Source organism: Salmo trutta, chromosome 11 (genome assembly GCF_901001165.1).
Source record: "Salmo trutta chromosome 11, fSalTru1.1, whole genome shotgun sequence".
Taxonomy (NCBI): Eukaryota; Metazoa; Chordata; class Actinopteri; order Salmoniformes; family Salmonidae; genus Salmo; species Salmo trutta.
In genome coordinates this window covers 16,534,219-16,678,397 of record NC_042967.1, presented here as the reverse complement: position 1 = coordinate 16,678,397, position 144,179 = coordinate 16,534,219, and the positions used below count along the sequence as shown (strand labels likewise).

The window sequence follows — 144,179 nt, the reverse complement described above, 5'->3', positions numbered from 1 at the left end:
TGTCCTGGCTGGTTATACAGTAACATGCCCTAGCTGGTTATACAGTAACATGTCCTGGCTGGTTATACAGTAATATGTCCTGGCTGGTTATACAGTAACATGCCCTAGCTGGTTATACAGTAACATGTCCTGGCTGGTTATACAGTAACATGTATACAGTAACATGTCCTGGTTGGTTATACAGTAACATGTCCTGGCTGGTTATACAGTAACATGCCCTGGCTGGTTATAGAGTAACATGTCCTGGCTGGTTATACAGTAACATGTCCTGGCTGGTTATACAGTAACATGTCCTGGCTGGTTATACAGTAACATGTCCTGGCTGGTTATACAGTAACATGTCCTGGCTGGTTATACAGTAACATGTCCTGGCTGGTTATACAGTAACATGTCCTGGCTGGTTATACAGTAACATGTCCTGGCTGGTTATACAGTAACATGCCCTAGCTGGTTATACAATAACATGTCCTGGCTGGTTATACAGTAACATGTCCTGGCTGGTTATACAGTAACATGCCCTAGCTGGTTATACAGTAACATGTCCTGGCTGGTTATACAGTAACATGTATACAGTAACATGTCCTGGTTGGTTATACAGTAACATGTCCTGGCTGGTTATACAGTAACATGCCCTGGCTGGTTATAGATTAACATGTCCTGGCTGGTTATACAGTAACATGTCCTGGCTGGTTATACAGTAACATGTCCTGGCTGGTTATACAGTAACATGTCCTGGCTGGTTATACAGTAACATGTCCTGGCTGGTTATACAGTAACATGCCCTGGCTGGTTATACAGTTACATGTCCTGGCTGGTTATAGAGTAACATGTCCTGGCTGGTTATACAGTAACATGTCCTGGCTGGTTATACAGTAACATTTCCTGGCTGGTTATACAGTAACATGTCCTGGCTGGTTATACAGTAACATGTCCTGGCTGGTTATACAGTAACATGTCCTGGCTGGTTATACAGTAACATGTCCTGGCTGGTTATACAGTAACATGCCCTGGCTGGTTATACAGTTACATGTCCTGGCTGGTTATAGAGTAACATGTCCTGGCTGGTTATACAGTAACATGTCCTGGCTGGTTATACAGTAACATGCCCTGGCTGGTTATACAGTTACATGTCCTGGCTGGTTATACAGTAACATGTCCTGGCTGGTTATACAGTAACATGTCCTGGCTGGTTATACAGTAACATGTCCTGGCTGGTTATACAGTAACATGTCCTGGCAGGTTATACAGTAACATGTCCTGGCTGGTTATACAGTAACATGCCCTAGCTGGTTATACAGTAACATGTCCTGGCTGGTTATACAGTAACATGCCCTGGCTGGTTATACAGTAACATGCCCTAGCTGGTTATACAGTAACATGTCCTGGCTGGTTATACAGTAACATGTATACAGTAACATGTCCTGGCTGGTTATACAGTAACATGTCCTGGCTGGTTATACAGTAACATGTCCTGGCTGGTTATACAGTAACATGCCCTGGCTGGTTATAGAGTAACATGTCCTGGCTGGTTATACAGTAACATGTCCTGGCTGGTTATACAGTAACATGTCCTGGCTGGTTATACAGTAACATGTCCTGGCTGGTTATACAGTAACATGTCCTGGCTGGTTATACAGTAACATGTCCTGGCTGGTTATACAGTAACATGTCCTGGCTGGTTATACAGTAACATGTCCTGGCTGGTTATAGTTGGGACACTTTCTTCTTCTTTTCACCTTGTTATCTGATTCCTTAGTAACTTCCTGGTCAAATGGAGGAAGTTCCACCCACTTACTGTGAAGCAACACAAACACAGACACAGACACATGCAGACACACACACGATAACATAGGCACTATACACACACGTACACATGGATTTTGTGTTGTAGATATGTGGTAGTAGAGTAGGGACCTGAGGGCACACACTTATTGTGTTGTCAAATCTGTTGTGAATGTACTGTAATGTTTTTAAAATTGTATAACTGCCTCAATTTTGATTAACCCAGGGAAGAGTATCTGCTGTCTTGCCAGAAACCATAGGGGATCCATAATAAACCCCAGGAGGAGCAGCTGCTGCCTTGGCAGGAACTAATGGGGATCCATAATGAACCCCAGGAAGAGTAGCTGTTGCCTTGGCAGGAACTAATGGGGATCCATAATGAACCCCAGGAAGAGTAGCTGCTGTCTTGGCAGGAACTAAAGTGAATCCATAATAAACCCCAGGAAGAGTAGCTGCTGCCTTGGCAGGAACTAATGGGGATCCATAATAAATACAAATACATAGACCAGACACACACACCCTCTTATATGGTGTCTTACTACTCTATATCACTGATTAACATATTGGATGTATATATCTTAATAATGTCGCTGGATACTTTAAAAAATTATGAATAACCAGAACTGGGTTTAAAAACATTCTGTCAACTACTTTGAGCATTTGGGACTATTCTATTGGTTCCATTAAGCCAGGCAAGCTCAACCAAGCACAGCTAAAGTATTTGGGTCATATTTATTAGTCACCAAATTAAAGAAACTTAGATCTGAATTTAGGACCTTGTTGTGAAAGTCTGATATAGTGTGATGATTAGATAACAATACACTCACGGACTAGTCTCAGGGAGATGTTGAGAGTGACTTGTAGAACACACAGTATCCCAAAGCTCACAGCAACCATCCTGTAGTCTTCTACCTGAATCCTCAGGTCCTGAGGAGAAACAAACTGATGTGAGAACACACACACACATACCCACACACACACGCGTGCACACACACACACACAATCGCACGTCCTTCTGCACACACACACACACACACGTATTAGAGGGTGGGGGTGTTACATAATCAGCCACGTGTGTGTGTGTGTGTGTGTGTGTGTGTGTGTGTGTGTGTGTGTGTGTGTGTGTGTGTGTGTGTGTGTGATTGAGAGCTTTCTTATTTTCATACCTGAGCAATGGGTCTTAGTCTTCACTTATTTTCTTCAATAATTTTGTTTAACTCAATAACCTGGCCACTGACATAGTCATCCATCTTAACTAACTGTATGATTACCTTTCTAACTGACTCCTAATGGTAATATCTACTGTATGATTACCTTTCTAACTGACTCCTAATGGTAATATCTACTGTATGATTCTAACTGTACTGACAAGTAGTTGAGTGTTGAGTGTAGTCTGGCCCAGGAGTGTGAAGGTGAACGGAAAGGCACTGGAGCAACGAACCGCCCTTGCCGTCTCTGGCCGGTTCCCCTCTCTCCACTGGGATTCTCTGCCTCTAACCCTATTACAGGGGCTATTACAGTCACTGGCTTATTGGTGCTCTTCCATGCCGTCCCTAGGAGGGGTGCGTCACTTGAGTGGGTTGAGTCACTGACGTGATCTTCCTGTCTGGGTTGGCGCCCCCCCCTTGGGTTGTGCCATGGCGGAGATCTTTGTGGGCTATACTCGGCCTTGTCTCAGGATGGTAAGTTGGTGGTTGAAGATATCCCTCTAATGGTATGGGGGCTGTGCTTTGGCAAAGTGGGTGGGGTTATATCCTGCCTGTTTGGCCCTGTCCGGGGGTATTGTTGGATGGGGCCACAGTGTCTCCTGACCCCTCCGGTCTCAGCCTCCAGTATTTAGGCTGCAGTAGTTTATGTGTCAGGGGGCTAGGGTCAGTCTGTTATATCTGGAGTATTTCTCCTGTCTTATCCGGTGTCCGTTGTGAATTTAAGTATGCTCTCTCTAATTCTCTCTCTTTCTTTCTTTCTTTCTCACTTTCTTTCTTTCTTTCTCTCTCTCGCTCAGTGGACCTGAGCCCTAGGACCATGCCTCAAGACTACCTGGGCTGATGACTCCTTGTTTTCCTCAGTCCACCTGGCCGTGCTGCTGCTCCAGTTTCAACTCTTCTGCCTGCCTATGGAACCCTGACCTTTCTAGGGATTTTTTCCTAGCCACCGTGCTTCTACACCTGCATTGCTTGCTGTTTGGGATTTTAGGATGGGTTTCTGTACAGCACTTTGAGATATCAGCTGATCTAAGAAGGGCTTTATAAATACATTTGATTTGATTTAGTTAAGTAGTTGGTCTGATGTGCTTCTCCACCAGGTACCTCTCTGCTCTCTGTCTGTGGTCCACTACAGTTGATAGAATCACCTTCAAGCAGGAAGTTATACTTTGCATGGTTATATACTGTTTGTGGCAATGTTCATAAGGAAGTCACATTAGGCTTGTACTCTGTGGCCAGCCACCAATGGCCCTATAGGGGCCTTTTCATTTGATCTATTTTACATTTCACATTTTTAGTCATTTAGCAGACGCTCTTATCCAGAGCGACTTACAGTAGTGAATGCATACATTTCATTTCATACATTTTTTTCGGTGCTATTGTTGTGGACAATTCTATCCAAAGAGTAGGTAGAGACTATTGGAGTATAATAATGAACCTTTAATCAAGCAGCTGCAGGGGAGATCTATCTCTGAGTATAGTCAGGAAAGGAGCTCGAAGGGGAGACGGTTACATTTCCCTCATTAATGGGAGGTGATAATACAATCATTTTGGTTACACAACAGATATTTTATGCAAGCAACAGTTCCAGAAGCCAACGGCCTTGTGTAAGGGTGAGGACATAACAGGAGTCTATGAAATGTAGTTTATCTCAGTTCAACACAGAACAGAGCATAAACCTTGAAGTTACAACAACTCACCCCAAATGTGTGTGTATGCGTTGTGTGTGTGTTTGTGTGTGTACTGTATGGTGGAAACTCTCTCCAGCCATGTTTGCACCAATCCAATGCACACTTCTGGAGAAGGGTAGTGAATCAGAATGCAGCCAGATTCAAGGTGCACGCTGCAAGTGCACACTTCGGAAAGGTAGGGAGTCTAGACACAGCCCTAGTGACTGACTTGACAATTTACCACGCTCAGAGATCCTCTTCTACAGCGCTGCCATCTCATTGGTCAGGGCAATGTAACGCTCCTGTAACTGTTCTGTAAATGTTGTCTATTATCCTAAGTATTGCACTATAAAGAGAATAAAATGCTGCCCTTGTCAATCTGCCCCTCTAGGCGGTTGCCTATACCTGCCTAATGTCCAGGCTGGCCGTGTTATTATCCAGCACTTACCAAGCACAGCAAACATATCCTGAAACCTGTCTCGTTCTCTCTGTGGCTGGTCTCTCTCTTTAGTCAGGACATCGTAGCTGGTCTGTAACAAGTTGTAGCTGGTCTCTATCTGGTCTCTCTCTTTAGTCAGGGCATTTTAGCTGGTCTGTAACAGGTTGTAGCTGGTCTCTATCTGGTCTCTCTCTTTAGTCAGGACATCGTAGCTGGTCTGTAACACGTTGTAGCTGGTCTCTATCTGGTCTCTCTCTTTAGTCAGGCATCATAGCTGGTCTGTAACAAGTTGTAGCTGGTCTCTATCTGGTCTCTGTCTTTAGTCAGGCATCATAGCTGGTCTGTAACACGTTGTAGCTGGTCTCTATCTGGTCTCTCTCTTTAGTCAGGACATCATAGCTGGTCTGTAACAGGTTGTAGCTGGTCTCTATCTGGTCTCTCTCTTTAGTCAGGACATCATAGCTGGTCTGTAACAGGTTGTAGCTGGTCTCTATCTGGTCTCTCTCTTTAGTCAGGACATCGTAGCTGGTCTGTAACACGTTGTAGCTGGTCTCTATCTGGTCTCTCTCTTTAGTCAGGACATCATAGCTGGTCTGTAACAGGTTGTAGCTGGTCTCTATCTGGCCTCTCTCTACAGTGTAGTTGTGGTACAGAACACTGTGTTTCTTCTCAGTATCACCAATCACTCTGGTATCTGTAGAGAGGAATACTAACCCAACAAACAGCCCTGACCAATAACATACACTTCTCCACAGAAATCACATACTGAAATGACAACGTCTATGTGAGGTTTAGTGTAACATAAAGTTGAGATGTTCACAGTGGACAGACAGGCCTATGATCCCAGCCAGTAGAACACACAGCAGCCCCAGAGACACACTGTAACAACTCTGGAGGATCTCTTCCCTGAGTTCTGTGGAGACAGGTACTGTACATAGCATCAATAACACACAATCAAACATGGACTATAGTGATTGATATAAGGGTGAACCCTAACTTCAGCTTTAGTCAGAACTTCAATTAGTCTCCCATTAGCATCAATGCATGAATAAGTGAAAATGTGACTTAAGTGGAAGTTAGGAATCGCCCCATAATGAGAGATCCCAAGTACAAAGAATCTCTTTTGTTTCATCTGTAAATGGAGGAAGAATATCTGCACTTGTAAAGTGTTGGGATCTCACCCCATCTCTCTTCCTGTTGAGGGGGACCTGTGGTTGTTATACAGGTTCTCACAGCAACAGGAAGTACACAGTGGCCAGTTACATAGGACTATATGAACATTAAAATGACTGTTTCAGCAGTCAATCAGCAGCCAAGACTTGTGCAAGGCTACCAAATCAAATCAAATGTTATTGGTCACATACACATGGTTAGCAGATGTTAATGCGAGTGTAGCGAAATGCTTGTGCTTCTAGTTCCGACTGTGCAGTAATATCTAACAAGTAATCCAACAATTTCACAGCAACAACCTTATACACACAAGTGTAAAGGAATGAATAAGAATATGTACATATAAATATATGGATGAGCGATGGCCGTGCGGCATAGTCAGAACTTCAATTAGTCTCCCATTAGCATCAATGCATGAATAAAGAGATAGACAGAGGACTCATCATGGATATAACCCATTTTAGGATGGACATTGCCATTGTTATTGGACATTGCCATCATCCGACATTTGAATGTAGTCAAGTAGTCAACTGGGTGGGGATTCCTATGGGTTGTAGCCTCAATGGCTTTGCCTATGCTGTCACATACATTATAATAGCACAGATATAAAGGTGTCCTCTATCTATCTCTATGAAGGCTACTTAGTTACCTTGGATGTGTGCTCTCACACACCTTTATCGAGTCTGTCTAATTAGAGAGCCACGCCCCCAAGCAGCAATGCCATATGGGGATTGAGGTTTTTGTGGTAGTATTTAGGAGGTGATGGCCATCAATCTACACTACAGTTATTGAAATGTTTACCAAATTCATATAAACATTTGCTGGATTTGTTCAAGTGTATTGGAGTCAACTCAGCCATTGATCTTGGACCACAAACAAACTCCCAGTCCTCAGCATTATGTCAAGTCAGACGCCTTTGGTTACAATCTTGTTGACTGTTGCTCCAAACAGGGACTTAAAACCTGTTGAGGCCACAGGTTAGCAATGAACCCTGAGACGGGATTGCTAGCAAGGCTGGAAATTCAAAACATCAAAAATCTAATAATTTCAATTTCTCAAACAATCAACTATTTTACACCATTTAAAAGATAAACATCTCCTTAATCTAACCACATTGTTCGATTTTCAAAGAGGCTTTACGGCAAAAGCATAAAGTTAGATTATGTTAGGACAGTACATAGCCACAAAAGTACAAACATCCATTTTCAATTCAAGGTCAGGCGTCACCAAAAGCAGAAACCAGCTAAAATTATGCACCAACCTTTGACAATCTCCATCAGATGACACTCCTAGGACATTATGTTATACAATACATGCATTTTTTGTTCCATCAAGTTCATATTTATATCCAAAAACCGCATTTTACAGTAGCGGTGAAATTCTGATTTTTTTCTTCTCTGAAATGCTTCCGGTGAACAACGTTACAATTTTCAAAATTACTATTCGAAAACATTGGTAAATTATAATATTGTCATTCAAATAATTATAGTTTAACATTTCGTAAATGATACTGTCTTGCCAGATTTCAAAATAACTTTACTGGGAAATCACAAGTTGCAATAAACCGGGTGCTGTGCTAAGAACAATAAGCTAGCCTAATTAGCTTAGCATCATCTTGTAACCATGTAATATCAATAATACTATTATCAATAATCCATTACCTTTGATTATCTTCATCCATTGGCAGTTCCAGGAATTCCAGGTCCACAACAAATGTGGTTTCTTTTGACAAAGTTCATAATTGATGTCCAAATAACTCCAAGTTGTTCCATGTTGTTAGCGCTTCGGTGGCTACTAAAAAGTAGCGCGGGGGTGTGAAGTCACGGCGAAAAGTTAAAAAAGTTACAAAAATAATCTATTTACGTTTGTTCAAACATGTCAAACGTTGTTTAGCATCAATCTTTAGAGCCATTTTTAACGTGAAACATCAGTAATGTTTCAACCCGACCTCACCTGTGTCTAGAAAAACGTTTTTTTTAAATGTCTCGTGTCTCATGATTGCGCAGGTGCAGGCCATAATGGAAGTGACGACATCCCAGGGACGTCAACTTCAATGCATTCTAATTTGCTCCCTGTTAATCATAGAAGCTTCAAACAACTTTATAAAGATCGCTGACATCTAGTGGAAGCCGTAGGAGTTGCGAACTGAATCCTTTCTCACTATGGTATCTAATAAACAATGACACTAAATAGTACAGACACAAAATTCTCATTTTTTTAAATCTATTTTTCTCATGTTTTTGCCTGCAATATGAGTTTTGTTATACTTACAGACACCATTCAAACTGTTTTAGAAAATTCAGAGTGTTTTCTATCCGAATGTGTTAATAATATGCATATCCTAGCTTCTGAGTTGGTGTAGGAGGCAGTTAAAAATGGGCACATATTTTTTTCAAAATTCTCAATACTGCCACCGTGACCCGTAGAGGTTAATGCTGTTGATGCTACACAGCATAATGAAGCAGGTTGATGAAATGCTTGTTAAATGTGACGGCAGCATGTCAGATGTGTGGCCCACCACCTGAATGCCACTGGACCTCTTTGTGGCTTTGGCATCTCATCAGACCATTACAGCTCTCACAGATATGGGCCCGGTTTCCTAAGAGCATCTTAAGGCTAAGTTCATGGTTAGAACCATAGGAGGAACTTAGCGTTAAGATGCTTCTGGGAAACCGGGCCCTGTTCTGTGACTGCCTAGTGGTGGGTGGATGTTGGTGTTAGGGTTAGCTCTGGAGCTGTGGCTTTGCAATGGGTTGCTTGGTGGATCACCACAAATAAGATTACCTGGACAGAGGGGATCTGATCCTAGATCAGAGCTCTTACTATAGGATGGTTGATACATATAGGTGTATCTGCCTACCTTTACAAAGAGAAGACAGGGGAAATGTCCATTTTTGTTCTGCAATTGATATGACCAAAACTCACACAAGATGGCGCCAACGCAACATGCAATTCTTGATTGGCTGTTTAGTGCTGTAGCCACTAGCTTGGCTGACGTAGAGGCTGGTGTTAGCAAGACGATGTAGCAAAAAGAAAGAATAGGAGAGAAATTCCAAGGTCAGTCAATAATTATAGGCTATTTGCTACAAAAACCAGACTGCTGCATTAAAACAGACTACTTATTGTTGAGACTACTCACTCTCAGTCATTTTCTCAGACACAAGCTTTCAAATCAAATCAAATTATATTTGACACATGCGCCGAATACAACAGGTGTAGACCTTTCAGTGAAAGGCTAACTTACAAGCCCTGAACGAACAATGCCGTTTAAAATAAATAGGAGTCAAGAAAACTATTTACTAAATAAACAGAACAGCAACAATAAAATAACAATAACAAGGCTATATACAGGGGGAACCGGTACCGAGTCAATGTGCAGGGCTACAGTTTAGTCCAGGTAGTTGAGGTAATATGTACATGTAGGTAGGGGTAAAGTGACTATGCATAGATAATAAACAGCGAGTAGCACCAGCGTAAAAAAAAGGGGGGGGGGCTCAATGCATATAGTCTGAGTAGCCATTTGATTAGCTTTTCAGCAGTCTTATGGCTTGGGGTAGAAGTTGTTTAGAAGCCTTTTGGACCTAGACTTGGTACTCCAGTATCGCTAGCTGTGCGGTAGCATAGAGAACAGTTTATGACTAGGTTGGCTGGAGTCTTTGGCAATTTCTAGGGTCTTCCTCTGACACCGCCTGGTATAGGTCATGGATGGCAGGAAGCTCGGCCCCAGTGATGTACTGGGCATACGCATTACCCTCTGTAGCACCTTGCGGTCGGAGGCCGAGCAGTTGCCATACCAGGCAGTGATGCAACCAGTCAGGATGCTCTCGATGGTGCAGCTGTAGGACTTTTTGAGGATCTGAGGACCCATGACAAATCTTTTTGGGGGTTAACACCTCACACCCTGTTGTAAATCAAGGACAGAACATTCAGCATCTCCCTCTCCAATGTTCACCAGAGGAATATGCCTTTGTTTCACATACTTTTCCCCACCAAAATGCTAACACGTTCTAAAGCGAATACTGGAACAATATTTCTAACATAGAATGTGGGGAATGGTCAAAAGCGGTCTAAAGAGCACTGTCATATTGTGTGTTATTTTGTGATGTCATAAAAAAATGTTATAAAGGAAAAACTGTAACTTGAAAAGTATACACACTACATGTACGAAGTTTCCATCCTCTGCATTGCGCAAGCTATATGAAAAATTATGAAAGTGTTTTTGTTAAGAGAGGGATGTGATTTTAGAAACTATAAGAGGAAATTAACTGTGCACAGTAAGTAGTCACCGCCCCCTTGAGTGTTGTCAGAGAGCGTGTCAGCCTGACGAAACCACCCCTTCTGAACAAACTGTATAAAATGATGGTTTAAGAATGAACATATCAGACCAGAGAGACATAGAGCTGCAGCTCACGTTTAAAGTGGTTTGAACTCTGAATCTCAACACGAGGTAGAGACGATAAAGTCACCTCCCGGACAATCACTGGTACAGATGCTTAGCTGTCCTAAGTAAAGTATCTAGAAAAGTGAATTACAGTGGAACCATACTACTACTGCTCAAAACCACCATAGTACACTACTCTCATCACCCAACTGGGAACCATCAACACAGCTGGCTAGCCTATTTTCAAAGAAGCATCTTCCAGAGCGAATGGAAGTAAAATAAACACTGTAGTTCTGTTCAGGACTACACGACAAGTCACCGGATACCGGATGACTGCAGAGGAGAACAACAGTAGAAAATGGGTGGGGACCCGTTTTGGACAATCATAGCTTTACAAACATATTCCAGTCTGTGCTAGCAAAACAGTCCTGTAGCTTAGCATCTGCGTCATCTGACCACTTCCGTATTGAGCGAGTCACTAGTACTTCCTGCTTTAGTTTTTTTGCTTGTAAGCAGGAATCTGGAGAATAGAATTATGGTCAGATTTGCCAAATGGAGGGCGAGAGAGATCTTTTTACACGTCTCTGTGTGTGGAGAAAAGGTTGTCTAGAGGTTTTTTTCCCTCTGGTTGCACATGTAAAATGCTGGTAAAAACTTGGTAAAACGGATTTCCCTGCATTAAAGTCCCCGGCCACTAGGAGCGTCACTTCTGGATGAGCATTTTCTTGTTTGCTTATGGCTTTATACAGCTCGTTGAGTGCGGTCTTAGTGCCAGCATCGGTTTGTGGTGGTAAATAATATTTTTTAAATGTAACCTTTATTTAACTAGGCAAGTCAGTTAAGAACAAATTCTTATTTAGAATGACTGCCTACCCCAGACAACACTGGGCCAACTGTGTGCTGCCCTATGGACTCCCAGTCATGGCTGGATTTGAACCAGGTACTGCAGTGATGCCTCTTGCACTGAGATGTAATGTCTTAGACCACTGCGCCACTCGGGAGCCCAATGTAGATAGCTATGAAAAATAAAGATAAACTCCCTTGGTACAGTGGGGGGAAAAAAGTATTTGATCCCCTGCTGATTTTGTACGTTTGCCCACTTACAAAGAAATGATCGGTCTATAATTTTAATAGTAGGTTTATTTGAACAGTGAGAGACAGAATAACAACAAAAAAATCAGAAAAACACGTCAAAAATGTTATAAAACTATTTGCATTTTAATGAGGGAAATAAGTATTTGACTACCTCTGCATACATGACTTAGTACTTGGTGGCAAAACCCTTGTTGGCAATCACAGAGGTCAGACATTTCTTGTAGTTGGCCACCAGGTTTGCACACATCTCAGGAGGGATTTTGTCCCACTCCTCTTTGCAGATCTTCTCCAAGTCATTAAGGTTTTGAGGCTGACGTTTGGCAACTCGAACCTTCAGCTCCCTCCACAGATTTTCTATGGGATTCAGGTCTGGAGACTGGCTAGGCCACTCCAGGACCTTAATGTGCTTCTTCTTGAGCCACTCCTTTGTTGCCTTGGCCGTGTGTTTTGGGTCATTGTCAAGCTGGAATACCCATCCACGACCCATTTTCAATGCCCTGGCTGAGGGAAGGAGGTTCTCACCCAAGATTTGACGGTACATGGCCCCGTCCATCGTCCCTTTGATGCGGTGAAGTTGTCCTATCCCCTTAGCAGAAAAACACCCCCAAAGCATAATGTTTCCACCTCCATGTTTGACGGTGGAGATGGTGTTCTTGGGGTCATAGGCAGCATTCCTCCTCCTCCAAACACAGCGAGTTGAGTTGATGTCATAGAGCTCCATTTTGGTCTCATCTGACCACAACACTTTCACCAGTTGTCCTCTGAATCATTCAGATGTTCATTGGCAAACTTTAGACGGGCATGTATATGTATTCTTGAGCAGGGGGACCTTGCGGGCGCTGCAGGATTTCAGTCCTTCACGGCGTAGTGTGTTACCAATTGTTTTCTTGGTGACTATGGTCCCAGCTGCCTTGAGATCATTGACAAGATCCTCCCGTGTAGTTCTGGGCTGATTCCTCACCGTTCTCATGATCATTGCAACTCCACGAGGTGAGATCTTGCATGGAGCCCCAGGCCGAGGGATATTGACAGTTCTTTTGTGTTTCTTCCATTTGCGAATAATCGCACCAACTGTTGTCACCTTCTCACCAAGCTGCTTGGCGATGGTCTTGTAGCCCATTCCAGCCTTGTGTAGGTCTACAACTTGTCCCTGACATCCTTGGAGAGCTCTTTGGTCTTGGCCATGGTGGAGAGTTTGGAATCTGATTGATTGATTGCTTCTGTGGACAGGTGTCTTTTTTACAGGTAACAAGCTACGGTTAGGAGCACTCCCTTTACGAGTGTGCTCCTAATCTCAGCTCGTTACCTGTATAAAAGACACCTGGGAGCCAGAAATCTTTCTGATTGAGAGGGGGTCAAATACTTATTTCCCTCATTAAAATGCAAATCAATTTATAACATTTCTGACATGTGTTTTTCTGGATATTTTTGTTGTTATTCTGTCTCTCACTGTTCAAATAAACCTACCATTAAAATTATAGACTGATCCTTTCTTTGTCAGTGGGCATACGTACAAAATCAGCAGGGGATCAAATACTTTTTCCCCCCACTGTAAATAGTGTGGTCTACAGCTTATCATGAGATACTCTACCTCAGGGGAGCAAAACCTTGAGACTTCCTTAATATTTGATTTTGCGCACCAGCTGTTATTGACAAATAGACGTAGACTGCCACCCCTTGTTTTACCGGAGGCAGCTGTTCTGTCTTGCTGATGCATGGAAATACCAGCCAACTGTATATTACCCATGTTGTCGTTCAGCCACGACTCGGTGAAACAGCTTTAATATCCCGTTGGTAGTATAGTCTTGAACGTAGCTCATCCAGTGTATTCTCCAATGATTACACATTGACCAATAGGATGGATGGTTGAGGTAGGTTACCTACTCGCCATGAAGTCTATCAAATGCACCCAGACCTGCATCCCCTGTATAGGCATCTTTTCTTCAAGTGAATGATGGGATTTGGGCCTGGTCTAGTGTCTGGAGTACATCCTTCGCATCCGACTCGCATCCGACTGCCTGCCGTCCAGTACCTTGCTACTACTCTGGATTATCGACCCTTGCCTGCCTTGACCTGTCGTTCGCCTGCCCCTGTGGTTACAATAAACATTGTTACTTCACACAGTCTGCACTTGGGTCTTACCTTGATTCCTGATAGAGCCCGTAAAAAGGCAGCCATCTCCGGTGCCATTCTCATTCATGTTCAATGCCATTCTCATTCATGTTCAATGCTGTGCAAGCAAATAAAAACGTGTATCTAGACTAGTGTTTGAGCAGCACTTTGCAACATTTATTTCCACACAAAATCCACAGTTTGTTTCATAATAAGCATTGTGGACGACCAAGTCCAATATGGTAAAAACCAGGACCTGTAGGTGACAGAGTGACATGAAGAATGCATGGATATTCAACCTAATACGCAATGAAGCATCTGAGAAAGCACTGGTTGAGATAGGAAAGAAACAAGTCAACAATATCAGTACATAGTACAGTTCTAGCATGTTACACCGAGAGATGGATTACAAATCACCATGTCATTAGTCTGTATATTTGCTATACACAGGGAATACAGAATGAACCAATGAGATATTCATAATGTCACGTTTCTGAAAAAAAGGGCTGAGACTGGTCAACGGACAATAGCATCAAATATCATCATCAATAAGCATTAAGCTTTAGGAAGCTTATTATAATCAATAGCTTTGTCATGAATATGTTTATTATAATCAATACCTTCATCATTAATATGTTTATTATAATCAATAGCTGCAATGATGATACATACAGTTACACTGATGACAGTGCTGTCAACCTTCTCTCTCAGAATCAAACATGCATGATAGACAGAAGAGACAAAATTGCAATTACTTGTACAGTAGCATACCCTCAAGGAATACACATTGTTCAATATAATTAACTAACAGTCACATAGTTGCTATAGCTACATGTATATCACATAGTTGCTATAGCTACATGAACACTGAGTGTACAAAACATTATGAACACCTGCTCTTTCCATGACAAAGACTGACCAGGTGAATTCAGGTGAGCCAATTGAGACATGGATTGTGTATGTATACCATTTAGAGATTGAATGGGCAAGACAAAAGATTGAAGTACCTTTGAACAGGGTATGGTGGTAGGTGCCAGGCACAACGCTGTTGGGTTTTTCACGCTCAACAGTTTCCCGTGTGTATTAAGAACGGTCCACCACCCAAAGGGCATCCAGCCAACTTGACACAACTGTGGGAAGCATTGGAGTCAACATATAAAGGGACTCAATATTTTAAGGTGTTCTTAATGTTTTGTACCCTCAGTGTATATCACATACAGTTGAAGTCGGAAGTTTACGTACACCTTAGCCAAATACATTTAAACCCAGTTTTTCACAATTCCTGACATTTAATCCTAGTAAAAATTCCCTGTCTTAGGTCAGTTAGGATCACCACTTTATTTTAAGAATGTGAAATGTCAGAATAATAGTAGAGAGCATTCTTCCCTGTGGCTCAGTTGGTAGAGCATGGTGTTTGCAATGCCAGCATGGTGTGTCCAACGCCAGGGTTGTGGGTTCGATTCCCATGGGGGGCCAGTACAAAAAAAAGAAAATGCATGAAATGAAATGTATGCATTCACTACTGTAAGTTGCTCTGGATAAGAGCGTCTGCTAAATGACGTAAATGTAAGAATTATTTATTTCAGCTTTTATTTCTTTCATCACATTCCCAGTGGGTCAGAAGTTTACATACACTCAATTAGTATTTGGTAGCATTGTCTTTAAATTGTTTATTAACTTGGGTCAAACATTTTGGGTAGCCTTCCACAAGCTTCCCACAATAAGTTGGGTGAATTTTGGCCCATTCCTCCTGACAGAGCTAGTGTAACTGAATCAGGTTTGTAGGCCTCCTTACTCGCACACGCTTTTTCAGTTCTGCCCACAAATTTTCTATAGGATTGAAGTCAGGGCTTTGTGATGGCCACTGCAATAGCTTGACTTTGTTGTCCTTAAGCCATTTTGCCACAACTTTTGAAGTATGCTTGGGGTCATTGTCCTTTTGGAAGACCCATTTGCAACCAAGCTTTAACTTCCTGACTGATGTCTTGAGATGTTGCTTCAATATATTCACATAATTTTCCCTCCTCATGATGCCATCTATTTTGTGAAGTGCACCAGTCCCTCCTGCAGCAACCCCCACAACATGATGCTGCGACCCCCATGCTTCACGGTTGGGATGGGGTTCTTCGGCTTGCGACCATCCCCCTTTTTCCTCCAAACATAGCAAAGTTCATTATGGCCAAACAGTTCTATTTTTGTTTCATCAGACCAGAGGACATTTCTCCAAATAGTACGATCTTTGTCCCCATGTGCAGTTGCAAACCGTAGTCTGGCTTTTTTATGGCGGTTTGGAACAGTGGCTTCTTCCTTGCTGAGTGGCCTTTCAGGTTATGTCGATATAGGACTCGTTTTACTGTGGATATAGATACTTTTGTACCTGTTTCCTCCAGGATCTTCACAAGGTCCTTTGCTGTTGTTCTGGGATTGATTTGCACTTTTCACACCAAAATACGTTCAACTCTAGGACACAGAACGCATCTCCTTCCTGAGCGGTATGACGGCTGTGTGGTCCCATGGTGTTTATACTTGCGTACTATTGTTTGTACAGATGAAAGTGGTACCTTCAGGCGTTTGGAAATTGCTCCCAACGATGAACCAGACTTGTGGAGGTCTACATTTTTTTTCTGAGGTCTTGGCTGATTTCTTTTGATTTTCCCATGATGTCAAGAAAAGAGGCACTGAGTTTGAAGGTAGGCCTTACAATACATCCACAGGTACACCTCCAATTGACTCAAATGATATCAATTAGCCTATCAGAAGCTTCTAAAGCCATGACATAATTTTCTGTAATTTTCCAAGCTGTTTAAAGGCACAGTCAACTTAGTGTATGTAAACTTCTGACCCACTGGAATTTGTGATACAGTGAATTATACGTGAAATAATCTATCTGTAAACAATTGTTGGAAAAATTACTTGTGTCATGCACACAGTAGATGTCCTAACCGACTTGCCAAAACTATAGTTTGTTAACAAGAAATTTGTGGAGTGGTTGAAAAACGAATTTTAATGACTCCAACCTAAGTGTATGTAAACTTCCGACTTCAACTGTAGTTGCTAAAGCCTGCTAACAGTCAATGGCAGGATAGTGCAGCATCCATATTAGGAAGTCGGTGAACCGTGAGACATTCTTCCCTGCTGGGAGCAAAACCAACAGTCTTCAGACATCCTGGCCCAACAGTGTCATATTCATTATGTACCAAGCAGTAGAAAATGGACTGAAACAGAGAAGGACTTCCTTATTTTGGCCAATAAGAAACACTTGTCGCCCCCGCCATTGCAAAACATTTTGCTACGGTGCGCCCTAATGAATATGACCCAGCTTTCCACAAAATGAACTTGGCACTACTGTACCAATGCTTCTAATTAAATTCTCTGGGTATACAAAATAAAGGTAGTAGCTAGTAGTACAAATATAGAGGAGGCTATATAGTATCAGGAAAAAAAAGGTCAACATCCAATCGCAGTCATAATAACTCGGCGAGGTAACAGTCTGACATTTTGCCTTGGCCTATCAACAAAGGGTCTGGGGGGGTGGGCATAGCCTGGTTCCAGATCTGAGAAGACAGCACAAACAGATAGGGGACCAGGCTAGAAGAAGCATACTCTTCATAGGAAACAACTGGCAGCTGACAAGGCAAAAGAAATGGACATAGTCACAAAAAGAGCTGCTCTGAGGTCAGCTTTGCTTCTCATGTCCCAATGGTTAAGATTAGGAGTGGGGGTCGAGTCAGCTGGTCTGAGACCTGTATTTAAAGGGTAACTTTGAAACAGGCATGGTTCTTATTAAAATGCAGTTTCACAAGTCATTGATCACTATCGACAGGTAAATGTCATTACAACAAGTTTTTAACACATAACATGTTTACAACTTGATTACAACACGTTTTCGACCTACAATGATCAGAGGAAGGGATAACAGTTAATGCCATTCTATTGCTAAACATGTACCTTTTTTTGCACGTCTCGCATTTCATAGTTGTACTGTGAGTATCTTTAAAAAAGAGACTGCTGAAATAGTAGTGCTGAACATGGGTTTCGGTATACGAATAGAAGACAACCACACATAGGACACTACTACATGACAGAGGAGAACCCAAATACTTAGTCATGAAAAACAGCCTCTCGGTCAGCAAGACACAGATGAGCAATGAGCCCACTGGCTGTTCATGTTATGTTTATCTCTCAACTCTCTATCTTTCTCTCTCTCTCTTTATCACTCTCTCTCCCCATCTCTCTCTCTCCCCCTTTCTCTCCCCCCTTTCTCTCCCTCCCCCCTCTCTCTCACTCTCCCTCTCTCCCCCCTCTCCCCCCCTCTCTCTTACCACACCTCTCTCTCTCCCCTTCTCTCTCGTTCTCTCTCTCCCCCCTCTCCCCCCCCTCTCTTACCACACCTCTCTCTCTCCCCCTTCTCTCTCGTTCTCTCTCTCTCCCCCCCTCTCACTCTCCCTCCACCCCTCTCTCTCTTGCTCTCTCCCCATCTCTCTCTCTCCCCCTATCTCTCTCCCTCCCTCCCCACGCTCAGCTATGCGGCTGCACTGACTGACGTGATGACATGACATCATGCTTTGAGACAGTCTCTGAGTCCCACCGTTCACACGTACACAATGTTTTCTTTAACCACACAGGATGTCTGAACATGGAAATCTGGTCAAAAAATGTTTTTCCCAGAACTGTCCACCCAGGTGAATGAGCCAGTGGGAGCGAGTGACTCATCAGCAATAACTGTAATTAATCATAAGCTGCCGAATAAGAGCTTTACACAAACACACACACGCACACACACACATACACACACACATGCACACATAGTGGTGAAAGAGAGATGTAGAAAATGAAATGCAAGGATCATCTCCTGTCTGTGGTTATAGTCACACTAAGAGTTAACATGCTATTTCTCTCCAGCCCAGATAACAAGATATCCATCATCACCTTGATGCTAGTCGCAGAGAATAGTCCAACTAGTTACAGCATTAAAATCAATCTACTGTAGCTTTGAGCCAATCTAGAGGTCAATAGCTTTGAAGTCAGGCTTGGGTCCCAAACAAGCCTCAGTACATGGGAAATCCATGGCAACCATTCCTACAGTATGAAGCCACTGCTTGTTACCAGAGAAACTAAATGTAGCCTTCAGATAACTAAAAATGTCACAATAACAACAACATGAAATGAAAGCTGTGATTTTCTCATTTTCACACTACGCCTGTTCAGCACAATAACATTCGGCAGTATATTTTGATCGCTGTTTAAATTGAGCCATTCTGTAATTGACTAGTGAGCACTCAATCTGTACCAATCCTTAGGCGATTATGGTAAAATGGTTCTGTTAAATTCAAAATGAATGATTCATGATTATTAAAACTGCAAGAAGCTGCTTGAAAGATGGTGCTATCACTTAGCAAATACATGTTGTGTATATCTGTTGGCAGAGCAGTCAATAACTTTCAAAAGCAAATGAACATAAACATACAACAGCAAAGCACACGAGAGAAAGCCCTGTCGCGGTTCCAGTTTGAAAAGCTCACAAAACAACTCCTCCGTTCCCTCTAGGTCTAGGACAATATGGGAGAGGGCACTATTTCGGATGAAACAGTCTCGATCACGACAAACTGGGCGCTTCCATTCAGATGACGGAAATCAAGTACAATGCCTTGAAATCACAGCTGTAACTTCTGATGTTAACAGTCCTTCGTCCAGCTCTTCATTTCCAGTTCCAGTTTTCCATTTCACTTCCTTTGCTTGGTGTTGCTAATATGCAAACGATTACATTCAATATCATAGGTGAAGGTTTAAAGTTACAGTTAGGCTGTTGAATGAGCAATTGAGCAGATAAGGAAACTCCATGGCTAGAGGACAGAGAGGACACACTAAGATCAGTCCACATGGTACATAGTTCTAAACCTTGGGAGAGATACACACCACAATTCCTCTTTTGAAATGTCCGAATAGGACAACGTCTGGATGTGTACTAGTAGCTAACGGTGAAACAGCACTAGAATATGTATCAGAAAACCAATGCAAAGTCTTGGCGTGTGGTAACTGTACACACCACCTCACTGACCACTCCGAATCCAATGGACAGTCAGACAGTCGTGGAGTGACTTCAATAGCTCTTGTCCATCATAATCATTGTTCATATCATTATTGCCTTGCAGATTGCCGACCGTCCGAGCAGCAGCGCAACAACAGATCAATGTGGGTGTCAGACAGTGAGGTCAGTCTGTACCAGCCTGTTACTAGACTAGACCCAGTCTCACCTTGTCAATGACTGTACATCCAACAGCAACATCAACTACTGGCCCTCGTCAAAGGCAGGCTGCTCTGAGAGAGAGGGATGGGAGAGGAGGAGAGGAGGAGAAGAGAAGAGGAGCAAACCGTACTCTGATGGGAGGATGGGGAGAGGAAGAAAGCGGGAGGTATTTTTGCAAAGCAAAAGGGCAGGTGCAGCAGAGCTGCAGACACAGCAGGTGGGTTGTTGTGTGTGTGTGTGTGTGTGTGTGTGTGTGTGTGTGTGTGTGTGTGTGTGTGTGTGTGTGTGTGTGCGAGGGAGACTGTGTGAACATTGTGCTGACTTTATACTGTCTCATGCAGCTGTTGCTCCTCTTCCTGTGACGAGAGAGAAAGAAACAGATAGAAAGAGATAGTGAGAGAGGGAGAGAGAGACAGAAAGAGAGTGAGAGAGGGAGAGAGAGACAGAAAGAGAGAGAGAGAGGGAGAGAGAGACAGAGAGAGGGAGAGAGAGACAGAAAGAGAGAGAGAGACAGAAAGAGAGAGAGAGAGGGAGAGAGAGACAGAAAGAGAGAGACAGAGAGAGAGAGAGACAGAAAGAGAGAGAGAGAGAGAGAGACAGAAAGAGAGAGAGAGAGAGACAGAAAGAGAGAGACAGAGAGAGAGAGAGAGAGAGACAGAAAGAGAGAGACAGAAAGAGAGAGAGAGAGAGAGAGGAGAGAGAGAGAGAGAGAGTATCGTTAGCAGTTTCACTGCCGCATTGGTTTCTGCACTTTGAGAAATAATAAAAGGTGTCTTTGTTCCCGGTGGCAGCACAGCGGGACAGAATGATAATGACCGTCAGAAAGATCAACACAGATAAACAGTCCGACTCCCTCTGTAACGACTTCCTTCCTCCTTTCAATTAGAAGGCTGTGATGATCCACTTCCTCTGTGTTACTATGGTGACTTGACATTACTACAGTAAGCCGTTAACACAAGCAGGCCCATACTAGTTGATGTGGGCCTTGGCTTCCTTCCTGGCTTGAACAGTAGGGGGTGCTACTGGGTCAAAGTAAACACTTTTAAGCGCCATTGGCTCCATTTGTAGTCAGTCAAGTGAGTTTTGGTCACCTGACCGAATTAGTTGGCCCTCATTGGCTGTCCTCATGACGACTCCACGGTGATGATGGCGTCCCCGCCCCTGGGGATGGTCGAGGAGGCGTGGCCACACTGGGCGACCTGCTGCGCTCTGAGGGAACAGTCCACACTGTCATGGAGGAAACCCGCCCCCTCCACTCCATCCCCTTCTCCATCTTGATCTTCTTTCACCTTCTTCTCCGCATCCTCTTCCTCGCTCTTCACTTGGCAGCGGCACACTTCGATGCCGGAGTCGCCTGTGAGCCGGCGGTGACGGAAATGATCCTCATCCTCCTCTTCCTCCTCATCTTCCTCTCTCCTCTCTTTCTCCACGGGCTCGAAGAAGTCCACATTGGTGGAGAAGAGGGCGTGTTTTGGGGGAGACTGGGTGGGCTTGGGGGGAGAGAGGATGGAAGGGCTCTGTCTCTCTGTGACCCCCCCTTCACTCAGGCCGCCCTCCACCCCTCTCTGCTCAGCCAGCACAGCCAGGGGGTCCATAAGGATGAGTGGAGGGAGCGGCGGATGATGTGAAGGAGGAAGTGGAGAGGGAGAAGATAGTTTGGGAAGGGGGAGAGTGGGAGGGAGAGGAGAAGACGCTGTGGGAGAAGGTGTAGGTAGAAGTTCAGGTGGAGGAGGGGGCAGAGGAGGAGGTGGATATCCTCCAGGAGACAAAGGGGACCTGGCAGACACAACTCCCTCCAGAGATGAACCCTCCCTGGGGAAGCCTCTCAGGACCTCCCCCCCTCCTCCTCCAACCTCGCTACCGGGCGTGGAGGCATGGCTGGTATTATCCGTCTCGTAGGTCACCTGGACAGAGAAGGAGGCGCTGGATGGGGAGGTGAGGAGGGAGCAGGACTCGCAGGAGCAGCTGGTGTAGTTGTCTGAACTCTGAGATGAGGTCAGGCCACCACCGGCACCGCTGGGGCCCGCCCTGGAGCTAACCAAGTAGGAGGGAGGGCCGGGGGGTTGTTGCTGGTGGTGATGGGGGTAGGCTGAACCGTAAGGGGTGGCTGTGTAAGCGGTGGCGCCCCCCATCGCCCCCTGCAGAGCAAAGACGGAGCTGTAGGATGGAGGGGGTGAGGGGGGCTGGGCTGCCACCTCCTCATAGGACGGCAGCTTGAAGGAGGCCAGGAAACCTACAGTATAACACATGACAGATAATCAATTTAATCTCCTAACCACTAGGGTTACATGAGCAGCAATAGGGACTGAAACACCAAGCTCCAAAATAGTAATTGTGCAGTGCATTCAAGTCTTGTTTTTTTAATGATATTTCCACACTATGAGGTCGAAATGACACTCTGAAATTGAGAAAATTATGATAATGCCATTTTTGTGTAAGAGCTGTTTAAAAAAAAAATCCTGGAATTTTAGCCTGTTCAGGTGAGATGGAGTTTTTGGCCCAGATCATGACATCACAATCAGATCTGATTATTCTGACCAATGACTAGTCATCTTTTATTTGCATATGTATCCTCCTACTTTGAAGGGGTACGCGGAGTAGGCTCTAGAGTCTAGGTGCTCCTATCCGCCAGTCAGGGTTGTGTATGTAAATACTGTATATTAACACTTGTATCAACACGCCCACACGATCAGACTGAGCATTTCAATGGCAAAAGGAGGCTCAGGAAAACAAATTATACAAAAATATATCTGGAGTTGTTTACATTTGAAAATAAAATTAAGAAGACTGCATCGGGGCTTTAAGTTGTTCTTCGTTGACCTTCCCTGGCACAATGCAGCCAACGGAATAGTCCCAAAAGTTCAAATCCAACCAATCTAGCACCCTAGACAGACTCAAGCAAATGAGCAAACATTTCAAATACTATTTGAACCCAGGTCTGCTAATAAGACGACAAGGTGACGGCGACAATGAAAGGACCAGGGAGAGAGGCGACCGTAGCTATACGTACTGAGGTCCAACATGGACGCAGGGTAGTTGCAGGCTCCGTGATAGGCGATCAGGTTGATCTCCCTCTGTCTCTGCTGCTGCTGGACACGCAGCTTGGCCCGCCGGTGGCGGTAGGCACAGCAACAGCTGAACAGAATCACAATGGTCCACAGCAGCCAGAACCCTGCAGGATACAGACACGCAGAGACACTGTCAATACTGAATTGAATTTAAGCAACTTTATTAATCCCAATTATTGAACAGCCTCTGGTAGCTATACTGTTGCATAATCATCTTGAAAAAGCTTTTATAAATTGAAATGTATTATACCATAATAAGACAAAACCGTCTACAGTTTGATCGGAGGACCAGCCTTAAGGGCTTGCTCATGTTAAACTCCCGATCTGGTCTGGTTACATACCACAATGCATCAGTATAGCTGTGTGACAGAAAATGCTGACAAGACAAGCCTCTTGGCTGGTACTCGACTGGTTGTTACTCACACCACAGCTCGTAGTAGTAGGTGCAGCATCCTGTCTCCCCACAGCAGTGGCCGGTCTCACACAGGTAGCCTGGGTTGTTGTTGACCCCAGGGCAGTACTTATGACTGAGCATGGGCTGGCTGCCTGAGCCAGCTTGGTCTTTCACCCCCTAGTGGACAAGACATGACATGACAACAACGTACATAGTAAACAACAACACCATGGTCTTTTAGCTTGAGCAGGGTGTTTCTCAAATTTCCAGTTGTGGGGTTGGAGATGAGTACCCCCCAGGGTTGCACTTTTTTGTTCCAGCCCAGCACCATCTCGTCTGATTTAACTACTTAACTAGTCATCAAACCCTTGAATAGTTGAGTGGGTCAGATGTGTTAGCGTCAAACAAAAATGTATTCATTACATTTACTTAACCAGGTATACACAGCGCATTCAGAAAGTATTCAGACCCATTCCGTTTTTCCACATTTTGATACGTTACAGCCTTATTCTAAAATGGATTAAATAAAAACATTTCCTCATCAATCTACACACAATACCTCATAATGACAAAGTGAAAACAGGTTTTTAGAAATGTTAGCAAATTTATAAAAATATAAAGCAGAAATACCTTATTTACATAAGTATTCAGACCCTTTGTTATGAGACTCGAAATTGAGCTCAGGTGCATCCTGTTTCCATTGATCATCCTTGAGATGTTTCTACAACTTGATTGGAGTCCAACTGTGGAAAATTAAATTGATTGGACATGATTTGGAAAAGCACACACCTGTCTATATAAGGTCCCACAGGTGACAGTGCATGTCAGAGCAAAAACAAAGCCATGAGGTCGAAGGAATTGTCTGTAGAGCTCAGAGACAGGATTGTGTCGAGGCACAGATCTGGGGAAGGGTACCAAAAGATGTCTACAGCATTGAAGGTCCCCATAAACACAGTGGCCTCCATCATTATTAAATGGAAGAAGTTCAGAACCACCAAGACTCTTCCTAGAGCTGGCCGTCCGGCCAAACTGAGCAATCAGGAGAGAAGGGCCTTCGTCAGGGAGGTGACCAAGAACCCGATGGTCACTCTGACATACCTCCAGAGTTCTTCTGTGGAGATGGGAGAACCTTCCAGAAGGACAACCATCTCTGCAGCACTCTACAGCCCGTCTGACAGCCCGTTTGGAGTTTGGCAAAAGGCACCTAAAGGACTCTCAGACCATGAGAAACAAGATTCTCTGGTCTGATGAAACCAAGATTGGACTCTTTGGCCGGAATGTCAAGCGTCACATCTGGAAGAAACCTGGCATCATCCCTATGGTGAAGCATGGTGGTGGCAGCATCATGCTGTGGGGATGTATCCTTGAGTGGCCCAGCCAGAGCCCGGACTTGAAACCGATCGAACATCTCTGGAGAGACATGAAAATAATTGTGCAGCGACACTCCCCATCCAACCTGACAGAGCTTGAGAGGATCTGCAGAGAAGAATGGGAGAAACTCCTCAAATACAGGTGTACCAAGCTTGTAGCGTCACACCCATGAAGACTCGAGGCTGTAATAACTGACAAAGGTGCTTCAACAAAGTACTGAGTAAAGGGTCTGAATACTTATGTAAATGTTTTTATTTTTAATAAATTAGCAAACATTTCTAAAAACCTGTTTTTGCTTTGTCATTATGGGGTGTTGTGTGTAGATTGACGAGGGGGAAAAACTATTTAATCCATTTTAGAATATGGCCATAACGTAATAAAATGTGGAAAAGGTCAAGGGGTCTGAATACTTTCCAAATGCACTGTATGTTTTATTGAGAAACAGTGGATAGCAGACATAAACAGAATACATCTCTAACCTTGTTGATGGTTCCCATGTCTGAACCCTTTGGAGACACAGTCGTCTGCAATGAGAAAATAAACGTTATCTAGGATGTCTTAATCTGGTCTTTCCACACATTCATCATCGTTGACGTGTAATGTAAAACCGCGGAATCACTAGGCTACTTGACCACTTTGACCAAAACATCCACATGACTGTGGGCTAGCAGGAGTGAAGACTGTGGGCTAGCAGGAGTGAAGACTGTGGGCTAGCAGGAGTGAAGACTGTGGGCTAGCAGGAGTGAAGACTGTGGGCTAGCAGGAGTGAAGACTGTGGGCAAGCAGGAGTGAAGCACTTAAAGGGATACTTCAGGATTTTGGCAATGAGGCCTGTTATCTAAACCATAGTGGATATCATGCTGAAGATGCTTGTTATAGGTACATAAGTCCGAAGCTGGTTTACGTGTTAATTCAAGGTTAGTTAGCGTGTTAGTGATACCAGGAGAGGGTTTTGCAGTATACACACCCACACCTTTTCACAGGAGCTGGACAAATAGCTGATCCAATATGTAGAAACCCTGCAGCTTTGAGAGCAGGTAGCAACACAGTGTGAGATGAACATTCCTTGTTTTTTCAGAATGCTTGTTAGCCCTCTAGTGTCCTCCCTCCATCCCTTTCTCTCTTCACCCCTCCCTCTCATCCCCCTTTTTCTTCATTTTGCTTGTTTACCCCCCTAGTTTCTCTCCATCCCTCCCTCTTTTTTTGCACTCCCTCCCTCCTTCCTTCCTGCCTTCCTTCCTTCCTGCCTTCCTTCCTTCCCTCCCTCCCTCCCTCCCTCCCTCCCTCCCTCCCTCTCTCCCTTGTCTTCAGATTCCTAGTTCATCTTCAGTGTTGTACTGTTATTAGCCCCCTATAGTTCCCTCCCTCCCCTACCACTTTCCACCTCCCTCTCTCTCCCTCTCTCTCCCTCTCTCTCTCTCTCCCTCTCTCTCTCCCTCCTCTCCCTCCTCTCTCCTCTCCCTCCTCCCTCTCTCTCTCTCCCTCCTATCGTCCCTCTCTCTCCTCTCTCTCCCTCTCTCTCTCTCCTCTCTCTCTCTCGTCCTCTCCTACCCTCCTCTCTCTCTCTCTCTCTCTCTCCCTCTCCCCTCTCCTCTCTCTCTCTCCCTCTCCCCTATCTCTCTCTCCCTCTCCCCTCTCTCTCCCTCTCTCTCCCTCTCCCTCCTCCTCTCTCCCCTCTCCCTCTCTCTCCCTCTCTCTTCCCTCTCTCTCCCTCTCTCTCCCTCTCCTCTCTCCTCCCTCTCTCCCTCTCTCTCCCTCTCTCTCCCTCTCTCTCCCTCTCCCTCCCTCTCTCTCCCTCTCTCTCCCTCTCTCTCCCTCTCTACCTCTCTCTACCTCTCTCTACCCTCTCTCTACCCTCTCTCTCCCTCTCTCTACCTTTCTCTACCTCTCTCTACTCTCTCTCTACCTCTCTCTACCTCTCTCTACCTCTCTCTACTCTCTCTCTACCTCTCTCTACCTCTCTCTCTCCTCTCTCTACCTCTCTCTACCTCTCTCTACCTCTCTCTACCTCTCTCTCCCTCTCTCTACCTCTCTCTCCCTCTCTCTACCTCTCTCTACCCTCTCTCTACCTCTCTCTACCTCTCTCTACCTCTCTCTCTCTCTCTCTACCTCTCTCTACCTCTCTCTCTCTCTCTCTCTCTCTCTCTCTACCTCTCTCTACCTCTCAACCCTTTTCTTGTTAATCGTTTTCCTTGTTTGCCTCCCACCGCTAGTTCCTTTCTATGTGCTGTGCTGGTTGTTGTGAATGAATGACTGGGGATTGAAAGGTTAGACTCCTTACCTTAGCTGCTGGTCCTTCCAGCCCCTGCAGGGAGATGGTCATCTGGAGAGAGAACGGGGGGGCAGAGTTAATACAGCTGACATTTACACAGGCAGAGCCAGACTGACTGACAGACAGGCTGCACATCAGAGAAAGAGAGGAATGGGAGGAGAGAGAGAGAGAGAGGCCAACCCTTCATTCTGTATTTACAGTTTAGCTAATACATCTAATAAATACAGTCTCCCCATAAAACCTTGTCCAGTTCACTTAACATCTGTAACGCCTATAAGCCAATATTTATTAGTCTGTTTTTGGGTATACGGTCCCCCCAGTGCCAATATTTAGTAGTCTGTTTTTGAGTATATGGTCTCCCCACTGACAATATTTAGTAGTCTGTTTTGGGGTATATGGTCCCCCCAGTGCCAATATTTAGCAGTCTGTTTTTGGGTATATGGTCCCCCCAGTGCCAATATTTAGCAGTCTGTTTTTGGGTATATGGTCCCCCCAGTGCCAATATTTAGCAGTCTGTTTTTTGGGTATACGATCCCCCCAGTACCAATATTTAGTAGTCTGTTTTTGGGTATACGATCCTACGATCCTACCTACCCAGACAGCCTGACTGTGGATGTTCACCTACCCAGACAGCCTGACTGTGGATGTTCACCTATACAGACAGCCTGACTGTGGATGTTCACCTATCCAGACAGCCTGACTGTGGATGTTCACCTATCCAGACAGCCTGACTGTGGATGTTCACCTATATAGACAGTGGACTGTGGATGTTCACCTATCCAGACAGCCTGACTGTGGATGTTCACCTATCCAGACAGCCTGACTGTGGATGTTCACCTATCCAGACAGCCTGACTGTGGATGTTCACCTATACAGACAGCCTGACTGTGGATGTTCACCTATATAGACAGTGGACTGTGGATGTTCACCTATATAGACAGTGGACTGTGGATGTTCACCTATCCAGACAGCCTGACTGTGGATGTTCACCTATCCAGACAGCCTGACTGTGGATGTTCACCTATCCAGACAGCCTGACTGTGGATGTTCACCTATCCAGACAGCCTGACTGTGGATGTTCACCTATCCAGACAGCCTGACTGTGGATGTTCACCTATCCAGACAGCCTGACTGTGGATGTTCACCTATCCAGACAGCCTGACTGTGTCAGTCTCTGTGTTAAATGTGTGTTATTTCTGTTACTGGGAAGGGAGTCTGGTAGCAAGTGTACAAAGGTGGTATGTGGTCTCCAATCAGCAGGCAGTAATCAGTGTGCCCTATTTTCACTAGCTTCTCAAGGATACTCGCAGGACAAAAACTTTGTAACAGAAACTCTCCCTCGCTCTGTTTCTCTCTTTCTTTATCTCTCTCTTCCTCCATCTTTCTCTCCCTCTCTCTGTTTCTCTCTTTCTTTATCTCTCTCTTTCTCCATCTTTCTTTCTCTCTCTCCATCTTTCTCTCCCTCTCTGTTTCTCTCTTTCTTTATCTCTCTCTCTGTGTCTCTCTCTCTCCATCTTTCTCTCCCTCTCTCTCTTCTCTTTCTTTATCTCTCTCTCTGTGTCTCTCTCTCTCCATCTTTCTCTCTCTCTGCTCAATAGGCCCCTAGTGAGATCCCAGACAGACAGCGCCTAAAAGATCAACTCTACAGGGCCACCACAGTCAACCCCCGACACACTCTCAACCAGTTACACACAAACACACACAAACAAACAACCTCGCAGTGATCCTGCAGTGAAAGGGGACAACAAGGTACACGGAGTCCAAAACAACCGTGATGTAATTTTCAGGTTATCATTTATCAATTTCCCAGCCTGGCGCCTCCTTACAGACAGACAGACAGACAGACAGACAGACAGACAGACAGACAGACAGACAGACAGACAGACAGACAGACAGACAGACAGACAGACAGACAGACAGACCCCTACAGACAGACAGGCACCTACAGACAGACAGGCCCTTACAGACAGGGTTATGTTCAGTAGTAGGGTACATTTTGCAATGGAAAACGAAAATCTGTGTTCTTATTGAGCAAGTTAAGTTGGTACTAACTTCACTGATTGACTACAGTTAAAACATGTTATTCCTTACTGAACACGACCCAGCATTCACATGAACTGTGGAACAGGACAGTTCCTGTAAAAAGGATTAGTCCATAATCAAGTCAAAAGCACATATTGGCTAAAGGATTTGCATAACCAAAAAAGAGCAATGCGATTGTGATCACTTGTAAGCGTACTATCATCCTTGATACCAGAGTCCATCTGCAATGGAAATCAGTGAGCGAGCCCACTTCACGCTTACAATCCCCAGATACAATACCTCCATTGTACTCGGCACGTCTACCTCAAACACACAACCAAACGCAACGCAACACAACGCCTGTGTGTGTCCATTTCAGACAGACAGGAGGACGGTTGCATAACAGTAAAAGGAAAATGCCTATCTGTTTAGTGTTGCAGTTGACTGCGGGAGTCCAGCCACAGAGGACACAATGCTCGCATGGATGGAGACACTGGGCTTATTTTTACACCCGACTCAGTCTGACCGGACGGCATGTCACCAAACATGCAAATGACCAGTCAGCCTTTTGTCAGCTGACGGTGGGTCTCTGTTGGCCAGGCTGCACTGGGCACTGCATCTCTCTCCCTAATACTGCATCTCTCTCCCCGACACGGCATCTCTCTCCCTAATACTGCATCTCTCTCCCCGACACGGCATCTCTCTCCCTAATACTGCATCTCTCTCCCTAATACTGCATCTCTCTCCCTAATACTGCATCTCTCTCCCTAATACAGCATCTCTCTCCCTAATACAGCATCTCTCTCCCTAATACTGCATCTCTCTCCCTAATACAGCATCTCTCTCCCTAATACAGCATCTCTCTCCCTAACACAGCATCTCTCTCCCTAATACTGCATCTCTCTCCCTAATACTGCATCTCTCTCCCTAATACAGCATCTCTCTCCCTAATACTGCATCTCTCTCCCTAATACTGCATCTCTCTCCCTAATACAGCATCTCTCTCCCTAATACAGCATATCTCTCCCTAATACAGCATCTCTCTCCATAATACTGCATCTCTCTCCCCAACACTGCATCTCTCTCCCTAATACAGCATCTCTCTCCCTAATACTGCATCTCTCTCCATAATACTGCATCTCTCTCCCTAATACTGCATCTCTCTCCCTAATACAGCATCTCTCTCCCCGATACAGCATCTCTCTCCCCGACATTGCATCTCTCTCCCTAATACTGCATCTCTCTCCCTAATACTGCATCTCTCTCCCTAATACTGCATCTCTCTCCCTAATACAGCATCTCTCTCCCCGATACAGCATCTCTCTCCCCGACACTGCATCTCTCTCCCTAATACTGCATCTCTCTCCCTAATACTGCATCTCTCTCCTTAATACAGCATCTCTCTCCCTAATACGGCATCTCTCTCCCCAACACTGCATCTCTCTCCCCAACACTGCATCTCTCTCCCCGTCACTGTTTCTCTCTCCCTAATACTGCATCTCTCTCCTTAATACTGCATCTCTCTCCCTAATACTGCATCTCTCTCCCTAATACTGCATCTCTCTCCCTAATACTGCATCTCTCTCCCTAATACTGCATCTCTCTCCCCAACACTGCATCTCTCTCCCCGACACTGCATCTCTCTCCCTAATACTGCATCTCTCTCCCTAATACTGCATCTCTCTCCCTAATACTGCATCTCTCTCCCCAACACTGCATCTCTCTCCCCAACACTGCATCTCTCTCCCCAACACTGCATCTCTCACCCCAACACTGCATCTCTCTCCCCAACACTGCATCTCTCCCCCCAACACTGCATCTCTCCCCCGCACTGCATCTCTCTCCCCAACACTGCATCTCTCCCCCCAGCACTGTTTGAACTCACACATAGATTTGGTACTAGGCCTATCACCCGAGCCTGCACTGTATTGGAGTCAACCCATAATCACCCATAAGCACATTGCATAATGGAGCCCCAATCGCATACTAGATCAGGGTTATTCAACCTAAACGAGGTCCAGAGCACGCTGGTTTTCTGTTCTACCTGATAATGAATTGCACCCACCTGGTGTCCCAGGATTAAAAGGGAACAATGAAAAAAAGCAGTGGAACTGTCTTAGAGGTCCAGAGTTTAGTTTGAGGGTACTAGTGCAGGCTAACAGAAACTAGTCAGTAGCTAATGACAATGACTGATTTCAAATCAGTTAGTTAGGGAAATCCTTCATCTTAACCTTCACACATAGTCAAAACTGTAGCTACTCAACATGTCTCACTACTACACCCTACTACACACTATTACACACTATTATAAACTACTACACACTATTACACACTACTACACACTATTACACCCTACTACACATTATTACAAACTACTACACACTACTACACACTATTACACACTATTACAAAGTACTACACACTATTACACACTACTACACACTACTACACACTATTACACACTATTACACACTACTACACACAATTTCACAATACTACACACTACTACACACTATTACAAAGTACTACACACTATTACAAACTACTACACACCACTACACCCTACTACACACTACTACACACTATTACACACTACTACACCCTACTACACACTAGTACACACTATTACACTACTACACACTATTACACACTCTTACACCTTACTACACACTACTACACACAATTACACAATACTACACACTACTACGCACTATTACACACTACTAAAAACTACTACACACTACTACGCACTATTACACACTACTACGCACTATTACAAGCTACTACACACTACAACGCACTACTACACATTACTACACACTACTAAAAACTAGTACATATAACTACACATTACTACACACTATCAGGGTTGACCCAGAGTCCTCCTAGTAGTCTCCATCCATCCATCCAACTCCTGCTGCTCTCTAACAAAGTGAGGCACTGCAGCAGCAGTAGAGTACAGGGGGAGGACAAGCAGCTGGCGTCTGTGCCAGGTATTGATCAAACAGTAGCAGAGCAACACACACACACACACACACACACACACACACACACACACACACACACACACACACACACACACACACACACACACAGACACACACAGCAGTAGCAGAGGAGTGTGAGACTAGTTTGGGATAAACATTACACAGGCAGCTCTGGACTGGAAACCTCACTCCGTCAACGGCAGGACCACTAACAGCAGATGTCAGCCTGGTTAGAGGAGTGAAGATAGTAATGTACTGTTACTGGACAGTGTGAACGGAATACCAGAGATTTTACAAAACATCTAGATAATCTTGTATCCCGTTGTTTGGTCACACTTTATTTGGATAGTTCCCTATATGTGTTCTACAGATCTATCAACAAACTATCAACTGTAACTCTGTTGATGGGCAACAGCTTTCAGGTTATGGTTAGGGTCAGGTTCAGGGTTAGAGTAAGATGTATCCCAACACTGGAAATTGTGATTGGCTGAAAGAGGGGGAAAAAAGAAGACTTGCTCTTTAGTTTGGTTGCAACTTATACCAGTCCATCTTGACTCAAGATGTAACAAGGATGAAGACTGCAGTATTGACAGTTTGATGCGATTACCACTGAGAGCAAGTGAGATGTTGTCAACAGTGTCAGCAGGACTGTCAACTGGTTGCTGTAGAATTGAGTATAAGATCTACTGTATCTGACTGGGAGTATAATTCCTACTGTATCTGACTGGGAGTATAAGACCTACTGTATCTGACTAGGAGTATTAGACCTACTGTATCTGACTGGGAGTATTAGACCTACTGTATCTGACTGGGAGTATAAGACCTACTGTATCTGACTGGGAGTATGAGACCTACTGTATCTGACTGGGAGTATGATACCTACTGTATCTGACTGGGAGTATAAGACCTACTGTATCTGACTGGGAGTATGAGACCTACTGTATCTGACTGGGAGTATGATACCTACTGTGTCTGACTGGGAGTATGAGACCTACTGTATCTGACTGGGAGTATGAGACCTACTGTATCTGACTGGGAGTATGATACCTACTGTATCTGACTGGGAGTATAATTCCTACTGTATCTGACTGGGAGTATAAGACCTACTGTATCTGACTGGGAGTATTAGACCTACTGTATCTGACTGGGAGTATGAGACCTACTGTATCTGACTGGGAGTATAAGACCTACTGTATCTGACTGGGAGTATAAGACCTACTGTATCTGACTGGGAGTATGAGACCTACTGTATCTGACTGGGAGTATGAGACCTACTGTATCTGACTGGGAGTATTAGACCTACTGTATCTGACTGGGAGTATAAGACCTACTGTATCTGACTGGGAGTATTAGACCTACTGTATCTGACTGGGAGTATGAGACCTACTGTATCTGACTGGGAGTATGAGACCTACTGTATCTGACTGGGAGTATGAGACCTACTGTATCTGACTGGGAGTATGAGACCTACTGTATCTGACTGGGAGTATGAGACCTACTGTATCTGACTGGGAGTATAAGACCTACTGTATCTGACTGGGAGTATGAGACCTACTGTATCTGACTGGGAGTATGAGACCTACTGTATCTGACTGGGAGTATGAGACCTACTGTATCTGACTGGGAGTATGAGACCTACTGTATCTGACTGGGAGTATGAGACCTACTGTATCTGACTGGGAGTATGAGACCTACTGTATCTGACTGGTAGTATAAGACCTACTGTATCTGACTGGGAGTATGAGACCTACTGTATCTGACTGGGAGTATAAGACCTACTGTATCTGACTGGGAGTATGAGACCTACTGTATCTGACTGGGAGTATAATTCCTACTGTATCTGACTGGGAGTATAATTCCTACTGTATCTGACTGGGAGTATAATTCCTACTGTATCTGACTGGGAGTATAATTCCTACTGTATCTGACTGGGAGTATAAGACCTACTGTATCTGACTGGGAGTATTAGACCTACTGTATCTGACTGGGAGTATAATTCCTACTGTATCTGACTGGGAGTATAATTCCTACTGTATCTGACTGGGAGTATAAGACCTACTGTATCTGACTGGGAGTATGATACCTACTGTATCTGACTGGGAGTATGAGACCTACTGTATCTGACTGGGAGTATGAGACCTACTGTATCTGACTGGGAGTATGAGACCTACTGTGTCTGACTGGGAGTATGAGACCTACTGTGTCTGACTGGGAGTATGAGACCTACTGTGTCTGACTGGGAGTATGAGACCTACTGTGTCTGACTGGGAGTATGAGACCTAATGTATCTGACTGGGAGTATGAGACCTACTGTATCTGACTGGGAGTATGAGACCTACTGTGTCTGACTGGGAGTATGAGACCTACTGTGTCTGACTGGGAGTATGAGACCTACTGTATCTGACTGGGAGTATGAGACCTACTGTGTCTGACTGGGAGTATGAGACCTACTGTGTCTGACTGGGAGTATAAGATCTACTGTATCTGACTGGGAGTATGAGACCTACTGTATCTGACTGGGAGTATAAGGCCTACTGTATCTGTCTGGGAGTATAAGACCTACTGTATCTGACTGGGAGTATAAGACCTACTGTATCTGACTGGGAGTATGAGACCTACTGTATCTGACTGGGAGTATAAGACCTACTGTATCTGACTGGGAGTATAAGACCTACTGTATCTGTCTGGGAGTATGAGACCTACTGTATCTGACTGGGAGTATGAGACCTACTGTATCTGACTGGGAGTATTAGACCTACTGTATCTGACTGGGAGTATGAGACCTACTGTATCTGACTGGGAGTATGAGACCTACTGTATCTGACTGGGAGTATAAGACCTACTGTATCTGACTGGGAGTATGAGACCTACTGTATCTGACTGGGAGTATAAGGCCTACTGTATCTGACTGGGAATATGAGACCTACTGTATCTGACTGGGAGTATAAGGCCTACTGTATCTGACTGGGAGTATGAGACCTACTGTATCTGACTGGGAGTATGAGACCTACTGTATCTGACTGGGAGTATGAGACCTACTGTATCTGACTGGGAGTATAAGACCTACTGTATCTGACTGGGAGTATGAGACCTACTGTATCTGACTGGGAGTATGAGACCTACTGTATCTGACTGGGAGTATAAGGCCTACTGTATCTGACTGGGAGTATAAGACCTACTGTATCTGACTGGGAGTATGAGACCTACTGTGTCTGACTGGGAGTATAAGATCTACTGTATCTGACTGGGAGTATGAGACCTACTGTATCTGACTGGGAGTATGAGACCTACTGTATCTGACTGGGAGTATAAGGCCTACTGTATCTGACTGGGAGTATGAGACCTACTGTATCTGACTGGGAGTATGAGACCTACTGTGTCTGACTGGGAGTATAAGACCTACTGTATCTGACTGGGAGTATTAGACCTACTGTATCTGACTGGGAGTATGAGACCTACTGTATCTGACTGGGAGTATGAGACCTACTGTGTCTGACTGGGAGTATGAGACCTACTGTATCTGACTGGGAGTATGATACCTACTGTATCTGACTGGGAGTATGAGACCTACTGTATCTGACTGGGAGTATGAGACCTACTGTATCTGACTGGGAGTATAAGACCTACTGTATCTGACTGGGAGTGATCGGCAACAACAACTCAGTAAATGCATTTCACTGGCGTAGGAGGGGATTTCAGGCAGCCAAACAGTCTTATCTACAGGAAGAGAAGTCTTGTAATATCACAGGCCTCCACTCTGCTGTAAATTTGAGAGTCTGTGGTTTTGCCCACCACATCATACATCATACATTACTGAATCTGAAGAGGTCATTCAATCATCCCCCGAGACCATGTTAAAAACCACAAGACACCTCTACTACAAGTTGTAGATGTCTCCCACACTAACACCTAACCACGGCGCAAAGCCACAGACAGACAGCGAGACAAGCAGCTTAACACACTTCCTCACTTCCTGCCTGTTCACCAGTTTGTGTGTGTGTGTGTGTGTGTGTGTGTGTGCGCGCGCGTGTGTGTGTGTGTGTGTGTGTGTGTGTGTGTGTGTGTGTGTGTGTGTGTGTGTGTGTGTGTGTGTGTGTGTTGCTGGGTTAGATAACGGCAGCGCTGGCCTTGTGAGATATGATGGTTCTGTAAAGAGAGTAAGAAAACAAGCCAGACTGAGGGGAGACAGAGTTAACCCAGGCACCTCTTACACAATAGGCTATACACTCAGAAACAAAGGTGCTATCTAGAATCTGAAATGGTTCTTTGGTTGTCCCCATAGGAGAACCCTTTGAAGAACCCTTTTTGGTTCCAGGTAGAACGCTTTTGGGTTCCATGTACAGAAAACCCTTTCCACAGAGGGTTCTACTTGGAACCAAAAAGGGTTCTCCTATGGGGACACCCGAAGAACCCTTTTGGAACACTTTTTTCTACGAGCTAAAGTGACCACAGGAGCATCCTGGACAGATACAAAGGAGCTGATTGTTCTGGCAGAAGAGACCGTTAGCTAAGACCACTTAAACAGCGACCGATGGAAGTTATGAAGAAACATTGTCCTCCTCAAGAGATACAGTGAGGGAAAAAAGTATTTGATCCCCTGCTGATTTTGTACGTTTGCCCACTGACAAGGAAATTATCAGTCTATCATTTTAATGGTAGGTTTAGTTGAACAGTGAGAGACAGAACAACAACAAAATCCAGAAAAACGCATGTCAAAAATGTTATAAATTGATTTGCATTTTAATGAGGGAAATAAGTATTTGACCCCCTCTCAATCAGAAAGATTTCTGGCTCCCAGGTGTCTTTTATACAGGTAACGAGCTGAGATTAGGAGCACACTCTTAAAGGGAGTGCTCCTAATCTCAGTTTGTTACCTGTATAAAAGACACCTGTCCACAGAAGCAATCAATCAATCAGATTCCAAACTCTCCACCATGGCCAAGACCAAAGAGCTCTCCAAGGATGTCAGGGACAAGATTGTAGACCTACACAAGGCTGGAATGGGCTACAAGACCATCGCCAAGCAGCTTGGTGAGAAGGTGACAACAGTTGGTGCGATTATTCGCAAATGGAAGAAACACAAAAGAACTGTCAATCTCCCTCGGCCTGGGGCTCCATGCAAGATCTCACCTCGTGGAGTTGCAATGATCATGAGAACGGTGAGGAATCAGCCCAGAACTACACGGGAGGATCTTGTCAATGATCTCAAGGCAGCTGGGACCATAGTCACCAAGACAACAATTGGTAACACACTACGCCGTGAAGGACTGAAATCCTGCACCGCCCACAAGGTCCCCCTGCTCAAGAAAGCACATATACATGCCCGTCTGAAGTTTGCCAATGAACATCTGAATGATTCAGAGGACAACTGGGTGAAAGTGTTGTGGTCAGATGAGACAAAAATGGTGCTCTATGGCATCAACTCAACTCGCCGTGTTTGGAGGAGGAGGAATGCTGCCTATGACCCCAAGAACACCACCCCCACCGTTTAACATGGAGGTGGAAACATTATGCTTTGGGGGTGTTTTTCTGCTAAGGGGACAGGACAACTTCACCGCATCAAAGGGACGATGGACGGGGCCATGTACCGTCAAATCTTGGGTGAGAACCTCCTTCCCTCAGCCAGGGCATTGAAAATGGGTCGTGGATGGGTATTCCAGCATGACAATGACCCAAAACCCACAGCCAAGGAAACAAAGGAGTGGCTCAGGAAGAAGCACATTAAGGTCCTGGAGTGGCCTAGCCAGTCTCCAGACCTTAATCCCATAGAAAATCTGTGGAGGGAGCTGAAGGTTCGAGTTGCCAAACGTCAGCCTCGAAACCTTAATGACTTGGAGAAGATCTGCAAAGAGGAGTAGGACAAAATCCCTCCTGAGATGTGTGCAAACCTGGTGGCCAACTACAAGAAACGTCTGACCTCTGTGATTGCCAACAAGGGTTTTGCCACCAAGTACTAAGTCATGTTTTGCAGAGTGGTCAAATCCTTATTTCCCTCATTAAAATGCAAATCAATTTATAACATTTTTGACATGCGTTTTTCTGGATTTTTTGTTGTTTTTCTGTCTCTCACTGTTCAAATAAACCTACCATTAAAATTATAGACTGATAATTTCTTTGTCAGTGGGCAAACATACAAAATCAGCAGGGGATCAAATACTTTTTTCCCTCACTGTATATTATTATCATCACAAGGTAAATGGTTAGGAACGTTCATAGCACAATGCCTGATGGACAGTCAACAGTGTGTGTGTGTGTGTGTGTGTGTGTGTGTGCATGCGTGCGCGTGCGTGCATGCAAGAAATTCAGCTATGATAGCAAACACCTACAGTAGCGGAGTTTTCTTCTTAGTGAGTGTATTCAATAGGAGATAACTTTTTTAACATACACACTAACACATGAATAATACCCGCTACAACTAAGCCTACAATCAATGTAAAGATCATCTTGAGAATGGTAATTGCACTGTCAACGGGTGTATTAGAGGCGAAGTCAGGTGCAGGAGAGTAGCGTGATGTAAACAGGCACACTTTATTTTAGTTCCAAAAACCTGAGCACTACATAAATAAAACAAACTCAAAACACAGAACATCATAAAAGTAAAGCGCGTAATAAAACACCATAATAACAGGAAACAATTACACACAAAACATGATGGGAAACAGAGGGTTAAATACAAGTAAATTCATTGGGGAAATGAAAACCAGGTGCGTATGGAAACAAGACAAGACAAATGGATATATGAAAAATGGAGTGGCGATGGCTAGAAAGCCGGTGACGTCGATCGCCCGAACAAGGAGAGGAGCCGACTTCGACGGAAGTCGTGACAGTACCCCCCCCCCGACGCGCGGCTCCAGCGGCGCGCTGACACCTGCCTCGAGGACGACCCGAAGGACGAGGCGCAGGGCGATCCGGCCGGCGATGGTGAAACTCCCGCAGCAGTTCAGGATCCAAAACATCTGCAACCGGAACCCAGCACCTCTCCTCCGGCCCGTACCCCTCCCACTCCACGAGGTACTGAAGGCCCCCCACCCGGCGCCTCGAATCCAGGATAGAACGAACGATGTACGCCGGGGCCCCCTCGATGTCCAAAGGGGGGCGGAGGGACCTCCGGCACCTCAGATTCCTGGAGCGGACCAGCCACCAACCGGCCTGAGGAGAGACACATGGAACGAGGGGTTAATACGATAATCAGAGGGAAGCTGTAATCTATAACATACCTCGTTCACCCTCCTCAGGACTTTAAATGGCCCCACAAACAGACCCAGCTTCCGGCAGGGCAGGCGGAGGGCAGGTTACAGGTCGAGAGCCATACCCGGTCCCTGCGGTGACGGTCCGCGCTGGCTTTCTGGCGACGCGCGGCTCGCTGGAGATGGACATGGGCGGCCTCCCATGTCTCCTCCACACGTCTAAACCAGTCGTCTACCGCAGGAGTCTCGGTCTGACCCTGATGCCACGGTACCAGAACCGGCTGGTACCCCAATACGCACTGATAGGGGGAGAGGTTAGTGGAGGAGTGGCGATGCGAGTTCTGTGCCATCTCGGCCCAGGGCACAAACGCTGCCCACTCCCCCGGCCGGTCCTGGCAATAGGACCGCAGAAACCTGCCCACATCCTGGTTGACTCTCTCTACCTGCCTGTTACTCTCGGGGTGAAAACCTGAGGTAAGGCTAATCGAGACCCCCAGATGTTCCATGAACGCCCTCCAAGCCCTCCCGATCTGACACTATATCCTCAGGCACCCCGTAGTGCCGGAAGACGTGTGTAAACAGGGCCTCCGCAGTCTGTAGGGACGTAGGGAGACCAGGCAGAGGGAGGAGACGACAACGATCCACAACGACCAGGATCGTGGTATTTCCCTGTGAGGGAGGAAGATCCGTTAGGAAATCCACTGACAGATGTGACCAAGGTTGTTGTGGAACGGGTAAGGGATGTAACTTACCTCTGGGCAGGTGTCTCGGAGCCTTACACTGGGCACACACCGAGCAGGAGGAGACATAAACCCTCACGTCCTTAGCCAAAGTGGGCCACCAGTACTTCCCAGTCAGACAGCGCACCGTCCGACCGATCCCCGGATGACGAGAGGAGGGAGACGTGTGGGCCCAAAAGATCAACTGGTCATGGACAGCAGACGGAACGTACATACGCCCTACGGGACACTGGAGGGGAGCGGGCTCTGTACGCAACGCCTGCTCAATCTCCGCATCCAGATCCCACACGACCGGCGCTACCAGGTAGGAGGCCGGGAGTATGGGAGTCTGATCCATGGGCTGCTCCTCTGTGTCATACAGCCGGGACAGTGCGTCTGCCTTCGCATTCTGGGAACCTGGTCTGTAGGATAGGGTAAACACAAAACGGGTAAGGAACATGGCCCACCTTGCCTGATGAGGATTCAGTCTCCTCCCTGCCCGGATGTACTCCAGGTTGCGGTGGTCAGTCCAGATGAGAAAAGGGTGTTTAGCCCCCTCAAGCCAATGTCTCCACGCTTTCAACGCTTTAACCACAGCCAACAACTCCCGGTCCCCCACATCATAGTTACGCTCCGCTGGGCTGAGTGTCCTCGAGAAGAAAGCACAGGGGCGGAGTTTCGGTGGCGTGCCCGAGCGCTGTGAGAGCACGGCTCCTATCCCAGCCTCGGATGCGTCCACCTCCACTATGAATGCCAAAGAGGGATCCGGATGGGCCAGCACTGGAGCCGAAGTAAACAGAGCCCGTAGTTGCCCAAAAGCCCTGTCCGCCTCAGCCGACCACCGCAACCTTACAGGACCCCCTTTCAGCAGTGAGGTAATGGGTGCAGCAACCTGGCCAAAACCCCGGATAAATCTCCGGTAGTAATTGGCAAACCCTAAAAATCGCTGCACCTCCTTTACCGTGGTGGGAGTCGGCCAATTATGAACGGCTGCAATGCGGTCACTCTCCATCTCCACCCCTGATGTGGAAATGCGATACCCTAGGAAGGAGACGGCCTGCTGAAAAAACAGGCATTTCTGAGCCTTGACTTACAGGTCATGCTCCAACAGTCGTCCAAGTATCTTGCGCACCAAAGACACATGCTCGGCGCGTGTAGCGGAGTAAATCAGAATGTCATCGATATACACCACTACACCCTGGCGGTGCAGGTCCCTGAAAATCTCGTCTACAAAGGATTGGAAAACTGATGGAGCATTCATCAACCCGTACGGCATGACGAGGTACTCATAATGCCCTGTGGTGGTACTGAACGTTGTCTTCCACTCGTCTCCCTCCCGGATACGCACCAGGTTATACGCACTCCTGAGATCTAGTTTTGTGAAGAAGCGCGCCCCATGCATTGACTCAATCGCCGTGGCGATAAGAGGTAGCGGGTAACTGTACTTCACCGTGATTTGATTGAGACCTCTATAGTCAATGCACGGGCGTAAACCTCCATCCTTCCTCTTCACAAAAAAGAAACTCAAGGAGGCGGGTGAAGTAGAGGGCCAAATGTACCCCTGACGCAGGGATTCAGAGACATATGTATCCATAGCTACCGTCTCCGCTTGCGACAGAGGATACACGTGACTCCTGGGAAGCGCAGCGTCTGCCAGGAGATTTATCGCACAATCCCCCCGTCGATGAGGTGGTAATTGAGTCGCCTTCGCGAAATCGGCATATTCTGGGGGGATGTGCACAGTGGAGAACTGGTCTGGACTTTCCACCGTGGTAGCACCAACAGAAACCCCTACACACCTCCCTGAGCACTCTCGCGACCACCCCGTGAGAGCCCTCTGTTGCCAGGAAATAGTGGGGTTATGCAGAGCCAACCAAGGAAGGCCTAGTACCACAGGAAACGCAGGAGAGTCCATGAGAAAGAGACTGATTCTCTCTCATGATTCCCCTGCATAACCATGGCCAAGGATATGGTGGCCTCCTTGACTAGCCCGGACCCTAATGGTCAACTATCTAGAGCGTGTACCGGGAAGGGTCTAACTATAGGAAAAATGGGGATCCCTAACTTAATGGCTAATGCTCTGTCAATAAAATTCCCAGCTGCGCCTGAATTGACGAGCGCCTTATGCTGGGAATGTGGGGAAAACTCAGGGAAACAAACAGGCACAAACAGTTGACAAACAGAGGACTCTGGATGAGTGTGGTGAAAACTCGCCTGGGGTGACGCCAGAGTGCCCTGCCTGTTACCTTGACTCCCAGAGAAACCAACACGGCACCGGCCGGCAGTGTGTCCTCTGCGGCCACAGATGGCGCACGTGACGGCTCCTCCTCCAGTCTCCCTATGAGCAGCCCCTCCTAACTTCATGGGCACCGGAGCGGGGGTGCTGGACAATGAAACCGACAGAGCCCCCTCTGGACGTCCGCGGGTGACCAGCAGGTTATCCAACCAGATGGACAAATCCACCAGTTGGTCGAAGAAAATGGTGGCATCCCTGCAGGCCAGCTCACATCGGACGTCCTCTCATAGGCTGCATCGATAGTGGTCGATGCAGCCTATGAGCCTGTCGTTCCAGCCTGCTCCGGCGGCCAAGGTCCGGAATTCCAGGGCGAAGTTCTGGGCGCTCCTCGTCCCCTGTCTCAAATGGAAGAGCCTCTCCCCCGCCGCTCTGCCCTCAGGTGGATGGTTGAAGACGGGTGAACTCCTCGAAGTGGTCTTGTGCCGTGTCTCCTTCTCTCCACACGGCGTTTGCCCACTCCAGCGCTCTTCCTGTGAGGCAGGAGACGAGGGCGCCACTCTCTCCCCTCCTGAGGGAGCTGGGTGCACAGTGGCCAGGTAGAGGTCCAGTTGTAACAAGAATCCCTGGCACTGTGCTGCCGTTCCATCATACTCCCTGGGAAGGGAGAGACTCATCCCACTGGAACTCTCTCCGGATGGAACGGATGGAGACAACCCCGGTTGTGCTGGTCGTGGCACTGGAGAGACTTCCTGTCTCTCCCAGTGGTCCATGGTCTGGACAACGCGATCCATCATGGCACCAAAATGTTGTAACATGGCCGAATATTCCTGGACGCGCTCCTCGACTCCTCTAACCGGGGTACCTGCTCCTGCTGACTCCATTGGAGGTGTGTAATTCTGTCAACGGGTGTATTAGAGTCGAAGTCAGGTGCAAGAGAGTAGAGTGATGGAAACAGGCACACTTTATTTTAGTTCCAAAAACCTGAGCACTACAGAAATAAAACGCGCTCAAAACACAGAACATCATAAAAGTAAAGCGCGTAATAAAACACCATAATAACAGGAAACAATTACACACAAAACATGATGGGAAACAGAGGGTTAAATACAAGTAAATTCATTGGGGAAATGATAACCAGGTGTGTATGGAAACAAGACAAGACAAATGGATATATGAAAAATGGAGCGGCGATGGCTAGAAAGCCAGTGACGTCGATTGCCGAACACCGCCCGAACAAGGAGAGAAGCCGACTTCGTGACATGCACATATTCTTGTAGCTGACTTGTTCTGTATATACCATGCCATGCCGGGAAGACCTCTAGGCCTATACAGGGCCGGATTAAGAAATCATGGGCCCGGGGCTTAGTTATTTTTTATAGCCCCCTGCCCCGCCGCCGTCCTACCCATTTCACTTCTATGGATTATATGTCTATGGTCACATAGCAAGAAGCTGGAGCTGATATTTGGAGTGAATGTTGCCCAAACTGTGGCCTTCCCGACTGTAGGCATACCAGTAACTGCCAAAATAAAGGAAACACTTGAGTAAACAAGGGGTACATTATATATGTTATGGTGTTGGTTTCGGTCCACTTGTAGAATCTATGCCAAGGTGCATTGAAGCTATTCTGGTTCGTGGAGGCCCAACACCCTATTAAGACACTTTATGTTGGGGTTTCCTTTATTTTGGCAGATATCTGTATGTGCTTTATTGGGATAAACTGTTGATTCTCTGGTTCTAAATTATGCTCTCTGGTGTATGTTGAACATTGAGAGTGGGCTCCTGTGGTTGTATAAAAATTATAATAAAAAAATTAAATAATTTGTTTTTTGTTGCTGTTTTTTTGCCTCTTGGGCCCCCTATGATTTTGGGCTCAGACCATTATTCACACAATTGACCAGTCAATTTGAATTATAATGCAGTTTACTTAAATGTATTTAATACTCAGTTACCCAATCAAGGCAGGGCCTCCCCAGTTACCCACGTGTCCCCCTACCTCCTGTCCTCCCCATCTGATGATTAGCAGAGTGGCAGCAGAATGCAGCAGGCTGTCTACACTCATTGAGAGTGGGCTCCTGAGTCTTCCTGTGGTTGGCGGTTTAAGAAGTATACTACATATATAATGTACAGTAAGGGAAAAAACAGAGGAACTCTAGAGCTCTGTCAGAGTGACCATCGGGTTCTTGGTCACCTCCCTGTCAAAGGCCCTTCTCTACCGATTGCTCAGTTTGGCCGGACGGCCTGCTCTAGAAAGAGTCTTGGTGGTTCCAAACTTCTTCCATTTAAGAATGATGGAGGCCACTGTGTTCTTGGAGACCTTCAATGCTGCATACATTTTTTGGTACCCTTCCCCAGATCTGTGCCTCGACACAATCCTGTCTCTGAGCTCTAGACAATTCCTTCGACCTCTTTGGTTTGATTTTGCTCTGACATGCACTGTCAACTGTGGGACCTTATATAGACAGGTGTGTGCCTTTTCAAATCATGTCCAATCAATTGAATTTACCACAGGTGGACTCCAATCAAGTTGTAGAAACATCAAAAGGATGATCAATGGAAACAGGATGCACCTGACCTCAATTTTGAGTCTCATAGCAAAGGGTCTGAATACTTATATAAGTAAGGTATTTCTGTTTTTCCATTTTAATAAATGTGCAAAAAAATATAAAAACCTGTTTTTGCGTTGCCATTATGGGGTATTGTGTGTAGATTGCTGTGGATTTTATTTTATTTTATACATTTTCAAATAAGGCTGTAAAGTAACAAAAAGTGGAAAATGTCATGGGGTCTGAATACTTTCCGAAGGCACTGTATTTCCTTCATAGTTGTTTTTTTGTTGTTGCCTCTGTGGCCCCCCACGGGCCTGGGACCAGGGACTTCAGCCCTGGTAAACTCCTGCATTATCCCGGCCCTTGGCCTATAGCTCATTGAACCAGCACTATAGTATTTCATCATTGGCAGAGGGGTTATAAATTACCTTTATTATGCGGGGTCGGGAGCTAAAAGCACTTCTAATTATGGGCTGTGTAAAATTGAGGTCATTCTTTGGTGCATTACAGCAAATTAATTTCCAGACAAAGAGATGAGGAAATCAACTTTCAGATATCAGCAACACATCTTAAAATAAAACATAAATTAAAGGATAATCATGCAGTTGTGTGTGTGCTGTACAACAAGTCTATTTATGCTCAAAAAGCCTGATTTAGAAAAACTTGAACTTCAGACTGTCCATAAAATCTTAGTCTTGTGAAGCCTAAATATTTGTTGCAATATCAATTGAATTATTTCCAACAATAACAGATATCCACCGAATCGACGGTATGACAACAAATCCGTGCAATCTAGGAACATTGCTTAGAAAACATCACAACGGCATACACAGTAGCATAATACCCCTGCAGTATAATATTGCCCAGTTGTTGACAAAATCACCATAACTCACAGCAATCATATCAAGCGAAGATGTTGATAATACAAAATCTGTAAATCAACATACCGCCTCTGCTTTGAGTCCTAGGCAGAACGTCAACGTTTTCTCTGGATCCATGGCCAGGGGCAGCAGAGATTTAGAACGACAACAGAGAGAGAGAGAGTGGAAAACACAGAGGACTGGGATCTATTTTATTGTGCTAAGCCCCCATCTCTCTCCCACACTGAATCCTCAGCACAGCAGCCTGCTGCTCCGCCATTCCCCGCGCGGAGAGAACGCCCCTCCCCGAATCCGATACTATCCGGGATACCGCCGCGGCCAATCCAACAATGGTACAGGCTGCGCGATATCGACAAGGGAACGGAAAGCGTCCCAATGGCAAACGGCGCTCAGGTGTTTTCTCTTCCAGCTCGTGGGAAGATGGAGGATTGAGGATTCCAGTTTTCTTTTTTTCCTCGTTGGTGGTACGGGGGCGCTCTTTAAATGATGTCATGTAATTCCAGCCCTCTCAAACTGGGAAAAGAGGAGAGGGCTGTGCAGATGATTGGACGTCACCGGTCTATCTCCGGTTCCTGGCAACAAGTAGCAGAGGCTGAGAAAGAGATGGCTGCTTAGTAGAGCTCCGTTTTAAACGACTTTTATTCCAAGTTCAATGTCTTGCGTTGTGTAGATTTGCAAGCAACGTATTTTCTATTTCTTTTTATAGGGGCCTAATTGTTTCAGCCACCATGAGGGGTAGGGATGGGGTAGGGATGCTTGGCCAAGGTCACCCGATACAGACATGCATGTTGAAATAGATCACGTTAGAGGGGGACGTACACATTTCATTCCAAGTGAGACAAGAAAACAGAAGTGAATATACACGCAGGACATTGACTGAGACAACAATGTGTTGCTTATTACTGTCATGTTACATACCCCTACACGTGTAAAGTGTACAAAACCCCTATGTGTGTGAACTGCAGCTGTTTTATGTAGGACAGGTTATCCTATCCTACCACCAAATCCATAAAAAGGAAGTACCTTACATAAGTACTTGGATAAATCCACAGGACAAACGCTGCAACATTCCTATTGTCCACAAGGTGGGAGCAGACTATTGGAAATGTAATGTTGGTGCCCTACTTTTACAGCAGTGATGAAAACCTTTACAATTCCAAATAATCATGCTTGATTTGTGGTAAAATTCCAGAAGTGAATATTGACAGGAATAATTGTGAAGATTTTCATCTCATGTAATGGATATCCATCATTGAACTTAACGCTTTTATTTTCACACATTTCTACAATTATTTCTGCCAATATTCATTTAATTTTACAGCAAATCAAAAGGTTTAAAGGTTTTCATGGTCTCAGCTAATGAAGCTGTGTGCGCTTGCGCACGCACACGAGTGCGTATGTGTGCACCTGGGTATGTGTACATGCAAGAGTGTATGTGTGTGTGTGCAGTATGTAATCTTCCTAGTGAGTCACTGGGTATTGGTGATTGGGCATGGCCCTGGTTAGCACGATGGGGCATTATGACACTCCGCATGTCGCCATGGAAGAGTAGATGAGCAGAACAGGACTTACCACCGCCACTAATCTTGACATTAGCAACATTTGTTATGCCGTAGGTTACCAGTTACCAACCCACTACCCTCTCACTCCCCTACCCTCTCACACCCCTACCCTCACACCCTTACCCTCTCACATCCCTACCCTCTCACTCCCCTACCCTCTCACACACCCCTACCGTCTCACTCCCTTACCCTCTCACATCCCTACCGTCTCACTCCCTTACCCTCTCACATCCCTACCCTCTCACAACCCTACCCTCTCACACACCCCTACCCTCACACCACTACCCTCTCACTCCCCTACCCTCTCACACCCCTACCCTCTCACACCCCTACCCTCTCACTCACCTACCCTCTCACACCCCTACCCTCTCACACCCCTACCCTCTCACTCACCTACCCTCTCACACACCCCTACCCTCTCACACCCCTACCCTCTCACACACCCCTACCCTCTCACACCCCTACCCTCACACCACTACCCTCTCACTCCCTACCCTCTCACTCCCCTACCCTCTCACACCCCTACCCTCTCACACACCCCTACCGTCTCACTCCCTTACCCCTCTCACACCCTACCCTCTCACACACCCCTACCCTCTCACACACCCCTACCCTCTCACACCCCTACCCTCTCACACACCCTACCCTCTCAATCCCCTACCCTCTCACACCCCTACCCTCTCACCCCCCTACCCTCTCACACCCCTACCCTCTCACACCCCTGCCCTCTCACACACCCCTACACTCTCACCCCCCCTACCCTCTCACACCCCTACCCTCTCACACCCCTGCCCTCTCACACCCCTACACTCTCACCCCCCTACCCTCTCACACCCCTACCCTCTCACACCCCTACCCTCTCACACCCCTACCCTCTCAAATCCCTACCCTCTCACTCCTCTACCCTCTCACCCCCCTACCCTCTCACACCCCTACCCTCTCACACCCCTACCCTCTCACACCCCTACCCTCTCAAATCCCTACCCTCTCACTCCTCTACCCTCTCACCCCCCTACCCTCTCACACCCTGCCCTCTCACACCCCTGCCCTCTCACACCCCTACCCTCTCACACCCCTACCCTCTCACACCCCTACCCTCACACACCCCTACCCTCTCACTCCCCTACCCTCTCACTCTCCCCTACCCTCTCACACCCCTACCCTCTCACACCCCTACCCTCTCACCCCCCGACCCTCTCACACCCCTACCCTCTCACACCCCTGCCCCCTTCACCCCTACCCTCTCACTCCCCTACCCTCTCACACCCCTACCCTCTCACACCCCTGCCCCCTTCACCCCTACCCTCTCACACCCCTACCCTCTCTCACACCCCTACACTCTCACACCCCTGCCCTCTCACACCCCTGCCCTCTCACACCTCTACCCTCTCACCCCCCTACCCTCTCACACCCCTACACTCTCACCCCCCACCCTCTCAAACCCCTACCCTCTCACTCCGCTACCCTCTCACACCCCTACCCTCACACACCCCTGCCCGCTCACAAACCTACCCTCTCACACTCTCACACCCCTACCCTCACACACCCCGAACCTCTCACACCCCTACCCTCACACACCCCGACCCTCTCACACCCTACCCTCTCACACCCTACCCTCTCACACCCCTACCCTCTCACACTCTCACACCCCTACCCTCTCACACTCTCACACCCCTACCCTCTCACACTCTCACACCCCTACCCTCTCACACCCCGACCCTCACACACCCCGACCCTCACACACCCCTACCCTCTCACACCCCTACCCTCTCACACCCCTACCCTCTCACACCCCTACCCTCTCACACCCCTACCCTCTCACACCCCTACCCTCTCACACCCCTACCCTCACACACCCTACCCTCTCACACCCTACCCTCTCACACCCCTACCCCTCACACACCCCTACCCTCTCACCCCCCTACCCTCTCACACCCCTACCCTCTCACACCCCTACCCTCACACACCCCTACCCTCTCACACCCCTACCCTCACACACCCCTACCCTCTCACACCCCTACCCTCTCACACCCCTACCCTCACACACCCTACCCTCTCACACCCCTACCCTCTCACACCCCTACCCTCACACACCCCTACCCTCTGACACCCCTACCCTCACACACCCCTACCCTCTCACACCCCTACCCTCACACACCCCTACCCTCACACACCCCGACCCTCTCTCTATCATCTCTGGTGTTAAAGCCTGATCGTGATACATTGACTTCAGTTCTAAACCAGGGATAGGCCGTGGCATAAATCCTGAACCTTGTTTTTTAGAGGCAAATGTACTTGCTGTATGAGATGAGCCAGATTAAAGTTAGGAACATGGTGTGTCTCTACCATGAAGTGTTGGATTTAACCACCAATGGGTGTTAGTGAGACAGAAGATAGTCAATATTATGTTTTTTTAGGAGCCTGTTGAAATGTTGCGTAATGACCCTCTTTCCTACTCCGCCAATGAGTCGCGTGCAGCGGTAGTCTGGCTGGTATTTAGTGTGTGTGCGTGTGTGTGTTTGCCTTTTTAACTCAGTCTGTTTACTCACTAATGCACTTAGAAACTGATCTCAAATCAGTTGTTATGGGGAGATGAACACTGTCATGACATCTGAGTCACAGGACAAAGTGTTGTACACACCCAGAGAAGAGGGCCTGGTCAGCATGAACTAAACTCACACTCACACACACTCTGTGTACCGGTGACACCCACACACACACACACATACACACATGTCGCCCAGCACGTCCCTGTCTCTCTCTCTCTCTCTCTCTCTCTCTCTCTCTCTCTCTCTCTCTCTCCCTCTCTCCCTCTCTCCCCCTCTCTCTCTCTATGACTCAGCCAGAGGGAATGGGACTGTTCCAGGAGGGTGTAATGACAGCAGCCCTGCATTCCTCTCACAGTGTTCCTCTCTCACTCACACGCCAGGGTCATCCCCTCTCTCAGCCCCCACATTGGGAGTGTGGCTCCAAAACAGCCAGCCAGTCAGCTATTTAGCCAGTCAGCCAACCTTGTCTATCACCTACTAACACAGAACAAAGTAAAACACACACACACACCATACCTGGGTTCAAATACATGAGTATTTGAGTATCTGGTATTTAAAATACTTTTTCTGTGTATTTCAGTATTTTCAAATACACAGCCCAAAACAAGTACTTTTATTTGAATATTTTCATGGTTACTTTCAAATACCTGGGTTAAATGTAAGGGAGTGTATTTGTCAGTGAATATAAGTATCTTCAAAAACATAAAAATATTCAACATGTCGTTTCAAATAAAATATATCTGAATACTTACTTCGAAAGTGTGTGAAAGTAATTGAAATATTTGAAATAGTATTTAAAACCAGGTCTGACATACACACACATGCGCGTGCTCACACACGCGCACACACACACACACACACACACACACACACACACATCCACACACATCCACACACACACACAAAGGGAAGGACAACACAACTGGTTCAGCTGAAGCCCAAACTGTGCGATGTAGTAGGGAGTTGTAGTTTACAACCGGCCAATATTCCACATAGTTTAGCTCAGAAAACATGGCAATTAACTACAACAACCATAACCCATTGCGCGCCTACTTTTCCAGTGTGTGTGTTTCTTTTACACCTGCTATGTAAAAGAGACAGAAGAATGTGCGATGGATAGAGTGAAAGAGAGCAGTTGCTTTTTGAGGTATTTCTACCTGAGAATACATGATATAAATGATTGATAGTTGGTATTCAGCAGTCATAAAAGTATGCCTTATGTATTTTTGAAGAGCTACTAAAATTGTGATTTTATCAGACAGGATATAGTGATGAGATGATGACTTGGAATGAAATAATAAAGTCATCTAATAAATCAAATGTACACAACAACTGAAATATTGTTAAAAGTCACCTTGTCTGAGAGAGATTTACATGGTTATCAAAACGTCACACCAGGGTAAGCCTACAGAAAACACAGACCTTATTTTAGGTGTTCATAAAATATCCTATGGGAAAAATGAATGGTGGAAAAACAATTGGAACCATTTCCCTGTTTGACCGCTAGGTTTTATGGGTATTATGACACCTCCACTCTGGGGCTCTATTACGGCAGGGCACAACTCATGAGGTCAGTGCCCCCCCCCACACACACACACACACACACACACACACGCACTCAGGGAAGTAAACTCGCACACGAATGCACACACACACACACACACACACACGCACACACACACACACACACACACATTTCCAGAAAATGAGTGTGTCAGTCAGTGCCAGCCGGTGACAGCAGTGTGAGGAATGACAAAATGTTGTCTTTGAGAGATGACATGGAGAGGCAGGCTACAGGTCTGTCTTTGAGAGATGACATGGAGAGGCAGGCTACAGGTCTGTCTTTGAGAGATGACATGGAGAGGCAGGCTACAGGTCTGTCTTTGAGAGATGACATGGAGAGGCAGGCTACAGGTCTGTCTTTGAGAGATGACATGGAGAGGCAGGCTACAGGTCTGTCTTTGAGAGATGACATGGAGAGGCAGGCTACAGGTCTGTCTTTGAGAGATGACATGGAGAGGCAGGCTACAGGTCTGTCTTTGAGAGATGACATGGAGAGGCAGGCTACAGGTCTGTCTTTGAGAGATGACATGGAGAGGCAGGTTACAGGTCTGTCTTTGAGAGATGACATGGAGAGGCAGGCTACAGGTCTGTCTTTGAGAGATGACATGGAGAGGCAGGCTACAGGTCTGTCTTTGAGAGGTGACATGGAGAGGCAGGCTACAGGTCTGTCTTTGAGAGATGACATGGAGAGGCAGGCTACAGGTCTGTCTTTGAGAGATGACATGGAGAGGCAGGCTACAGGTCTGTCTTTGAGAGATGACATGGAGAGGCAGGCTACAGGTCTGTCTTTGAGAGATGACATGGAGAGGCAGGCTACAGGTCTGTCTTTGAGAGATGACATGGAGAGGCAGGCTACAGGTCTGTCTTTGAGAGATGACATGGAGAGGCAGGCTACAGGTCTGTCTTTGAGAGATGACATGGAGAGGCAGGCTACAGGTCTGTCTTTGAGAGATGACATGGAGAGGCAGGTTACAGGTCTGTCTTTGAGAGATGACATGGAGAGGCAGGTTACAGGTCTGTCTTTGAGAGATGACATGGAGAGGCAGGCTACAGGTCTGTCTTTGAGAGATGACATGGAGAGGCAGGCTACAGGTCTGTCTTTGAGAGATGACATGGAGAGGCAGGTTACAGGTCTGTCTTTGAGAGATGACATGGAGAGGCAGGCTACAGGTCTGTCTTTGAGAGATGACATGGAGAGGCAGGTTACAGGTCTGTCTTTGAGAGATGACATGGAGAGGCAGGCTACAGGTCTGTCTTTGAGAGATGACATGGAGAGGCAGGCTACAGGTCTGTCTTTGAGAGATGACATGGAGAGGCAGGCTACAGGTCTGTCTTTGAGAGATGACATGGAGAGGCAGGTTACAGGTCTGTCTTTGAGAGATGACATGGAGAGGCAGGCTACAGGTCTGTCTTTGAGAGATGACATGGAGAGGCAGGCTACAGGTCTGTCTTTGAGAGATGACATGGAGAGGCAGGCTACAGGTCTGTCTTTGAGAGATGACATGGAGAGGCAGGTTACAGGTCTGTCTTTGAGAGATGACATGGAGAGGCAAACTACAGGTCTGTCTTTGAGAGATGACATGGAGAGGCAGGCTACAGGTCTGTCTTTGAGAGATGACATGGAGAGGCAGGTTTGTAAATTGTCATAAAAAAAGCCCTCCAAATGACGTCAGAATGTTTCAGTTGCCATGCCGTTGCTATGATGTTATTTTGAAAAACGGTCCGTCAGAAGTCACGAGCCTGACTGATGATGTCACAGTGGAAAAGAAAAGGAAACCCAAACACACAAACACTCATAAGGGGCAACGCTCTGAATTATGGTCTTTCCTTTTGACTCAAGGCATTTTCTAGTGACAGAAGGGCAACACTGTAGCCTGCTGTGCAACAGACGCAGGGTGTTGCATATGACATTGTAACACAAATGACACATATGTATCTGCACTCAACACAACCTCACATCCTACACGTTATCAACATCGCTCTGACTTTTAGAAAAATGTCACATCATAAATACTGATAGTACATGGCAGCCCCTGGCCTGGCCCCTTGAAGGGCAGAGCTGATGGATGGAGCCCCAGAGAGGCACTCCCACGCTGGACCCCCTGACCCCCCTCGGCCCCCTATAGCCCTGAAAGCCATGTGGAGGCCCGGGGGGCTTATCTGGTGCTCTGCCCCCAGGGTTGTCCATCATCATGGGGCCACTACAGCAGGCGATGGCAGAGAGGATGCTCCTCGTCCTCCACCCTTTCCTCCAACCTTCCTTCTCCAAGTCTGAACGTTCCATTGCCAGCCTCCCAGTCAGGCTACTCAGTTAACCAGTTTGTTGTACTCAGTTACTCAACAATACTACACAATCACATACAGCCATATGACTTTGCTGCCTAGCCCTAACGAATTTTTGTCACGCTATGGACAAAAACTTCAGAAAGACTTGTCCATTGGTGTGTCTTTACTTGGAATGGTAAGAATGGCACCAGTACTGCCCTACCCACCATACCATTCATCCCCTGGCTATCAGCCCTGTCTGTCTGGTCTACTGTACAGTCACCTGACCTGCTCGAATGTACAGTCACCTGTACCTCCCAGTCACGCCACTCAGAAGGAAACAAGGCAGGGCGAGCCAAAGGAGGACTCCCCTAGACTAGCAGAGCCCTACCTACTATATAGACAAACACTGTCACAGACAGACAGAGACATTCTGCTGTTGTCATTGAGTCACTGAACATGTTTGGTCACCACGACGACGCTGGCTGAAGAGTGTCTAACACCTCTAAACATCATCTTTAACCTGAATGTAAAAACATAGAGACACGCATCAGTGTGTACTGTATGTACATACTCTGAGTCAACAAAATATTAGGAACACACACACACACACACACACACACACACAATCCATGTCTCGATTGGCCTTGTGGTTAGAACGTTGGGCCAGTAACCGGAAGGTTGCTGGATCAAATCCCTGCGCTAACAAGGTAAAAATCTGTTGTTCTGCCACTGAGCAAGGCATTTAACCCGCTGTTCCCCGGGCGCCAAAGACGTGGACGTCGATTATGGCAGCCCCCTGCACCTTTCTGATTCAGAGGGGTCGGGTTAAATGCGGAAGGCACATTTCAGTGGAATACATTCAGTTGGACAACTGACTAGGTACTTTCCTTTCAATTGTCTCATGGCTTAAAAATCCTTCTTTAACCTGTTTCCACCCCTTTATCTAAGTGGATTCAACAAGTGACATCAATAAAGGATCATAGCTTTCACCTGGATTCACCTGGTCACTCCATGCCATGGAAAGAGCAGTTGTTGTTAATATTTATTACACTCAGGGTATACAAACTAAGGAATGCAGAGGAACGAGTCGTTCCAAGTTCAAATGTACTTCCTGATAGGGGAAACAGCCAGGCCGATAATATGGGTGTTCTTGTCATTGCCATCCTTTTAATGCAGTTGCCATCCTTTTAATACAATCAGTATCAAAGTCGAACGACACGCACAAAGTTGAAAAAAAAGTTTGAATTGTGCCGTGAGTCAGAAATTGAGTGAGTGAGTTGATTGTCAAATAATCCCTATTATGTTCAGTGTTTTGTCTTCCTTTAAATGAGCCACTAAACGGATTGGTCCATATAAGAAAGAAATGGAGTCATATAAAGAAACATTTACAACTGGATGACTCATCTCTCTAGATTATGTTACCTGGTCATGTGATGTAGCCAGGCGTGGAGCCTGCTGATCACAGTCTGTCTCCAGAGAGGTGTGTGTGTGTGTGTCTCCAGACATGAGAGCAGAAACTGTGGTGTTTGTTAAGAGTGAGTCATTCTCTATGGGGAGAAAAGTGTGTAATCACTTCGTCCTTATGAAGACTATGTGCTGAGTTAGATAGTGGGACTTGTGATCTCTCTACCTCGCTGAGTTAGTATTAGTGGGATCTCTCTACCTCGCTGAGTTAGTATTAGTGGGATCTCTCTACCTCGCTGAGTTAGCATGAGTGGGATCTCTCTACCTCGCTGAGTTAGTATTAGTGGGATCTCTCTACCTCACTGAGTTAGTATTAGTGGGATCTCTCTACCTCGCTGAGTTAGTATTAGTGGGATCTCTCTACCTCGCTGAGTTAGTATTAGTGGGATCTCTCTACCTCGCTGAGTTAGTATTAGTGGGATCTCTCTACCTCGCTGAGTTAGCATGAGTGGGATCTCTCTACCTCGCTGAGTTAGTATTAGCGGGATCTCTCTACCTCACTGAGTTAGAATTAGTGTGATCTCTCTACCTCGCTGAGTTAGTATTAGTGGGATCTCTCTACCTCACTGAGTCAGAATTAGTGTGATCTCTCTACCTCGCTGAGTTAGTATTAGTGGGATCTCTCTACCTCACTGAGTTAGAATTAGTGGGATCTCTCTACCTCGCTGAGTTAGTATTAGTGTGATCTCTCTACCCCACTGAGTTAGTATTAGTGGGATCTCTCTACCTCGCTGAGTTAGTATTAGTGGGATCCCTCTACCTCGCTGAGTTAGTATTAGTGGGATCTCTCTACCTCGCTGAGGGAGTATTAGTGGGATCTCTCTACCTCGCTGAGTTAGTATTAGTGGGATCTCTCTACCTCACTGAGTTAGTATTAGTGGGATCTCTCTACCTCACTGAGTTAGTATTAGTGGGATCTCTCTACCTCGCTGAGTTAGTATTAGTGGGATCTCTCTACCTCGCTGAGTTAGCATGAGTGGGATCTCTCTACCTCGCTGAGTTAGTATTAGTGGGATCTCTCTACCTCGCTGAGTTAGTATTAGTGGGATCTCTCTACCTCGCTGAGTTAGTATTAGTGGGATCTCTCTACCTCGCTGAGTTAGTATTAGTGGGAATCTCTCTACCCTACCTCGCTGAGTTAGTATTAGTGGGATCTCTCTACCTCGCTGAGTTAGTATTAGTGGGATCTCTCTACCTCGCTGAGTTAGTATTAGTGGGATCTCTCTACCTCGCTGAGTTAGTATTAGTGGGATCTCTCTACCTCGCTGAGTTAGTATTAGTGTGATCTCTCTACCTCGCTGAGTTAGTATTAGTGGGATCTCTCTACCTCACTGAGTTAGTATTAGTGGGATCTCTCTACCTCGCTGAGTTAGTATTAGTGGGATCTCTCTACCTCGCTGAGTTAGTATTAGTGGCAGTTTGAAACTCCTTGTTTACAGACCTAATCTGAAATGTTTGATCATTCATTTATTTATGTACTGTATACCCATCGATTTTTATAGAATATCACACAGAAATGCCTCATGATGACAAACATAGACAAAAGATGTGTATTTGTTACAATGCAAAGGGGAAGGAAACGTAACCAACCTTACCCATCTCCCATCTTCCCTATAGCAATACATACACACTACACACACACACGTATACACGCACACATGCACCAACACACACTAACACGCACACACAAACACACAAACAGACATGTATTGACACACATGGGAGAGAAGGCACATGACTACTACCCGTACACTAACCTCTCCCCCTCTGACACACAGACACACACACTGGCAGAAAAACATGAGTCTGGCACCTTAGGCCAGGTCTCGTGACAAGTCCTGGCAAGTCGTTCTCGGTTAACTCGATAAGGAGGGGAGAATAATGTACCTTTACACACGCACGCACGCGCTCACACACACACACACACACACACACACACACACACACACACACACACACACACACACACACACACACACACACACAGTAATTACATTGTTGTGGAGTAAAACGTATTAAAGTCAAACATCTGGAGCTTCATGTCCTGTACTAAACAGTAGCACAACCAGCTGTCATACGGCACAGACTGGTTAGGTAAGTATATTCATTAGGAACCAAGGCTGCGTCCCAAACGCCACCCCTTCCCCTATACAGTGCACTATGTAGGAACAGGATGATATGTGGAATGCATTCCAAAAGGGCCCGACTCTTGTTCCGTTCTGTATTCTGGCAGCATGTCATTTCATATAGTTATACAGTGATTGTGTGGTTGGGTTGTGATGTCAGACTCATCTAGATAAATGGTCTTCACATGATTAATGGAGGACAGGGAGGATCGGGCTTTTTCAGCAGCTCCCACCCCCACGCCACCCTCCCTGCCCTGGGAAGACACTCTTGAGATGCGTTCTGATGTTTCAGCGGGTTCACTATGTGTGTGTGTGTGTGTGTGTGTGTCTGTGTTAATCAGTTCCTCATGTGGGTCTTATTGCATTCCAGAGCCAGCACACTCCTCCGGGTTTAACCTCCGACCCCTTCTGATACGCTCACGCCTGTCACGACAGTGACGGATGGTGGCGCCCCTCCTCGGCCGGGCGGGGCTCGGCGGTCGTCGTCGCCGACCTACTAGCTGCCATCGATCCCTTTTTGTTTTACTTTCGTTTGGTTAGGTCTAGGTAGGCACGCACCTGTTTTGGGTTAGTCATTAGTAAGGGGGGGGTATTTAGGTTAGCGTAGGATGTATGTGGTTGTACGTGATTGTGTTGCTTGTCCGGGTTTTGTGTGGTAAAAGAACGTGTACTAAGTTTTCCTTCTGCCGGTGGTTTATTTTATTTGTGTACAATTTGTAAGTCGCTCTGGATAAGAGCGTCTGCTAAATGACTTAAATGTAATGTAAATGTACACCATCGCAGAGTATTTAAGGGCTGTGCCCCTATCCTTTGACGACCACATCCCGTTACTTCAAATAAAGAAGTGTGGTCACGAACTCTCTGTGCCTGACTCTACCTCTCCTGTTGTTCTTCGAGCCAGCTCGTGACAACGCCAGATGAACACACACACACACTCTCTCAGACACATTACACATTCATACGCTCGAGCATGTAGTCACACACACACTCTTTTTCACAACAAAAAACACACACTGTGAACACGCACACACAACTCACCAACGTATTATGTGGATACACTATGTAAGAACCCTGGTGTATGACCAGCCCTAACAGTGAGTAGTGGACCTTCCACCCACCATTACTGTAACATTCTTATTTTATCCCGTCCCAAATGAATTATGCAAGCTATGCAAGTCGATTCATTATGGAATTGTGTAGGGGGGAGGAGGCCTAACCAACGCCAGAGAGAAAGGGAGAGATGGGGGAGAGGGATAAATAAGAGACAGAGAGAGACGGAAAGAGAGATAGAGAGCAAGACAGAGAGATGCAGAGAGAGAGGGGGAAAGAGAGAGGGAGAGCGAGAGAGATCAGAGAGAGAGAGAGAGAGTGAGGGAATGAGGGAGACCGAGAGAGAAAAAGAGAGCAAGAGAGAGCGAGCGAGGGAGGCCCTCTGTAATTCCAACCCTCTCTCCCCAAGTCTTCTCTCTTTCTCTCTCTCTCTGTGCTGCTGACACAAGGCTCTGCCTCCACAAAGCAGGAGACCCCCATAGGAACCTGGGTAAAGCCCACTGAGGCCTGTATCACAAACGGGAAACCGGCTCCTCAGAGTGAACATCCGTCAGGCCAGGCGGCACTCTTAACCTCAGCACAACATGCTACTGTAGTCACAGAGACAAACAGATGAGACACGCCAAGGACGTTTCTCTGATTTTCTATGAGAGGCTGATTTACAGGAGTGGAGGAAACGTGATGAATAAGCCATGCGTTACACATGCAAGTGTTTTGGTTGTCAGTTATAGACTGACAGTCCGTGATACACAGCCAGAGGCTTTAGGCTGGGTTTCTGTACAGCACTTTGAGATGTCAGCTGATGTAAGAAGGGCTATATAAATACATTTGATTTGATTTGATTTGTGACGGCCAATCCAGACCACTCTAGATTCGATAGCTCAAACGTCGATTGACTTCAACTGCGTGTGTCAACACTGTGTCAACCTGAATGTCAACACTGTGTCAACCTGAGTGTCAACACTGTGTCAACCTGAGTGTCAACACTGTGTCAACCTGAGTGTCAACACTGTGTCAACCTGAGTGTCAACACTGTGTCAACCTGAGTGTCAACACTGTGTCAACCTGAATGTCAACATTGTTTCAACCTGAGTGTCAACATTATGTCAACATTGTGTCAACACTGTGTCAACATTGTGTCAACACTGTGTCAACATTGTGTCAACCTGAGTGTCAACATTGTGTCAACCTGAGTGTCAACACTGTGTCAACCTGAGTGTCAACATTGTGTCAACACTGTGTCAACATTGTGTCAACCCGAGTGTCAACATTGTGTCAACACTGTGTCAACATTGTGTTTACAGAGTGGAATCTCAACTTGATATCTGGGACACTCCCCTCCTCTCTCTGAAAGAGAGGTCGTCTCTGCAGCACCACAGAAAAGCAGTTGAGTCGCGTGTCACACATGACACCTGCCTTTGGTGACATGAAAGCCTGTGAAAGACAGACACTCTCTCTCTCTTTCTCTCTCTCTCTCTCTTTCTCTCTCTCTCTCTCTCTCTCTCTCTGCTCTCTCTCTGCTCTCAGTCTCCCTCTCTCTCTCTATCTCTCTCTCTGCTCCCTCTCTCTCTCTGCTCTGTCTCCCTCTCTCTCTCCCTCTCTCTCTCTCTGACTCCTGAAACAGTTTCCCCTCACATAACCCCAATCTCTGGATCCCCTGTCCTCCCTTTCCCTCCCCCTCCTTCCTCTTGATTTCTGCCTGCAGCACACTTCCATCCAATGAATTCCTAAGCAGTGGAGTAAAAAGCTGGACCGTCTCTGCTGCCCCCCCCCCCCTCTCTTTCACTTTTCTAGTTTCACTCTCGTTCTCTCTCTTTCTCTCTCTCTCACTCACACACTCTCACGCACACACACACACTTTGTCTCTCTCTCTCTCTCTCTCTCTCTCTCTCTCTCTCTCTCTCTCTCCGGGACACTGTGACCCACTTTTAGTTCCTTCTTCCCTCTGTAACGGAGCGGAGTGTGTGTGTGTGCTGAAGTTAAATAACGGCTGAACTTGCAGGTCTGTTGCCCCTACCAGGCCTCTCCCCCTCTCCGGCTCTCCACTCAGCCGCCCTGTCCATCGTCCTGGCTGTGCCCAGGAAAGCAGACTCCTCTGGGGGGAGAGGGAGGGAGGTTGGTGGGTCAGTACAATAAGATCCCTGCTTCTCTGTCTGCTGTTCCTCTCCTCTGCGTTTAAGGAATGCTGCCGCGGCACGCTAACTTTAATGAAAGGATCTGCTCATTGACATGCAGACAGCAGAACTTTAGAAAAGTTTGAGTGACCGCAGGGTGTTTGAGTAGGGCAACACATTTGGAAAAATTAGGATTTTCCGAGCCACTGGTGCAACACAAAGTCCATCCAGGAAGAATAGATGTTGGTCAGGAATTGTTTTTTCTTCTCCATTCGTTCTTTTTCACTGGAGATGTGCACAGCTGCACTTGTGGGCTGTGGAAACACATTCGCAAGGCACGCCAAGGGTTGTGGCTGCCTCGCATTCTCTCTCAATCACACTCTCACTCTTTCCCCAATATTTAACACTCTCTCTCCCTCTATCTCTCTCCCTCTCTCTCTCCTTCTCTCGCTCTCTCCCTGTCTCTCCCTCTCTCTCTCGATCTCTCTCACTCTCTCTGTCTCACACACACCCTCCCGTCCTCTCATTTTTTGCCTACCCCTTTCCTTTCCCCCTCTCTGTCACTCACATGTATTTCCTCCCTCCCTTTCCTTCCTTCCCTTGCTAACTCTTTATCTCTCTCCTGTACTCTTTCATAACAATATCACACTCTTGTTTAGTTACCTGAATCGTAATTGTTAAGTCTCTTTCTATTCTCCCTTCTCCTCTCTCTCCCTCCTTCTCTCTCTCCCTCCTTCCTCCCTCCTCTTTCTCTATCCCTCTCTCTCTCTCACCCATTCTCCCGTTCTCTCTCTCCTGCTTTCTACCTCCCCCCCGTCACTGAGGGATGAGAGAGTCTAAGTGTGGCAGTCAGAAGGTCCGTGGTGGGTTCTCTCTCTCTCTATCTCTCCCTCTCTGTCTCCCTCTCTCTCTCTCTATCCCTCTCTCTCGCTCCCTCTTTTCCTCCTCCCTCCCTCTCTCTGAGAGAGTCTAACTGTGGCAGTCAGAAGGGCCCTGGTGGGTTCTCTCCCTCTCTCTGAGAGAGTCTAACTGTGGCAGTCAGAAGGGCCCTGGTGGGTTCTCTCCCTCTCTCTGAGAGAGTCTAACTGTGGCAGTCAGAAGGGCCCTGGTGGGTTCTCTCCCTCTCTCTGAGAGAGTCTAACTGTGGCAGTCAGAAGGGCCCTGGTGGGTTCTCTCCCTCTCTCTGAGAGAGTCTAACTGTGGCAGTCAGAAGGGCCCTGGTGGGTTCTCTCCCTCTCTCTGAGAGAGTCTAACTGTGGCAGTCAGAAGGGCCCTGGTGGGTTCTCTCCCTCTCTCTGAGAGAGTCTAACTGTGGCAGTCAGAAGGGCCCTGGTGGGTTCTCTCCCTCTCTCTGAGAGAGTCTAACTGTGGCAGTCTAAGGGCCCTGGTGGATTTAAAGACATCCAGTAGAATGTAGGTCATCAGCCGGTACTGAGTTACCAATGACAAACAGCTGTGCTGCCGTTCCGCCATTCACTCATTGGTTCCTTAGCTGGCTGGCTGTCTAGTGGGGCCAGCCATCCCAGTTCTGAGATAACTCTTTATTGTTAGCAATAGCACTCACACACACACATGCAAGCAAGAACTTACACATATGCACACACACACATCAAACAAACTGCTCCCCTTGCTCCCAAAACCTCTCCACTCTACAGATGTATGATCTTAATTTGAACCGGTTTGCTAGAACAGGAAAATAATCTAGCAGCAGAAAATGTGAATTATTATGTGGATTTTAATAATGGACATTTTTTATGTAGGGGTTGATACAGTTTTCGTTAATGGAAATCAATCGATCATATTTATTTATAAAGCCCTTCTTACATCAGCTGATGTCACAAAGTGCTCTACAGAAACCCAGCCTAAAACCCCAAACAGCAAGCAATGCAGGTGTAGAAGCACGGTGGCTAGGAAAAACTCCCTAGAAAGGCCAGAACCTAGGAAGAAACCTAGAAAGGAACCAGGATATGAGGGGTGGCCAGTCCTCTTCTGGCTGTGCCGGGTGGAGATTTTAACAGAACATGGCCAAGATGTTCAAATGTTCAGAGATGACCAGCAGGATCAGATAATAATAATCACAGTGGTTGTCGAATAATAATAATCACAGTGGTTGTTGAAGGTGCAACAGGTCAGTACCTCAGGAGTAAATGTCAGTTGGCTTTTCATAGCCGATCATTCAGAGTATCTCTACCGCTCCTGCTGTCTCTAGAGAGCTGAAAACAGCAGGTCTGGGACAGGTAGCACGTCCGGTGAACAGGTCAGGGTTCCATAGGCGCAGGCAGAACAGTTGAAACTGGAGCAGCAGCACGGCCAGGTGGACTGGGGACAGCAAGGAGTCATCAGGCCAGGTAGTCCTGAGGTATGGTCCTAGGGCTCAGGTCCTCCGAGACAAAGAAAGAAAGAAAGAAAGAAAGAAAGAAAGAAAGAAAGAAAGAAAGAAAGAAAGAAAGAGAGAAAGAGAGAATTAGAGAGAGCATACTTAAATTCACACAGGACACCGGATAAGACAGGAGAAATACTCCAGATATAACAGACTGACCCTAGCCCCCCGACACATAAACTACTGCAGCATAAATACTGGAGGCTGAGACCGGAGGGGTCGGGAGACACTGTGGCCCCGTCCGACAATACCCCCGGACAGGGCCAAACAGGCAGGATATAACCCCACCCACTTTGCCAAAGCACAGCCCCCACACCACTAAATCAAGTCTGAAATGTTATGGTGGATATTACAAACTTTAGAAGACTTTTTAAACCTCAAAAACACCACAATCTTGCATTTCCTGCTTTGCAGGAAAATCCCTGCAACAACAGGATGATCAAATTGAGATACGGCATCTGTACTCCACTGCACTCTACAAAAAGTGATGAATAAGGGAATAGCATGAGTTCTGTGGTCAGCTGTTTACCCAGCGTTGTGCGTTGTCTAGGGTCTCCAGTATTAATAAAGATATGCTACGATTCGTAAACTCGCTCGACCTGAGACAATCCCACTGGGTCTGGTGCAAGCGGTGAAGAAGAGCGTAGCTAGTGTTTTTCTTTTCTTTCTTCCCTCCTTCTCCCTTGCTGTTTACTGCATGTGTCTGTTTCTCTCTCTCGGTTCCCTCTTTAATAACACCCCAGGAGGTTCATTGCTTTTACACAGCCGTAAGACTGAAGCAGACTCAAATAAAATGTGCCATTTTTATCTGCGGTTGTGTTATTGTTTTAGAATGAAAACATTGCTCAACCTTGGCATGTGTTTCCCCCCTGCGGCTGGGGACACACCTCAGTGTTTGGTGTATCTTTACTAATGGGGACACACCTCCGTGTTTGGTGTATCTTTACTAATGGGGACACACCTCAGTGTTTGGTGTATCTTTACTAATGGGGACACACCTCAGTGTTTGGTGTAACTTTACTAATGGGGGACACACCTCCGTGTTTGGTGTATCTTTACTAATGGGGACACACCTCAGTGTTTGGTGTATCTTTACTAATGGGGGACACACCTCCGTGTTTGGTGTATCTTTACTAATGGGGGACACACCTCCGTGTTTGGTGTATCTTTACTAATGGGGACACACCTCAGTGTTTGGTGTATCTTTACTAATGGGGGACACACCTCCGTGTTTGGTGTATCTTTACTAATGGGGGACACACCTCCGTGTTTGGTGTATCTTTACTAATGGGGACACACCTCAGTGTTTGGTGTATCTTTACTAATGGGGACACACCTTAGTTTTTGGTGTATCTTTACTAATGGGGACACACCTCAGTGTTTGGTGTATCTTTACTAATGGGGACACACCTTAGTGTTTGGTGTATCTTTACTAATGGGGACACACCTCAGTGTTTGGTGTATCTTTACTAATGGGGACACACCTCAGTGTTTGGTGTAGCTTTACTAATGGGGACACACCTCAGTGTTTGGTGTATCTTTACTAATGGGGACACATCTCAGTGTTTGGTGTAGCTTTACTAATGGGGACACACCTCAGTGTTTGGTGTATCTTTACTAATGAACGCCTGAGCTGAGTGTGTATGAGGGCAGTGTGAGAGGTTTCAAAGCTCCTGAAGGTCACACACACACCAATACTAGCATGTCTGGATTAGCCTTGGTTGACCCACACACACACACACACACGTCACGGACGTGTACACACATATATACACGGGCACAAAGGCATGCACAGAAACACACGCATGCACTCACACACACACTCACACAAACGCACGCACGCTCCTACCTGGGCGCAATTACCTGTGTGTTTGGACTGGACCTCGGGGCCCCGGGGACAGCACCTGTCAGGGAGATAGGGGGAGCGGGCGAGAGGAGAAAAGGAGGAGAGGGGAATAGGGGAAGAGGGGGAGAGGGGGAGAGAGGAGAAAAGGAGGAGAGGGGAAGAGGGGAAGAGGGGAAGAGAGGGAAAGAGGGGGGAGAGAGGAGAAAAGGAGAAGCGGGGAAGAGGGAGAGAGAAGGGAAGAGTGAGAGAGGGGAAGAGAGGTGAAGAGGGGAAGAGGGAGAGAGGGGAAGAGGGAGAGAGGGGAAGAGGGGAAGAGGGAGAGAGGGGAAGAGAGGAGAAGAGGGAGAGAGGGGAAGAGGGGAAGAGGGAGAGAGGGGAAGAGGGGAAGAGGGAGAGAGGGGAAGAGGGGAAGAGGGAGAGAGGGGAAGAGGGGAAGAGAGGGGAAGAGGGAGAGAGGGGAAGAGGGGAAGAGGGAGAGAGGGGAAGAGGGGAAGAGGGAGAGAGGAGAAACGGGGAAGAGAGGGGAAGAGGGAGAGAGGGGAAGAGGGGAAGAGGGAGAGAGGAGAAACGGGGAAGAGAGGGGAAGAGGGAGAGAGGGGAAGAGGGGAAGAGGGAGAGAGGGGAAGAGGGGAAGAGGGAGAGAGGAGAAACGGGGAAGAGAGGGGAAGAGGGAGAGAGGGGAAGAGGGGAAGAGGGGAGAAGAGGGAGAGAGGGGAAGAGGGAGAGAGGGGAGAGAAGGAGAGAGGGAAGAGAGGGGAAGAGAGGGGAAGATGGAGAGAGGAAAAGAGGGAGAGTGGGGAGAGAGGAGAAGAGAGGGGAAGAGGGAGAGAGGGGAAGAGGGGCAGTGCGAGTGAGTGGAAGAGAGGGGAAGAAGGAGAGAGGGTAAGAGAGGGGGAAGGGGTAGATGGGGAGAGGGGGAGAAGGGGAGAGGGCAGCTCAGATAGCAGGACAGGGGCCCCATTTCTAGAACTGTAAGGATTCAGCAAGCATGCACAGATAAACACAGTCTGTCCCACACACACATGCTCAGCAACTTCCTCGTATCTTTAACACTCATAATCCTATTCAGAGCATCGTATATACTGCTTTGATCCTATGTGAATGCATCACATTAACACAAAGAGACCTCTACAGACGTGTTGTCACGATGTCTTTGTCTCAGTGTTTCTGCTGGTGCATCAGGTGAGAAGAGTTTCCTAGACAGTGGAACAGTGGAAAACAAACGGGGGAGGGGTGGACGGACAGCTCATCAGGGTCCAGACTTCCAACACAACATAAAAGCCCTTCTGTACTTTGCAGCTGTGTGTCGAAAATACCACACTATAAATGGTCCAGCTTAAACACACACACACACACACACACACACACACACACACACACACACACACACACACACACACACACACACACACACACACACACACACATACGTATGCATGCACAGACAGACAAACACACACGCGTCACGTGCATCCGGGCGCCCCCCTGGGGACTCCAGTAATGACAGGGATGTTGTGTGGTATTTGGGACGGCCCCTTGATGACTTAGCAGCTAGTTGATGAAAATGTCCAGCCAGACGTTTGAGTAACGCAGGGCGAATGGCGTAAACATTCAACACACACACACACCATACACACACACACCACACACACACCTGATGCCCAAAACACAGGCAGATGGTGGTAAACACACACACACCACATTCTGTCCATGGCCTACACACATACGCATGCTCACACACACACAAATGTTTTACCTGTAACACTCATAAACCATCAAACTGAAAGTCATATGTGTATCTGTTGCTTAATTCACTGAACAGTCCATTAGTATGTAAATGGTAGGGGGCAGTCAGGTTAATATACAAGGGGTGTGTGTATGCAAATCACAGCATCTCCACATTGGGTCAAAATAACCGGGCCTCGATTCAGAAAACGTCTCAGAGTGCTGATCTAGGATCAGTTTAGCATTTCAGATCATAATGAATATGATTATATGGACAAGGGGGACCTGATCTTAGATCAACACTCTACTCTACTCTATGAATACGGTCCAACAAATGTAAAAAAAAAAAAAAAAATCAGAAAGGCCTGAGTGTTTGTATTGATTCCAGGTGACTGAGAGCCACGGGGCTCTAACAGTTCATTCATCCGTCATCAGAGGAGAGCCATAATGGTGGGTGGTCCCCCCAGCCTGCCCTCTCTGCTCCCCACTGCACACCCACCCACACTAGTCATTGGGATAGGCCTGGTTTACATATTTATAGGGAGGATGTTTGTTGTCAGAGAACTCACTGTTTGGGTCTGTAAATTGGCTTAGGTTAGCAGTTGCCATGGCCACGGGTTTGGTCGTTTTATTTGAGTCTGGGGGCACCGGTCGTCTGCCCCCACACACATACCGCTGCCCCCTGTGGATGGTCTTTGTGTTTCCACCCCTGCATGGGTTTGCTGCAAAATGTGTGCGTGTGTGTATATGTCTTTACATGGGTGTTTGTAACTGCGTGTATGTGTGTGTGTGTGTGTGTGTGTGTGTGTGTGTGTGTGTGTGTGTGTGTGTGTGTGTGTGTGTGTGTGTGTATCTTCCTGTCCTGTCTAGCCAGCGCCTCTATACAACTAAATGAGACATAACACTTCACAGACCTAAACACAAAGCACAGGGGATGTCACAGTCACAGTCACTATGACAGGACAGGACACACACACACACGGCAGGACAGAGAAGGCAGGAAAGGTCCAGATACACCAACATTACAGGGGGGATACGGAACATAGAGCAGCATCCGTCAGACCTTAAATATACATCCCAGTCCTCTGTTAAATAATGTCACGTCTTTTGTCTGTTATGTGTCTGCAGGACTGGACAACATCTCAGATTCTCCAGTCCTCTTGGTTGACTGTTTTTTGGGGTGGATTTAGAGGAGCTACAACAACAGCCATAAGGTGCAATCGGCCTGTGTGTAGCTGGTGTAGAGAGTCAGGCGCAGGACAGCAGATATGAGTAGAACAACACCAGGTCTGTAAGGGTCCTGTGTGTAGCTGGTGTAGTGAGTCAGGCGCAGGACAGCAGATATGAGTAGAACAACACCAGGTCTGTAAGGGTCCTGTGTGTAGCTGGTGTAGAGAGTCAGGCGCAGGACAGCAGATATGAGTAGAACAACACCAGGTCTGTAAGGGTCCTGTGTGTAGCTGGTGTAGAGAGTCAGGCGCAGGACAGCAGATATGAGTAGAACAACACCAGGTCTGTAAGGGTCCTGTGTGTAGCTGGTGTAGAGAGTCAGGCGCAGGACAGCAGATATGAGTAGAACAACACCAGGTCTGTAAGGGTCCTGTGTGTAGCTGGTGTAGAGAGTCAGGCGCAGGACAGCAGATATGAGTAGAACAACACCAGGTCTGTAAGGGTCCTGTGTGTAGCTGGTGTAGAGAGTCAGGCGCAGGACAGCAGATATGAGTAGAACAACACCAGGTCTGTAAGGGTCCTGTGTGTAGCTGGTGTAGAGAGTCAGGTGCAGGACAGCAGATATGAGTAGAACAACACCAGGTCTGTAAGGGTCCTGTGTGTAGCTGGTGTAGAGAGTCAGGCGCAGGACAGCAGATATGAGTAGAACAACACCAGGTCTGTAAGGGTCCTGTGTGTAGCTGGTGTAGTGAGTCAGGCGCAGGACAGCAGATATGAGTAGAACAACACCAGGTCTGTAAGGGTCCTGTGTGTAGCTGGTGTAGAGAGTCAGGCGCAGGACAGCAGATATGAGTAGAACAACACCAGGTCTGTAAGGGTCCTGTGTGTAGCTGGTGTAGAGAGTCAGGCGCAGGACAGCAGATATGAGTAATCAACGTATTTACTCAAGTAATCACAAACACAACACAATATACCGAGCCCAAAATAACGGACCGAATACAAGACAAACAATTACTCACAAACAAACATGGGGGAACAGAGGGTTAAATAATGAACAAGTAACTGGGGGATTGAAACCAGGTGTGTAAAACAAAGACAAAACAAATGGAAAATGAAAAGTGGATCGGCGATGGCTAGAAGGCCGGTGACGCCGAACGCTGCCCGAACAAGGAGAGGGACCGACTTCGGCGGGAGTCATGACATAAGGTTTCTACAAGGTTTCTACATGGTTTCTACATGGTTTCTACATGGGCGTTCAGTTAAACATGTGGTGTCTGTCCCCTCTGCAGGACTGGACAACATTTGCCAGCCCTCTCGGTCCGCTCATGCATCCCTAAATACCGCTGGAGGTCCTGGAGGTCCGTGGAGGACATATGCTTCAGAAAGATGGTGTCGTCATGTGTGCCCAGTTATGGTGGAGGGGTGGGCTGGGGCTACTTGAATCACTCACGGTTACACGCATATACATTCGCACAGGTACACACGGGTACACAAACACACACAAACACACACACACAACCACACAGTGGCCAAACCAGGAAACTGGCACCCAGGGGTCTGGAGGACGGCCAGGAACAGCTTGCCTCCATCTCAACAGAAGCCTCCCTGGTCTATGTAAGGTGTCCATGTACGTCACTGGAGAGCCTGCCGCTGGTACCGCTACTGGTGCAGCAGGGGCTCAGGAACTGAACACAGACTGAAATATCACTGTCACTCTATGGCAGCCAGGGTTTACCCATGTAGGTCTAATTCCCCTTCTACCTCTATGGTGTGAACAGCCGCGGACTCCGTGGGTTTGGCTGCAGTGTGCTGGGTGTGGGGAGGGGGAGAGGGGGACACAGATGGGAGAGGTGGGGGGGGCGACCAGGAGGAGAGGTAGAGGGCAGAGCCAGATGCCCCTGGATCTGGAGAGGTTCCACACACTGCAGCAGGCAGGATGTCAGCCGGGCCCCCAGGGGCCACAGGAACTAACAGGACACTCGAGGTGGAGGAGACACACTTGAGATTTTATTCGTTTTGATTTAACCTTGATTTCAAAGTCCCATTGAGGTCAAGTTGCAGAAACACACCAAGCAGTCTTCTAATATTCTCAATCTGTCACGTAAGGGTTACAAGGTACACAATATCTAGAATCCCAGAGATATACACTGCTCAAAAAAATAAAGGGAACACTTAAACAACACAGTGTAACTCCTGTGACTCAAACTGTCCACTTAGGAAGCAACACTGATTGACAATACATTTCACATGCTGTTGCGCAAATGGAATAGACAACAGGTGGAAATTATAAGCAATTAGCAAGACACCCCCAATAAAGGAGTGGTTCTGCAGGTGGTGACCACAGACCACTTCTCAGTTCCTATGCTTCCTGGCTGATGTTTTGGTCACTTTTGAATGCTGGCGGTGCTTTCACTCTAGTGGTAGCATGAGACGGAGTCTACAACCCACACAAGTGGCTCAGGTAGTGCAGCTCATCCAGGATGGCTCATCAATGCGAGCTGTGGCAAGAAGGTTTGCTGTGTCTGTCAGCGTAGTGTCCAGAGCATGGAGGCGCTACCAGGAGACAGGCCAGTACATCAGGAGACGTGGAGGAGGCCGTAGGAGGGCAACAACCCAGCAGCAGGACCGCTACCTCCGCCTTTGTGCAAGGAGGAGCAGGAGGAGCACTGCCAAAGCCCTGCAAAATGACCTCCAGCATGCCACAAATGTGCATGTGTCTGCTCAAACGGTCAGAAACAGAATCCATGAGGGTGGTATGAGGGCCCGACGTCCACAGGTGGGGGTTCTGCTTACAGCCCAACACCGTGCAGGACGTTTGGCATTTGCCAGAGAACACCAAGATTCATCTTCACAGGTGAAAGCAGGTTCACACTGAGCACATGTGACAGACGTGACAGATTCTGGAAACGCCGTGGAGAACGTTCTGCTGCCTGCAACATCCTCCAGCATGACTGGTTTGGCTGTGGGTAAGTCATGGTGTGGGGTGGCATTTCTTTGGGGGGCCGCACAGCCCTCCATGTGCTCGCCAGAGGTAGCCTGACTGCCATTAGGTACCGAGATGAGATCCTCAGACCCCTTGTGAGACCATATGCTGGTGCGGTTGGCCCTGGGTTCCTCCTAATGCAAGACAATGCTAGACCTCATGTGGCTGGAGTGTGTCAGCAGTTCCTGCAAGAGGAAGGCATTGATGCTATGGACTGGCCCGCCCGTTCCCCAGACCTGAATCCAATTGAGCACATCTGGGACATCCTGTCTCGCTCCATCCACCAACGCCACGTTGCACCACAGACTGTCCAGGAGTTGGCGGATGCTTTAGTCCAGGTCTGGGAGGAGATCCCTCAGGAGACCATCCGCCACCTCATCAGGAGCATGCCCAGGCGTTGTAGGGAGGTCATACAGGCACGTGGAGGCCACACACACTACTGAGCCTCATTTTGACTTGTTTTAAGGACATTACATCAAAGTTGGATCAGCCTGTAGTGTGGTTTTCCACTTTCATTTTGAGTGTGACTCCAAATCCAGACCTCCATGGGTTGATAAATTAGATTTCCATTGATTATTTTTGTGTGATTTTGTTGTCAGCACATTCAACTATGTAAAGAAAAGTATTTAATAAGATTATTTCATTCATTCAGATCTAGGATGTGTTGTTTTAGTGTTCCCTTTATTTTTTTGAGCAGTGTACATAAACTACAATAACTATATATGTGAACATATGTCGTGGTGGTGTGTATGGCTAAGATGGAAAACCTCTGGACAGATGAAGCTGTTCTGTTAGTGCACATCTGCCACCCCAATCCTGACTGAGCTAATAGGTCTTATAATCCTATATTCACTCTCACACACACTTACACACACACACACACACACACACACACACACACACACACACACACACACACACACACAGACACACACACACACTCACACACAGACACACACACACACACACACACACAGACACACACACAGACACACACACACACACACACACAGACACACACACACACACACACACACACAGACACACAGACACACACACAGACACACACACACATACACACACATACACAGTACACACACACACATACACAGTACACACACACACACACTCTCACACACACTTACACACACACAGACACACACACAGACACACACACACACACACACACACACACACACATACACAGTACACACACACACACACACACACACAGACACACACACACACATACACAGTACACACACACACACACACACATACACAGTACACACACACACACACACACACACACACACATACACACACACACAGACACACACACACAGACACACACACAGACACACACACACACATACACACACATACACAGTACACACACACACACACACACATACACAGTACACACACACACACACACACACTCTCACACACACTTACACACTCACACACAGACACACACACACACACACACACACACACACACACACACACACACACACACACATACACATACACAGTACACACACACACACACAGACACACACACACACACATACACAGTACACACACATACACAGTACACACACACACACACACACACACACATACACAGTACACACACACACACACACACAAAGACGCATACACACACAACAGCAATGGTAATGTCCCAGCCTCTGTCATGTCAGTGTTTTTATCAGTGTGTTGCAGCCTACCTTGCAGACACAGAGAGAGAAGATATGTCAGGGCTGTTATTAGCTTGACATCACAGCCCTGCCTCATCAAGCTGTGTGTGTGTGTGTGTGTGTGTGTGTGTGTGTGTGTGTGTGTGTGTGTGTGTGTGTGTGTGTGTGTGTGTGTGTGTGTGTGTGTGTGTGTGTGTGTGTGTGTGTGTGTGTGTGTGCGTGTGGGCCGACCTGTTTGTCATCTTCGTGATACCAGTGTCGGGCTGAAAGAGAGAGAATTATAAGCCCACAGACTTCTGAGGTTTGAAAGCAGAGCGGCATCAAAGGTCATCTGCCTCATCATATTCTCCCAGCATTCTCCGGCTCAGAGAGAACTTTCAGTACGAGCCACACACCCTCCCAACTCTGCAGCAAGAGCCGTCCTGAAATCATACATTTTATCCAAGAAAAACACGTCTAGCAAATTATCCTCAGGGGGCTTAGACAGACACAGACAAACAAGCATTCCATATTTGTGTCTGTTAATCACAAATAAAAGAAACACAGTAAAACACACTAGACTTGTGATCACTTCAAACTGTTTCTGTGGTGGATGTTGACGTGGGTGAAAGTAACACAGCTATTGCATGCGATCTCCTGTTCAGTTCAGTTCCCATTAGCTGATGACTGGGATCTTTCTTTCCTCTTCAACTACCTGTTAGTGCGTCAGATACACACTCTGCCGCACCCTCCCAGGGTTCCTTTCCAGTTAGTTACACCAACCAGTCCTTTTTTGGGAAGATCACCAGTCATGGCACACAGGATGTGTAGGAAGCGCTTTTAACCACAGTGGGGGGAGGGTGGGGTGACGACATCGAGCATGTTCTGTCATTTCGTGCTAAGACGTTTGTGTTATTGTATAGCTATGCAATCAAGGTGGTGTCTTGCATGGCGACAGAGAGACAGACAGAGACAGACAGTGGATGGGGAGACTTGAAACTGCAGGTGTGTAGTTTGTCTTGTGAGAGAACAGAAGGTTGGCAGGGACCTCTGGAAGCACATGGGGAAATCTGGAAGTCACACACACACACACACACACACAATCACACACGAACGCACCCAACACAAACACACACACCCAAGACACCCACACACACACACACCCAACACAAACACACACACCCAACACAAACACACACACCCAACACACACTCACACACATACACTCACTCACTCACAGTCACGGGATGCAATTAGCCCAGTGAGCATGAGATCAGGGCAAGAGAGCAATCTAACTGTTATTCCAAGTCAGGATGAGGAGGCCGTTGTTGTAATAGCAGCCTGAACACTCTCATACCACTACATGGTGACTGAACAGTGGGACATAGGACAAATGCAGGCCCAATACAGATGTAGGATCTTAAATTGAGCCAGAAAAGAATCCTGCAGCAACAGGAAATGTGAATTATTATGTGGATTATAATTCATGGACATTTTTGTAGGTATTGATACATTTTTCATAAGGGAAAATCATGTCTGAAATGTCAAAGTGGAAATTACAAACTTCAGGAGCCGTTTTGAACCTCAAATACAGTATACGTTTTAACATTTCCTGCATTGCAGGAAAGTTCTCCTGCAACATGGTGATCAAATAAACATCCTACCTCTGTACGTGGTCGGCCAGTAGGCCGCAGAGATATTTGTGACTTGTGTACTAACTTTCTAGTGTTTTCCATAATGCATGTATGATGGTGGGTTGTGTTTGTGTATTTGTATGCTGGCTTCACAAAGTGAATAAAGCATTTTTTTTTTTTACAACCGCCCCCAACAATAATCTGCTACATAGTCTGTTTATGGAAAATGCAGAATGTGTCTGTGGACTCTTGCCCTTTTTACAGATACACTGGAGTGTAGCAGCTGGATTAGCAGACATAATCCTGATTATTACATGGAGAACCTAAGTGCTGTGGTGGGCCGGACTATTGCGTGTGTGTACTATCTAGCAAACAGGAAGTAGGAGAGGCGGCACCATCAATCAACTGTTAACAACAGACAAACCGTTCCGAGGCTGCTACCCTTCCTCATCGCTCATCACTGCTTTCAATTCTTCACTGTGAAGAATGTGCTGTACAACCACAACAGAGCTAATAGCCTGCCGTTGTCAGACGGGTAAACATACACTCTTACAAAGCTGCATTGTCTACACTCTCAGAAAAAAAGGTTTCCCGAAAAGGTTCTTCGGCTGTCCCCAAAGGAGAACCCTTTTAGGTTCCAGGTAGAACCCTTTTGGGTTCCATGTACAACCCCCTCTGTGGAAAGGGAACCCAAAAGAGTTCTACCTATAAGCAAAAAGGGTTCTTCAATGGGCTATCCTATGGGCACAGCTGAATAACCCTTTACGTTCTAGATAGCACCGTAGAGTCATCTTGTCTAAGAGGATCCCAATTGAATTAGCTTTATCCCAGATCTGTTTGCGATGTCTTGCCAACTTCTTGGCACTCATGAGGCAGAAGTTCCAGAGGGGTGACTCAGACTACACAGTAAGGCTGCAGAATTAATCGAAATTGCAATATTGACATGTGCAATATTCATATTGCGAGAAGCTGCACATTTTTTTAAACGCCATGAATGTAACATTCAAACGTAATAAAGGTCCACTGGGAATCTCTTACCAACACTTTGGTTCCTACCCTGTCACAACAACTTGTACTGTACCTGGCTTTTTCATTAGTTGTCGTGCCAAACATCACCAACCATAGGATCAGAATACTAATTGTATTTTTATGACCCCAAGTGTTTTGATCTAAATCACAAGTAAAATCGCAATTAGATTATTTGCCTATATGGTGCAGCCCTACAACCCAGGGTTACTGTAAACACACCGGAGGGGCATCAAGTTCAACAGGCCACTGGGGAAATGCTACAATTTGCATATTAGATTGAATAAATAGACAGCGAATCACTAAAGCGGAGCAATTACGGTCCTCTGTCCCAGACTTTGGCATCCTGGCACTGTTCCAGCCCAGTGATTGTGCTCGGCTCCAGCGCTGCACCTCATTAAATGCAGAAAACACTTTTACCAGCAACTAACACGACTGTAAATGCAGTGACACTGAGGTCTCCCTTGTGTCAAGAACCTCAAATAGCTCCCAGCACACACACACACACACACACACACACATTGAAAGAACGTAGTTAGTTATGTGCCGAGCGTTGCCTTGATTGGAGGATTATCACTTTACGAAGAAGAAGTGTTCTCTCCATTGCAGGAATTGCAACACCAACATAATCTCATTAGAACATGTCAAAAATAGTGTCATAAAACACTCTCTGTGATATGTCTGACAAGATACATGTTGCTGATATACTTAAAGGAGCCATCTGCAATCTGCAGTACAAGCAATAAAAAAAGTGGTCACCCAGCCACTGATTTACAAACAATGGCGTATCAAATCAAATCTTATTGGTCCCGTACACATATATAGCAGATATTATTGCGGGCGTAGCGAAACGCTGGTATGACAGTTGAACTAAGCTCACGAGGCCTTTATCATTTAGATTCTTCATGAATCAATGGGCATGTATTAATCATTTGAATGTCTTAAAATGGATGCAGCAATCACATATTGCCCCTTTAACAATCATTTTGTTTTTGTTTTTACGTAAACCCTCTCAAACAGTGACTGAAAGATTAACACTAGGCTAAGCATTTTTGTGGTTTAATTCGATGCAACTTCACATGGTGTTTTTTATGGTTTTATGACAATGGATAAAACCATAAAAATGGCGATGAATGACAGCTAATTATAAAGGCAAATGGTGCACTTTTCACCTTCCTCCCGTGACCATAAAAAAAAAAAATTAAGCCTTGGTTTCGCTGATACTAAACTCTGCACTGTGCTCACAAACACACACACACACACACACACGATTTCTCTTGGAGGAGCTCGCTGGTTTCATTGCCCAGGCATTGGTGAGCCATCCATAAAAATCTGAACCCCAAAACAAATGATCCTTCCACAGCAACACTAGTGATCAAGAGGAGAAGGAAAGATCAGAGGAGAGTAGAGCTGCTAGTGCTGCAGCAGCCTCCCAGAGAGCCAGAAGTTACATTATGGCCAGGCTGCACGGAGAAAAGCAGAAGCTGTGCTATTTGGAAACAAAAAAAGCTAAGTGTCAACCTAGGATCCACATTTGCACAAATATATTAGATATCTACTGATACACATGGGAAAACGCAGGCCTAGATAGTATTATAGTATAGGTGGACACAAGTGGACAGTCAACAAAAAACACAGGCCCACTTTCATAACCTGTACCATGCAACGTAAAATAAACACAAACATTGTGGAATTTATCTCAGTCCAAACAACCATTTCCCTGTGTTGTGTTGTTGATATTCCCTCTCTCAGGAGAGACAGTGTGTTCTGGTTCACTGCTCTGTGTTCCAGGTCCCTTGTGGCTCAGTTGGTAGAGCATGGTGTTTGCATGGTGTTTGCAATGCCAGGGTTGTGGGTTTGATTCCGTTAGGGCATTCCGTTAGAGCATCCAGACAAATCTCATAATGAAGAATAAAAACACTTTTTTAGGCTAAATGTGTCACCACAATGGAAGCATTACACACAATGTTATACCCAATGTTGCCTCAAAACACGTATTATTTGAAGCACTTTCTATTTAGCTGTATGTACTGTAGGCCTTAGTCAGGTTGGCCACAATACAGAAAAAGGAACTTTCGTCTCAGTAGGCTATGTGAATAACGGCTGTATTTGGTGTTGATCGCGGTAATTATTTGAACTAACTGTAGAAATCATGTTCCTGACACGTGCTCATTGTGTCGGGTCACCATTGCGAACTTAACCAAAATTTAACAGACGATTAACACTGATATCCACAGTACAGAATACAGCTGTATAGGCACTTTACAGAACCAGATGTTACTGTAGCTTACTCAGCAAGTTAATATTGCAGTCTGATTCACTTAGGGATGTGTTCCAAGTGGCACCATAATACCTACATAGTGCACTACTTTTGACCAGATCCCATTGGGCTACCCATAGGGCTCTGGCTAAACGTAGTGCACTAATAGGGAATCGGGTGCCATTTGGGATGCACAGGACTATGTATGTAGCATCATACCTCATTTGGCACCATTGCCCATGACAAAAATGTATAACCTATTTAGTTTTTCTCAAATCATGACTGTTAAAGCGAAAGTTTGGATTTTTGGCAATGAAGCCCTTTATCTCCTTCCCCAGAGTCAGATGAACTTGTGGATACCATTGTATCTCTGCGTCCAGTATGAAGTAGAAGGTAGTTTCTCAAGCCAGTGCTAACTAGTGTTAACGCTAGCGAAGTGCAAAGACTGGAAGTATTTGGGTACAGCTAGCAGTCTTTGTGCTAACCTAGGTAGCATTGGTTCTTCGAAGCTACCTCTAACTTCCTTGGCAATTAAATAAAGGGCTTCATTGCCAAAATCCCAAAATATCAGTTAAACCTCTGTTATGTATCTAGGATTGAGGCTATGTATAATACACTTATCGGATTTATTTTCAGCAGGCATGGAAAATACTGGGTTCAATCAATAGGGCTTGAAGAGGTCAATAATTTCACCTGGGACTCCAAGCAAGGTCAAGCCCTTCGTAATCTCTGTCACTGATAAAGGACGCACACACCACATACACACTGATAACAGACGCAGACGTACAGAGTTCAGTTCAGCTCAGTGGAACAGCAGCTCAGTGAGTGAAGTCAGTACTGTATCATGGGACCGCCTACAAGGATTTTAAAAAGTGCACCCATTGCATAAATCTATCATTTCCACATAAATCAGCCTAACGAGGATGTGCTGATCGTCAGGACTGAGGAAGTGTGGACGTAATAGAAGGTTTTTAGGACGGGCCTGCCTGGAAATGCAGTTGTAACAGTTGTCGTTGTGAAACAGACTGCAGCCTGGTCCCAGATCAGTTTGTGCTGTACAAATTGTTTGGCATGGCAACAACCATAGCAGTTGGCTACACAGCACAAACAGATCTGTGACCATGCTACTATACGTGTATTTCGGCTATTACTACTACCATCTGCAATGATGGAAACAACTGCAGTATGTGGTATTGAAAGTATGAGTGGGTGGAGACAGTTGGGAGCGACATTATCAACTCAAATATCACACTGCATCATAGATGAGACTCATCTTAGTTTCAAGTTTCAAGTTGTATTACGTTCAGGTTCCTTGTCGACAATGCAACAACAATAAGAAATAACAACAGATGAGAATATGAACATAAAGTAAATGGCTGAGTAGAATAGAGGAAACATTTTAGCATAAGTATAATACAGAAAGGCACAATTAATAGTCCAATATTTACATGTGTATTGGGGATGGGGCCAGTGTATAAACTGAGCAGTATAATAATAGTCTGGAAGCAGCAGTTGTGATGTGTGTGTAACATGAATGTATACTGTGTGTGTGTGTGTGTGTGTGTGTGTGTGTGTGTGTGTGTGTGTGTGTGTGTGTGTGTGTGTGTGTTGTGTGTGTGCGTGTGTGTGTGTGTGTGTGTGTGCGTGTGTGTGTGTGTGTGTGTGTGTGTGCGTGTGTGTGTGTGTGTGTGTGTGTGTGTGCGTGCGTGCGTGCGTGCGTGTGTGTGTGCATGTGTGTGTCTGTGTGGGTGTGCTAAGGTGTGGAGAAACAGAGCAGGTGGTAGGTCCAATTCAAGTGTTCAGCAGACTGATAACTTGTAGATAGAAAATGTCTCTGAGCCTGTTGGTATCAGACCTTATGCTCCAATACCATGTACCCGAAGGTAGGGGAGAGAACAGCTCGTGGCTGGGGTGTGTGGGGTCCTTGATGATGCTGCTGGCCTTCCTCAGGCACCGTTTTGAGTAGATGTCCTGGATGGGTGAGAGCATGGTCCCAGGGATGTACTGGGGCGTCTTCACCACTCGCTGGAGGGCCTTGCAGTCGTGGATGGAGCAATAGATGGAGCAATTTCAGGCCGTGTTGCAACCGGTCAGGATGCTCTCGATGGTGCAGCGGTAGTATGTGGAGAGGACCCGGAGCGACATGCAGAATTTCTTCAGCCACCTTAGGAAATAGAGATGCTGTTAGTGCCTGCTTGACAAGAGTGGTGTTGTTGGTCCATGACAAGTTCTCAGTGATGTGGACGCCGAGGAACTTAAAACTCGTGACTCTCTCTACTGCAGTCCCGTTGATGTGGATCGGGGCATGTTCACTCCTCTGCTTCCTGAAGTCAACAATCAACGTGTTTGTTTTGCTGACGTTGAGGGAGAGCTTGTTGTCATGACACCACAATGCCAGTTCACTTATCTCCTTCCTAAAGGCTGACTCGTCGTTGTTGGTTATCAGGCCTACAACCATGGTGTCGTCAGCAAACTTGATGAGGGAGTTGGTGTCGTGCAAAGCCACACAGTCGTGGCTGAACAGGAAATAGCACACAGAAACACCACCTACCTGCCTTTGGGTTAACACTCACCAACCTACCAGTGTTTATATAGGCCTATAATATATCAATTGAAATATGAACATATATAATAAATGGTTTCATTAACACACACACACACACACACACACACACACACACACAGACACACACACACACACACACACAGAGACACACACACACACACACAGGAACAATGGAGAATTGGCTTGTTAATAATAGCGGTAGAAACATTCACAGAGGCAGAAGTGTACTGCAACAAACAAGTATCAGGAAACAATAAAAAAGGCATGCATATGAATTCAGCTAAACAAAGGGTAGGCCACTAGGGACAACTATTCTTGGAATTAAGTCCCCTGGTTTCAGTTGCAACTCAAGGTGATTCATTTAGATGGTTTCTATATTGTCTTTGATCTGTTTGGTAAAAGAGTGGTATTCAGTGATATTCGCAATATTCATTTAAACCATCAGTGTCATTAGATACTGAAACACACACACACACACACAAACACACAAACACACACACCCAACCAATAGCACATCTGGGGAATAATTTAAAATCCTGACAAACAGTCAGCTTAAAAATGATCAATAACTAGTTTATGTTGATCCCTACATGTTGCATCAGTCCAGTCTCACCCGTCTGTTGACATGAACTGTACACAGAGAGAGTCAGCATACGTATGGAGTGATTGTGCATTCAGACATTTCTCTGATGTTTCAAACACAGCCAATGCTTTCTTGGTTACTACAAGCATCTGGCAATGACTTTTATCATCTTTGTTTTTATCACTATCTTCCTGAGACCCTATATTACTTTCTCTTCCTTTCTTCTTCTCAGTACATCGCCCGGCTACACGTAAAGACTGAGCATTTTGGTGAGGTTTTGGATCAAGTTTATAACGCTGATTGCTTATCTTTACGTTTATCCTCATTGATAATGTTGTCACGTCTCTGCCACTTCATTATCTCGGGTGTGTGTTCCTTTTGTGTTCTTTTATTTATCCACCACTGTGGTCTTATAGTGAGTGTGTGGGTGAGGCTGGTTGACTTTGGTAGCCAGCTGTAGCCTGGCAAAACCACCCTGAGCCATTGTGCCACCAGTGAGTGCAGCGTTCAGTCTGGTCTAACCAGGCTAAGCCAACTGGGCCATGTTTTACAGTCATCTGAAGACAGACTGACATATTGCCTATCATAAGGCTAGTGAGCTGAAAAATAATGAAGTGCAATTACAATAAAACATAATAAAAGTTTACAAGATTACCATTAGGACACACATGGCAATGTTTTACTGCCATAACTAGATAGGTATGTGATATAGCATGGTAATAATCATAAATATCACTTTATAACCAATTACTGTAAAAGGTTTATAGTAACAGTGAGGTAAGTTTTGTTTAACAGTATGGCCTGGTTCTATGATGGTTACAGCATAGCAGTGTGTTGTTGCCTTGAGGGACAGCAGCACAGGTAGGCCCATACCTTGTGACCCTGCTGAGAGTGTGACCTCATCACCATAACAGACTACGGCAATGTGGAGAGGAAGCTATGGGCTTGTTGTGTGTATTTAAAAAATATGTATATATCGTCTTGCTTTGCACCATTTTGGAACCATTTTATTTCCATAAAATGTTGCAGTTGAGGGAATACTGGGAAAATTAGCCATGGAAATGTGCAGACAGCTTGGTAAATACCCCAGGCACTGTGGCATGCAGGCTCTCTCCTGAAGAAGGCTTTGCAATACATTGTGGTCATCTATCTCATTCTAAAATGGTTAATTTTATAAACATGTAGCTTTCAAAAAGATAATGACCTACACAAGTCTTTGCATTTCATAATAATCCTGCCCCTTAGCCCCCCCCCCCTCTCTCTCAAACAGCATCCTGTGGTTGCCAAATGCAATTATAAAAAAATGATGTTTGCTTTTACTTGAATCATGTGTAACTGCTGGATATTTAGCATGATAATAAACTTTAAAGTGTAAGTATACCATTTTAAAAGTGAAAGTATCACATTTTATTAAAGTGAAAGTATCATACTTTTTTTAGACAATGTCATGACAACATAATAGCAGTTTTCATCTATTCTAAAGCACACCAGAGCTTAAACTTTTCTGAAATAAGTTGTCTAATTGAAGCAGTTGGCTCAACAAACAGCAACGTGACTTCCTACACGATTCAAGATAGACTTTTTGACGAAGAGCACGCCACACTGGCAACCCAGACAACAGCCAAGTTCAATGTTCAAGAGGAAGGAAAAAGACACGCCCAAAAGTACCCCTCTGCCAATCAACAGCCAGTTATCTAGATATCCGACCAATGAACGATTATGGGGCTGGGTCACACGCGTTGTTGCTAGGGTATAGCTTCTACCTTGTTACTATCACTGTCAAGCCAATCACAAGGCAATTCGCAATGTATCAACATGCTCCTGGTAAACCCGTCACTGAGCTTCCCTATTGGCCAAGGTACATATTCAGGGACCGCCTATGTGGACGTTATTATTTTCTAATTGGCCAGAACAGCCGTCCTTTACTTCGCAGGTTTTTCGTTAGGTGCAGTTGATATGAATCTGGCTGGGAGTCCCAAAGACTCAGAACTGAACATAGACGTTTATATCGACCTAACACAGTTTTAGTTTTTATTTCATTTTTGTCTCATATTATTATACATTTTTTTACATTAGTTGTACATTTGTGTATATAGATTTTATTTTATATTTTTATACAAGTCAACAAGATGGAACTTAATTCTCTTTTAATTCTCCTGGAGGCTGCAGAATACTTGGAAAGAAGAGACAGAGGTATTTCCCTGACAGAATGTCAAATGGCTTTGACTGGGTTGATGACCGTATTTAATGTTAGGAAAATGAAAACTGTTTCTATTCTATCTTATGTGAAGTTGTGGACGTACACTGCCATAGCGCAGCTATGTCACTTTATGAGCAATGAACATACTGCGCTGGTGCGGTGATGTTATTGCAGACTGACCGACTTAGATATAACTTGCATATAAACAAACTAGTCAACACATTAGGAAAAGTCTTTAAATATAACCTATTTGCATTTGTAGTTTTGCATTAGTATGATCAGTCAATGCTTATAACCTGTTTTATCTGATGGCTATAGCCTTGTTTAAAATTGGTTAGGGACAAGTTCAAGATACAGTTTCTTATTAAAATACATTATGTTTATCATGTTTATTATAAATGGTTACGTAGATAAACTCTATATTAGATTGCCCTGAATGTTGTGCTTTGCCCCAGCATTGTCAACGAGTTTATCTACGTAACCATAACCACTTTTATCAAATAACATGTTTTGCTTAGGCTACGTCATGCATGGCATTGACAGTTCTATTATGTGATAGTCAGTTTATATCCCTTGTAACGTTTAATTTATTAGCCTACATGTGTAGATATTAACCCTGTTGTTTTTGTTTACTTTGTCAATAGAAGCAGAACATGGTTACGCGTCTGTTCTACCGTACAATAGCGACTTTTCCCGAAAGAAAACGAAAGCTTCACCAATTTCAAGAAAAACTCAGAACAATAGGTAAATATACCCATTTTTCTATCGATATATCAATAGTTCAATCGATCTGTTTGTGTTTATTCGTCATTCATACAAACGCCATTTTTCTTTTCACTGTTTAGATGTCGTATAAACACTGCCACGCGTACAGCATCACTTTGGTGCTCACTTTCTTTTTCAACACCCATGCTTCATTCTGACATTAACCCCCTTTTCTCCAATGCATTCACGCATTGATTTGAACACGCACACTTCTTGCTGCATTTGCAACGTTTTGGAACTTGTGTTATGTCACTCCCTCCCATGACCCATATGACACCGAGCGCATCGTCATCTCGGTAGGCTACAGTACACGGCGTTCTGACATAGATAACAGAAATATCATGTTAAATGTATCGATTCTCCTGTCGTGCCGAGGCTGCTTTGTACGCCCGTGCTTCAGGAACATTTCACATTTTTGCAATTGAAAAAAAGATTACACCACTTTTAAGAAACTGTTGTTGTTACTGCGCTAAATTTACCGGCCATTCTAGTTTTCTATTGGTTGGTTGGCATATCATATGATTGGTCCTGCGCAGTGCCCTCAAAACTTTTTTTTAGAAGCAGTCTCACGCTTTGATCATTAATTTTTCCTTCGTAAGTTCAGCAAATTATCTTAATTTCCACGTATGAAAAAAATATGCAGGATAGCAGCTAGTTCAAATTTGTAGGAATAACATCAACATATGAGACGTCATATGACCCCACCCTCACCAAAGAGGCTCATTTTTATAAACCATATGTTGTGGGAGATATATAGGATCTGTCAGTGGCCTATATTTTCAAGTCTTGTGGTGCAGTCACAGTGTATTTTCTTGGAGCAAAACAGTGGGGATGTGGCACACTCAGGTGGGTGTGGTGGCCAACTCAACTTAGCTCACACAGATGTCCACATAACACAGTGCCCCACAGACGCAGCCTTAGCAGACCCTGCCCCTGCCTGGGCGGAGGGCTCAGTTTACAGCTGGTCTGGCTGCAGCCTGACTTTCTCTCTCTTTTCTGGTACCAGTTCATTGCTCTGCAGACTACAGCAAGTCGTCAGTGAAGCCCCATTTCTGCATTCAAATCAGTGGAAGTTAGTTGACACATGGAAACATGGTTTTCGATCATTTTATTTAGAAGCCCTCCATACATTTTTAGATTGAGTGTATTAATATTGTAGTGCAATGATATGCCTTTTACACGACATGTGACAGAGGCAAATCGGTATCATAGAAAGGAGAACCTTCGGGTGAGTTTCCCTGTTTACTTTGAAGCCCGAGGTTAAATCGGGACACAAACGGTAAATGCAACGGCCACTGTGTTGTAACCGATGTTCAGCAGTACCAGGGCGCACATGCACACAATTATAACACTACATCCTTCAACATGTGCATCCTCAAAACAACAAACGGATGCATAGAGCTCCTCATTTTGGTTTCACTGCGTTGCTACCAAACGAGGACATCCCAGGCTTTCATATAATATGCATTTATAACCAGGCGACTGTTTTCATCCATCCCCAAAATGGCGGCTGATGTAGGCCTTATTTACACACCAGTCCTTTCCCGACTAGAGTGATGATTTTTCAATCTTATACTGACAGTTTATATGACATTCAAAGTCATATGTCTGTTGTTGCTGTATGAGGCAAGTCTGGTGTCGGACTGTGCCTCCCTGCCGGGCCTCTTTGGGCCTCTTTCACCAGTGCCTCGCTTAAGGAAACCATGGAGTGTCTCCTCGTGCTTTGCCTGTCCCCAATTTGCACATGTTTCAAATTTGAATAGGACTACTTCCTTATACAGGAGATAAAGCATTTCCTCTCCCGTGGCGTCGGATGGTGAAAAGGGCTTGTCAGCAGCGTCTGTAGGCCGAGCCCCTCCCCCTTCCACTGAGCATGGCCAGTGAGAGGCCTAGGGGCAGCACACACAACACAGTGTTATGTGCAGATGGGTATCATCATTAGGCACCAAACGGAAGAAAACTGACTAAAACCAGGAGAGACTACCTGGACTTGTCCAGTCAAAAAGGCAAGTTGTTCATTGCAAAATGTTTTTCAAACGTTTTCGGTTGTGTGTCCCAGTGAACACCACCCTAGATGCTATGACGATGGGTGACGGCGCACACAGGATAGGCTAGCATCTGCTCAAGCGTCTCATGCAGTGAGCTGTGGGGCAATGGGGCCTACGCAGATTCAGGTCATCTTCCCGTTCCCATCCCTCCACATCTGTGGGAACCACGGCTGAAGTCGCCAGTACAAGGGCACTTAAGAGGGATTGGCTGAAAAGAGTGGTGGACACGACGGCAGGGGTCTTTGTGTTAGTGTCTTGGCTTGTTATTTCCTTGGCTTCCTAGATGGTAGTTTCAGGGTATTATTGGGACAAGAACCAAGGGGTTTGTTTATAAAGATGAACTTCAGTGCTCTCATTCATTTCCATTGGCGGGTCGTCCTAATAGCCTTCCCAGCTCCCTGGCCTGAAATAGTATGCTGCAGTGTCTACACTGTAATGGAAAAGGAAAACTGTAAATTATATGGTGATTTGGGGTATCATCAACAGGAAAATACTTTTAAACATTTTACTGCAGCATACTGTACATTATGGTGCATTGTGGGAAAATATTGTGGGCGGGGAAGTAATTGCTGTATTTGCAATGGTACTGTAAAACCTTTTGACCACTAGTGGGTGGCAGGTAGCCTAGTGGTTAGAGCATTGGGCCAGTGACAGAAAGGACGCTAGTTTTAATATCCGAGCTGAAAAGGGGGAAAATGTGTCGATGTGCCCTTGAGCAAGGCACTTAACCCTCATTTGCTCCAGGTGTACCGTACTACTATGGCTGACTGTAAAACAACATATTTCACTGCACTTATCCGGTGCATCTGACAAAAACTATATGGTATGATGTTGTTGTTTCTGGCTCATTAACATATCTTTAGGCGTGCCTTATAATTCACTCATTCATTCAATCTGATTACAGTAGCATTTACTTATTTACAGTATAATAAAGTCCATTTGATGGTATTGTACTGTGTGTCATTACACAGTACTTGCTTTGATACCATATTTATATTACTGTAGGTGCACTGTAATATGAAAGACAGAATTCTACTTGAGTTGCCACCGAGCTGCCCGTAAGCTACTGTCAAATTCACAGTAAGCCCTTTACAGTGTAGGACTGTTGACGTACACATACTGCTGTCCAGTCTAGTGTGTGTGCATGAGCGTGTGAGTGTGTGCGAGAGCGTGTGTGTGTGTGTGTTTCTCCCTCTCACCATGGACCATTTTTGTCCTCCGTTGAGAGCTCTCTGACAGATTTCATACACACACACATCGAGGGAAGAGGAATTAGTTTTCCACACGATGACGAATGCAGAGCTTTGTACAACAACAAAAAATCAAATAATATATATATCTATCTGATAAACAGAAATGGAGGTGTGGGGGGAAGGGGAGCGAGCGAAGGCCTTCTTCTTAGGATTTAGCCTTATTTCTGAATTTACATTGCATTGTCCCAGAATGCACTGTGACAAGAGGTTGTTGACCTTCCAGCTTATGTAAAATAAATGCTGTATAAGGCACAGGTATGCCTTATCTAATACCGGGAAATTTGTTTCACCATTTGTTACACAAGAGTGCTACAGCTCTCCCCTCTATTTTTGCATCCTTGCAGTGTTTGTTTGAGCTGTTTTTACCTGACTGGCTCTCCTGGCTCTGCCTGGTGGTTTAGTCCAAGAGCACTTTGACGAAATGAGTTGCATTCAGACCACAAAGAGTGAAACTCTCTCTCTCTCTCACACTCTCTCTCTCTCTCTCTCTCTCTCTCTCTCTCTCTCTCTCTCTCTCTCTCTCTCTCTCTCTCTCTCTCTCTCTCTATATATATATATATATATATATATATATATAATATATCACATTTTCCAAGCATCAGCCACTTGAATCTCTCCAAGCCCGATTAGGCCTGCAGAGGCGCTGTGTGTTATTTCCAACAAATACTAGATGAACATGCAGAAATAAACATGAAATTCCCAGGGGTCTGTAGCTAGTTTAGCTAATAAGACCTTGACACAATCAAGAACTCTATGACCCTGTTACGATATCCACACCAGCATGCTGCTTAGAATGAAGCAATGCATGTGGCCTGCAATTTAAGTAGAGTATGTTAGTAACATTGGAACATATCCTACGTATATCCGACCAACATCCTCTTTTTAACACACGTTATGTAGGTCACACACTTCTTCTACCCTTTACGTCTCTATTTCATCTGTCCATCCGCTTTTCCAAACCGTTTACGAATATCAAGACGTCCTCTCTCTGTCTGTCTCCTGACCTTCACCATGGGTCATGTTCATTATGTACCAAAACGGGAGAGAACATACTGAAACTGGGAAACTCTCCATCAGAAACGCTCATCTTCATATCCCATTGAAAATTGTTTTCAAGCGTTTTCCCACATGAACACAACCCAAGTGCGCATTCCCATCCTGCACCCTGGTCATGAGACGGTGTGTATTAATGACAGTGTCCAGAGTGTTACTACAGAGTGTAACTACAGGGTGTAACTACAGGGTGTAACTACAGAGCGTAACTACAGGGTGTAACTACAGGGTGTAACTACAGGGTGTAACTACAGTGTGTAACAACAGAGTGTAACTACAGGGTGTAACTACAGTGTGTAACAACAGAGTGTAACTACAGGGTGTAACTACAGTGTGTAACAACAGAGTGTAACTACAGGGTGTAACTACAGGGTGTAACTACAGTGTGTAACTACAGAGTGTAACTACAGTGTGTAACAACAGAGTGTAACTACAGGGTGTAACTACAGTGTGTAACAACAGAGTGTAACTACAGTGTGTAACAACAGAGTGTAACTACAGGGTGTAACTACAGAGTGTAACTACAGTGTGTAACAACAGAGTGTAACTACAGGGTGTAACTACAGGGTGTAACTACAGGGTGTAACTACAGGGTGTAACTACAGAGCGTAACTACAGGGTGTAACTACAGGGTGTAACTGCAGAGTGTAACTACAGGGTGTAACTACAGGGTGTAACTATCAGTTCCCAAGGCACTCATCCATGTCTTTGTGTATTTGCCCTTTCAGATCGTCACACAACGAGCTGGAGAAACACAGGTAAGATGACAGACAACACTGTGCTATATAGCCTGGTCCCAGATCAGTTCATAGCCAATTCCTATAGGTCAATTAGACACAGCGCTAGCCTGATCCCAGATCAATCAATCACATTTATTTATAAAGCCCTTTTTACATCAGCAGATGTCACAAAGTGCTTATACAGAAACCCAGCCTAAAACCTGAAAACATCAAGCAATGCAGATGTAGAAGCACGGTGGCTAGGAAAAACTCCCTAGAAAGTAAGGAACCAGGCTCTGAGGGGTGGCCAGTCCTCTTCAGTTAATAGCCAATTCCTATAGGTCTATTAGATTTGGCGCTAGCCTGATCCCAGATCAGTTTATAGCCAATTCCTATAGGTCAATTAGACTCTGCTATACAACACAAACAGATCTGAGAGCAGGCTTCAACTTCCCCTACTCTTCTTCCTCCCCCTCTGTCTCTCTTGTTCATTTCCCTGGAGGGACTGTATGTCTCTCGCCCAGACAGTCCCATGGTTGGCTTGGAAGGACTCCCTGTTCCCTAATAAACAAGAGGTGATGGGGTGAGGACTGTTGTGGAGCTGAAGTTTAAAAAGCCCAGAGTGGACTGAAAATATCAAAATGTCCGGCCACTTGTTCGTACAGTCCCCTCCCTTCACCTCTCTCGCTCCACCACCTCGGATAAAAGATAAAAGCACATCAAAGATGAGGAGCCACCCTCCTCCATGTGCCTTGGGCAGACGGATAATAATCGGATTTCCAAGACAACCTCAACCTAGACTTTGTGTTAGATTTGTCTGTCCCTCCATGTCTGTTCATAGGGAGAAACTTGTTACCATGTATGCATTAATGTGATAATCCAGTGGCGGGTGGTGAAAGGAGGGGAAGGAGGCCTCGCCTGTCATGTCTCTCAGCTAGGCCTGTTGAGTCGCCCACTCACGTCCCCGAATGCATTGTACCTTTATATCTCTCTCTCTCTGACTCTCTCTCACTCTTTCTCTCTCTCTCTCTCTCTCTCTCTCTCTCTCTCACACACACACACACACACTACACACACACACACACTACACACACACACACACACACACTGGAGCCTGCATGGTACAACAAAGTGTAATATTGTAAAGTGAGGGATGTAGAGGGATGTTTGAGGAGAGTAGATGAAAGAAAAAATAATAGTGTGTTTTTGGACCTCTGTGTTTAGTTTTTTTTTCTTCTTCTCCGACCCAGCTGATTTAGTAGTGTGGTGTTTCTTCTGTTCTATATAGAAAACAGACTGACTGGCTGCTGCCTGGGCTTAGGACAGGACCAATAGAAAACAGACTGACTGACTGGCTGCTGCCTGGGCTTAGGACAGGACCAATAGAAAACAGACTGACTGGCTGCTGCCTGGGCTTAGGATAGGACCAATAGAAAACAGACTGACTGGCTGCTGCCTGGGCTTAGGATAGGACCAATAGAAAACAGACTGACTGACTGACTGCTGCCTGGGCTTAGGACAGGACCAATAGAAAACAGACTGACTGGCTGCTGCCTGGGCTTAGGATAGGACCAATAGAAAACAGACTGACTGACTGCTCCCTGGGCTTAGGATAGGACCAATAGAAAACAGACTGACTGACTGCTGCCTGGGCTTAGGATAGGACCAATAGAAAACAGACTGACTGGCTGCTGCCTGGGCTTAGGATAGAACCAATAGAAAACAGACTGACTGGCTGCTGCCTGGGCTTAGGACAGGACCAATAGCAAACAGACTGACTGGCTGCTGCCTGGGCTTAGGATAGGACCAATAGAAAACAGACTGACTGGCTGCTGCCTGGGCTTAGGATAGGACCAATAGCAAACAGACTGACTGTGCCCTGTTAGAGTGTGCGTGCGAGAGGTGGAGTGTGTGTGTGTGTGTGTGTGTGTGTGTGTGTGTGTGTGTGTGTGTGTGTGTGTGTGTGTGTGTGTGTGTGTGTGTGTATGTGTGTGTGAGCTGTCACTCGTGCTGACTGCTGAGAGCCAGCTCGGGGTTTGCCGGTCACATGACTAATGTGAGCGAGTAATAATTGACCTCTGCCGACAGCTCAGTGAAAAACATGTAAAGACATATTCCTCACATATTCCTCTCTGACAGAGAGAGAGAGAGGGAGAGAGATAGAGAGATAGAGAGAGGAGAGTTCTAAACTTTCTTAATACGAGTTCTAAACTTCCTTAATAAGCACAATGTCTTGAGTAAAAGCCAAATTGGATTTATACCAAAACATCGCACAACTGATCATATTTACACCTTACACACCCTGATAGATAAACATGTCCACCAAAATATACACTTGCTTTATCGACTTCCAAAAAGCATTTGATTCTATTTGGCATACAGGACTGTTCTACAAAGTTATTGAAAGTGGTGTAGGGGGTAAAACATATGACATAATTAAATCAATGTATACTGGCAATACGTGCAGCATTAAAATTGGTAAGAAAAGGACAGAATTCTTTAACCAGGGGCGGGGCCTTCGTCAGGGTTGCAATCTGAGCCCTGCACTCTTCAATATTTACATTAACGAATTGGCCACTATTCTAGAAAAATCCTCAGCCCCTGGTGTTAGTCTCCACAATTCAGAAGTTAAATGCCTACTCTTCGCAGATGACCTATGCCTGCTGTCACCCACAGCACCTGGCCTACAGCAGAGCCTGGACCTGCTAGAGCAGTACTGCCAGACCTGGGCCCTGGCAGTAAACCCCAAAAAGACTAAAATAATGATTTTCCAGAGAAGATCCAGATCTCAGGGAATTAGACCAAAGTTCTCAATTGGTACAAAATATATAGAGTACTGTACACACTACAATTACTTAGGTTTAAAAATAAGCTCAACTGGACACCTTAATGAGGAAGTGAATGAACTGAGAGAGAAAGCACGCAGGGCATTCTACGCCATTAAAAAGCAAATTCAAATTGAAATACCAATTAAAATTTGGCTAAAACTAATTGAATATGTCATTGAACCAATTGCACTTTATGGCAGCGAGGTGTGGGGTCCACTTGCAAAACAAGATTTCATCAAATGGGACAAACACCCCATTGAAACCCTACATGCAGAGTTCTGTAAGATTCTCCTACGTGTCCAGAGGAAAACTACAAACAATGCATGCAGGGCAGAATTAGGCCGATATCCACTAATAATAAAAACTCAAAAAAGAGCCATTAAGTTTTGGAAACATCTAAAATACAGTGACCCCCTCTCATATCATTACCAAGCCCTGCAATGCCAAGAGCTGAGCAAAGAAAAGAGCCCTCATCCAGCTGGTCCTGGGGCTGAGTTCACAAACCTGTTCTACTAACACACTGAAGCCTCAGGACCAGAACATCCAATCAATCAGAATAAACCAAATTACAACACAGTCAAAACAAAACTACATTGCTTATTGGTAAACACAAGCACAAACACAAAGCAAAATGCAGTGCTATCTGGCCCTAAATCGACAGTACACTATGGCTAAATATTTGACCATGGTTACTGATCAAAACCTTAGAAAAACCTTGACAAAGTACAGGCTCAGTGAGCACAGCCTTGCCATTGAGAAGGGTAGACACAGGAAAACCTGGCTCCCTGTAGAGGAAAGGCTGTGCAACCACTGCACAACAGCAGAACCTGAGACGGAGCTGCATTTCCTGACAAAATGTCAAAAATATAAAACAATTAGAGAGTGTCATTTCCCCAAATTTGAAACCCTTATTCAAGGTTTTAAAGACCTCTCTGATGAGGATAGGCTACCCATCCTGTTGGGGGAGGACGCAGAGAGCTGTGGGTTGGCAGCGCACTACATTGCTGCCTGCCATAAGTTGAGGGACAGTGTCTGACAGACCAATAAACCTGCACATGTCCTCAACTGTATGATTATTGTTATTGTTGAATGTATGGTTATATTGACCGTTGGTTATTGTTGTTACTGTTGTCCCGTTGACAATTTTTGATTCTCATTTTTATTTATTTTTATATTGTAAATATCCAAAGTAAGCTTTGGCAATATGTACATTGTTACGTCATGCCAATAAAGCGAATTGAATTGAATTGAAAATTGAGAGGGAGAGGGAGAGAGAGATCTATAGAGAGAGAGTGAGATATATAGAGAGAGAGAGAGAAAGAAAGAATAATGGAGATGTAAAGAAAGAAGGAGAGAGATAAAAGACAGGAAGACAGAGGACCGAGGGAGATGATTTCCTTTCAGATATGAAATGTCAGTTCTCTGGAACAGACAGTCAGGCTTTATTTGTTTTCTGTCAGCGAGGACGACACACCCACTGAGAGAATGTATGTGTGTGTGTGTGTGTGTGTGTGTGTGTGTGTGTGTGTGTGTGTGTGTGTGTGTGTGTGTGTGTGTGTGTGTGTGTGTGTATGGTGACAACTGTGCGAGGCGAGACAGAGACACAATAGTCCCCCATCAACACACACACACACACATAGACCTGGCCACAGAAACAAGGGCTACGAGTCACGAGGCTCCGTCTTTAGCACGCAAGCGACTGAAACCTGCGTCAAACACAGCAACTTAGCAAAACAACACAGTGTACGCCAAGGAGTGAGCAACACGGTCAACGTGGCTAGCTGAACCTGAGTAGGTCTCTTGTTGTTGACATAGTACTGGAGAAAGAGAGGGAGTTGAACCTGAGTATAGGTCTCTTGTTGTTGAGATATTACTGGAGAAAGAGAGGGAGATGAACCTGAGTATAGGTCTCTTGTTGTTGAGATATTACTGGAGAAAGAGAGGGAGATGAACCTGAGTATAGGTCTCTTGTTGTTGAGATATTACTGGAGAAAGAGAGGGAGATGAACCTGAGTATAGGTCTCTTGTTGTTGAGATATTACCGGAGAAAGAGAGGGAGATGAACCTGAGTATAGGTCTCTTGTTGTTGAGATATTACCGGAGAAAGAGAGGGAGATGAACCTGAGTATAGGTCTCTTGTTGTTGAGATATTACTGGAGAAAGAGAGGGAGATGAACCTGAGTATAGGTCTCTTGTTGTTGAGATATTACTGGAGAAAGAGAGGGAGATGAACCTGAGTATAGGTCTCTTGTTGTTGAGATATTACTGGAGAAAGAGAGGGAGTTGAACCTGAGTATAGGTCTCTTGTTGTTGAGATATTACTGGAGAAAGAGAGGGAGATGAACCTGAGTATAGGTCTCTTGTTGTTGAGATATTACTGGAGAAAGAGAGGGAGTTGAACCTGAGTATAGGTCTCTTGTTGTTGAGATATTACTGGAGAAAGAGAGGGAGATGAACCTGAGTATAGGTCTCTTGTTGTTGAGATATTACCGGAGAAAGAGAGGGAGATGAACCTGAGTATAGGTCTCTTGTTGTTGAGATATTACTGGAGAAAGAGAGGGAGATGAACCTGAGTATAGGTCTCTTGTTGTTGAGATATTACTGGAGAAAGAGAGGGAGTTGAACCTGAGTATAGGTCTCTTGTTGTTGAGATATTACCGGAGAAAGAGAGGGAGATGAACCTGAGTATAGGTCTCTTGTTGTTGAGATATTACTGGAGAAAGAGAGGGAGATGAACCTGAGTATAGGTCTCTTGTTGTTGAGATATTACTGGAGAAAGAGAGGGAGATGAACCTGAGTATAGGTCTCTTGTTGTTGAGATATTACTGGAGAAAGAGAGGGAGATGAACCTGAGTATAGGTCTCTTGTTGTTGAGATATTACCGGAGAAAGAGAGGGAGATGAACCTGAGTATAGGTCTCTTGTTGTTGAGATATTACTGGAGAAAGAGAGGGAGATGAACCTGAGTATAGGTCTCTTGTTGTTGAGATATTACTGGAGAAAGAGAGGGAGTTGAACCTGAGTATAGGTCTCTTGTTGTTGAGATATTACCGGAGAAAGAGAGGGAGATGAACCTGAGTATAGGTCTCTTGTTGTTGAGATATTACTGGAGAAAGAGAGGGAGATGAACCTGAGTATAGGTCTCTTGTTGTTGAGATATTACTGCATGGTTGTATCTAGTGGGGTTGGGTTACTAAAATAGTTGCAGTCAGTTTCACATGCTGAAATGATAGTTGCAGTCAGTTTCACATGCTGAAATGTGCGAGTGCTGGGAAGCTCTTCCATAATCACTGTACTCATTTCCCTTACGATCAAATGTGGCCACGAGTTTCTGAAAAGTTGTCTTTTTTTTCTCGAAGTGACGAACTTCCAGGTTTATGAATGCAACCTTCAATGTCACTGATGCAATAGATTAGAACAGGAGGATAAGTGGTTAAAGAATGGTCATTTAGGTACTTCCTCTTGAAATGCACACTGCACGTGTCAGGGAGAAAAGAGGCCTGTGTGTGTCTGTAATGACAGGCTTTCAGGGAGAGGGGAGATGTTGTGTGTGTATGAGGGTTGGCGATGCGTCGAGAACATAATGCACCGTGGATCCCCCAACCCTGTCCAGACTTGTGTCCTCAAATTACATTATGGGAACACATAGGTGTTAAAATGTGGAGGTGGTTCAGTTTCCTACTCCCTGCTGCAATAGCTCATTATTGTAGTGAAACTGTGGGCCGGTTGGCTCAAGGCATTGTCGTGTCTCTATTTCCTGTATCTTTGTTGATGCTACGGTGATACCCTATTTGAGGGTTTTGCAAAAAACTACAATACAATTTATTTTCATTCCGGGCCGTAGCCAAAGGAATTTAGCGAATGCTTGATTAATCCTGAACCTTTTCAATTATTCTCTGTGTTGGTGGATCTCTCTGGGAGGCTGATCCCTGTCGACCCACGATGGAAGGAACCCTATAGTGCTCAGCCTCTCAGCTGTCATCCTGGTCCAACCCTTTTAATGACAGTATGACTGGGCCTTAATCTGAGACAATCCCTGTATCGGCATCCACATAGCTCAGTGCACACTCCCTCACGCCCTTAGGGCCAGGCTGTAATGGCACCCTATTCCCTTTGGGCCAAAATGAGTGCACTATATAGGGAATAGGGAGCCTCGGCTGTGGCCAAAAGTAGTGCACTATGATAAGGGAATAAGTTACCATTTTGGACAGAGCCTTAGACACGATTTTATGTTTTGGTCTGGCCTGTACTCCTAGCTGGTACAGGCTGTTCTTCATTGCCCTACTCCTTCTGTGTGTGTGTGTGTGTGTGTGTGTGTGTGTGTGTGTGTGTGTGTGTGTGTGTGTGTGTGTGTGTGTGTGTGTGTGTGTGTGTGTGTGTGAGAGAGAGAGAGAGAGAGAGAGAGAGAGAGAGAGTCAGAGAACCAAAGGGAATGGGATAAGAGATAAGTATTAGACAGAGAGGGAGAGAGAGATAGAAAGGTGCAATTCTGGGACGTGGAGTGGGCGACTCAACAGGCCTAGCTGAGAGACATGACAGGCGAGGCCTCCTTCCCCTCCTTTCACCACCCGCCACTGGATTATCACATTAATGGCAGGATTTCCCTGCCATACATGGTAACAAGTTTCTCCCTATGAACAGACATGGAGGGACAGACAAATCTAACACAAAGTCTAGGTTGAGGTTGCCTTGGTTGTGCGTGCCCTGGCTCTGTGACAGGGAGGCCCATGCAGTTTGTGCTGTTACCAGGACACTGTTGGCTGGGTGACAGAAGAACAGTCTCACTCAGACACACAACAACACATCCCTGCCCTGAAACAACCTGCCATACAGGGCTCTGGTCAAAACAAGTACACTATATAGGGGATAATGTGCCATTTCAGACACTATCTATCTGTGAGGATAGATAGATAGATAGATAGATAGATAGATAGATAGATAGATAGATAGATAGATAGATAGATAGATAGATAGATAGATAGATAGATAGATAGATATGGGGGGATGGGCAGGTAGGTAGATAGATAGAGTAGATAGATATGGGGGGGTGGGCAGGTAGGTAGATAGATAGAGTAGATAGATATGGGGGTATGGGTAGGTAGGTAGATAGATAGATACAGTAGATAGATATGGGGGGGATGGGCAGGTAGATAGATAGATACAGTAGATAGATATGGGGGGATGGGCAGGTAGGTAGGAGGACCTGAGCCCTAGGACCATGCCTCAGGACTACCTGGCATGATGACTCCTTGCTGTCCCCGGTCCACCTGGCCGTGCTGCTGCTCCAGTTTCAACTGTTCTGCCTGCGGCTATGGAACCCTGACCTGTTCACCGGACGTGCTTGTTGCACCCTCGACAACTACTATGATTATTATTTTTTGACCATGCTGGTCATCTATGAACATTTTAATATCTTGACCATGTTCTGTTATAATATCCACCCGGCACAGCCAGAAGAGGACTGGCCACCCCTCATAGCCTGGTTCCTCTCTAGGTTTCTTCCTAGGTTTTGGCCTTTCTAGGGAGTTTTTCCTAGGGAGTTTTTCCTAGCCACCATGCTTCTTTCACATGCATTGCTTGATGTTTGGGGTTTTAGGCTGGGTTTCTGTACAGCACTTTGAGATATCAGCTGATGTACGAAGGGCAATATAAATACATTTGATTTGATTTGATATATGGGGGGATGGGCAGGTGGGTAGGTAGGTAGATAGATACAGTAGATAGATATGGGGGGATGGGCAGGCAGGTAGGTAGGTAGATAGATACAGTAGATAGATATGGGGGGATGGGTAGGTAGGTAGGTAGGTAGATAGATACAGTAGATAGATATGGGGGGGGTAGGTAGGTAGGTAGGTAGCTAGATACAGTAGATCGATATGGGGGGGGCAGGCAGGTAGGTAGGTAGGTAGATAGATAGATACAGTAGATAGATATGGGGGGATGGGCAGGCAGGTAGGTAGGTAGATAGATACAGTAGATAGATATGGGGGGGGCAGGCAGGTAGGTAGGTAGGTAGGTAGGTAGATAGATACAGTAGATAGATATGGGGGGGATGGGTAGGTAGGTAGGTAGATAGATACAGTAGATAGATATGGGGGGATGGACAGGTAGGTAGGTAGATAGATACAGTAGATAGATATGGGGGGGTAGGTAGGTAGATAGATACAGTAGATAGATATGGGGGGATGGGTAGGTAGGTAGATAGATACAGTAGATAGATATGGGGGGATGGACAGGTAGGTAGGTAGATAGATACAGTAGATAGATATGGGGGGGATGGGCAGGCAGGTAGGTAGGTAGATAGATACAGTAGATAGATTTGGGGGGAAGGGCAGGCAGGTAGGTAGGTAGATAGATACAGTAGATAGATATGGGGGGATGGGTAGGTAGGTAGATAGATACAGTAGATAGATATGGGGGGATGGGTAGGTAGGTAGATAGATACAGTAGATAGATATGGGGGGATGGACAGGTAGGTAGGTAGATAGATACAGTAGATAGATATGGGGGGATGGGCAGGCAGGTAGGTAGTTAGATAGATACAGTAGATAGATATGGGGGGGTAGGTAGGTAGATAGATACAGTAGATAGATATGGGGGGAAGGGCAGGCAGGTAGGTAGGTAGATAGATACAGTAGATAGATATGGGGGGGGGGGCAGGCAGGTAGGTAGGTAGGTAGGTAGGTAGATAGATACAGTAGATAGATTTGGGGGGAAGGGCAGGCAGGTAGGTAGGTAGGTAGATAGATACAGTAGATAGATATGGGGGGGGGGGCAGGCAGGTAGGTAGGTAGATAGATACAGTAGATAGATTTGGGGGGAAGGGCAGGCAGGTAGGTAGGTAGGTAGATAGATACAGTAGATAGATATGGGGGGGGGCAGGCAGGTAGGTAGGTAGATAGATACAGTAGATAGATATGGGGGGAAGGGCAGGCAGGTAGGTAGGTAGATAGATACAGTAGATAGATATGGGGGGGGCAGGCAGGTAGGTAGGTAGATAGATACAGTAGATAGATTTGGGGGGAAGGGCAGGCAGGTAGGTAGGTAGATAGATACAGTAGATAGATATGGGGGGGGCAGGCAGGTAGGTAGGTAGGTAGATAGATACAGTAGATAGATATGGGGGGGGGGGGGCAGGTAGGTAGAAGCCTCCAGGGTGACACTGCTGTTTCTGTAATCTTCTCACAGGCCACTGCTCTGCTGGTATCCAGCATGACACTAGTATGCTGCTCTGCTAACCGCAGCGCTGCTGCGTGGTTGGTTGCTCGGTCGGCCTCTGTTGCCATCGGCTTCCTTCCCATTTCTGACATCGCTCCCTGACGACGTTCTCTCTCTCTCTCTCTCTCTCTCTCTCTCTCTCTCTCTCTCTTTGCCCTGTTCAGACTGACTACCAGTAGTTTCCTTTTCTAGGCAAGGCCCAGGAAACCAGTTTTTCCTTCATCCCCACATCATACGCTTGCACGCACACACACACAAACACACACACACCTGCTGACTGGAAAAGCCCATCTGACATTGCTGCTCTCTGCTCGTGATCAGACGTTCACATCCCGTCACGTTGGGAGGAGTCCTGGGGTATGTTTGCCCTTCCTCGACTGAGAAAGGATCATCAGGTCTATTTATGGTCCTAGAGTATGTAGACAGAGACAGTCTACCTACCGGTGCCAGGCAGCTGTTGTTTTGTGTCCCTCCCTCTCAGTTTCATTTATCTGTTTCACATAAAGTGAGTCATTGACGGAAAATGATGACTAGGCATTGGTTAGAAGTTAAATACAAACCAATCTGGCCTGTTACTCAGTTCAGAGAATCATCTGGCTGATGGTTTGGTGATGAAGCACTTTAAAAGTATTATTGCAATGAAAAGTGCCATAGAAATAGATAAGGGAATGAATGATTATTATTATTGATAACATGTGGTCTGATTCTGATTGCGGCCCTCTTTGAAGTGTTCTCGTTGGCCAGGGGAAAATACCAGACGGCCGACGGTAATGTACAGATGGAGAAAAACAATGTTGCTTTTGAGTTAAGTTCATGTTTTCTGCTGTGTTGTGATTCAGCTGGTCAATTCCAGCAAAACCAGTAACAAGGTTTTTGGAAAACCACAACTATACTGAGAAATGTTCTGACAGGAGGAAATAAATAGACCTGTCATTATCACAGGGAGGTGCCATGTACCGTGTGTGTGTGTGTGTGTGTGTGTGTGTGTGTGTGTGTGTGTGTGTGTGTGTGTGTGTGTGCGCGTGCGTGCGTAGATAGGCCTTACTACTCTCTGTCTGATCTCCTCTCAGATTCCATTCATCATCACAGTGTCCTCCTTATTTGGCTTATTCAGAATTTCCCCTCTATAGCCTGGCCCCAGATCGGTTTGTGCTGTATAGCCAACTCCTGCAATATAATATGTTTGGCATGATAACAACCATAGGAGTTGGCTATACAAACAGACCTGGGACCTGTTCTCCCATTGTAGCTAGAGGCCAGCCCTGGCTGGGGCTGGAGCCAGAGTAGAAAGAAACACCAGTCTGTAGTGTGTGATATGTCAGACTGGATGGTAGGGGGAGGGGGGGGGGATGGAGGAGGGGAGGCCAGGCCTGGTACTTCACCTCTTCTGCTCCCCTCTCTCCTCTCTCCAAAGAGACCACATCTGTTTCTTCTGTTTTCTTTCTTTTTTTTCTTCTTACTTTGTTTCTCTCTCTCTCTCTCTCTCTCTCTCTCTCTCTCTCTCTCTCTCTCTCTCTCTGTCTCTCTCTCTCTCTCTCTCTCTCTCTCTCTCTTACTGAGTCAGCAGAAAGCTGAGGAAAAGAGGAGGATGAAAGCAGATGGGGAGGAGGGGTACCTACAGAGCCCCTGCTCACAGTGGACCCTCCTCACTCTCTCTCTCCCTGCCAAAATGCCTCTCTCCTCCCTCCTTCCCTCCTACCTTTTATTTGGGTTAAGGGGGCTGACTCTTTGTGACAGGAAACTGTATGAGAGAGAGTGAAATGGATCTCGCGTCTGAGTGAGAGGAAGTCATCTGATACAAAGACAACAGGGTTGTGGTCATTAGGCAGCGAACAGACAAAAACATACTGAAACAGGGAAGGACTACCAGGACTTGTCCAATAAGAAACTTTGGAAACGTTTTCCGTTGCATGCCCAAATGAACAAGACCCAGGCTATGTAGGGTCTGTGATGTTGGACATGATGAGGTTTTAAAGGCCCAGTGCAGTCAAAATTATATTTTTCCTGTGGTGTTTTATATCATATTGTACAACAGCTGATGAAACTAACACTGTAAATGTATTAAGACATTTTATTTCTTGATAGTTTCTGGAAAGAAAATAAAATCTACACAGGATTTTCTAATCAGCAGGTTTGCATGGGCAAACCTCTCCACCAATAACAGCTTGTTGTCAGTTTCCTCCTCCCCACACAGACCATTCCCAGACAGTCCTAGCAAAAGTCTTGCTTGAGAATTATTTTTGTTGCTAAAAAGCACATTTTGCTCATTTGAATTGAAATGTATTACGTAAGGTACTTAACTGTTTCCCAGAACGATTTGATATTGATGTAAAACGGCTGTGTTGGGTCTTTAACTATAACTATGATATACTGTAAGGTCATAGACACAGAAACACCACATTGAATTGATGACGGGATGTAATTGTTATGTTCAGTGCCTCTATTATTGCCAACCATTTCTCTCTCTCTTTCTCTCTCTCTCTCTCTCTCTCTCTCTCTCTCATAACTTATTAATCCCGAGTAGGTAGATAGGACATGTTCTGTGTTGAGGACATGTGACCTTCATGGTTCTGGCCTAACCTTGGTCACACCGTGCTGCCAAGTCACTCTGTAACATTCCACATAATTAAATAGTGATCAGTGACTCATTGGGGATGATGGGGACGGAAGGCGCCACGTGTCAGTCTCTCAGTCTACTGAACTGTGCTGTCATAATGTGTGTGTGCGTGCGTGCGTGCGTGCGTGCGTGTGTGTGTGCGTGTGTGCGTGTGTGTGTGTGTGTGTGTGCGTTGACTTAATCGTAGGTGTGCATGTAAATGTACAGTAGGTGTGAAGGTAGGTTCACATGCATGCCAGTAAGCTGGACACCTTCAATCATCTACAATACAGTACAATTCAATACAATACATTACAATACAATTCAATACAATACAACACATTACAATACAATACAACACATTACAATACAATACAATACAACACATTACAATACCATACAATACAATACAATACATTACATTACAATACAATACAATACAATACAATTCAATACAATACAATACAATACATTACAACACATTACAATACAATACAATACAATACAATACAATACAATACATTACAACACATTACAATACAATTCAATACAATACAATACAACACATTACAATACAATACAATTCAATACAATACAACACATTACAATACAATACAATACAACACATTACAATACAATACAATACAATACAATACAATACAACGCATTACAATACAATTCAACACAATAAAATACAATACATTACAATACAATATAATACTGTACATGTGCATGTGTGTGTTCACATGTGTGTCCAATGCCGGGTGTGTCAGCATGCTTGTTGTGTATGTGGTACATGTCTGCTTTAGTGTGTGTTTGCTCATGTCCATGTATGGTGTGTGGCTGTCTCACAGTATGTGTGTATGCTCACGTAGTCTATGTTATGCACACTTCATACGTATGTAGGTATACCCCTCCTATACCCACATCTCAATGAGAAGGTAGTCCCACCTCCATCTCAGGTGTTGAAGCCTCCAGGTCCGTCGGTCCGGGCACAGTTCCCTCTGTCACTAAATCATTTTTAACTGACGCAAAGTAGCTGATGCCGCACGTCGTACAAAAAGAGATTTAAACAAGTCATGAAATCACACTTTGCCTGGAGTGGACTATGGAGCTGTGTGGCCGTGAGATGGAGAGAGAAAGAAAGAGAGAGAGAGGGAGAGAGAGAGAGAGAGAGAGAAGAAGAATAGCATGTTCTTTCTAGAAAGGCTGTTGTTTGAGTTGTGAAATACGACAGGACAGCCAGGGGCGCAACTTTCACTCAACATTTTGAAATTGCATTTTTGTTCCCCCCCTTGGTTTTATCATTGGAATGTGATACAAAACGAGGTAACGGTGTGCTTTAGGACCTTGTGGACGCCTCCGAGCAGTCGGGTAGGCTGTTTGGAGTGTTTATCCGACTAGATTAAAAAAAAGTGATGTCCCCCCACTTCTAAAACCGAAGCTGCGCCCCTGAGTGCAGAAGCACACGGAAAACAAGCGAGGAACAGAAAGCGAGCAAGGCTGGGTCGACTTGACTCTGCCATTCCTAGAAAGTCAGGCAGGCACGGGTGTTGTTTGTGTTGTGGAGGGGCTGTGGGGGTTCCTCTGTGGAGCTGGAGGGTAGGGTGGGAGGGCCCCCTGACTTCTACTGGAGGACGCTGGAGGTTAGGGTGGGAGGCCCTCCCGACTGCTACTGGAGGACGTGGCTGGTGTGTCGAGCACAGCAGAGTAGAGCAGATTGAAAATGAGGTCAGCTCTGCACGCAACACACACTCACACACACACATACGCTGGAATGTTGAGTTGTGTAACAGAGGCGGGTAGGGGGAAATGGGAGGGTGACACACTCAGCTTGCAGGCAGTAGAAATAGTCCTAGTAGTACTAGGAGAATGTTCTGCAGGCTAGGAAAGCCACGTCACCACTTCATGTAAGACTGGAGTTGTTTTGGTTTGGGAAAGTGGATGGCTAGCTACAGCTAGAGAGAGAAGAGACTGGAGTTGTTTTGGTTTGGGAAAGTGGATGGCTAGCTACAGCTAGAGAGAGAAGAGACTGGAGTTGTTTTGGTTTGGGAAAGTGGATGGCTAGCTACAGCTAGAGAGAGAAGAGAACTGGAGTTGTTTTGGTTTGGGAAAGTGGATGGCTAGCTACAGCTAGAGAGAGAAGAGACTGGAGTTGTTTTGGTTTGGGAAAGTGGATGGCTAGCTGCAGCTAGAGAGAGAAGAGACTGGAGTTGTTTTGGTTTGGGAAAGTGGATGGCTAGCTGCAGCTAGAGAGAGAAGAGACTGGAGTTGTTTTGGTTTGGGAAAGTGGATGGCTAGCTGCAGCTAGAGAGAGAAGAGACTGGAGTTGTTTTGGTTTGGGAAAGTGGATGGCTAGCTGCAGCTAGAGAGAGAAGAGACTGGAGTTGTTTTGGTTTGGGAAAGTGGATGGCTAGCTGCAGCTAGAGAGAGAAGAGACTGGAGTTGTTTTGGTTTGGGAAAGTGGATGGCTAGCTGCAGCTAGAGAGAGAAGAGACTGGAGTTGTTTTGGTTTGGGAAAGTGGATGGCTAGCTGCAGCTAGAGAGAGAAGAGACTGGAGTTGTTTTGGTTTGGGAAAGTGGATGGCTAGCTGCAGCTAGAGAGAGAAGAGACTGGAGTTGTTTTGGTTTGGGAAAGTGGATGGCTAGCTACAGCTAGAGAGAGAAGAGACTGGAGTTGTTTTGGTTTGGGAAAGTGGATGGCTAGCTGCAGCTAGAGAGAGAAGAGACTGGAGTTGTTTTGGTTTGGGAAAGTGGATGGCTAGCTGCAGCTAGAGAGAGAAGAGAACTGGAGTTGTTTTGGTTTGGGAAAGTGGATGGCTAGCTGCAGCTAGAGAGAGAAGAGACTGGAGTTGTTTTGGTTTGGGAAAGTGGATGGCTAGCTGCAGCTAGAGAGAGAAGAGACTGGAGTTGTTTTGGTTTGGGAAAGTGGATGGCTAGCTACAGCTAGAGAGAGAAGAGACTGGAGTTGTTTTGGTTTGGGAAAGTGGATGGCTAGCTGCAGCTAGAGAGAGAAGAGACTGGAGTTGTTTTGGTTTGGGAAAGTGGATGGCTAGCTACAGCTAGAGAGAGAAGTCTGTTTGAAGACTTCATTTGATGCATGGCGTTGTGCACACACAACACACACAACATACACAACTGAATCTGAATTCCCTTTCAGATAGTCTCTCTGTTTCCATGTACACAAGGTTTGGTTCTGGGTGTTGAGATTCAGAGATTCAGAGGAAAGAAAGTAAAACATTCTGTTAAGCATTCTCTCTCTACCCCCTCTTTCTCGCTCTCTAGCTTTCTCTCTCTCTACCCCCCTCTCTTTCTACTCCCTCTCTCTCTCTCTATCTCTCTCTCTCTCTACCCCTCTCTTTCTTTCTCTCTCTCTGTCTCAACCCCCTCTCTCTCTCTCTCTCTCTCTCTGTCTCTACCCCCTCTCTCTCTCTCCCTCTATCGCTCTACCCCCCTCTATCTCTCTCTAGCTCTCTTTCTCTCTATCTCTGCCTCTGCCTGACATCGTAGGAGATTGTATACCCATTGTGCAACCCACACAATACTAGTCCGATTATATAATATCCATGGAGCCCCCACCACCTCTTTCTCAGAAACCCATTCTTATACTGACGCTGAAGAGAGGAGAGAATTGGTGGTTTGTGCCAGTGGGTTATGTGTTATTGGGTGTTAATCATTGACATCGGTACAGTGTGTATGCAGACCTGTAGGCCCATTCCACCGTGTGTTTATTGAGTTCACGCCGCCTGTCCCCACTAGTCTGTCTGTCTGTCTGACTCCAACCTTAGCTGTCATGGAACTCAGGACAGGAGGGACATTTCGAGCGTTTCCTTGCACTTCTTGTATAATTACATTACAGACTGTTGTTACAGCTTTCGAAAACGTGCATATTTAGTTTGGGCTATCCTAACTTTGAAATGATACAGAGATGCACACCAAACCATTCTTTAACTTTTAGATGTGTGTATTGTTGTGTATTGTTAGATACTACTGCACTGTTGGAGCGAGGAACACAAGCATTTCACTACAGACAAGCATTTCACTAAACCTACAATAACAACCTCTAACTATGTGTACATGCGACCAATAGCATTTGAACCACATCATTTCATAGAACACAACTGGCGTTCGATCTCCAAACTGACATATGATTTCTCACACTCCTTTACTCTCACTCGTCTCCTATTCTCTATTCTCACTCCTTCTTCTTTTCTGGCGCTTTGTACACTACGTCTGCTTTGTACGCGACAGAGGTACACCACGTGACCAAAAAGTATGTGGACACTTGCTCGTCGAACATCTCATCCACTTATTTGAAGGGGTGTGCACGTACTTTTGTGTATATAAAGCGCGTGTTGAATCAAAGGTGTTTTTAATGTGACATGCTTTAGTTTCAGTCACCCCGGGGCTAGTTTCAGTTTTGGAAAGAGACAAATGAAACTAATTGCAACAAAGCATTCCAATAGACATGGAAATACTACCAACGAGTGAACAACAATAAACCTGTTGTTTTCTATGGCAACAGAGACAAATCAAAATGTGTGTGGAGACTTAGGCATTTCCTGCTGAAGTAGGCTAATTCAGCTAGCCACGTTGACCGTGTCGCTCAGTCCTTGGCGTACACTGTGTTGTTTTGCTAAGTTGCTGTGTTTGACGCAGGTTTCAGTCGCTTGCGTGCTAAAGACGGAGCCTCGTGACTCATAGCCCTTGTTTCTGTGGCCAGGTCTATGTGTGTGTGTGTGTGTTGATGGGGGACTATTGTGTCTCTGTCTCGCCTCGCACAGTTGTCACCATACACACACACACACACACACACACACACACACACACACACACACACACACACACACATACATTCTCTCAGTGGGTGTGTCGTCCTCGCTGACAGAAAACAAATAAAGCCTGACTGTCTGTTCCAGAGAACTGACATTTCATATCTGAAAGGAAATCATCTCCCTCGGTCCTCTGTCTTCCTGTCTTTTATCTCTCTCCTTCTTTCTTTACATCTCCATTATTCTTTCTCCCTCTCCCTCTCCCTCTCCCTCTCCCTCTCTCTCTCTCTCTCTCTCTCACTCTCTCTCTCTCTCTCCCTCTCTCATTCTCTCTCTCTCTCTCTCTCTCTCTCTCACTCTCTCTCACTCTCTCTCCCTCTCTCTCTCTCTCTCTCTCTCTCTCTCTCTCACTCTCTCTCTCTCTCCCTCTCTCATTCTCTCTCTCTCTCTCTCTCTCTCTCTCACTCTCTCTCACTCTCTCTCCCTCTCTCTCTCTCTCTCTCTCTCTCTCTCACTCTCTCTCACTCTCTCTCCCTCTCTCTCTCTCTCTCTCTCTCTCTCACTCTCTCTCTCTCTCCCTCTCTCATTCTCTCTCTCTCTCTCTCTCTCTCTCTCTCTCTCTCACTCTCTCTCACTCTCTCTCCCTCTCTCTCTCTCTCTCTCTCTCTCTCTCACTCTCTCTCTCTCTCCCTCTCTCATTCTCTCTCTCTCTCTCTCTCACTCTCTCTCTCTCTCCCTCTCTCATTCTCTCTCTCTCTCCCTCTCTCATTCTCTCTCTCTCTCTCTCTCTCTCTCTCTCTCTCTCTCTCTCTCTCTCTCACTCTCTCTCTCTCCCTCTCTCATTCTCTCTCTCTCTCTCTCTCTCTCCTTTCTCTCTATTATCATACAGTGCATTGCGTGCAGTGAAGTTGTGGTAAAAAGTTGATGGGTAAACTCTTATCGCCAGTGGCAGTGAGTAAAGCAACACACCCTATACTTTCAATGTGTAAACTGTCAAGCAAAAGAAACAAGTGTGGAAACTGTGTTTACTTACATCTGCCCTCCACTACACCACTGATGGCGTGGGCTGTGTATCTCACCACAAAGCCTGTTTCACATGGGACGACTGTCTCTCTCTTCTTGTTTTTCTCTCCGTTCCGCTGTTTCTGAGGACGGTGCGGTCGGGCCCATCAGATCTCTTCTTCTCTTCTTTCTCGTTAATGTAAACATGTGTGCCTGGGCAGGGCTGAGGACCAGAGGGTGACAGAGAGAGAGACTGATGAGGAGAGGAGGGCTGTGTTCTGTGTTGTGTTCTGTTTCTGCTAGCCCCCAGGCTGAGACTGGACCCCTTCTTGTCCCACTTCCCCTCTCTCTCCTTTCCTCTCTCCTTTCCTCTCTCCTTTAGACCCCTCTCTCTCTCTCTCTCTCTCTCTCTTTCTCTCTCTCCCCTCTTTCCCTCTCTCTCTCTCCCCTATTTCCCTCTCTCTCCCTCTCTCTCTCTCTCCGTCCCCTCTCCCTCCCCCCTTCAGTCTGTCTGTCTGGTTGCCAGATGTGGAACCATTCACCGTGCTTGGCAACCCCAAAACTCCACCAACGCACCATGGCGATACGATACAGGCGATCCAGCTCAGGCCCACTTACACCACCCACCCTACATGAAGTAGAGTAGGCTAACACCACGGGGCCATTTAGAACTACTTAGGTTAAACGTTTTGTGGCTTTTAAATGAAGCTTTTAAGAGGGTTTTTTTTTCGGAGTGCGTCGTAATGTCATGACCCATATCTGGTAAACAGCTTAGTATCAATTTAAAGGGAATGAGGCTTCCATTTTTTGTCACCAGATGAATCGGGGGTTCTGTTTTGAAGTGGTCAGAATTAGGAACAAAGAGGATGGTGGAGTATATTTTCCAGAGGCAGTCAGACTATGTTCCCTCCTGTACTGGACGTTTAGCTCATGTCTTTCTCCTCCTCTCTTATCCTTTGAACAATGTGGACGTCTCTCTCGGTCTCTGTTCGGAAGTCAAAACAGGCGCGTCAGGCACGGCAGGGTGGGTTTTTCTCCTTCGGCCAAACATGATGAACCGAGTTAGCCTGGCGAGAGAGGGGAAACTTCGCAGCAGTGTTTCTGCTGACCCCTGACCTTTACTAGAACGAACAGGCTTGGTCCAGCGCCAGGCGCAGGCGGGCTGCTCGTTCCTCCGCATCCACGGGTCGGTGTGTGTATGTGTGTGTGTGTATTCATGGGCTGTTGTCATTAAAAAAGACATAACGTAAAGCAAGCAAAGCACAGTGAGAGGACCTACCAGCACGGTAGGGTTAGGCTAGTGGGTTATGTTGAGTAGGACTGATTAGAATGTGGACACAGTGTTCTGAAGGAAGGGAGTAGGGTTAGGCTAGTGGGTTATGTTGAGTAGGACTGATTAGAATGTGGACACAGTGTTCTGAAGGAAGGGAGTAGGGTTAGGCTAGTGGGTTATGTTGAGTAGGACTGATTAGAATGTGGACACAGTGTTCTGAAGGAAGGGAGTAGGGTTAGGCTAGTGGGTTATGTTGAGTAGGACTCATTAGAATGTGGACACAGTGTTCTGAAGGAAGGGAGTAGGGTTAGGCTAGTGGGTTATGTTGAGTAGGACTCATTAGAATGTGGACACAGTGTTCTGAAGGAAGGGAGTAGGAGATCGCTTTTCCCGGTGAGTGCTTTGTGTTTGGCATTAAGCCTTTGCTTTGTGTTTGGCATTAAGCCTTTAAGTGTATGTATGTGTGTGTGTGTGTGTGTGTGTGTGTGTGTGTGTGTGTGTGTGTGTGTGTGTGTGTGTGTGTGTGTGTGTGTGTGTGTGTGAGTGAGTGAGTGAGTGAGTGAGTGAGTGAGTGAGTGAGTGAGTGAGTGAGTGAGTGAGTGAGTGAGTGAGTGAGTGAGTGAGTGAGTGAATGGACGGAAGGGGTTAGTAATATTTTTGTGTGTAATTCACAAAATGAACCAATCTCAGCAGCCAATGACAGCAGTCAGGTGGCTTCCTCATGGATGTGACCGTGAATGGACGTGACCGTGACCGCGCAACACAACAGAGAGCCAGCTTTACAGTCTTGTTACCTGAAACCCTTACAATCCACCAGGGCCCAACAGTAGAGGGACTATATAGTCTATCCTAGAGACCTACAGCACTGCCTGGAGGCTAATATCCATTTATGAGCATTTATGAGTCTTTATAATCCATATTAGAGCCTTATGTCACAAGCCCTTAGACTCACTACAATGTCAACCATAGATATTTAGACATAGATAGATATATGTCTCTATGTAGCTATATATATATATTTCCGCCCCTGATGTTAATACAGCCGTGTCTGTATGCTACCATACCTTGATATGTTTCCATTCATACAGGTCGTTAGGGGGAAGTGGTCCCAGACCGGTTTGGCCATAGGTAAATATGAGCACCCTATAGTGTGTTCAGATCAACCAGTTCTCTGTCATGTCTGCTGTCTGGATCATCAAAGGGTCCTATTCACAGGAACATAAAAGGGGATACTATTTTCAACCCACCCTGATGAATTGGAATGAGAAATGTGAAGTAGCTCGGTCTGAACGTTGTGTATCGGGAACAGAATGAAATGGGCCTCCTTTTTCATGGACACTATTGTGTGTGTGTGTGTGTGTGTGTGTGTGTGTGTGTGTGTGTGTGTGTCAGCCAGGCAATCTTGATAAATATTGAGTGACATGGGTCAGGTTTAATAACCAACATAAGTAAGTAGCAGCAAGGATTTGTCAGGGAGGGACACACACACACAACACACAGCGAGGTTTCTGGAGCGAGGAGACCAGGCATGAGAACAACTGGTTCATAGCCTCTGACATGCAAGGTTGGGGTCAGAAAGAGAGGGAGGAAAAGTAACATCTAATAATTATCTACTTTTTAAATGGGGGGGGGCTAACATGAAACATTTATTGAAGAATGACATAGCGGCAAACTCCATCCATCATCTCATCCTAAAATACTTTACTTTTGTTTCTCTCCCCCTCCGAGTTAGGTCTGTGTTTGCCTGGTATGAGGTGTCCAAACAGAATATCTCTCTGTTTCACTGCTGTTGTAATAGTGGTAAACAGAACCTGGTTTCAGTTCAGATCACTTGGGACAGTTAGGATACTAAAGACCAGGTCTCTGTGCAGGTGTGGATCTGGAACAGACTCCAGGTAAATAAACAGTGGTAAATCTCCAGAGGAGGATTGGAGGAGGGGGATTGGGGAGTATGTTTTTTCATACAGCCTAGATGGTTGCCCATTGGCTCGGGTTACGCTCGGATGATGTGTTCGCCGAGCCCTGCCTAGTGCAGCTGAGCACACTGAGCATATTTTTCCAGCCAGAGGAGAAAGTAGTCTTCCACCACCACCAGATCGGACCCCAGCCACGGCCCTCGGCCTCCTTCCTGCCCGCTTCCTCTGGCCTCCCCTGGCCTGGGTCCAGCTGCTTCATGTGGGCTGGGGAGTGGGGAGAGTGGGGCAGGTTGGAGGTGGTGGGGTGGAGGCCCCCACCAACCTCTGATCCTCCTCTGAAGATACTTGTTCTCCAGTGGGGTGGAGGGTGAGGAGGGTGTGTTGTTGTTGGCAGCCAGGGTGGGGTAACGTATTAGGGGGGGAGACGAGGGGGGGTAGGTGCCCCCTTGGGAGAAATAGGAATGAAAGCGCTGGAGCACTTTCACACGGCCCTTGTTTTCAGCTGAATTCCTGTCTGCACCTGCAAGATGTTTTTGCTCGACTGTTTTTATAGGAATGTTGTACGTTTTTCTGAAGACCACAATGATTAAACACACTGAAGTGAAAGATGCCATTCTAATTGAAGTTAGGGGGGAATAACGATGTTTGATGTTGGGGAGAGAAGATGGCTGCTAGTCTAACGGTTCACCTTCTGTTGTCTGGGTCTTACTGACCTCCTAATAGACTGGGCTGGGAGGAAGAGGGTCTCTCTTCCTATAAAACACAGGCAACGTCCTGCCGTGAAACAGAACAACTAGCTTGGGATAAGTACAAGGACTCCGTGTGTGTGTGTGTGTGTGTGTGTGTGTGTGTGTGTGTGTGTGTGTGTGTGTGTGTGTGTGTGTGTGTGTGTGTGTGTGTGTGTGTGTGTGTGTGTGTGTGTGTTTGCAAGCGTTCGTGTGAGTGTGTGTGTATGTGTGTGTACATGCACATGTGTGTGCGTGCAGCTGTGTGTGCGTGTTCACAACAGACCCAGGTGTGCTGGGCTCCTCAGCCAGAGAGCTAGCAGCCTGTCTGTGATTAGACTGATTGTAATGGAGGGATGACCTGAGGACAGACTGGAGGCAGTCTGCAGTTAGAACCAGTTTACTGTTCACATGGAGAGAAGCCTGGAGATGGAGGAGAGGAAGGAAGGAAGCCTAGCTAGGACAAAGAAAGGCTTCATGCATTATCCTAGAAAACATAAGGCATTTTACTTATTTTGTATTTCACCTTTATTTAACCAGGTAGGCTAGTTGAGAACAAGTTCTCATTTACAACTGCGACCTGGCCAAGATAAAGCAAAGCAGTGCAACACAAACAACACAGAGTTACACATGGAATAAACAAACGTACAGTCAATAATACAATAGGAAGTCTATATACAAGTCTATATATTGGACAAAATGGGATAAAAGTAGCTATGAAAAGAGTTACACAAACTGACTATAGGAGAAGTATATAATAGGAGTGGAGGATCTGATCCCACTAGGACACAAACTGACTATAGGAGTAGTATAGGATAGGAGTGGAGGATCTGATCCCACTAGGACACAAACTGACTATAGGAGTAGTATAGGATAGGAGTGGAGGATCTGATCCCACTAGGACACAAACTGACTATAGGAGTAGTATAGGATAGGAGTGGAGGATCTGATCCCACTAGGACACAAACTGACTATAGGAGTAGTATAGGATAGGAGTGGAGGATCTGATCCCACTAGGACACAAACTGACTATAGGAGTAGTATAGGGTAGGAGTGGAGGATCTGATCCCACTAAGACACAAACTGACTATAGGAGTAGTATAGGATAGGAGTGGAGGATCTGATCCCACTAGGACACAAACTGACTATAGGAGTAGTATAGGGTAGGAGTGGAGGATCTGATCCCACTAGGACACAAACTGACTATAGGAGTAGTATAGGATAGGAGGATCTGATCCCACTAGGACACAAACTGACTATAGGAGTAGTATAGGGTAGGAGTGGAGGATCTGATCCCACTAGGACACAAACTGACTAACAGTATTATAGGATAGGAGTGGAGGATCTGACCCCACTAGGACACAAATTGACTATAGGAGTAGTAAGGTTAAGAGTGCTCGGTTCTGATCCCACTAGGACATAACCAGTGTTGAGTCAATAACAGTAGGTTTATATCAATTTGCATCATGCAGAAACCTCATGCAACTGGTTTCTGTTCTCTTCTGCTGCAGTAACACGCCACGCTATCGGACACAGCCCATATCCAGGGTAGCGTCAAGTACTTTTACATTTGTTAATTCTACCACACATCACTCAAACGACTGTCATCAAATTATCGAGTGCTTTTCTGTGTTGACTGGTGTGGCTGTGGTTAGGTGGTCATTTTGGGGCGTTGGCATCTGGGGCCCCTTGGGTCAATGGTTTTTTCTCTCTGAAGGTCGTACACTGCAGTACAATATACACACAGAGCAGCCATTTTGGTTCTAAAGATGCCTTGGCCGTGTGACGTGCCCCTCAGTTTTGGGAGCGGTCGACTCACGTTACGACGTCTTTCTGAGAACACCCGTGTGGGTTTTTCTTGGCCAGCGTTGCCATGAGTCTGGCAGGAGGAGATATAGCCTGGAGAGAGTAGAGGAGACAGTAAAGGCATAGGCCCTGTGATATTTAGGTCAGTGTGTCAGGCTGTCAGGCCCTGGATATGTGTAGCCCATGTCGTGACCGGTTTGGGACCGACACTGTAATAGCAAACCAATCTGCAAATAAACTGAACATAGATTAGGCCAAGTCATTTGTAAGCTTACGACCGTAACATACATCAAGGTAATATCTCTCCTTAACTGTTGATTAAAACATGCATCAAGGTAATATCTCTCCTTAACTGTTGATTAAAACATGCATCAAGGTAATATCTCTCCTTAACTGTTGATTAAAACATGCATCAAGATAATATCTCTCCTTAACTGTTGATTAAAACATGCATCAAGATAATATCTCTCCTTACCTGTTGATTAAAACATGCATCAAGATAATATCTCTCCTTAACTGTTGATTAAAACATGCATCAAGATAATATCTCTCCTTAACTGTTGATTAAAACATGCATCAAGATAATATCTCTCCTTAACTGTTGATTAAAACATGCATCAAGATAATTTCTCTCCTTAAATGTTGATTTCATGTTTTATGGTGGTGGAATATCATCTCCAGCATATTGCCCGAGCCTCGTTCATTCATCCCTCCATCATCTCTTCATCCCTGGCTGGTCATAAATGGTCAGCTTGTATTCCTGCACCACCTCTCCTCCTTTCCTCCCCCCATTGTGAGACCAAGGCCCCCACATTATTGATGTTTGATTACCCTTTTCAATTTGCAGTTTACAATTCATTTTGGGTGCTCGTTAGCGCGACCGTTTGCTCACGAGTTGACGTAAAAGGCCCCGGAATGCATCCCAAAATGGCACATAGGCCATCTCTTTGGCTCTCCTGCTACCATCTCTTTGGCTCTCCTGCTACCAGAGGCAGCGCTCAACACAAGCATATTGTCCTCTCTCACTCTCTCTATCTGTCTCTCTCTATCTCTGTCTCTCTCTCGCTCTGTACAATGACATAATGTGACAGAAAGCACACTCACACACTGCGGCTGTCGGGGCTTATGCAACCTGCATGGCTGTGTTGTTTGGACAGGCCATTAAACCTGCAGAAGGAGTGTGTGTGTGTGTGTGTGTGTGTGTGTGTGTGTGTGTGTGTGTGTGTGTGTGTGTGTGTGTGTGAGACCTGCCCTCGACCCTCGCCGCTCTCTCAACACACTCCGTCCACAAGCTTGAGTGTGTGGGAGCGTGTGTGTGGGGATGTATGGAGAATAGAAAGTGGATGTGTGTGTGTGTGCGTGCATGCGTGTGTGTGGGTGGGTGTGTGTGTGTGGGTGTGTGATAAGAGCAGTTGGGGAAGCTGGGTGTTATAGAGTAGGCCAAGAGTTCACTGTACAACGTAGAGAAAAACGGGGCAATTCAAGAGGGTGCTACAAAATGAATGTCAAACACTAGTTTTCTTTGCCCTATGTCATTATACAGTACATAGAATGAATCATTAGATTGTTCTCTACAGTATTAAAACCTTAATATACTTGTTCTTGACAGTGTTGATGAAGTAAGAGCGTTCATTTGCTGGGACAGTTGCTAGTTTAGACTGCGCCGCTCTTGGTTGTATCTCTTCCATATTTGGTGTTGTGGGGTGGTACCATTTGGAGGTGTTGCCGCTGGTTGGACCAATCAAAATCAACAAGATTTCCTTGGCTTTCATTGTCTATATTGGCGATCAATCAATGTTGACAGGGGACGTTTCAATGGCAATTTAAAGGGAAATACTCTTTGTAAATAAATATATATTTACTCCCTATTTAGTTTTGTATTCAACGGATTTCATGTAGAAAAAGCCCATGTTTTCACTCACGAACCTGCAGCCGCTAGTTAGCTTGTTAGTTGACGATCAACGTCAGCGCCGTTCTGCCCTGGAGCAGCGCCACAGAGTTCTATGGAGCAGCGACCACTTGTTGATCATGCCTGTGCTGACATTCCCTTCACCGTGAACATGCTACATTCTCAGAGTGAATCGGCTGTAACGTTGGAACCACATATGGTAGAGACATGGGGTTTGGACTATTGTTTTTCTGACGGAATGAACATATTTGTATAAACCTTGAATGAATTGATTATTTTATGGGTGAACACCCTATAGAGTGCTGATGGAATGTGAGACACTGCCCTTTGTCATGCATATAGGAAGGGTTTGCATTGCAAATGCGCTAGGATGTCATTTCTCTGCCCCGGATTTGACAGTGGTTGCAACCAGGATGTGTATGCTCCCAGCATGTTTCACTTCGACATGACCCCCCCCACACCACCCCACCCCACCCCACCTGATAAGCATTGTGGTTGAGTTCCAGATGAAAGTCGGACATGAAAACCAACAGAACGGTCACGTGATTCGGATCGCTCTCTAGCGAACCTCTGCCATCTACTCTCCCTTCCCCATCTCCTCTCAGTCTCTGCGTGCATTTGTGCCCTTTGTGTTTCTACCACACAGATGACTTGAAAAGGGTCTCTCTAGTTCACCTGTGTTGGCCCTGCAGTGTAGGAGCCTTTCCTGTACGTGTTGCTGACTCAACTCACCTCCTCACCACTCTCCACCTCTGGTTGTTTGTGTTACAGACGTGCCAAACTACGGCTGTACCTCGAGCAGCTGAAGGAGCTGGTTCCTTTGGGTCCGGACAGCAGTAGACACACCACACTGAGCCTGCTGAAAAGGGCCAAGATGCACATCAAGGTACCACGACCACACAGAGCCACAACCACAACTAGAGCCACACTGAATGTTAAATGCAGCCTTCTAGAATTCTAGAATTGCCGTATCAGGGACATCAGTGTAGACTAGAATGAATAACTAGAATGAACAAAATATGATGTCGCCAAACTTGGTGGTGTTTTGGAAGATCATTCTATCGTTTGTAATTCTACGGGCCACAGACATAATCTTATACTGTAATTCCAGAACAACGGAAACTGAAAGTTCTTGAACGTCAAATCACAAAACCACAGGCCTTTGAAAGGGTGTACTGTAATCATAATAAGTCATAATTCTGCCACTGGGCCCAGTCGGACTCCAGAGGTGAATAAATTATTGCATCGGAGCTTTTCCTTTTCTTTTTAAAGGACCCTAGAGAGTTACCCACTGGTAGACAGACAGACAGGAAGTAGGTCAGGAATGTCTCCCTGTCCTCAGGAAGTACCTCCTGATCCTACCTCAGAGGCTCAGAGCTCAGCTGCTGTTTCCTCAAAGAGTCTCCCTGCACCGCCAGGCACTTACTCTATCTCTCTCTCAACATCTTTCTTTTTAAGTCTCTCTGTCTCTCTCTCTGTCTCTCTGTCTCTCTCTCTCTCTCTGTCTCTCTCTGTCTTTCTCTCTCTCTCTGTCTCTCTCTCTCTGTCTCTCTGTCTCTCTAACTCTCTGTCTTTCTCTGTCTGTCTCTCTCTCTCTCTCTCTCTCTGTCTTTCTCTCTCTCTCTCTCTGTCTTTCTCTCTCTCTCTGTCTTTCTCTCGCTCTCTATTTCTCTCTCTCTCTGTCTTTCTCTCTCTCTCTCTGTCTCTCGCTCTCCTAAAATAAGAAAACATACTCTAATCTTTCAATCAGAGCTGTTAAGCCCTAACAAAATGGCTAGCGTGCAACAAGTTGCATTCCCATTCCCCAGACCAGGGAAGAAAAAAGCCCCCCTTGCTCGTTACAAATGATATGTCAACAAAAGAGAAACTTTTAGAACATCGAAAAAAATCTGGACTCAGATGGGGATGATTTTCAGATATGCGGTCGAACTTTATAATTGGATTTGGGGTTGGCTTTGGGTCAGCCCCCTCTACAGTTCATTACTTGTTGCAGCTCATGTACACCAAGTGACAACCCACTGAGCAAAACCGGATTGAATCAACGTTGTTTCAATGTCCTTTCAACCAAAAAATGGTGATGACATTGAATCAGCGTGGAAAACTGACTGGATTTGAAAAAAGTAATCAACCTAAGGGAATTTAGTCTTTTTCACCCAACTTTTAACCTAAATGCAATGACATGGGGACATTTTTGTTGATTTCACGTTAGTTGACAACTCAACCAAATGTAAACCAAAACTAGATGTTGAAATGGCGGTGGGAAGCTTAGTACGGTCGGTAAACAGGACCGCAGAAGGACCGTTACAAAGGGAAGTGGATACTCTTTTTTGTACCGCTACGAAACCGCAAGCGCTACAACATTGTTTACTTCCTGCATTAAAGGTACAATCTGAAATTACAGCGGATTGAGTCTTAAAGAATATTACTTCATCGATGAATTTGGATGGGTTCCGTTTCTCTAACCAGGTCCCTCAACTTTATATCAAACCAAGTGGCAGGGCTGTACTTTAGTTGCGAAACGAATTCCAGTTTGTGTCTTTACCGTTGCGATGCAGTAGACTTCAGATGGTTACAGTCTAGTTCTCCACAGCTGTTGCACGGACTGTGTGGGTGAGAGCATGTGGTCGGTGGAAAAACCCTCTTTTAACTCTTCACATCCTGTTTACGATACATAGGCCTGTCCTCTGGTGTACTGGTGTTCTAATATCTACGGTTTTAGTTTGGTTAGTAGGAATCTCTAAAAGCACGGGGTTACAGCGCTTGGTTCATTTTCTTGTTCTTCCCCTGTTTAAAAATCCCTTGGTTGGAATTGTGTCGCAATCTGGGTAGTGTGTGAGTAATATTTGCCGTTGGGTCAGCTGAAGTCATGTTGTTGCTATGGTTTCACTTCCTTATTATAATCACTAATGTGAGAACATGCACGTGTGTGCGTATTGCTCAACCACCAAACAGCTGAGTTTGAGCTATCAGAAGTAAATCTACATGATCATATGAAGAATGATTTCAGTTAAATCAATAACTCATGAGTGCAAGCACATAATGAACTCACAAATATTCCGGTTTTTTTTGTATTCACAGTGTTCCATTGTTGTTCCTAATAAAGACTCCATCAAGCGTCAGATCAGAGTTCAAATACTATTTGAAATATCTCAATTACTTTCACATACATTTGAAATAAGCATTCTGAAACGTTGTATTTGAAAACACAAGTAGTTGAATATTTTAATGGATTTGGAAATACACTTGGATAGTATTTTAAAATTCTCAAAATACACTGACTAAAATACACTCCCGTGCATTTAACCCAGGTATTTGAAAACAGTGTTTGAAATAAGTATTTGAAAATACTGTCAAATACAATTTGGTAGACAATTTTTTTTTTATATATATTTTTTACAAATGACCATTCAAATTCTCAAATAAAAGTACTTGTTTTGGGCTGTGTATTTGAAAATACTGAAATACACAGAAAAAGTATATTAAATTCCAGATACTCAAATACACATGTATTTGAACACGTCTGTCAAGTGTAAAATGTGTGTTTGCCCCAATGTCAGTCTAAATGTATGTGTGTGTCCCAATGTCATTCTAACTGTGTGTGAGTGTGTGTGCCCCAATGTCATTCTAAATGTGTGTGTGTAGTGTGTGTGTGTGTGTGTGTGTGTGTGTGCCCCAATGTCATTCTAAATGTGTGTGTGTGTGTGTGTTCCCCCTGTAGAAGCTGGAGGAGGCGGACAGAAAGGCTCTGAACACCAAAGAGCAGCTCCAGAGAGAGCACCGCTACCTCAAAAGACGTCTGGAACAGCTGGTGATGCCTGGAGGCGTGGAACGTACCCGGACCGACAGCCTAGGTTCCACCATCTCCACCGACTCAGAGCAAGGTACGCTGGGACACCTGCATGACACACAACATACAAGGTACTCAGAGCAAGGTACGCTGGGACACACGCTTGACACACGACATACAAGGTACTCAGAGCAAGGTACGCTGGGACACACGCTTGACAGACGACATACAAGGTACTCAGAGCAAGGTACGCTGGGACACGCGCTTGACACACAACATACAAGGTACTCAGAGCAAGGTACGCTGGGACATATGCATGACACACAAGGTACTCAGAGCAAGGTACGGTGGGACATACGCATGACACACACACACGCTGCTCCCTGAAGCCTTTAGTGACCTATGAATGTGGTTTTCATTTATCCTTTGACCCCCCTTTGATTTAACAACTGATGTGGATCACTAGAACCAGGTGTGGGGACTCTTTAGGTCAAGTCAATGACTGTAAATGAACTAATTAGTGGTCGAGGGGAGCGAGAACTAGCAGCACTGCAGCTCTTGAGTAGAACACAGTATTTTCTAGCACATAATTCATATTTTCCACAAGATATAGTATGTTACAAACATCACCAAACATCACCAAACAGTACCAAACATCACCAAACAGCACCAAACAGTACCAAACAGCACCAAACAGCACCAAACAGAACCCCTATACACCACTGCATTACCTTAGCCAATGATCTACCAGTACCAGTGAGCCAGTTTGCCACAGTAGGAAAATGTGAGTTATTATGTGGATTATAATTCATTTATATTTTTGTAGGGTTGATAAATTTTTTGTAAGGGGAAATCAGGTCTGAAATTACAAAGTGGAAATAACAAACTTTAGAAGCCTTTTCAAACCTCAAATACACCACAGGTATTATCCTGCAAAGGATAGTTCTCCTGCAACAGGGTGATCAAATTAAGATCTTACATCTGTACAGACACACAAATCCCTATACTGTGTATAGCCACTGATCCATACATAATGCGAACAGGTCACCGACCCCATCTGTATATAACCAAGCCAAGTTAAACAGACCGATTCTCTATATTGTTCGCAGCTTTGTTAAAGCCACTGACTCGGCTTGGGGGGCCCAGACCTCTTCACTTGACCTGATATAACCGTTCCTTAAAACAGCTGAATAGTCCACTGAAACACTCCTTATCTAGCAGAAGCACTGATCCACATGTAATGGAGATCAATACTATCCACAGCTTCAGTGCAGGACTCTGCCTGACCTCCACCTCTACTACATAGAGTGGATACTGCCCTGAAGCCTCCAGGCCCTTGATACAACCTAGTTCCCTCTAACATGCTCTAGTCTATTGTGATGCCTCTCCTTCCCTGCCTGTTCTGGACACAGTGTTGACTTGATGGACTCCTTTAGTGCTTTCGCCTACACCTCAATCTGTACAAAGCCTGAGAGAACTACTGGCCAGTGTATTGCTCTGTACACACCTGCAAACACACACACACACACACACACACACAATGCCCCTCTCGACGCCTGGTGAAGACCACACACACCTGCTGGTTGGTTTAGAGGTCACGCCCGGGGGTCAAGGTCAAGCTATTCTGCTGCCACTCACACAATTACTAAACACAGAGGCTGTAACTAGACTGGAGCCGGGCTGGAGCGACCGATGCTAGACTGGAACTAGACTGGAGCCGGGCTGGAGCTAGACTGGAACTAGACTGGAACTAGACTGGAGCCGGGCTGGAGCTAGACCGATGCTAGACTGGAACTAGACTGGAGCCGGGCTGGAGCGACCGATGCTAGACTGGAACTAGACTGGAGCCGGGCTGGAGCTAGACCGATGCTAGACTGGAACTAGACTGGAGCCGGGCTGGAGCTAGACTGGAACTAGACTGGAACTAGACTGGAGCCGGGCTGGAGCGACCGATGCTAGACTGGAACTAGACTGGAGCCGGGCTGGAGCTAGACCGATGCTAGACTGGAACTAGACTGGAGCCGGGCTGGAGCTAGACTGGAACTAGACTGGAACTAGACTGGAGCCGGGCTGGAGCTAGACTGGAACTAGACTGGAGCCGGGCTGGAGCGACCGATGCTAGACTGGAACTAGACTGGAGCCGGGCTGGAGCTAGACCGATGCTAGACTGGAACTAGACTGGAGCCGGGCTGGAGCTAGACTGGAACTAGACTGGAGCCGGGCTGGAGCTAGACTGGAACTAGACTGGAGCCGGGCTGGAGCTAGACTGATGCTAGACTGGAACTAGACTGAAGCCGGGCTGGAGCTAGACGGGAACTAGGCTGGAGCTAGACTGGAACTAGGATGGAGCTATGCTGGAGCTAGACTGGAACTAGGCTGGAGCTAGACTGAAACTAGGCTGGAGCTAGACTGAAACTAGGCTGGAGCTAGACTGAAACTAGGCTGGAGCTAGACTGAAACTAGGCTGGAGCTATGCTGGAGCTAGACTGGAACTAGGATGGAACTAGGATGGAGCTATGCTGGAACTAGACTGGAACTAGGATGGAGCTATGCTGGAGTTATGCTGGAACTAGACTGGAACTAGGATGGAGCTATGCTGGAACTAGACTGGAACTAGGATGGAACTAGGATGGAGCTATGCTGGAACTAGACTGGAACTAGGATGGAGCTATGCTGGAGCTATGCTGGAACTAGACTGGAACTAGGATGGAGCTATGCTGGAACTAGACTGGAACTAGGATGGAGCTAGGATGGAGCTATGCTGGAGCTAGACTGGAACTAGGCTGGAGCTAGACTGAAACTAGGATGGAACTAGGATGGAGCTATGCTGGAGCTAGACTGGAACTAGGATGGAGCTAGACTGAAACTAGGATGGAACTAGGATGGAGCTAGACTGGAACTAGGCTGGAGCTAGACTGAAACTAGGATGGAGCTATGCTGGAGCTAGACTGGAACTAGGATGGAGCTAGGCTGAGCTATAAGGGGCTGGTGCAGTTAAGGATGCCATGTCTGCTCCTTTTGCTTATTCCAACTGAAGTTCATTTAAGTTAATCCATCAAGGTTTTTGTATGAAACTCTCAAAATGACCGTTTGTTGGGCGATTACATGGATGGCTTCTCTCGAATCATATGACCACGTTCCAGCCATTTTTCTTTAATGGGAACCGAGTTGACCAAGCTCTATGGCTGCGTTTGCACATGCAGTCCAATTCTGATATTTTCTTTACTAATTGGTCTTTTGACCAATCAGATCAGCTCTGAAAAATATATGATGTGAAAAAATCTGATGTGATTTGTCAAAATACCAATTAGTGGAAAAAAATGTATACAGTATCACTCCTACTTGGCTCCTGGAGGCCCCTGGGTAGGAGACGGGTGTTGTTGTTTACTGATCATGAGGGTGGTAAACACGTGGGGGATGTTTATCAGTAGGGGGAGAGATTACTGGAGGTAGTACAGAGACCTGCCTGTTATACAAAGTTAATGACCGTCTAAATCCGGTCCTAATCCGCCCGGCGACACACAGAGAGGGCTCCTCAGTGTACGTGCCCAAAGTTCAACACGAACGAAATACAACAACGCTGTTTTGTACCTCTCTCTCTGTCGCTCTCTCTCTCTCTCTCTCACACTCACACACACACACACACACACACTCCATCTCCCTCTCTCTCTATTTATCTCCCTCTCTCTCTTTCTATCTCTCTCTTTGTTTCTGTTTCTATCTCTCTGAAAGTCCTGTTGTAGTTATTGATTTGATTCCATGAAGTGTGGAGACTAACAATATGTCTCTCTCTCTCTCTCTCTCTCCCTCTCTCTCTCTCTCTCTCTCTCCCGCTCTCTCTCTCTCTCTCTATGCAGAGGTGGACATTGAAGGCATGGAGTCCCCCCTGGGCGAGGGTGAGCTTGGCGAGGGGGACAGCGTGGACGAGAGCATCAGTGACGACGGCCTCCTGGACGGCGAGGAGGAGGAGGACTACAACCTGCAGAGCAGCTCCAGCGACGCCAGCTACACACAGCATTCCTCCCACAGACTGCAGCCGCACCACTGCTAGGGGCCACCAGGGGGCCCCTGAGGGCCACACCTCCAATCAGCCCTCTATGACCCCAGCCCCGCGCACCCTGCTATTCCCTTCCTACCCCCCCTAATATTGCCCCAGCACGCACCCCCCCCCCAGCCCACGCTACGCCGTCATCAGCCACTCTCCCAGCAAACAGCGGCTGTGGTCTCCCCCTCCTCCGCCCATCCCCAGTGTCCCCATTGGCGCTTATTCCCTGGAACCAGGAAGTAGACTGTAGACGTTCCTGTCGGGGCTGACTTCCTGACTTTCTCCTGTCCTAACCCCTACACCACACCCTACCTCACCCCTATCCTATCACCCCTTGTCCCGCTTATCTTGCCTAACCTGACCCCCAGACCTCCCTCACCTCTACCTGTTGTTGTGGCTGTGGGATCGATATAGCAGAGCAGTTTGTGGTTTTGTTGGGGACCTCTGGTGTGGTGGCAGACAGCTTTGACTTGTCAATGGGAACTCAGCATGTGTGTGTTTAACTGTGTGTGTGTTTGTGTGTGTGGCATAGTTGTGTGTGTGTGTGTGTGTGTGTGTGTGTGTGTACGTGGTATAGGATAGAACGTTAGCAGGCACACTTTCTGATGGAGAAAAAAAAGAATGTTCTATTGGAACATATCTCTTGTTAATCTACAAACCCCAATCAATGTTACCAAGGGCAGCACATTGATATCTCTCCCTCTGGCTGAGTTCCTTAACCACTACTCCACACTACCGAACACAACACTAGAAGTGGGTCTGAAATGGCACCCTATTCCCTATATGGTGCAAGTGTCTGGAATGGCACGCTATTCCCTAAATATTCACACACGGTGCATCCCCAGAATCGCAAACCATACTTTACTTTTCAGTAGCATATTGATGTAGCAATAAAACACGGAAAGATATGATACTGCTTTCTCAAGCATTTAAGCGATTCTGGTGGGTCAATTTTGTCCCAAAATGGCGGCATGGTTGCCCTCTTTTACTAAGTTATAGAGGGCAACTGGGCATTGTGGAGTGGAAGACAGTGGATCAGCAGGATCAGGCTAACCTTTCCTGTTATTCACTAATAGATCCATTTATTACCCTGCTGTCATCAGTCTACTCCAACAGTTCTAGATGTGTGTATGTGTGTATGTATGTATGCAGGCGTGCATGCGTAAGTGTGTGTGTGCACGGTCGGTACACATTGACAAGTCAAAGCTGTAGAAGTGCATAAAAATAAAAACCCAGCTCTAATGATCAGCTCTCTGTAGAGGAATAGGTATTGCATCAAAACTAATCATAACAATGCTTTCATTTCTCTAACTCAAAGGTAGATTAATGTATTTTCTCTGCTATATCTGTTAGCTAGATACTACTTCTGAAGCTTTGGGGACATTGTAAAAGACCAATGTAATATATTAGAAATGTACAGCACTGTCTCCAAAGCCATGCACACTAGTATAAAATATTGACGGAAGAGGCATATCTTTGGCCTTCTGAACATTTAACCGTTTAGGCCTGAGTTTCTCTCGTAATCCTTAGAGCTTGGCATTCCAACACTTCAAAAAGGGCCAGTCCACAACTTGGCAGGTCTAACCAAAAAAAGAAAAAAAAAATTCACATAAGACTTAGAAAAACATTGCAATGAAAAAAAAATCTATCGGTCACTGAAAGTGATAGTGTAGTCTATATTTTCTATTCTATTTTCCTAAATGTTCTCGTTTAACGAAAAGACAAAAAAGAAGAGTATATCTATATAAATATCAGACAGACAGACAGACAGACAGACAGACAGACAGACAGACAGACAGACAGACAGACAGACAGACAGACAGACAGACAGACAGACAGAAGGCCAGGCTAGTTGAAGGTAGAGAGAGTGTAGGACAGGGAAGCTAGGAACCTGGCTGCCCCCTTTTCTCTAGTACTCTCCCCAATGTCATTCTGTGCCTTGGTGAGCCTTGGTGACTGTTGTTGTGTGCCCCCCTCCCTCCTCCTCCCTCCATCCCTACTCAGGTCTTGACCCTGCTACACACTCTCCGAACATCCACCCCCTTGCCCCCCAGCTCCACCCCTTTTCGGAGTAGATGAACACTTTGTTTTAACCCTTTCCACCCCAAGCCAAATGGGGATGCTGACTCCTCCTTGAGTGAAGAAGGGGCACGTGAAGAACTGATTTTAGCCCCTTTTGCCTCCATCGAGTACTCCTCAAGGTGTACCCCTGGTGCGGTTGCCAGGTACGCCCTACCCACTTGACGCCTGCCCTGCCACGCAGCTTAAAGTCAACACTGACCATACTGGTAACTCCCGATGGCAGCTTCCATTCACTCGCCCTGGCTGGTCATTATTGGGGTTCAATCAGTCAACCTAATTAGGGGTTTAAACTGCTTATTTTGTTGTTGTGGCAGCCATTTTGTTTTGGCTCTGTTTATGAAATGCACTTGTTTTTGAACAGGAAACCATTGGGCGAGGAGAAGGGAGGAGAAATCCAATCAATGAAGGCAGCTCGTGGTGTTCTCCCTCCCTCCCTCCTCCCGGTGGCACCTTCCCTACTCTACTCTACTACCATAGTTTTACCGTGACCCTGGTGGTCATGGGGCGTCTCGAGACACAGCAATATGACCATCTTGTGCTTTTTAAAGAAGAAGTAGGCGGTTGGTTGGTAGGCAGGCTTGGGTTTTAAAGAAGAAAAAGCCAGATTCGTGCTTCGACTCTGTGGTTCATTTTGTGACCAACAATGTTAACATCTCTGTTGATGGATTTTACCTCTGAACTCTCTCCATACACTGAAGGAGGGCGAAAAGAAACTAACCCGAGAAAGATAAAGTTCTTGAGTTTACATTCATGTCAAGGACCTATGTACATGACTGTTAGGAGCACAGATGTACTACTCTTTCGGTTTGCTTTTGAAATGAACAACTGAGTAAAACTTCTCTTGCACAGAACCTCCCATCAGCTAATGTGAGGCAATGATTAAGTAAGCGGAACACACGTGGGCCAGATATGAGATTTGTCATTTTCAGCGACATCATTTTCTAATGCACATAGCGCACGTTCAGAAAGACTTGAGTGGTTGGAGAGCAGGTGTATTAGCAGGGGAGGATAATGATTCAGATACTGTTACAGATACTGAATGTAGGAGCAAAAGAAGTTGAAAAGACGTTAAACAGACGTTTTTTGGTTGAAAAGACGTCACCTTTTCAACGTCTCGTGCTCACTAGGTTTCAGGGAATGAGACTGCTGGATAGTGGTTATGGAATTTCTTTCAATGATGTGCCTTGAAAATAACTTTGTTTTCTTTTAACCAGAGAGATTGTACTTAAAGTGTGACAGAGATTGCTGAGCAAATCACTTGGCGATAGGCATTGAACACTAAATGTGTTGATTTGTGAATGAGTTTGGAAACACCTGGGAAGTCTCGATGGAAAGATGTGTGCACGACTCTCAACCCTGTCACAATGCAAAAACGACAATATTGTAAAAGTAATCAATGGTGCTGTCCAACAAACTTCCTTTAAACGTCAGAGCGGAGCAGAACTGAAATCTCGATAGCTATGGGGGGGGTTTGACACACTTATCAATCAAAATGTGTTGACTTTTGTCGAAGCTGAGAGGTGGTTGATCTCTGCTTTAAAAATCATCTGGTCTGAAATGTATCCAAGTGTGTTTAATTTTTCTTTTCGAAGCACAAAAAGCACAGCGAAATGATGATTGAGTCTGTCTGCCAGGCTATTGCTGCCAAGGGAGTCAGCAGGAGGGTGGAGGAAGGGAGAGAGAGAGAGAGAGAGAGAGAGAGAGAGAGAGAGAGAGAGAGACAGCGAGAGAGAGAGAGAGAGAGAGAGAGAGAGAGAGAGACAGCGAGAGAGAGAGAGAGAGAGAGAGAGAGAGAGAGAGAGAGAGAGACAGCGAGAGAGAGAGAGAGAGAGAGAGAGAGAGAGAGAGAGGGGTGAAATAAGGTTGAGGTTCAGACCAAACAAGCGAAGCCTGTATAGAGGCAAGGGAAAAGTCAACAGACGGACATACACTCAAACCTGGGTTCAAATAGTATTGTGAAATCTCTGAAAACACTTTAGCTGTGTTTGATTGTGGCTGTCTGCATGTTTTTAATGGAATGGGCCCAAAAGAGCAAATCCCACCCATCTGGCTGGCAGGCAGATTTAACAAGCAAAGTATTTGAAATCTTTCTATTTGAGCTCAGGTCTGACAGTTACTTTCAGAGACAAATAGAACCCATTCCTGTCCTCTGCAAGTGCAGTGCTATGAACAAACAATCGAATAATGCCGGAACGAAAACCCGATTCCTGCCAAATAACTAGTCACTTTGATTTTCTTTCCACCCCCTTGCAGACAGTCATCAGACACCTATGGAATCCCATCTTAAATCAGCTTTAATAGCAACATGAAATGTAGATTTTAGTCCAAGTGTATCATTGTCCCTCTTTTTAATCCCTCACTAACCCTTTACTGTCTTTTCTGTTTCTTTCTGTGTGACATTGCTAGAGCACCGTCTGAAGATAGGAATGATTTTTTTCCTCCTTTATGTTAAGAGTTCTGCGATTGGTCTCTTGTTGTCGTCTTGTTGTCGAGTTGGCATGAGAGAACTCTTAGTCCCGAGGGTGTTGTGTGTCTCGTTGATAGACAGTTTAGGGGCTCCGGAACTTTGGCCAGAGGGGGGCTGGTTGAGATTAGGTTCAGAGGGAGGGAGGGAGGGAGGGAGAGGATGAAGGGGGCTGAGGGAGCTTGACATCGTAGTCAGGCAAAACACTGAGTAGGGAGAGTTCTGTGCCAGAGACCTGTGAATATGTTCCTTTAATAGCAGATGTTGTAATATGCTTTCAAAAGATGTGCTATATTATATAAGTTCCTATGTATGGATACATGAGTTTACCTGGTGCTGGATAACATTTTGGCACACACTTGAAGGTATTACTGTGTATTCTTTAATTGTAATATAATAAAAAAAATGTTTTTTACACAAGGTTGTCACAGCCTCCTTATTTGCATGATTGAAATATATTTGTGTTTTAATATTTATAGTGGTTCTGAGAAAGTCTAGCTACCGTCCAGGCCAATGGTGGCTGCTGAGGGGAGGACGGCTCATAATAATAGGTGGAAAAGAGCGAATGGAATGGCATCAAACTTGTATTTGCTACCATTCCAGCTGTTCCGCTCCAGCCATTACCACAAGCCCCCTCCTCCCAAATGAAGGGTCCACCAACCTCCTGTGGTCTAGGCCAGCCGTTAAAAATATTTGATGTAGTTCTAACAGACGCACACCTGAAATGAGTCAACTAATCATCAAGCTGCTGTTAATTTGAATCAGGTGTGCTGGTGTTGCGTTACACCATCATTATGGAACGACTGGGGCTCAACGTAGGATTGGGTTGAGAAAGGCTTGTCCAGGCTGTTGTAAGTACTTGATTCAATAGGAATTCAAATGATTCTATTACTTACTATGCAATGATAATACATGAAGGTGAAGCAATGTATTATGTAAAATAACCTCTGTAGTCTGGTGGAGATTGGAGAATGAGAAACACAGGATGGTGAAGTGGTTTATGTAAAATAACCTCTGTAGTCTGGAGACTGGAGAATGATACACGGGATGGTGAAGTGGTTTATGTAAAATAACCTCTGTAGTCTGGAGACTGGAGAATGATACACGGGATGGTGAAGTGGTTTATGTAAAATAACCTCTGTAGTCTGGAGACTGGAGAATGATACACAGGATGGTGAAGTGGTTTATGTAAAATAACCTCTGGAGACTGGAGAGAATGGCCAAACAGTAATAAAAGGTCCAATGCAGCTGTTTATCTCAATATCAAATCATTTCTGGGTAACAATTAAAACAGTTAAAATCGTCAAAGAAAAAATTGTTTCTTAGCAAAATGCAAGAAGTTCTGCCAGTCTTTTCCAACAGCTCTTATGCTAAAAGGACAATTTCACAGTATTATTCCAACCTCATATATAAAAACACAGGAAAATCACTGACTGCACTGCCCCTTTAAATAGTTGGCATGCTGAACTTCTACAGGCTTGTTTTAGGCCCCCTGTTGTCAGATTACTGCAATAGCATCACAACATCGACTAAATTGTACATAGGAATATGAAAACCATGGCAATGAACGTTACACGATTTCATGACAATAATATGCAGTAGTTTAAGTTTACATAACTAAGGCCTGAACCAAAACAAAATGAAAGCTGTATCCCAAATAACAATATTAAATCAGATTTTTATTTAAGTGCAGTTTTCTTTCAATGTTAAGACAATTTCCTCTAGTCTAAAATCATAACATCTAGTTCTACCTTAAAGGAATGCAGCAAAAATATTAAGAGACAGACAAACCAATGTCGGACTAATACATTAATGTACAATAAAACATGAAATACATCAACTGTCCCTGGTAAACGTCAAATTCTTAATTTGATATCGCTTGATATATCCAACAAATCAATCGTAGACCTCATTGACAAATTCAGTCGCATGACGCAGTTGAAGGGTAATACAATAATTACTCATTTATATTATTTGATAAACTCTCAAACTCCAGCATACATCCAGTGTTGTGGAATTTATATTATTTCTTCAGCTTGCCTTGGTACCTTTACTGTTATTTGGCATGTCTGATTTGTCATGTTTTATGCTTTTCAAAACAGGCCTCACTGACAGTGCACAAGAGATAAATGTCCCAGAGCTTACTCAAGTCAGGGTCGTGTTCATTATGGCACACCGTATAAAAACATTTTGCAACAGAAAGTGTTTCTATTGGACAAGTTCAGAAAATACACTACATGACCAAAAGTATGTGGACACCTGCTCATCCAAAATCATGGGCATTAATATGGAGTTGGTTCCCCCTTCGCTGCTACAACAGCCTCCACTCTTCTGCGAAGGCTTTCCACTAGATGTTGGAACATTGCTGCGGGGACTTGCTTCCATTCAGCCAGTGAGGTCAGGCACTGATGTTGGGCAATTAGGCCTGGCTTGCAGTCGGTGTTCCAATTCGTCCCAAAGGTGTTCGATGGGGTTCAGGTCAGGGCTCTGTGCAGGCCAGTGAAGTTCAACAGACCGTTTCTGTATGAACCTCGCTTTGTGCATGGGGGCATTGTCATGCTGAAACAGGAAAGGTCCTTCCCCAAACTGTTGCCACAAACTTGGAAGCACAGAATCATCTAGAATGTCATTGCATGCTGTAGAGTTAAGATTTCCCTTCACTGGAACTAAGGGGCCCGAACCATAAACTGCCACAGACCATTATTCTTCCACCAAACTTTACAGTTGCCACTCTGCATTGGGGCAGGTAGAAGTAGTGTTCTCCTGGCCTCCGCCAAACCCAGATTCGTCAGTCAGACTGCCAGATCGTGAAGCGTGATTCATCACTCCAAAGAATGCATTTCCGAGCTTTACACCACTCCAGCTGATGCTTTGCATTGCGCATGGTGATCTTAGGCTTTTGTGCGGCTGCTCAGCCATGGAAACCCATTTCATGAAGCTCCCGACAAACAGTTATTGCGTTTACGTTGCTTCCAGAGGCAGTTTGGAACTCGGCAGTCCCATTCTGTGAGCTTGTTGCCTACCACTTCACGGCTGAGTTGTTGTTGCTCCTAGACGTTTCCGCTTCACAATAACAGCACTTCGTTGACCAGGGCAGAAATGTGACGAACTGACTTGATGGAAAGGTGGCATCCTATGACGGTGCCACGTTAAATCACTGAGCTCTTCGGTAAGGCCATTCTACTGCCAATGTTTGTCTATGGAGATTGCATGACTGTGTGCTTGGTTTTATACACCTGTCAGCAACGTGTGGCTGAAATAGCCAAATCCACTAATTTGAAGAGCTGTCCACATACTTTCGTATCTCTGTTTCACTCAGTTTGAGAACATTTTCTTTTGTTTGGTGCCTATTGAACATGCCGCTAGGTTGTGGCAGGCGGTCAGACAGGGGCTCAGTACCTGAGATGTATTAATGCTAATTAGCCCCAGAGGAGCAGAGCCTAGCCCCAGAGGAGCAGAGCCTAGCCCCAGAGGAGCAGAGCTGTTAGTGGTTTAGATGGACATATTGTACACATACTGCACACCGAGACCTTAATACAAGCAATCTTCCAGTCAATGAAAAGGCAGCTAAAAGAGTGTGTGAGTATGTGCAGCTCAATTCTGATTTGTTTTTCCTCACAAATTGATATTTTGACCAATCAGATCAGCTCTGAAAAAGACCAGAATTGGCCAGCCTGTGTGTTGCATGTGAATGTGTTGCTTGTGCCTGCCCTGCGTGCACAGTGTCCCAGTCCTGGTTCCAGCCGGCAGCAGTGGATGTTCCCCTGTTGTCACACGTACTGCTGGGGCTGTTTCTGCGGGGCGGCGGCCGAGGCCAGGGTCTTGGCTTTCTCTGTAGCAGTCTTCACTGTGTCCCGGACGCAGGGCTGACGCTGGGGTGCCTCTCCTGTGGGCAGAAGACGAGAGAGACATGGGGTGAGTGTGTATACAGTAAACTAACCAACTCGGTTCCAAAACTGGTGCTACCATGAATCCAACATGTAAACATGGAGTGAATGAATATAACTCCACATTACTTCAAGACTTGATATCCTGAGTCTAAAAGTGTGTGTGTGTGTGTTAGAAAGGTCACAAGGCTCAGGTAACAGGGATCTTGTCATGATGAGGAAGCCAGCAGGTCTTCTGGTTAGGGGTTTGTTCCTGGGTCAGCATTCTCTCTAACAGTGTGTGGTTTGGTTTTACTATCCTTGTGGGTACCAAAAGTCCTCACAAGGATAGCAAAACAAGTAACATTTTTGACAAGTGGGGATATTTCACCGGTCCCCACAAGGAAAAAGGCTATTTTAGACTTAAGGGTTAGAGTTAAGGTTAAAGTTTAGGGAAAATAGCATTTTGATTGGGAATACATTTCAAAACAAACGTGTGTGTGTGTGAGATTGCCCTCTACAAGTGTGTGAAACAATATCATAACCTTCCATCTATCCATCCATCTAAAAAAGGCTATTTTAGACGTAGGGGTTAGAGTTAAGGTGACCTCTACCATCCCCAGAGGTCTCCTAGTCAACACACTACCACCGTCACAACACAGAGACAAGCAGAGCATTCCTCTTCTTCAGTGTGAGTTGTGAACACTGAGGCCATCCAAATGCTTCTAACAGATACTTCAAACATCTGTGGAAAATATTTAGACTGCCAGAGAGGAGAGGAGCCAATCTTGGAGTTGAGGTTGAGAGATCCTATCTGAAGCGACCAGTAGGGAGAAGAGGGAGAAAGACAGACAGACACACACACACACACACACGGCAGGCACAATGGATCCAGTGAAACAGGCCAAGAAAGACAAAGATGAAAGTTAGGGAAAGGGATCCAAAGAGGGCGAGCGAAAGCTACTCAGAAAAAGGTGCCGGGGACTCCAGAAAGAGAGACCTAGACAAAAGTGTCTTGGTCAGGCCCACTGAGTCTGGCCAGCCTCCAGTCTCCAGGACATGGGGTCAGTGGCAGCATATCGTGATGTGGCCCAGAGGAACCTTAGCTCAGGGGACAAACTGTACTGGGAACAGGGACAAGGAGAGATGGGACAGAGAGAGGAGGCTACTACAGTAACTGTACTGGGAACAGGGACAAGGAGAGATGGGAGGAGGCTACTACAGTAACTGTACTGGGGACCAGGACAAGGAGAGGAGACAGGCTATAGTAACTGTACTGGGAACAGGGACAAGGAGAGATGGGAGGAGGCTACTACAGTAACTGTACTGGGAACAGGGACAAGGAGAGAGGAGGAAGCTACAGTAACTGTACTGGGAACAGGCACAAGGAGAGAGGAAGCTATAGTAACTGTACTGGGAACAGGCACAAGGAGAGAGGAGGAAGCTACAGTAACTGTACTGGGAACAGGGACAAGGAGAGATGGGACAGAGACAGGAGGCTACTACAGTAACTGTACTGGGGACCAGGACAAGAAGAGGAGACAGGCTATAGTAACTGTACTGGGGACAAGGGGAGGCTATAGTAACTGTACTGGGAACAGTGACAAGGAGAGATTACAGTAACTGTACTGGGAACAGGGACAAGGAGAGATGGGAGGAGGCTACTACAGTAACTGTACTGGGAACAGGGACAAGGAGAGGAGATGGGCTATATATAGTAACTGTACTGGGAACAGGGACAAAGAGGGGACAGGAGGAAGATACTGTACTGGGAACAGGGACAGAGAGGAGGAAGATGTGTTCTATGCTAGGCCAGGGTCTGGCTAAGACTTCATGGCACCACATATACTGTTCTACTACAAATAGCCAGTAAGACAATGGGAGGGAAACTATGACAACACACTCTCTCTACTCTCCCTCAGTCTCCCCCTGACTGAACCCAGCCCAGCTGCACGTCTGGAGCCACTGACCAGAATAACCACAGCCCTGGTCCCTTCCCAGGGCCGGCTGCCTTGGCTGACCGCCAGAGCACCCTCTCTCTGGGGGGGGTGGAAGGCTTCTGAGGCCTCCACACAAAGCCACATCTTTCCTCTGGGCTCTTTGAGCTCAACCCTCGCTCCCGCTCTCTTTTTCTTCGCTTCTCTTTCTCGGACGCTGTCGCGAACCTCGCGGCTGGAGATGCAGGCAGGAGGGGAGATTAGTCGCTTCACACAAACGAGCGTGTGTGTGCGCATGCAGTCGCAAACACAAGCAGACACACCGATGCAGTCGGATAGTCTTTAGCACACACGCCAACAGAAATACGTGCAGTCTCACACACTCCGTTATGAATAAAAACCCCTTTTGATGTTGGGCAACGACAGCAGGAGGTGGTCCTGGTTGTTTCTACCACACTGTCTGAAATGGCACCCTACTCCCTATTGGCCCTGGTCAAAAGTAGTGCACTACATAGTGGATAGGGTGACGTTCCAGACGCACGTGACTTTGATCAAACCTTGTTGAATATCTGGTATGCTCGTTTGACGATTTCTCAGTTTTGTACCATCCTTGCTCCGACACCTTTCACAGTATCGGAGCTACTGCCTAGCTGGCGGTGTGTATCGGTTCTGGCTGCTCCTGCGGAGCCCAATTAACTGAAAAGTCGGGCACAGTGGGAGGTTGGGTAGGCCGAGCGGTGCGAAGCGTTAAGATAAAGGGACCCTGTAAAGGTTTAAACGCTAGGAACGATCGTCCACTATGTGGGGGAATGATCTGGCAAGGGGTCTGCACCCCGAGGAAATATTACATTCCCTAAGTAAGTGAATTAATAAAAATGCATGAAACTAGAAAATGTCCTTTGTTCATGTCGCCTGAACAGGAGAATTAAATATCACAGTAACAAATCAATTTAGAGTGGAATATTATGTGAATCATACCTACATGACTCACAGCTAAACTACATTTTTCATGAAAATAAAATCCCCCTTGACATTCATCTCAAGTTCCAGAATTCCTTCAGCCTACATGCACTTGCATCAACTGGGGCAAAATGACAGTACACAGTCTACAAAACATTATGAACACCCGCTCTTTCCATGAAACACACTGACAAGGTGAATCCCTTTATTGATGTCACTTGTTAAATCAACTTCAGTATAGGTGAAGCATTGAGACGAATCGTGTGTGTGCCATTCAGAGTGAATGGCCAAGACAAAAGATTGAAGTGCCTTTAAACGGGATATGGTAGTATATGCCAGGTGCACAAGAACTGCAACGCTGCTGGGATTTTCCCCTTTCAACAGTTTGCATTGGTGTCAACATGGGCCAGCATCCCTGTGGAATGCTTTCGACACCTTTATAGTCCATGATCCGAAAAATGTAGGCTGTTCTGAGGGCAAATGGGGTTGCAACTCAATATAAGGAAGGTGTTCCTAATGTTTTGTACACAGTATTTGCAGCAGCTACTGATAACCACAAACACAATACAGGATCTAATGCTCTAGAATAGCTGGTGTCTGTCCACATTGATGCCAAAGGGAATCATGACTGTACTGGACTGCATTGTTCCTCAACTACTGTGGATACTAGAGATTGTTCTAGAAATGGCTGCCTAGTGGCTACAGAAGCTACTACCAGACAGACATGTGGCATCACCCCAGCAAGGGGTTGGGACGAGGGTGTCACAGATCCATGGCTCTGATGTAATATCCACACAAAGTCTACACCTGTTGTCACGTACGCCAAATACAAACTTTGATTTGAAACACACCATTTAGGAAGCCATTGTTGTGTCTGAAATGGTATCTTATGTACTATATAGTGCAGTGCACTACTATTGACCAGGGCCCATAGGACTAAAGTAGTGCATTATATAGGGATCCACTTCAGTCTGTATTGGACAAGTGGTACAATAGTATGGATATTGGATCGTAGCCATACCGTCACCATAGTGACAGACCCTAGTACTGTACTGACCACCATAATAAACCTGAGACCTAGTCCAGCTGTAGTGACAGACCCTAGTACTGTACTGACCACCATAATAAACCTGAGACCTAGTCCAGCTGTAGTGACAGACCCTAGTACTGTACTGACCACCATAATAAACCTGAGACCTAGTCCAGCTGTAGTGACAGACCCTAGTACTGTACTGACCACCATAATAAACCTGAGACCTAGTCCAGCTGTAGTGACAGACCCTAGTACTGTACTGACCACCATAATAAACCTGAGACCTAGTCCAGCTGTAGTGACAGACCCTAGTACTGTACTGACCACCATAATAAACCTGAGACCTAGTCCAGCTGTAGTGACAGACCCTAGTACTGTACTGACCACCATAATAAACCTGAGACCTAGTCCAGCTGTAGTGACAGACCCTAGTACTGTACTTACCATCGCAATAAACCTGAGACCTAGTCCAGCTGTAGTGACGGCATGATGCACACAGACAGAGGGGACAAAGACAACAATGGAAATATGTCCTATAAGTATTTTAGTTAGGTGTGTGTGTGTCTAGTCTGCTGCCTCAGCGTGACACTAAGACAATGTCAGACAGAACGCAGACCTCGCCACCGTCATGGTTACCATCGTCATTGCCAAACATTGGACATCTGTGATTTATCTGTTATGAACTGATGTTTGACATACAGTGCATTCAGAAATTATTCACACCCCTTGGCTTTTTCCAATGTTGTGTTACAGCCTGAATTCAAATGTATTATTAAAATTGAGTTTGTCACTGGCCTAAACACAATACCCCATAATGTCAAAGTGGAATTTTTACAAATAAAAAGCTGAAATGTATTCAAACCATTTATGACAAGCCTAAATAAGTCCAAGAGTAAAAATGTGCTTAACAAGTAATGGACTCACTCTTTGTGCAATAAGTTTAACATGATATCTTTTTTTTTATGACTACCTCATCTCTGTACCCCACACATGCAGATAATTGTAAGGTCCCTCAGTCGAGCAGTGAATTTCAAACATGGATTCAACCACAGACCAGGAAGGTGTTCCAATGACTCGCAAAGGTGGTCACCTATTGATAGATGGCAAAAAAAATAATCTTTGAATATCCTTTTGAGCATGGTGATGTTATTAATTACACTGGATGCTGTACCAATACAGGCGTATTAAGTCACTACAAAGATACAGGCGTTCTTCCTAACTCAGTTGCCGGAGAGGAAGGAAACGGCTCTCTATATGTTCAAGCATTGTGGTGGCTGCATCATGTTATGGGTATGCTTGTAATCGTTAATGACTGAAGAGTTTTTCAGGATAAAAAAAAATATATACATGTAATGGAGCTAAGCACAGGCAAGATCCTAGAGGAAAACCTGGTTCAGTCTGCCATGCACCAGACACTGGGAGATGAATTCATCTTTCAGCAGGACAATAACCTAAAACATGGCCAAATTCTATACTGGAGTTGCTTACCAAGAAGAAAATGAATGTGGCCGAGTTACAGTTTTGACTTAAATCTACAGAAAGACCTGAAAATGGTCAACAACTAATTCGACAGAGCTTGAAGAATTTTGAAAAGAATAATGGGCAAATGTTGCACAAACAGGTGTGGAAAGCTCTTAAGTAACTTACCCAGAAAGACTCACAGCTGTAATCGCTGCCAAAGGTGCTTCTACAAAGTATTGACCTCAGAGGTGTGAATACTTATGTAAATATGAGATGTATTTCATTCGTAATAAATTTGCAAAAATGTCTAAACATGTCTTCACTTTGTCATTATGGGGTATTGTGTGTGTAAATGGTTGAGGAAAAACTATAATCCATTTTGAATTCCATCTAACACAAAATGTGGAATAAGTCAAGGGGTAATGAATACTTTCTGAAGGCCCTGTGGCATATGGCGCAGTCACGTAACGCGTGGGACAAAACACTTGTCTGTGACTATACGGCTTAAGCTAGTCGCATGGGATATTTTCAGCCTCTGAACATAGACAAAACGGTTGAATCATTGACTCAATCGGACTCGTTCAATTAAGAGTGGGAACTTGTAGGTGTCAATCTTTAGGGAGGGATATCTCCGAGACGAGAACATGGCCATACTCAGACATGCAGTAAATCAGTAATCATTATCGTCGTATCACTCCACTCGGCGAAGGACTTAGAGACGCGTCTGTCTGGCGACGCAATCGCGGCCTGATTATACACGGACGATTGTGTGTGTTACACTTCCAGGGGAGAGAGATCTGGCATCTGCTCACCCAAAGGCATGATGGGAGGGTTAGTGTTGTGAGTTGATTGGTGGGTGGGAGCTGTGATTAATTTCACAACTTCACTTCAGACCACAGCAATCAGCCATGAGTAGACTTTGACAGACTTTTTGGTACTTTGTGTAATGTGGAAAATATGACGGAAAGCATCAATCTCCCAAAAATGTAACTTTTTCCCTCAAAAAAAAAAAAAAAGTTTGCCCATCGCCTCAACCACATCATAAATCCCAGAAATAAAGTTGTTTGGTTTCCTACTTCAGTACGTACCGTGTAAGTTAGACAGAGCGTACTCCAGGCCCTTCATGGCCTTCACCTGGTTGCTCTTGAAGCGGGCCAAGCCAAACTCCTGGGGAACAGAACAGACGGACATGACAGGAAACAGCAGGGTTTAAATGGGGAGACATGAGCACAACGGCAGTGTACTTTCCCCCCCCTCTCTTTCTCCCTCCTTTCATCTCTCTCTTTCCCTTCATCTCGACTTCCCTTTCTCTCTCTAGGGGTTGTTAAGGCTAGCACACACATGATGATGATGATGATAATAATAATAATAATAATATAATAATAATAGGCAAATTAGTTTTCTAATATAATAATAATAATAGGCAAATTAGTTTTCTACCCTTGCGTAGAAAACGTTCCTGGTGGAAGATTACCATTTCTTTGTTTTGGCATCTGCAGACACACTTTTCCTCTTGTGCCATTATTCGACCCTATAAACCCGTGTGTGTGTGTGTGTGTGTGTGTGTGTGTGTGTGTGTCTGTGTGAGACACAGAATGCCTAGCTTGCTGAGGTGGAAAATACTTATGTGGGCCTCTTAGATTTGTCGACCAAATATCTGGGTCGAACTTAAGGGAAAATCTGTTTTTCAACTCAGACTGGGCTTTTCTTATAGATGGATTATATATACACATATGTTCTCATAGGTGTCCAACAACAACCGCAAGCAGATCCTTCAAATTGATTTCCCAGGCTACAAAACCAAATGTATTGCTGCTTTGCAGACTGCTGCTATTCAATATCTGCTCCCATTAAAAGGGTCATGGCTTTGGTGATGAAAAGGGGTTGTCTGTCCTGAGGTACTTGAACTATTTTGCTGTAGTGTAGTGGTCCTCTGAGCCTCGTATACGTGGATGTATTCAATAGCCATCAGACCTGGGTTCAAATAGTATTTGTTATCCATTCAAATAATTTAGCTGCACTTGTTTGAGCTTGATTGGCGCAATGTCACCAATGGAGTAGTCCCAAAACCAAACTCATTTGGCACCCCAGATAGGCTCAATCAAACTCTCAAAGTATTTGAAAGAAAGCAAACACTATTTGAACCTAGGTCTGCTTCGAACATTACTTTAGTCCTGGATGTAGACTACATACAGGGCTGTCCTATAGCTGGTCTGGGGCTGGGCTGTCCTATAGCTGGTCTGGGGCTGTACTGTCCTGTAGCTGGTCTGGGGCTGTACTGTCCTGTAGCTGGTCTGGGGCTGTACTGTCCTGTAGCTGGTCTGGGGCAATACTGTCCTGTAGCTGGTCTGGGGCAATACTGTCCTGTAGCTGGTCTGGGGCAGTACTGTCCTGTAGCTGGTCTGGGGCAGTACTGTCCTGTAGCTGGTCTGGGGCAGTACTGTCCTGTAGCTGGTCTGGGGCAGTACTGTCCTGTAGCTGGTCTGGGGCAGTACTGTCCTGTAGCTGGTCTGGGGCAGTACTGTCCTGTAGCTGGTCTGGGGCAGTACTGTCCTGTAGCTGGTCTGGGGCAGTACTGTCCTGTAGCTGGTCTGGGGCAGTACTGTACTGTAGCTGGTCTGGGGCAGTACTGTCCTGTAGCTGGTCTGGGGCAGTACTGTCCTGTAGCTGGTCTGGGGCAGTACTGTCCTGTAGCTGGTCTGGGGCAGTACTGTCCTGTAGCTGGTCTGGGGCTGTACTGTCCTGTAGCTGGTCTGGGGCTGGTCTGGGGCTGTACTGTGCCGTCCTATAGCTGGTCTGGGGCTGTACTGTGCCGGTCTGGGGCTGTACTGTGCCGTCCTATAGCTGGTCTGGGGCTGTACTGTGCCGGTCTGGGGCTGTAGTGTGCCGTCCTATAGCTGGTCTGGGGCTGTACTGTGCCGTCCTATAGCTGGTCTGGGGCTGTACTGTGCCGTCCTATAGCTGGTCTGGGGCTGTACTGTGCCGGTCTGGGGCTGTAGTGTGCCGTCCTATAGCTGGTCTGGGGCTGTACTGTGCCGTCCTATAGCTGGTCTGGGGCTGTACTGTGCCGTCCTATAGCTGGTCTGGGGCTGTACTGTGCCGTCCTATAGCTGGTCTGGGGCTGTACTGTGCCGTCCTATAGCTGGTCTGGGGCTGTACTGTGCCGTCCTATAGCTGGTCTGGGGCTGTGGTGTTTTCGATTGTGCTGTTCTGTTCTGTATGACATCTGTGCTGTACCTGGATAGGTCTGGAGAAGCCGTAGACTCCAGAAGAGATCCAGGCCTCTCGTCTGAGCAGCGTGAAGGCAGGCCGGTCCTCTGACTGCTGGAACACGCAGCGCTCCTCCACCGTCTAGGAAAGGAGGAAGGGATGGGGGAGAGAGAGGGTTGTTAACCAGCTGGTGTTGGTTTGCTGCCCTGAACTATAGGGCACAATACATAAAGAAGCAAACAACTTCAATGCAAAATGAATGAAGAACAAGTTACCAATTCCACTTCCTTTTGAGTAACTGGTTGCGTGCGATAAAATTTTTTGGAAGAGTCTGACATTTTGTTCCGAAATATGATCTTGGAGATGATTACAAAGTTGTTCCATCTGTCTAGTGATATGAGTCATCCTCTCCTTCAGCTGCCGTCAAGTGGAATCAAAACAAGACAGCGCTCGCTAGCACGCCGCCACAACGCTTTGCGTTAACTAGACGGCGGGCATAACCTGGCGGGGTGTGGGTGGGTGTGTTCCTTATGGCGCTCCTCTCTGCTCATCCATCAAGTTGACAGCACCATATATCTTGATCGATAGACACCAAGTGTTGGCGATCTTGAGATGAATACAAAGTGGGAAGGGGACGAACAAAGTGCTGGTTGAATCATAAAAAGGTCTGTGTATGATTGCAGTGTAGGTCTAGTTGACATTGACCAGGTATAGTGAGGTAGTGTCTCATTTAGTCTCTCACATTAAAGCCTTGTTCTATTGCTGACAGTAGAACGGAGAGTGAACTCTGACTCTCCTAGAGACTTGAGACGTTAACCATGATATTCACCCACCCTGCAGACTCAAAGGTTACACAACTTCATCTCTTTCTCATCCAACAAACCAGGTCCCTGAGAAACAGAAAACCACCAACAATACATTTCACGTCTGTGTCTCTTTAGTTAAGTGTTTACCAGTCTGAACCAATATCCAGCCAGACTGCACAAATGTTGCAGTTTTTTGTGTTTTTTTTAACGAAATGTCACAAATTATATACAATGGAAAACCTTGTGGGTATCAACATGAAGGAATTTCTCTGGGAAACTGTATATTTATTGTGCTGTAGGCTTGGAGACGGTCGGTTGCTAGAGAAAACAAACAAGCGCGACCAGTAAACAAGCCAGTCTCTCAGGGGGGCGGGGCAACGCAGAGGGCACTTTCTTGTCAATGTCTAGGGTCTTGTGGCTGCAATATAGGTCAACCACTGGAGGTCATGAAGGGACAGATGCCAACCAAGCCTTAACCATTGAGGAAAAGATCTTCCATTCCGTATCTAAAGATATGCAACAATAACACTTTATTTGGACAGCAGTTTTCATGTATACGTGTATATCAAAGTCTCTGTTCAATAGTAGGCTGTGTGCTAATACGTAGATACATTCTTATCTTAGTCAATACTAATAGTGTCAGTCTTTCCTTTTTTTAGAGGCGGTGCGCCGCTGCTAAATGCAGTAGGGGAAACCCAGCGTGTTCCTCTGTCTGGTGGTGGTGCTGATACTATCTCCTAAAGATAGAAATCCGTGTTCTAACAAATACAAGATACTCCACGGTGTTGAGTCAGTGTACTGTAAAAGGACATGAACGTCCACCAACCTAGTAAAACATATAGAGAAACCTACACGTACTAACAAACGCATACATGAACTACATGTGACTGGCTTGAGCGTCAAAACCACACGTTTGGTGTTGCAAGCACCATGCTCCAACCACTAAGCTGTGGGAACCAGTATCCCTGGGTTCCAAATCGACACCTAGCCCCTACTCCCTAGCCACTTCTTGGTGTAGGGGCTAGGGGTCGATTCGGAATGGAGCACATGTCGGGGCGTACCTCACCATTAACGTAGTGTGGTTGAGGTTCCAGGTGTATGTGGTGAGGCTCTTGGTGACCGGGTCGACGACGGAGTCCTCGACGATGTAGACGGAGCGTGAGAGGTTGGAGGGGAAGAGGAACTCGGCCCAGCGAGGCATTCGATTGGTCTTGGTGAGCAGGCGTCTGGAGAGAAGCCGCTGGTCCACCGTCACCTCCCGGAACACCACGTCCTCCGTGAGAACATGGGTGCTGATGCACGGGAACACACACAATGTTGGCGGTATGCTAGCAGTTGTTCAGACAACTGTAAACGACATAACATATCACGACACTTGACATACTCCGCAAACAAATGTTAACATTGTCAGTACTTCTGAATTTAACCTGCTAAATAGTTGCAGATTTGTGCATTTCAAGTACTTGTATTTGATTGTTAGCAATCGAATACAAACCTTGAATCAAGTAGTCAAATAAAAGGAAAGATGGCTGGGTTAAATACGGAGCAGATATTAACAATACAAACAATATTAATCACTTGACTGACTAAGTCACTTCCTTCTGATCTGACAAAGCTGGTATCACTTCTCCACTGTGGTCACTCTCAGTTCTCCATCTTAATAAAATCTTCTCACGGTTGTTTTTTCTAAACTTGTAACAGCGTTAGACACCATAATCTCATTGTGATTGAGAGTAGGGCAATTCCACAGTAACATAATGATGCTGAGACTCCGATTTTTCACTTTAGAATGTATAAACAAAAACCAATGATTGCAAACTTTACCAAACTGTACAACTCGATGCATAAGGACTACTTGTAACAATGTCCACTGAACATTTTACAAAAACACATTCTGTTGAACAGTGCAGATGCAGTTTGGCTATAGAATGACGGTTGGTGCAGATTCACATTCACAGCTGATAGCAGGAGAAAGCAGACAGGTTTTCCATGGGTCTGGAGTTTGTTACTCAATGGAAAATAGGCATATCCCTTCTCTCTCCTACTAGATGCGCATCTCACCAAATCGTTGAGGCATCCGCCATAAAAAGCGGGTCAGCGCGAGGTCCTGTACCTGAATGGGTTAGGATACCTCTGCCAGAAGGCAGAGACAACATGGTCCCACGTGGTCCTGATGTCTATGTCGTTAGAGAAGTACTTGACCATTCTCCCCCTGCCTGCCGATGTGCAGGCTGTTGGTCTGAACGCGGACTTCTTCGGCTTGTCCTGTCTGTGATAACTATGCTGGGTGCTCTCAGATGCTACTGACTCCATCCATACCTGACGCACACACTGAACCCTGGTGAGGAAGAGAGGTGGAGAGAGAGGGGTATTTCAGGATAATAGGTATATTAAGACTGAGACCTTTCTCAGCTACATGTAGGTCTGATAACATCAGATACTGTATGTGTTCAAAACAGAACCAAAAAGGTATGTTGCTCTGCTCTAGGTTTGTAGCTACAGCCCTCTGTGGTTATGTGCAGCTTCAATAATTTTAGTCAATTTAACAGACACTTATGCAGTGAGACTTACATGACAAATTAGGGCTAAGTGCCTTGCCCAAGGGCACATCGGCAGATTTTTCACCTAGTCGCCTCGTGGATTCGAACCAGTGACCTTTCAGTTACTGACCCAATGCGCTTAACCGTTAGGCTACCTGCTGCACGTCCCACAAAATAGGATGTACTGTGTAAAAGTAGCTAGCTTAGTATCTCCTGACAGCTGGGTCAAATACACACAGGTATCATATGGACTTACTGAGCAGTACACCATGTGGGGTATCACCGTTCGCTTTACTAGACCTGTCACAGATTCAGTCACATACTGTACAAGGGGAGAAGGAACATTTCTCAGGTTGCATGGGAAATAACGTGGCCCCCTGCAACATGTGACAGTTGTGACGTTAGATGACGATTGGCACGATGGTCTTCACTAGTTACCACAGCTACAAAGTCATTATCGCTAAACCCTGCCTATTCCTACAAATTATCTTCTTAAAATCTAAGCTTTATCCTAAACTTAACCACACTGCTAACCTTAAGACTAACCTTAAATTAAAGACCAAAAAGCACATTTTTGTTTTCATATTTACGATCTAGCCAATTTTGACTTTGTGGCCGTGGTAACTAGTGACAAGCATCAAACTGCTTATTCAATCGACAAAGCATACCGGTTTTGAAATTAATCTTGTTCTATGAATACTTAGCTACATTGCCAAGCACATAGCTCCCTTTCCCTTTACAATGTACTTGTCTGGGTTGAGCGTGCTGGTCTTTGTGGAACATGTCACATTGACTGAAGTGGCATGGCACGATCGTGCTATCAAGCAACCTAGCTGGCAAAAACACTCAATTCATGCACTATTGTGAAGGCTAGTTAAGTTATTAGCTAGCTAGTAATTAACTACTATACGGGTTTGTGTAGCTTACTGACATCATTTTAGCAGTTCTACATGGTGAAATGTACCGTTAGCTATCGTTTTGTTACGTGTTAGCATGAGTAGCTTAGCTAGCTAGCTAATTCCTCAAAAGACAGATTATATCAGGTTATCAAACTGTACTGAACTATGGCAAGTATTTACTGTTCACATACCTGATATACTATCGCAGCATTTATGGGGATTTTCAGTGCACCAATAGTTAGATTCCCTCCGTCATGTTCCCTATTTTGATAGTAGCATAACAGCAGTCGTCATTGAATCGGAAGTTACCCAGTCCAAAAATGGCACGCTTTAATCATGAATATTCATTATAGGACTACAACTCTCTTCTTCTATTGGACTTCATTGGTGAAAACCACGCCCATGAAGATACATCATGCTGTATACTTTGTTTTTACAGGAATATCTTTCGTTATTTGTCTGTTCTTGGAGATGCTTACATTTTGAAATAATGTAAGGTAATAATTCACATCCAAACTGTTAATAATTTGTTTTTAGTAGCCTCTACAGTACATTGGCAGTGGTATTTCCCCTTCTAGTGGTCTCTGTAACAGGTTTGTAATGTGCAGATTGAACTATTTGCATGATTCACGTATCATCTGGGCAGATGTAATCACAAAAACGTTTCA

General features: G+C 45.7%; 3 protein-coding genes and 1 long non-coding RNA gene across 7 annotated transcripts; 1 reads left to right on the top strand and 3 right to left on the bottom strand.

The window, feature by feature from the left end:
- Positions 1-20,749: 20,749 nt before the first annotated feature.
- Positions 20,750-46,370, bottom strand: LOC115202326 (proline-, glutamic acid- and leucine-rich protein 1). 3 transcript variants are annotated; one of them, XM_029766411.1, is made up of 7 exons: positions 45,852-46,370; positions 27,216-27,257; positions 25,902-25,959; positions 25,414-25,458; positions 23,593-23,740; positions 23,112-23,273; positions 20,750-22,334 (listed from the first exon to the last, which is right to left on the bottom strand). In XM_029766411.1, exons 4-7 carry the CDS (start codon positions 25,429-25,431, stop codon positions 21,226-21,228), a joined length of 1,437 nt encoding a protein of 478 aa, XP_029622271.1. In that variant the 5' UTR covers positions 25,432-25,458; positions 25,902-25,959; positions 27,216-27,257; positions 45,852-46,370; the 3' UTR covers positions 20,750-21,225. The 3 variants fall into 3 exon arrangements, with proteins under 3 accessions (XP_029622271.1, XP_029622270.1, XP_029622269.1); XM_029766410.1 differs by having other exon boundaries at positions 25,908-25,959; XM_029766409.1 differs by lacking the exon at positions 25,902-25,959.
- Positions 46,371-82,277: 35,907 nt separating this feature from the next.
- LOC115202323 (max dimerization protein 4) lies at positions 82,278-127,216 on the top strand. The gene is made up of 6 exons (XM_029766407.1): positions 82,278-82,532; positions 83,184-83,283; positions 88,387-88,416; positions 115,193-115,307; positions 118,140-118,302; positions 122,066-127,216. The coding sequence occupies exons 1-6, from the start codon at positions 82,469-82,471 to the stop codon at positions 122,257-122,259; spliced, it is 666 nt and encodes a 221-aa protein (XP_029622267.1). The 5' UTR covers positions 82,278-82,468; the 3' UTR covers positions 122,260-127,216.
- Positions 106,611-115,242, bottom strand: LOC115202325 (uncharacterized). The gene is made up of 2 exons (XR_003879941.1): positions 115,154-115,242; positions 106,611-107,015 (listed from the first exon to the last, which is right to left on the bottom strand). It is a non-coding gene; the product is annotated as an uncharacterized LOC115202325 (long non-coding RNA).
- Positions 127,217-130,118: 2,902 nt separating the features above from the next.
- On the bottom strand, positions 130,119-143,828 carry LOC115202322 (PRELI domain-containing protein 1, mitochondrial). Of its 2 annotated transcripts, none has more exons than XM_029766404.1 (6): positions 143,703-143,828; positions 142,186-142,410; positions 141,139-141,364; positions 139,294-139,407; positions 137,145-137,223; positions 130,119-130,685 (listed from the first exon to the last, which is right to left on the bottom strand). In XM_029766404.1, the coding sequence occupies exons 2-6, from the start codon at positions 142,383-142,385 to the stop codon at positions 130,570-130,572; spliced, it is 735 nt and encodes a 244-aa protein (XP_029622264.1). In that variant the 5' UTR covers positions 142,386-142,410; positions 143,703-143,828; the 3' UTR covers positions 130,119-130,569. The 2 variants fall into 2 exon arrangements, with proteins under 2 accessions (XP_029622264.1, XP_029622265.1); XM_029766405.1 differs by lacking the exon at positions 143,703-143,828 and adding an exon at positions 142,869-142,890.
- Between the last annotated feature and the right edge of the window lie 351 nt (positions 143,829-144,179).

Excerpts from the sequence above, each read along its gene's own strand:
- LOC115202326 (XM_029766409.1), bottom strand. The coding sequence starts at position 45,902 with ATGGATCCAGAGAAAACGTTGACGTTCTGCCTAGGACTCAAAGCAGAG. Across the intron at positions 23,741-25,413 it reads ACATGGGAACCATCAACAAG|GGGGTGAAAGACCAAGCTGG; the intron begins GTTAGAGATGTA and ends CTTGTCCACTAG. Across the intron at positions 22,335-23,111 it reads TGCGTCCATGTTGGACCTCA|GTTTCCTGGCCTCCTTCAAG; the intron begins GTACGTATAGCT and ends GTTATACTGTAG.
- LOC115202323 (XM_029766407.1), top strand. The coding sequence starts at position 82,469 with ATGGAACTTAATTCTCTTTTAATTCTCCTGGAGGCTGCAGAATACTTG. Across the intron at positions 82,533-83,183 it reads CTTGGAAAGAAGAGACAGAG|AAGCAGAACATGGTTACGCG; the intron begins GTATTTCCCTGA and ends CTTTGTCAATAG. Across the intron at positions 115,308-118,139 it reads GGGCCAAGATGCACATCAAG|AAGCTGGAGGAGGCGGACAG; the intron begins GTACCACGACCA and ends TTCCCCCTGTAG.
- LOC115202322 (XM_029766404.1), bottom strand. The coding sequence starts at position 142,385 with ATGGAGTCAGTAGCATCTGAGAGCACCCAGCATAGTTATCACAGACAG. Across the intron at positions 141,365-142,185 it reads AGGTATCCTAACCCATTCAG|CACCCATGTTCTCACGGAGG; the intron begins GTACAGGACCTC and ends CCCGTGCATCAG. Across the intron at positions 130,686-137,144 it reads CGCTCTGTCTAACTTACACG|GAGAGGCACCCCAGCGTCAG; the intron begins GTACGTACTGAA and ends TTCTGCCCACAG.